This window comes from Bos indicus, chromosome X, assembly GCF_029378745.1.
Source record: "Bos indicus isolate NIAB-ARS_2022 breed Sahiwal x Tharparkar chromosome X, NIAB-ARS_B.indTharparkar_mat_pri_1.0, whole genome shotgun sequence".
NCBI classification, from domain to species: domain Eukaryota; kingdom Metazoa; phylum Chordata; class Mammalia; order Artiodactyla; family Bovidae; genus Bos; species Bos indicus.
Genome location: NC_091789.1, coordinates 76,457,567 through 76,601,745, shown reverse-complemented (window position 1 = coordinate 76,601,745; position 144,179 = coordinate 76,457,567).

The window sequence follows — 144,179 nt, the reverse complement described above, 5'->3', positions numbered from 1 at the left end:
AAAACAGCTCTATTATATTTTTAGTAATTCCTTATTTCATGTCATATTCAGACATCTTTTACCTATCATGACCCTGTAATCAGTGATTTCTCCAAAGAGCTTCTGGTTCGTTTTAGAGGAGAATGATATGAGAGACCAGTATCTGGCTACAAGGTGTGCTCACCGCTACTGGGATGTCTTTATCTCTTGACTCATTTAGTGATATTCTTTTCAGTCATTCTTCTTTATCACTGTAATATGTGATGTTTTTGATCACTCTTCCCTTGAAATATATTTTCATTTTGATTTCTATGACATGCTGTTTTCAATGCACTTTTTCTCTTTGTACATGTTCTTAGTTTTATTTTGAACTCCCTTTTTTTTTTTTTCATTACTAAAGGGAAATCGCTCAGTCGTGTCCAACTCTTTGCGACCCTATGGACTGTAGCCTACCAGGCTCCTCGGTCCATGGGATTTTCCAGGCAAGAATACTGGAGTGGGTTGCCATTTCCTTCTCCAGGTGATCTTCCCGACCCAGGGATCAAACCCAGGTCTCCCACACTGTAGGCAGACACTTTACTGTCTAGTGTATCCCAAGTCTCCACTCTTTTTTTATTTTCTCACTATATTGACTGATCTCAGTAATATGCATGCCTTGAAATTTCACTTATGTATCCATAAGCATGGAAGAGTTTATCATAATCTAATAGCTCTTTCTGGAGCAATAGAGTCATAATTACCATTCAGCAAACTGAGAACCTCTAATTCAGTGTCCTGCAGGTATCCCAAATTCATCATATTATAAAATACCTCATTATTTGTCAATCTCCACTGCCCTTCTCACTAAAGAAAAAAGCCTCAAATCCTTCTTCTCCTGCTGCTGCTGCTGCTGAGTCACTTCAGTCGTGTCCGACTCTGTGCGACTCCATAGACGGCAGCCCACCAGGATGCCCTGTCCCTGGGATTCTCCAGGCAAGAACACTGGAATGGGTTGCCATTTCCTTCTCCAATGCATGAAAGTGAAAAGTGAAAGTGAAGTCACTCAGTCATGTCCGACCCTCAGCGACCCCATGGACTGCAGCCTTCCAGGATCCTCCATCCATGGGATTTTCCAGGCAAGAGTACTGGAGTGGGGTGCCATTGCCTTCTCCGCCTTGTTTTCCTGTACTGCTTATATTTTACCATCCTCTCAATCTATCCAATAAGAAACCTGAGAGTAATCTTTGACATTTCTCTTCCTTTTTATCACCAATCATTTGGTTATTTTTGGAAACTAGTCCGTCTTTTCCCTCTTTAATGCAAATTGTCTTTCAATATTTTTAATGAAATATTATAATAGTCTCCTAATTCGTCATTTTGTTTTATTTCCCTCTCATTCTGTGCATTGCAGCAAGAGTAATTTTCTAAAACATAAATCTGACAAAGATAGTTTTTAAATAAAAATTTCTATTAATATCTACTTCATTAGGGATAGTATAATATTCTTAGTCTCACCTTTTGTCGTTTTCTCCCATATTTCCTGTGTTCCACCTCAGAAGACCTTAAAAAAAATAAAGAAAGAAATATAGACATATTTTTCCGTATCTTGGCTATTGTGAATAATGCTACAAAGGACATGGAAGAGTAGATATTTAAGATATTAACTTTATTCCCTTTAGATATATACTCAGGAGTAAGATTATTGAATAATATAGCAGTTAAAATTTTATTTTTGTAGACCTTTTATATTATTTTCCATAATGACTGTACCAATTTACATCCATACCAATAATGCACTAGGATTTTTTTTTCCTATACATCCTCTCCAATATTTTTTGTCTGTCTTTTTGATAATAGCCATTCTAACAGATGTGAGGTAATATAACTGTGGGTTTGATTTACATATACCTGAAAATTGGTGATTTTGAGCACATTTTCATGTATGTTCTCTTTGGAAAAATGTCTATTCAGATTCTTTGCTCACTTTTAATTTTTGTAGACAACTGAGTTTATGAGTTGCTTATGTACTTATAATTTGGAAATATTTTCTCATTCCCTAAGTTGACTTTTTATTTTACCAATTATTTTATTTGTTGTACAGAAGTTTGTTTGTTTGTTTGTTTGTTTGTTTAATTTTGTGTAGCTCCAATTGTTTAATTTAGCTTTTGTTGCCTATGCTCTTGGTGTCATATCCAACATAACTATTGACAAGATTAGCATCAAGGAGCGTTTTTCCTATTTTCTTCTAGGAAGTGACATCACCAAGATGGTGACATTGATCAGTCCCAACTTCTGTCTACCTCACAAGAAGGGGAACTTGCAACTATCTATAGACAAAAGACCATTGTGAAAATCCCAGGATTCAAGATGTAGATAGAAGTGCAACCCTGAGCCGCAGAGACCAAGAAGGACAGGATTGGAAGAATAAGTGTTGGCTATACTCTGACTGTATCACTCCTTCTCCAGGCTAGTGCCACACCAAGAGGGACCCCTGGTCCTAAAGTTTATCCAGTTAGAAAAAGAGAACCTAAGGTGGGCATCCAGCTCTTCTAGTGTTGCTGGATGCTTCCCAGGAAGCCCACTAGTTAAGCACATCATAATGATCATTGAGAGAATCTGTGGGACTCGAATACTGAGGGTAAGATAGAAACAGAGAAGAGGGGAAGGACTTTCAGCAATCAGTGCTCATATCTTCATGAGCTACACTCCTGCTTGCAGTGGCAGAAGAGCAGAGATCCCAGCCAGTGATTCTGTTCATCTCCAAAGCTATATCAGTTGGCCCCATCCAGCTAAGAAGCTTGACTAGCAGTTATGACTGATCTTCTTCCCAAGCCAATGAGTTGTACAAGCCTTGGTGTCCATTCTATGACCTCTCCTGGAAAGAGATCCAAATATCAGCTCTGCCCAAATATTGAATGTATCTCATCCTGTCCAACAAGGAAAACTGGCCAGAGAACCCAGGCAGCTGTGGAGCCCTTCCTATATCCCTATTTCTGTAAGGAGCCAAGTCAGCAGCCCACCCACAAAGTTAAGTATAACTTCTGGTCCAGCATAACAAAAAGTCTGAGCAGTGACACTGGATCCCAGTCTAATATACTGCCTAGAATATAGCCCCACTCCACAGCAGAGCCCAGTTGAAAGTTTTGCTCTTTTGCCAAACACAGTCTGTGACTACCCAGGCAGGAAGCCCAACCACTGACTCTGATTAACTGTGGAGTATAGCCTGTGGCTCTACCTGATGAAGGAACCTGGACATTAACCCTGCAAAACTGCAGAGCACAAAACATAGCCCCACTCAAATACAGAATACAGCAGGAGATGTCTCTTCATCAATAAGTCCAGCCAGTGGTGTTGCCTAACAGCAGAGCACAGCCTGTGACCCTATCCAACTCGTGGAGGTAGCTTTGGCCCTGAATAATAGGGCATAGCTTGAGACTCCAACCAACCAGCAATGGAACCAAGCCTATAAACTTGCCCAATCATGGAGTCCAACCAGTGGCGAAGCCCTGTCAGTGAATATAGCCTGTGAACTCGCCTAAGCAAAAGTGATTTCAGAGCCCAGCTAGTTGCCCCACCTCACCATAAGGAACATCCATTATTCCCATTCAATGAAGAAGTATACTCAGTGGTCCTACATGAACACAGAGCCCAGCCAGTAGACCCAGCCAACTATGGAGTATAGACATAAGCATTCTACTGAATTCAGGGCATGGAGAGTGGCCTTGCCTGAATAAAATCCCTGTAACAAGACCAACCTGCCCATGAAAGCTACCAACTGACCAAACCAGAATCCCAAACTGAGCTTACAGGTTAAGGGATTTACTTGCTAAAGCGAAGCTTTGACTCTGGAAGAACAGACTACTCAAATACACGGATTCCACTACAAAGACTCAAGGATGTTGAAGAATCAAGCAAGCATGATACCACTAATGGAAACGAGTAAAACTCTAATAACTGACCATAAATAAATGGAAAACTAAAGCTGACCAGGATCATGGAAAAAGCAAGACAGTTCCAGAAAAACATCTATTTCTGCTTTACTGACTATGCCAAAGCCTTTGACTGTGTGGATCACAATAAACTGTAGAAAATTCTGAAAGAGATAGGAATACCAGACCAACTGATCTGCCTCTTGAGAAATCTGTATGCAGGTCAGGAAGCAACAGTTAGAACTGGACATGGAACAACAGACCGGTTCCAAATAGGAAAAGAAGTACCTCAAGGCTGTATACTGTCACCCTGCTTATTTAACTTATATGCAGAGTACATCATGAGAAACGCTGGACTGGAAGAAACACAAGCTGGAATCAAGATTGCTGGGAGAAATATCAATAACCTCAGATATGCAGATGACACCACCCTTATGGCAGAAAGTGAAGAGGAACTCAAAAGCCTCTTGATGAAGGTGAAAGTGGAGAGTGAAAAAGTTGGCTTAAAGCTCAACATTCAGAAAACGAAGATCATGGCATCCAGCCCCATCACTTCATGGGAAATAGATGGGGAAACAGTGGAAACAGTGTCAGACTTTAATTTTCTGGGCTCCAAAATCACTACAGATGGTGACTGCAGCCATGCAATTAAAAGACACTTATTCCTTGGAAGGAAAGTTATGACCAACCTAGATAGCATATTCAGAAGCAGAGACATTACTTTGCCAACAAAGTTTCATCTAGTCAAGGCTATGTTTTTTCCTGTCGTCATGTATGGATGTGAGAGTTGGACTGTGAAGAAAGCAGAGTGCCGAAGAATTGATGCTTTTGAGCTGTGGTGTTGGGGAAGACTCTTGAGAGTCCCTTGGACTTCAAGGAGATCCAACCTGTCCATTCTGAAGGAGATCAGCCCTGGAATTTCTTTGGAAGGTATGATGCTAAAGCTGAAACTCCAGTACTTTGGCCACCTCATGCGAAGAGTTGACTCATTGGAAAAGACTCTGATGCTGGGAGGGATTGGGGGCAGGAGGAGAAGGGGACGACAGAGGAAGAGATGGCTGGATGGCATCACTGACTCAATGGACATGAGTCTGGGTGAGCTTTGGGAGTTGGTGATGGACAGGGAGGCTTGGCGTGCTGCGGTTCATGGGGTCGCAAAGAGTCAGACACAACTGAGCGACTGATCTGATCTGATCTGATCTGAAAGCTCACCAAAATTCAGAATAATTTATTTAAAGTAGTTCAGTGAACTTCAAGAACACCCAGATAAATAACTAAATGAAGTCAGAAAAACAATGCATGGATAAAATGACTAGATCAACAAAGAAATATATACCTGTGGCAGATTCATGTGGATGTATGGCAAAACCAATACAATATTGTAAGGTAATTAGCCTCCAATTAAAATAAATAAATTTAAATTAAAAAGAAAATATAAATATTGAAAAATATATATCCTAGAGTTGAATAATATAATTAATGAACTGAAGAATTCAATAAAGAACTTCAATATCAATCTCAAACAAGCAGAAGACATAAGAAGTAAGCTGAAATATAAACCATTAGAAATTATCCAATCAAAGCAACAACAACAACAGAAAATGGAATCAAAGCATACCACACAAAAAAGTAATCAAATCACAGAGAAACACACCAAGAGAGGAAGAAAGGAAGAAATAAATGATCTACAAAAGAAACAAAAAATGAAAAAAAATTGTAAAGCAAATCCTTCTATATGAACAACTTTGTTGCTCAGTCACTAAGTAGTGTCTGACTCTTTGTGACCCCATGAACTACAGCATGTCAGGCTTCCCTGTCCTTCACTATCTCCTGGAGTTTGTTCAAACTCATGTCCATTAAGTTGAAGATGGCATCCAACCATCTCATCCTCTGTGGTCACTTTTTCCTCCTGCCCTTAATCTTTCCCAACATCAAGGTCTTTCTCCAATCAAAAGACATAGAGTGGCTAAGTAGTAAAATGCAACATATGCCCCTAATTGTTTTTGTACCCCTACTACTCTACCCCCTATTGGTCCTTCCTTCCTCCACTGGTAACCACTAGTTTGTTCTCTATATATATGAGTCTTTTTTTTTTTTTTTTTCTGCTACTTTCATTAGCTTATTGTATTTTTCAGATTCTATATATAGGTGATATCATAGAGTATTTCTCTTTCTCTTCCTGACTTATTTCAATTAGCATAATGCTGTCCAAGTGTGTGTGAATATATATATATATATATATGCACACAGACAGACAGACACACAACAGAACACTACTCAGCTATAAAAAGAACAAAAATTTGAAATTTGTGTATATATACACACACACACCCTCATACATTCTCACACAATAGAATGCTGCTGCTGCTGCTGCTGCTGCTGCTGCTAAGTCGCTTCAGTCATGTCCGACTGTGTGCAACCAATAGATGGCAGCCCACCAGGCTCCTCTGTCCCTGGGATTCTCCAGGCAAGAACACTGGAGTGGGTTGCCATTTCCTTCTCCAACGCATGAAAGTGAAAAGTGAAAGTGAAGTCACTTAGTCGTGTCCGACTGTTTGTGACCCCATGGACTGCAGCCTACCAGGCTCCTCCATCCATGGGATTTTCCAGGCAAGGGTACTGGAGTGCAGTGCCATTGCCTTCTCCACAATAGAATGCTATTCAGTCATAAAAAAGAACAAAAATTTGAAATTTGCAGCCACATATATAGACTTTGAGGATTTGATGTATATATTCTTTGTCCAGTCATCTGTTGACAAACACCAGGCACTTTAGGTTGTTTCCATTTCTTTGCAATTATAAATATGAAAACTGGGTGCATGTATCTCTTTCAGTTAGTGTTTTTTTTAAGATATATGCAAAGTCATGGAATTTTGGGGTCATATGGTGCCGGGGACCAGCCCCGGCTGAACCAGGGTATTCGAAGGAGAGACGGCGTAGGCGAAGATCAGGAAACAATTGCTTAATTAAACGTTAATTAAGGATATAAAGAGTAATAGAATGAGGATAGCTCAGTAGGAAAATTCAGTGAAGAAAAGAGGCTGAAATAAGGATAGCTCAGTGAGGAAATTCAGTGGAGAAAAGAGGCTGAATAATTCAGCCAGAAGGTAAGAGAAAGAACGACATGGTGAGACCAAGTTTCAGTGAACAAGGCCCGCACTTTATTTTTCAAAGTAGTTTTTATACCTTAAGTTATGCACAGAGGATAATGGGGGAAGGGGTAGAGTCTTGCAGCAAACCAGGCTTTCTTCCTGCAAACTTATCATATGCAAAAGCTTAGGTGATTTGCATCATCTTCTGGCCCAGAGGCCTGTTAACATTTTAAGACCTTTTCTTCAGAAAACTTATTTTTCTCTAAAGGTGATTGGTCAGGAGCCACCCTCCAGAAGCATTAGATAAAGTTGCATTCCTACAGAGCAAAGGTGTGGTGGGCTACAACAAGAAAAAGAATTAACTCAAGGGTCCCAGGTTACAAACATTAAAGCTACTACTTACACCAATTATATTAATCAATACACTGCCAGGGACACAGCAGGTAAGGGATATGGAAACTTAGCAGCAAACATTGGCCCAACAAGTGAAAATCCCTTCACCAATACAATTTCTAATCAATCTTTTAACTATTCAAAAGAATCTGTGTTTACACAGTTTAGAACATCTCCTGCCTCTCACAGTTTGGAGGCTCTGAGCAATCACATGTGGCCGGAAAAACCTATTCAGGCAGGCTAGAGGATTTCCAAGGGAGTTTGTAGGTTAAACACTGTCACACCCAGGAATTATTAACTGGAGCTGTAAGCTAACTTTTTTCAGAGAGGTAGTGGGGGACAGCCCCCCGTAAAGTCAGAGGTGTAGGTGAAAGCACAAAGCAGAAAGTAGGCAGACTCTGGTTTTGGGGGTAGATTGCTCGAGAATTTCCAGGGAGACTCCTGAGGCTTGATCCCGCCTTTGCGTATGTCAAGCCTCCTTCCTCATGACCTTTGCCAGAGGCGGAGTTCCTCACGCTGGCTACCGGCAGTGATAGAATTCCAGTTGAGCTATTCCAGATCCTGAAAAGTGCTGCACTCAATATGCAATATGCACTCAATATGCAATATGCCGGCTCCCGGCAATATGGTAGTTCTATTTTTAGTTTTGTGAGGAAACTCCATGCTGTTTTCTACAATGGCAGCACCAATTTATATTCCTATCAACAGTGTACAAGAGTTCTCTTTTCTTCTCATTTTTACCAACATTTGTTATATATGTTATTTATGATGATAGGCATTCAGACAGGTATGAAGTGATACCTCACTATGATTTTGACTTCCATTGGTCTGATGATCAGTGATGTTGAAAATCTTTCACTTGCCTTTTGGCTATCTACATTTTTTTTTAGGAAAAAAGTCTATTCAGTTCTGCCCACTTTTTAATTGTGTTGTTTGTTTATTCTTTTAACTTAGTTTATTTATTTTAGTTGGAGGATAATTACTTTACAATATTATGATGATTTTTGCCATACATCAACATGAATTGACCACAGGTACACATTTGTCCCTCCCATCCTGAACCACCCTCCTTCCCCAACTTATCCCTTTGGGTCATCCCAGAGCACCCATTTAGGGTGCCCTGCTTCATGCATTCAACCTTGCACTGGGTAATCTATTATACATATGCTTATGTACATGCTTCAATGTTGTTCTCTCAAATCATTCCACCCTCGCCTTCTCCCACTGAGTCCAGAAGTATGTTCTTTATATCTGTTTCCTTTGCTGCCCTGCATGTAGGATCATCACTACCATCTTTCTAAATTCCATATATATGCTTTAATACAAAGAATCTGTCTTTCTCTTTCTGACTTGCTTCATTCTGTATAATGGGCTCCAGGTCCATCCACCTCATTAGAACTGACTCAAATGTGTTGCTTTTTATAGTTGAGTAATATTTCACTGTGTACATGTGCCACAACTTTGTCATCCATTTGTAAGCCGATGGTCATTTAGGTTGCTTCCATGTCCTAGTTATTATACACAGTGCTGCAATGAACATTGGGATACATACATCTCTTTCAGTTCTGGTTTCCTTGGGGTGTATGCCCAGCAGGGTGATTGGTGGGTGATATAGCAATTATTTGACCAGGTTTTTAAGGAATCTCCACATTGTTCTCCATAGTTGCTGTAACAGTTTGCATTGCCAACAATGTAAGAGGGTTCCTTTTTCTTGACACCCTCTCCAGCGTTTATTATTTGTAGAATTTTCAATGTTGGCCATTCTGATTGGTGATACCTCATTTTGATTTTGATTTACATTTCTTTAATAATGAGCAAAGTTGAGCTTCTTTTCATGTGTTTGTCAGCCATCTGTATGTCTTCTTTGGAGAAATGTGTGCTTAAGTCTTTTGCCTACTTTTTATTGGGTTGTTCATTTTTTTTTGGTATTGACCTGCATGTGCTGCTTGTATATTTTGGATAGTAACTCTTTGTCAGTTGTTTCATTTGATATTATTTTCACCCATTCTGAAGGCTGTATTTTCACCTTGCTTATAGTTTCCTTCCTTGTGCAAAAGTTGTTAAGTTTAATTAAGTCCCATTTATTTATTTCTGTTCTTATTTAGAATATTCTAGAAGGTGGGTCACAGGGGATCTTGTGATTTATGTCAGAGAGTGTTCTAAGTTTACCTCTAAGAGTTTTATGGTTTCCAGTCTTACATTTAGGTCTTTAATCCATTTTATTTTCGTGTATGGTGTTAGGAAGTGTTCTAGTTTCTTTCTTTTTTTACTATAAATTTATTAATTTTAATTGGAGGCTAATTACTTTACAATATTGTATTGATTTTGCCAGACCTCAACATGAATCTGCCATGAGTTTCTTTTGCACATAGCTGACCAGTTTTCCCATGTGTGCCTGCTAAGTTACTTCAATAGTGTCTTATTCTGTGTGACCCCAAGAACTGTAACCCACTGGGATCCTCTGTCCATGTCATGCTTTAGGCAAGAATACTGGAGTGGTTTGCCAAGCCCTTCTTCAGGGGATCTTTACTACCCAAAGATCGAAATTGCAACTCTTATAAGTCTCCTGCATTGGCAGAAAAGTTATTTAACACTAGTGCCACCTTGGAAGCCCCACTTATTGAAGAGACTGTCTTTTCTCCATTGTATATTTCTGCTTCCTTTATCAAAGATAAGGTGTCCACAGGTACATGGATTAATCTATGGACTTTCTTGTTTGTTCCATTGATCTATATTTCTGTCTTTGTGCCAGTACCATACTGTCTTGATGACTGTAGCTTTGTAGTAAAGTCTGAAGGCAGGAAGGATGATTCCTACAATTCCATTCTTGTTTCTCAAGATTACTTTGGCTACTCCAGATCTTTTGTGTTTCCATACAAACTGTGAAATTATTTGTTCTAGTTCTATGAAAAAATACCATTGGTAGTTTACTAGAGATTGCATTGCATTTATAGATTTCTTTGGATAGTATACTCATTTTCACTATATTGACTTTCTTTCAGTCCAAGAACATGGCATATTTCTCCATCTATTTGTGTCATCTTTGATGTCTTTCATCAGTGTTTTATAGTTTTCTGTATAGAAGTCTTTTGTTTCTTTAGGCAAATTTATTCCTGAATATTTTATTTTTTTCATTGCAATGGTTATTGGGATTGTTTCCTTAATTTCTTTTTTTCTGGTTTTTCAGGTTAGTGTATAGGAATGCAAGGGATTTCTGTGTATTAATTTTAAATCCTGAAACTTTACTAAATTCATTGACTAGCTCTGGTAGTTTTCTGGTGGAATCTTTCCACTTTTCTATGTAGAGGATCATGTCATCTGTAAAGAGTGAGAGTTTTACTCATTCTTTTCCAATCTGAATTTTTTAAATTTATTTTTCCTCTTTGATTGCTGTGGGTAGGACTTCTAAAACTATGCTGAATAAGAATGGTGAGAGTGGGCACCCTTGTTTGCTGGCATATTGAGTGCAGAATTTTGACAGCATCATCTTTTAGGATTTGAAATATCTCAGTAGAAATTCCATCACCTCCACTAGCTTTTTTCATAGTGATGCTTCCTAAGCCCCACTTGCCTTTGCAGTCCAAGATGTCTGGCTCTAGCTGAGTGATCACAGCATTGTTATTATCTGGGTCATGAAGATCTTTTTTGTATAGTTCTTTTGTGTATTCTTGCCACCTCTTCTTAATATTTTCTGCTTTTTTTAGGTCCATGCCATTTCTGCCTTTTTTTTTTTTTTTTTGCACCCATCTTTACATTAAATATTCCCTAGTATCTGTAATTTTGTTGAAGAGATCTTTAGTATTTCCCATTCTATTGTTTTCATCTATATCTTGCATTATTCACTTAGGAAAGCATTCTTATCTCTCCTTGCTATTCTTTGTAACTCTGCATTCAGATGGGTGTACCTTTCCTTTTCTCCTTTGCATTTTGCTTCTCTTCTTTACTCAGCTATTTATAAGGCCTCCTCAGCCATTTTGCTTGTTTCATTTCCTTTTCTTGGGGATGGTTTTTATTACCACCTCCTATACAATGTCATGAACCTTCGTCCATAGTTATTCAGGTACTCTGTCTATCAGATCTGATACCTTCAATCTATTTGTCCCTCCCACTGTATATTCACAAGGGGTTTGATTTAGGTAATGTCTGAATGGCCTAGTGGTTTTCCCTACTTTTTTCAATTTAATTCTGAATTTTGCAATAAGGAGTTCATGATCTGAGCCACAGTCAGCTCCTGGTCTTGTTTTTACTGTTTAGAGCTTCTCTTTATTTGCCTGCAAAGAATATAATCAATTTTATTTTGGTGTCAACCATCTGGTAATGTGTTCTGTAAAGTCTTCTCTTGTATTGTTTGAAGAGTATGTTTTCTATGACCAGTGTTTCTCTTGGCAAAACTCTGTCAGTATTTGCCCTGCTTCATTTAGTGCTCCAAAGCCAAACTTGCCTGTTACTCCAGATACCTCTTGACCTCCTACTTTTGCATTCGAGTCCCCTATGATTTAAAGGATAACTTTTATTGGTATGCTTTTCTAAGCTCTTCACTAAATTTTTGGTAGAATTCAATTGTGAAACCATCTGGTCCTGGGCTTTTGTTTGTTGGAAGATTTTTTTAATATAGTTTCAATTTCTGTCCTAGTGACTGGTCTGTTCATATTTTCTATTTCTTCCTGGTAAGTATTGGAAGGTTATAATTTTCTAAGAATTTCTCCATTTCTTCCAAGTTTTCCATTTTGGGGGCATGTTGTTGACCTTTGTAGTCTCTTAAGATCGTTTGTATTTCTGTGTTGTCTATTATAATTTCTCCATTTTCATTTCCATTTTTATTGATTTGAGTCTTCCTTCTTTTTTCTTGAGTCTTGCTAACTGCCTGTCTATTTTATCTTCTCAAAGAACCAACTTTGAGTTTTTAGGATCTTTGCTGTAGTCTTCTTTCATTTTTATTTATTTCTGTTGTGACTTTTATGATTTATTTCCTTCTCCTAACTTTTGGATTTTTGTTGTTGTTGTTGTTGTTTGTTTCTGTTCCTTTCCTGGTTTATTTAGATGCAAGTTTATGTTGTTTATTTGATGTTTCTCTTTTTTCTTGTGGCAGTCTTGTATTGCTGTGAACTACACTTTAGCTCTCTTTTTACTGAATCCCATAGATTTTGGGCTTTCATGTTTGCATTATGAGTAGTTTCTAAGCATATTTTGATTTCCTTTTTGATATCTTCAGTGATCTTCTGGTTATTCAGAAGCATGTTGTTTAACTTCATATATTTGTGTTTTTTATAGTTTTTTTTTTTTCCTACAGTTGATATCTAATCTTACAGCATTGTGATCAGAAATGATGCTTGAAATGATTTCAGTTTTTTTTTTTTTTTTTAATTTACCAAGGTTAGTTTTGTGGCCCAGAATGTGATATTTCCTGGAGACCATTCCATGTGCACTTCAGAAAAAGATAAAATCCATTGTTTTGGGATAAAATGCCCTGTGGATATCAATTATGTCTAACATATCTTTTAAAGCTTGAGTTACTTTCTTAATTTTCTGACTGGGAGACATATTTATTGGTGTAAGTGGGATATTAAAGTCCCCCATAATTATTGTATTACTCTCAATTTCCCCTTTAGTAGTTACTAGCATTTTCCTAATGTATTGAAACGGAGAAGGTGATGGCACCCCACTCCAGTACTCTTGCCTGGAAAATCCCATGGGTGGAGGAGCCTGGTGGGCTGCAGTCCATGGGGTTCCTAAGAGTCAGACACGACTGAGCAACTTCACTTTCACTTTTCACTTTCCTACACTGGAGAAGGAAATGGCAACTCACTCCAGTGTTCTTGCCTGGAGAATCCCAAGGATGGGGAGCCTGGTAGGCTGCCGTCTATGAGGTCACACAGAGTTGGACATGACTGAAGCGACTTAGCAGCAGCAGCAACAACAATGTATTGAAATGCTCTTATGTTGGATTCATATACATTTATAACTCTTATATCTTCTTCTTGGATTAATCCCTTGATCATTATGTAGTGTCCTTCTTTGTCTCTTAAAATGGTCCTCAAAGTCTATTTTATCTGATATGAAGCTTGCTACTCCCACTTTCTTTTTGTCTCCATTTGCACAAAATATATTTTTTCCATGCCCTCACTTTCAATCTCTATGTGTCTCTAGGTTTGAAGTGGGTGGATTGTTGGTAGCATTTATAAGTGTTTTATTTATGTATCCATTAGGACAGTCTTTGTATTTTGGTTGTAGCATTTAACTCATTTATGTTTAAGGTAATTATTGATGAGTATGATCTCATTACCATTTACTTTATTGCTTTGGTTCATTTTTATAAACCCTTTTTTGGTGCTTCCTATCTAAAGAAGATCCTTTAGCAATTTTTTAGAGAGCTGGTTTCCTGGTGCTGAATTCTCTCCACTTTTGCTTGTATGTAAAGCTTTTGATTACTCCTTTGAATCTGAATGAAATATTTGCTGGGTAATCTTGGTTGTAGGTTTTTTTCTTTCATAACTTTAAGGATATCTTGTCTTTCCCTTCTGGCCCACAGAATTTCTGTTCTAAGATGAACTGTTATCCTTATGGGGATCCCCTTGTATGTTATTTGTTGCTTTTCCTTTGCTGTTTTTCACATTTTTTCTTTGTGCTTAATGTTTGTTAGCTTGATTAATATGTATCTTGGTGTGCTTTACCTTGGGTTTATCCTGTATGGGACAATCTTTGCTTCTTGCACTTGGGTGGTTACTTCCTTCTCCATTTTAAGAAAGTTTTTGACTATTATATCCTCAAATATTTTCTCATGCCATTTCCCTTTGTCTTCTTCTGGGACATCTATGATTTGAATGTTGGAGAGTTTAACATTGTCCCAGATGTCTCTGAGTCTGTTCACATTTCCTTTTATTCTTTTTTTTTTTCTTCTTTTTTTCCCACTCTGCTTCATTTATTTCCACCATTCCATCTTATATCTCAATTATACATTCTTCTGCCTCATTTGTACTGTTTGAATCTCAATGAAATCTTTGCTGGGTAAAGCATTCTTGTTGCAGATGTTGTTCTGTAACATCTGTAATATTGGTTCCCTCCAGAGAGTTTTAATCTCAGTTATCACATTGTTCATTATTGACTGTCTCTCATTTATTAATGTTCCCTGAGGTCAGGAGGTCTATTATGGTCAAAAATTCTGGAGTCGAGCCTCCTGCCTCTGGATTTCAGTTCCCCTCTTACAGTAGCATCAAGACTTCTCCATCCAATCAATACAGAGGACGACCCCTAGAGGTTAATAGGGAAACAACTCTCCATAGCCAGGAACACCCAAAGAGATTCATAGAGTTATATACAGAAGAGAAGTGGAAGGAGGGAGATAGAGATAATCAGGAGGAAAATAGAGAGAGTCAAAAGGGAAGAGGGCAACCAAGCCAGTAATCATATTCCTAAGTGAAAATGGGTACTAAAAATACAAAATTATTAACATATCAAAAAGCAAAAATTAAAAATGTAGAATAATGATTGGGCTTCCCTGGTGGGTTACGTGGTAAAGAATCCATCTGAAATGCGAGAGGCCTGGGTTTGATCCCTGGGTTGGGAAGATCCCCTGGGGGAGGATATGGCAACCCACTCCAGTATTGCCTGGAGAATCACCATGAACAGAGGAGCCTGGTGGGAGTCCATCGGGTCACAAAGAGTTGGACACCACTGAGCAACTAAGTACAGCACAGCACAGAATAGAGATTAGACTCTCAAAAGTACAATATAAAAAATACATTTATAAAAAATGAAATAAATTTTAAAATTATATTTTTAAGAAAGGTAATAGTAGGCTATAAAAATAAAAATTAAAAGAGTAATAAGGAACCATATGAGAGAAAAAATAAGATAATAGGGAAGAAAGGAAAAAAATAGAAAAATTAATAATAAAAAGTTAAAGGTTAAAAATAATAAAATTTATAAAAATTAGAAAATAATAATAATAAAGATAAATCTAGGAATTTCTCTGGAGCTGCTGTGGGCAGTGTGAGTCATTTCAGTATCAGATAATCCCTTGTTCCAAGTTGAACTTATTCTCATGTCTACAGTTGCCCCTCAAATGCACAGTCTCAGCTTAACTGCAGGATTTTTCATCTTTTGCACCTGCCACTTCTGGGGCAGTTCCCCCTTCTTTTTTTTGCTTAAGTCAGCCTCTTCTGCTTGCAAGTATCTTCATTGTGTAATCTCTGACCTGGCACAAGGGGGCAAAAGTTGCCACTTATTCAGGCTCATTGGGTCAGTTGTGTTGTGGAGAGGGAGTGACTCTGAAAACAAACATCACTGGCATAAGTGGTGAGCACTCCTGCTGGATAGACAACACTGGGGTTGCCACAGCCCAAGACAGCATGCACTTCCCAGGTCCAAGCCTCTCACGATCTCAGGTGTGAAGGGATCATAAGTCCCAGGTAGCCCATGTGTCTCTTCAGTGGAGCTGGCCTCAGTCTGAGATTCCTGGCTGATATGAACTATCCAGAATTCCGGGAAGATGTGGTTAGCAACTGGCAGCCTGCTCACAGCTTGGCAGGAGTTGCAGTCATGGGAACCAAGATGCAGAGGCCCCTTGCCTTCCACCTCTGGCTGTCATGCACCTGCCTCTCTGCTTCCAAGGAGGGCCATAAATGGCAGCTGGCTTGCTCTCCTTTGTTGTTCACTCAGTCATGAGCCTTGTTCTGTGAGCCCACCAGTGGTCACAGTGCACGTTAGGGGCTTCCTGCAAGAAAGGTCTTTGTTTTTCTTTGTCTCTCTGGAGTTCCTACAGTTTGAGTTATTATGTCACACTGGCCCCTCAGAGAGTCCTCAGCATTCAACCCCCGTCCTTACTAAGGACCTTTAAGATGCAGCCTGCACCTCCACACTCAGCTCCCACTCACTGTGGTTGAACATGAGTGTGTGAGCCACTTTTCTTCTGTTAATTGCCATTTGGCAGAATTCTGTGATTTTTTGTTTGTTTGTTTGTTTCTCATTATGCTGCCCTCTGAGCTTCCAAAGATCCCCAGACCCTAACCGTGAGAGGGTTTACTATTCTGTGGAAACTTCTTCATGACTCCCTCCTTGGGATGGTTATCTTTCCCAGATCCTTTGCCTCTTTTTTCATCATTATCTTTTGTCCTACTTCATTTCAAAGAGATTGGCTTGTCTTTCTGGGTATCTGGGGTCCTCTGCCAGCATTCAAAAGTTTTTTTTGTGGAAGTTGCTTCACATGAAGATGATCTTTTAACATATTTGTGAGGGAGAAAGTGATCTCCCGATCCCATTCCTCTGCCATCTTTGGACCGCCCCTTGTTTGTGTTTTTGATATTAAGTTATATGAGAAGTTTATATATGTTGGATATTAATCCCTTATCACTCATATTATTTGAAATTATTTACTCCCATTCAGTAAACTGTCTTCATTTTGTCAATGGTTTCCTTTACTGTGTAAAAGGTTTTAAGTTTAATTAGGTCCTCTTTGTTGATGTTTGTTTTTGTTTTCTTAACTTTAGGAGATGTATCCAAAACAGTATTGCTCTCATTTATGTCAAAGAATGAACCTTTGTATTTCTGTGGTATCTCTGAAGATGTATGCTATGGCATTTATTATTTGATTTATTTGGATCTTCTCTATTTAGTCTTCTAATTATAGTCTTCTAATAGTCTTCTGAACAAATCTTCTTATTTTCTTGATTAGTCTAGCTAACATTTTACCAATTTATTTCTTTAAAAACACATAATTTTGCTCATCTTTTCTGTTATTTCCCTAGTCTATATTTCACTTATTTTTGCTGCAATGTTTATTATTAATACTTTGTTCTACTCACTTGGGGTATTATTATTATTATTATTTTTAATTCTTGAAGGTGTAAGTTTAGGCTGTTATCTGCTTTCTCTTTCTTTTTTAAAATGTTTATTATTTCCTCTTCAAACTGATTTAGCCTCATTATATTATTTGGAATATTGTGTTCCATTTTTTTTCTTAAAGTAATTTTAAAAATTTTCTTTTGATTTCTTTTTTGGTCCACTGTTTTTTCAAATATTTGCTTAATTTTCATATACTTAGATATAGATTGCATTCAATTTGCAGAACTCATGGTTAGTTTGCAAATATTAATTTTTCAAATCCAAGGAACACAGTATATGTACTTTTTTCAAAAGAAAAATTTAAAACTTGTATTAAGACAAAAATGGAACACAACATTCCAAGTAATATAATGAGGCTAAATTAGTGTAAAGAGGAAAGAATAAACATTTTAAAAAAGAAAAAGAAAGCACATAACAGCCTAAATTTACACCTTCAAGAATTAAAAAAAAAATAGTGATAAACAATACCCCAAGAGAGTAGAACGAAGGGTTAATAACAAACATTATAGCAAAAATAAATGAAGACTAGATTAGTGAAGCAACAGAAAAGATGAGCAAAATTATGTGTTTTTATTATGTGTTTTTAAAGAAATAAATTGGTAAAATATTAGCTAGACTAATCAAGAAAATAAAGAAGATCCAAACAAATAAATTCATAAATACCATAGCATACATCTTGAGAGATGCCACAGAAATAAAAAGAATCATAAGAGACTACCAAGAACAACTATATCCCAACAAATTGGAAAAATTTAAATAAATGGATAAATTATTAAAATCATAAAACCTATAAATATTAAATCATAAAGAGATAGAAATCTGAAGAGGCCAATAGTAAGCTTCCAATAATGAAAAACTCCTTACCCCATATTAACATAAGAATAAAAAATATATGACCTCTGTGTAGATACAGAAAAATTATTTGACAAAACTCAACAACCATTTGGTATAGAAACTCTCAAGAGAAAGTGGGTATTGAGAGACTGTAACTCAATTTAATAAAGGCTATATGACAGTCCAAAAGCTAATATCATATTTAGTGGTGCAAAGCGGAAAGCTTTTTCTTTAAGATTAGAAACAAAACAAAGATTTCTACTCTTCCCACTTTCATCCAACATAGTACTAGAAGTTCTAGCCAAGACATTTAGACAAGGAAAAGAAGCAAACGGCATCCAGTTCAGAAAGGAAGAAGAAAAACTGTTACTATTTGCAGATGGATGGATATTATTTATAGAAAACACTAAATACTCCATTAAAACAAGTGTTAAAATTAGTGACTGAGTTCAGTAAAGTTGAAGGATACAAAATCAACACGCATAAACTTGTTGCATTTCCGTATAGTAATAATAAACTATCAGAAAGAGAAATTAGTAAAATAATTGCATTTACAATTGTATCAAAAACAAATAAACAAACAAACATATATGGCACTAAATTCAATCATGTAGGTACATTTTCTGTGCACTAAAGGCATAAACATTAATAAAAAATTAAAGAAGATACAAATAAATGGAAATATATTCTGTCTTTTTGGACTAGAATTAATAATGTTAAAATATCCATAACATCCAAGGCAATGCACACATTTAATGTAATCCCTATAAAAATTCAAATGACATTTTCTACAGAAATAGATAATCTTAACAAAGTAACTTATTTACAAAACAGAAATAAACTCACAAACTTAAAGAAAAAACTTATGGTTACTAGGTTGGAAGGATAGGGGGGTAGATGTGGAATTTTGGATTGACATGTACACACTGCTATATTTAAAACAAAGTAATTTTTCTATGAGAAAAGAAACAGACAATCTTAAAATTTGTTTGGAACCCCAAAAGATCCCAAATAGCCAAAGCAATCTTGATAAAGAAAAGCAAAGCTGAAGGCAATACATTTCCTGATATCAAACAATATTACAAGGCTACAGTAATTATGACTGCATGGTAGTGACCAAAAAAAAAAAAAAAAAGACACATAAATCAAAGGAACAAAATGGAGGGCCGAGAAATAAATTCAAGAATTTATGGTCAATTAACATATGACAAAGGAGCCAAGAATATACAATTTGGAAAGGACAATATCCTCAATAAATGATATTGCTAAAATTTGACAGCCACACATAAAAGAATAAAACAGGGCCACTATCTTACTTATCAAGACACTCTTGAGTGTAAGACACATTTGGTGTAAGACACACCAAAATAACACAAAATGATTTAAAGACTTGAATATAAGACCAGACACCATAAAACTCCTAGAAGAATACAAAGTTGTAAGCTTCTTAACGTGGGTCTTGGAGATAATTTCTGAATCTGACACCAAGCTAAAGTGACAAAATCAAACAACAACAAAAACAAGTGGGATTATATAAAACTAAAAAAAGAAAAAAAAATCCACACACTAAAGGAAACAATAGACAAAATTAAAGGACGATGCTAACTGTATATCTTATTAGGCATTAACATCCAAAATGTGTAAAGAATTTGAACATCCAATATAAAAATTCAATTAAAATACAGTCAGAATATCTAAATAGACATTTTCCAAAGAAGACATACAGACACATGATGTACAACATCATTAATCATTAAGTAAATGTAAATTGATATCACAATGAGATATCACCTCACACTTGTCAGAATGGTTATCAAAAAGGCAAAAAATAACAAATATTGGTGAGGATGTGGAAAGAGAAGAACATTTGCCCACTGTTGGTAGGATCCAAATGTGTACATCCATTATGGAAAGCAACTTACTCAAAAGATTAAAAATAGAACAAGATGGCAGAGGAGTAGGTGGACATAGAGTACATTTCTCTCCATGGATACATCAAGAATACACCTTCAGACACAGAGTTCCATGCAGAACACCAGCTGAGAGCTGATAGGAGTACCTGACCTGTGGAAAAGGATATTTGGAACCACACAAAACTCAGTAGGATGAAGGGACTAGGGTGAAAAACAGGAGTGTTAGTAGGACTGGACCCGCCATTGGCAGATGGGGTAACTGAAGCAGGGGTCCTATCCCCACATTGGGGCAATTGTCTGAGTCAGAGGAGAAACATTTAAGGCTGAGAGTGAAAGAGTTGGTCTGTGGCAGCCTAAATGGAATGAGAATCAGACAGTCCTTGCTGCAACTATATACACCCAGGACAGGGACGCAGGTCCCTTGGAAGGCACAGCAGATGGGAGTTGGAATTTAGGGATTGTGGAACAATCCCATGGTGAGGGCTGCTGTTGACTGCAGAGAGACAGATTGAGGGGATGTGAGGGAGGAGCTTGTGGTGGGAAGTAACTGTAAAGGAAAGCCAAGCAGCCGTGGAAGCAAGGTGATACAGCTGAGTCACGTGTAGGGGTTGGAGCTGTCAATGTAGCCTCTCTCTTTCCATGAGCCAGCATTGGCAGCTGAAGAATAGAGGGACTGACCCATTGAACGACTGACACACTGAACTACAGAGTAGGACCTCAACTAGGGTGCTCCTTTATGTGCCTGATGCACCAATCTACAGACTAGGACCCCAGCCAGGGAGGTCCCTCTATGTGCCCAATGCACCGAACAACAGAGAAGGATCCCAGGCAAGGGAGCCCTCTAAGTGACTGAATGGATGGAGCTACGGAGAAAGACTGGCTAAGAGGCCTTCTGATTGCCAACTACAAGAGGCTCAAAAAAAAAAAAAAAAAAAAAAACCTGTTAGGGCCATAACTCCTGCAGTGGAGATAGTCTGTGTCCCTGTACACTTGGTGCTGCCAGGTTCCCCACTACCCAAGCAGCTGCACCACCTTCATGATCAACTCTCACTGGGGTAGAGCTGCCACAGGCAAAAAAAAAAAAAAAAAGTCTTGCATCTATGCATGTAGGGTCACTTTGGTCGTGTCTGACTCTGTGACCCTGTAGACTGTGGCCTGCCAACCTTCTCTGTCAGGGAGGGGGATTCTCCAGTCAATAATACTGGAGCATATTGGTCAATACTGGTTGCCATACCCTTCTAGAGCACAATTTTTCCTTCTGCCCTAGCTGCCAACCCCCCTGAGTACCTGGTGCAGCCAGAACCCCTGCGACCTAAACAGCTGCACTACTTCTACACCTGGCCCTCAGAGGGGAAACCCAAGTCCACAAGGGCAGCCTCACGAACAAGCCCCAGTGGATAACCCACATGCAGAGGTAGAAACGAAACCACAACTGAAACCCAGGGGCAGTGTGGCTAAGGAAGAAGATCCAAAACCTTCCCACCAGCTGTACAAGTTGCAGATGAAATCTGCACAATCAACTAGGCAAACTGTGTCTAAGGAATATATATAAGGTCATTGAGAACTCCCACAAAAGAAAAAAAAAAAACTCAATAGTTCTGATAGCTGTGGACATTGGAGGCAAGAACACACAGGAGTAGGACCAGCTTAGAATGTAAGCTACCCCCATAGCAGGTCCAGAGATGAGCATCGGGCATCCTAAGGAGGTAAGGTGGACTGTGACTCCCAGTGAGGGAAGGAACTCTGAGAGCTGTGACTCAAGAAACATATTTATTATTCTTACGTTTGAACTTGTTCTGTAGATTATTTTGGATATTTTTTTCTCTTTCCCTCCTGCCCCCTCTCTTGTAGTTGTTGATTTTATTGGCACTATGAAATCTAATTAAGCTTTTGAGCTTTATTTTTTCCTCAGTCACATGTTTTATTTTCATAAACCTCTGCCTCTATGTTGGGCTTTTGCAGTTCTGTGGAATTGTTTTTCTCTTTTTTTTTTTAATTTTAATTTTTTAAACCTATTATTATTTTTTCTACATTGATTCATTTGTTTGATTTTCCTAGTGTTCTTTCCCCTTGGAGTTAATCTTTAACATATAAAAATCTTCTTTATCTACTTCTGTTTAACTTTGCATATCTATTCATTCTTTCATTTATTTCTCTCCTTTCCTCTCAAAATAGTTATTGGTTTTATTTTCATTGCTTTATTCCCCAGTTTGAACCTTGGTCTAGCTTTGTTTTCCAGTTTGTTCTTTACTTAGTTTCGTTCTTAATGGGTAAATATAATTTTTTATTTCCTTTGTTCCCCAGGTCAATCTACCATACTTTATTTTTGTTGGACTGTTTTGACTTTGTTCATAGGTGCATATGTTTATGTTTATATTCCATTATTTTAATTATTATTAGCCTGATTTTTTACCTACTACTTGTCTGGGATACACCTTTGGTTTCTCATTTTTTTTGGATATTTGTTTTAATCTCACCTAATGCCATAACAAACCACTTGTAGAATCTTTGTTCCTGAACAGAAATCAAGCCATGAGCCTTTGGAGTGGGAGCACTGACTCCAAGACCCTAGACTATCAGAGAACTAACCTTAGAGAGTATTAAATAGTGAGAACTCACACAAGTGAAACCACTCGAATAAAAGACCCAGCATCACCCAACCACCAGTAGCATACTGTACAGGACTCCTCATTTAAACAAAAAACAAAACAAAAATACAAACCCAATCATTAGCAGAGAGGATTACCACCTCACTCAGCCTTGCCCATCAGAGGAAAAAACAAACAAAACAACAAACAAAAGTTCAGCACAAATCACACCCTACACAAAGCTTATACAAACAACTGGACCAATCTTAGGATGGCAGAAACCAAAAGAAAGAAGGAATTCAACCTTCTTCAATGAAAAAAAATTCAACTTTTCTAGAAGCCTTGAAAAAGGAGAACTCAAGCAAAGTAAGTAAAAAATAATAATCAACCAAGCCAGGGAAATACTACACAATTGAAGGAACAACCTAGATACACAGAAGTGCAAGTAAATGAAGAGAAAATAGGCAAACTACCTGAAAAGGAATTCAGAGTAAAGAAAGTAAAGATATCAAAAATCTTGAAAACAAAATGGAGAAAATTCAAGTATTAATTAACAAAGACCTAGAAGATTTAAGGAATAAACATACAGAGACAAACAACATAATTCCAGAAATTAATAATACTCTAGAAGGAATCAATAGTAGAATATCTGAAGCAGAAAAATGAATCAAAGAGCTGGAAGATAAAATGGTGGAAATAACTTTTGTAGAGCAGAATAAAGCAAAAAAGAATGAAAATAACTGAGTACAGTCCCAGAGACTTCTGGGGCAATATCAAATGCAACAACATTTTAATTACTGGGGTTCCAGAAGAGGAAGAGAAAAAGAAAACATATGAGAAAAGTTTTGAAGATATTACAGTTGAAAATTTCCCCAACATGGAAAAGGAAATAATCGAATCCAAGTGGCACAAAGAATCCCATACAGGAAAAAAAAAAAAAAAAAAACAAGGAGAAACACACCAAGACACATAGTAATCAATATAACAAAGACTAAACACAAAGAAAGAATATTAAAGGCAGCAAGGGTAAAGCAACAAGTAATATACAAGGAAAACTCTATACACTTAACAGCTGATCTCTCAGCATAAAATCTGCAAGACAGAAGGAAATGGCAGGATATATTTAACTTTATGAAAGGGAAAAATCTACAACAAGATTACTGTATGCTGCAAGAATCTCATTCAAAATTGATGGAGAAATAAAAAGCTTTTCAGACAAGGAAAAGCTAACAGAATACAGTACCACCAAACGAGCTTTACAAAAAATGTTAAAGGGACTTTTATAGTCAAGAAATACAAGAGAAGAAAAAGGATCTACATAATCATCCCAAAACAATTAAGAAAATGGCAATAGGAACATATATATCAATGATTACTTTAAATGTGAATGGATTAAATGTTCCAACCAAAAGACACAGGCTGGCTGAATGAATAAAAGAAGACCCATATATATGCTGTCTACAAGAAACTAGCTTCAGACTTAAAGACACATATAGGCTGAAAGTGAGAAGATGGAAAAATATATTCCATGCAAATTGGAAGCACACACACACACAAAAAAGTTGGAGCAGCAATCCTCATATCAGAAAAACAATTGACCTTAAAGTAAGGAAGATTACAAGAGATAAGGAAGGACACTACCTTATGATCAAGGGATCAATCCAAGAGGAAGACATAACAACTGTAAATATCTGTGCACCCAACATAGGAACACCTCTATACATAAGAGAAATAGTATCAGACATAAAAGGAGAAATTGAAAGTAACACAATAATAGTAGGAGACTTTAACACCCCACTCACACCAATAGACAGATCATCAAAACAGAAAATTCATAAGGAAACACAAGTCTTAAATGATAATTTAGATGAGATGGAGCTCATTGATAACTTCATGACATTCCATGAAAATGCAGAAGGATACACCTTCTCAAGTGCACATGGAACATTCTCTAGGATAGAGCACATCTTGGGTAACAAATCAAACCTCAGTAAATTTAAGAAAACTGAAATTGTATCAAGCATCTTCTCTGACCACAATGCTATGAGTATAGATATCAATCACATGAAAAAAAAAAAAAAAAACTAAGAAACACAAACACATGGAAATTAAATAATACATTTCTAAATAGCCAACAGGTTACTGAAGAAATAAAAAGGTAAATAAAAAATATTATTTTAAAAAAGACAATGAAAACACAACAAGCCCAAAACTATGAGATGCAGTAAAAGCAGTCCTTAGATGGAAGTTTATAGCAATACAATCATACATTAAGAAACAAGAAAAACATTGGATAGACAACCTAACTTTACACCTAAAACAACTGGAAAAAGAAGAACAAAAATAATATTAGTAGAAGGAAAGAAATCATAAAGATCTGAGCAGAAATAAAGGAAACAGGAATGAAAGAAACAATAGTAAAGATTAATAAAACAGAAAGCTGGTTCTGTGAGAAGATAAACAAAACTGACAAACCTTTAGCCAGATACATCAAGAAAAAAAAAGAGAGAGAGAGAGAGAAAAGAGTCAAATCAACAAAATTAGAAATGAAAAAGGAAACGTTACAACAGAAATGCAGAAATACAAAGGATTATAAGAGACTATTATAAACAAGTATATGACAATAAAATGGATAACCTGGAAGAAAGGACAGCCTCTTACAAAAGTTTAATCTACCAAGACTGAACCAGGAAGAAATATAAATTATGAACAACAGGAATACAAGCATATCCCCAAAAACAAAAGCCCAGGACAAGATGGCTTCACAGGAGAATTCTACCAAACATTTAGAGAAGAGTTAATGCCTATCCTTCTAAAAGTCTTTCAAAAAATTGCAGAGGAAGGAGCACTTCCAAACTCATTCTACAAGGCCACCATCACCCTGATACCAAAACCAGACAAAGATAACACACACACACACACACACACACACACGTAAAGGCCAATATCATGGATGAACATAGATGCAAAAGTCCTCAACAAAATTTTAGCAAACAGAGTTCAGCAACACAACAAGCTCATACAACATTATCAAGTTGGGTTTATTCCAGGGATGCAAGGATTCTTTAATACACACAAATTAATCAATGTGATACACCGTATTAACAAACTGAAAGATAAAAACAATATGATAATCTCAATAGATGCAGAAAAATCCTTTGACAAAATTCAACACCCATTTATGATTAAAACTCTTCAGAAAATAGGCATAGAAGGAACCTATCTCAATGTAGTAAAGGACATGTAGTAAAGCCCACAGCAAACATTATTATCAATGTGAAAAACTGAAAGCACTCTCCCTAAATAAGGAAAAAGACAAGGGTATCCGCATTCACCGCTATTATTCAATATAGTTCAGAAAGTCCTAGCTAAAACAATCAGAGAAGAAAAAGAAATAAAAGGAATCCAGATCAGAAAATAATAAATAAAGCTCTCACTGTTTGCAGATGACATGATACTGTACATAGAAAACCCTAAAAATAGTATCAGAAAATTACTAGAGCAAATCAGTGAATTTAACAAAGTTTCAGGATACAAAAGCAGTATACAAAAATCACTTGAATTTCTATATACTAACAATGATAAAACAGACAGAAAAATTAAGGAACCAATCCCATTCACCATTACAACAAAAAGAATAAAATATCTAGGGATAAACTTAAGGAGACAAAATGTGCACAAAAAATTATAAGACACTAATGAAAGAAACCAAAGACAACATAAACAGATGGAGAGATATTCTGTTCCCGGGTAGGAAGAATCAATATTGTGAAAATGAGTATACTACCGAATGCAATCTACACATTCAATGTAATTCCAATCAGATTACCAATGATATTTTTCACAGAACTAGGACAAAAAATTCACAATTCATATGGAAATAAAAAAGACCTCCAATAGCCAAAGCAGTCTTGAGAAAGAAGAATGGAGTTGGAGGAATCAACCTTCCTGACTTCAGATTATACTACAAATTCATCAAGATAGTAAAGTACTGGCACAAAAACAGAAATATAGACCAACATAACAAGATAGAAAGCCCAGAAATAAACCTATGCACCTATGAGTAACATATTTTTGACAAAGGAGGCAAGAATATACAATGGGGCAAATATATCCTCTTCAATAAATGGTGCTGGGAAAATTGGACAGCTACATGTAAAAGAATGAAGTTAGAACACTTCCTAACACCATACATACAATTTTGTAAAGTTAAAAAATAAAATAAAAAAAAGAAGTACTTCCAAAAAAAAAAATGGATTGAAGACCTAAATGTAATACCAGAAACTATAAAACTCTTAGAGGAATACATAAGCAGAATACTCGATGACATAAACCAAACAAGATCCTCTATGACCCACCTCCTAGGGTAACAGAAATAAAAACCAAAGTAAACAAGGGGGGCCTGATTAAAATTAAAAGCTTTTGCACAGCAAATGAAACTATAAGCAAAATGAAAAGACAACCCTCGGAATAGGAGAAAATAATAGCAACTGAAACAACTGACAAAAGATTAATTTCCAAAATATACAAGCAACTCATGCAACTCAATACCAGAAAAATAAACAACCCAATAAAAAAGTTGGAAAAAGACCTAAACAGACATTTCTCCAAAGAATACGTACAGATGGCTAACAAACACATGATAAGATGCTCAACATCACTCATTATTAGAGAAATGCAAATCAAAACCACAATGAGACATCACCTCACACTGGTCAAAATGGCCCTCATCAAAAAGTGTACAAACAGTAAATGTTGTAGAGGATGTGGAAGAAAGGGAATAGTCTTGCACTCTTGGTGGGAATATAAATTGAAACAGCCACTATGGAAGGTGGTATGGAGATTCCTTAAAATACTAGGAATAAAAACACCATATAACTCAGCAATCCCACTCTTAGGCATAAACCCTGAGGAAACCAAAACTGAAAGAGACATATGTATCCCATTGTTCTTTGCAGCACTATTTACAATAGCTAGAACATGGAAGCAATCTTGATGTCCATCAAGAGATGAATGGATAAAAAAATAGTTGTATATATACACAATGGAATGTTACTCAGCCATAAAAAGAACACATTTGAGTCAGTTCTAATGAGGTGGATGAACCTAGAACCTATTATACAGAGTGAAGTCAGTCAGAAAGAGAAGGATAAATATCGTATTCTAATGCATATATATGGAATCTAAAAAAATGGTACTGAATAATTTATTTAGAGCAGCAATGGAGAAAGAGTCATACAGAATAGACATATGGACATGGGGAGAAAGGAGGAGAGAGTGAGATGTATGGAAAGAGTACCATGAAAACTTATGTTACCATATGTAATATAGATAGCCAATGCAAATTTGCTGTATGGCTCAGGAAACTCAAACAGGGGCTCTGTATCAAACTAGAGGGGTGGCATGGGGAGGGAGATGGGAGGGAGGTTCAAAAGGGAGGCAATATATATATATATATATATATATATATATATATATGGTTGATTCATGTTGAGGTTTGACAGAAAACAAAAAAAATCTGTAAAACAATTATCTTTCAAAAAAAATTACTTAAAAAATAAAAATACAGTTACTACATACTCAAACAATTTCACTTCTGGGTAATTATCTGAAGAAAACAAAGCAGTAGCTCAAAAAGATATATGAATCCCTATGTTTATTGCAGCATTATTTACAATAGCCAATATTTTTTTTAACATTTTTAACTTTTATTTTATATTGTAGTATAGTTGTTTTACAATGTTGTGTTAGTTTCAGGGGTACAGCAAACTGATTCAGTTGCACATATACATATATAGTTTTATACTTTTTTTCAAAATAGGTTTTTATAGACTATTGTGTAGAGTTCCATGTGCAATACAGTAGGTCCATACTGATTATTTTGTATATAGTAGTGTGTTAATCCAAAACTCCTAATTTATCCTTCCCCCTTCAACCCTTCCCCTTTAGTAACCTTAAGTTGTTTGGTTTTCAGTCTTTTTTTTATTTTGCAATTTATTTATTATTATTATTATTATTATTTTAATGTACAATATTGTATTGGTTTTTCCATACATCAACATGCATCAGACACGGGTGTACATGTGTTCCTTATCCTGAACCCCCTTGCCACCTCCCTGCCCAAACCATCCCTCTGGGTCATCCCAGTGCACCAGCCCCAAGCTTCCTGTATCCTGCATCGAACCTGGACTCGCGATATGTTTCTTATATGATCTTATACATGTTTTAAAGCCATTCTCCCAAATCATTCCCCCCTCCCTCTCCCACAGAGTCCAAAAGACTGTTCTATACATCTGTGTCTCTTTTGCTGTCTCACATACAGTGTTGTTGTTATCATCTTTCTAAATTCAAACAGCCTATGAGTTCATCAACAGATGAATGGATAAATAAAATGTGTTTTCTATGTAAAATGGAAAGTTATGCAATAAAAATGAATAAAATATTACCATTTGCAACAACTTGAATGTACCCCAAGCTATTCTGTTAAGTAAAATAAGCCAGAGAGAGAGAAACAAGCACCATATATCCTTGCTTATCTGTGGAATCAAAAATAAACAGACAAAATAAAACAAACAAACAAAAAAGATAATAGATTCAGAGAATAGTTCAGTGGTTGTTAGAGGTGGCATACGGGGGAGTGACAGAAATGTATGAAGTGAACAAAAATTACATACTTCTAGCTATAAAATAAAGTAATGGTGATATAATGTGCAGCAGGGTGACAGTAGTTAATAATAGTGTATTCTACATTTGAAAGCTGCTATGAGAATAAGATCTTAAAAGTTCTGATCAGAAGAAAAATAGTTTTTCTATCTACATAAGGTGATGAATGTTGACAGACTTATAATTGTGATCATTTTGTACTGTATAAAAGTACTGAATCATTATGTTGTACATGTGAAACTAATATAGCATTAAATGTCAATTATACACTGTTATTTTTTAGTAATAATTAAAAGGAAAAAATAAAACCTCCTAAAAATGAACAGACCAGTGTCACACAACTTCAACAATTAATTTTACTAAGGAATTTAAGAATTATCAATATCTTTAAATTCTTCTGAAAAACTGAACAGGAGGGAATAAAGTTCATTTTACAAACCCATCATTATTCTGATACAAAATATAGCCGCAAACCCAAGAAGAAATAGACCTATAGAACAGTATTCCTGATGAAAATAGACATAACATTTCTCAATTAAAATTATAGCTAATAAAATTCAACTGTATATAAAATGGTTATATACTATAATCAAGTGAAACTTTCCTAGAAATGAGTGTATGACTCAAAATATATCAATTAATAAACATGATACATCACTTTAAGAGAATGAAATTTAAAATTTATTTAATTTCCATAGATGCAGGGAAGCATTTGACAAAAGCAATATTCTTTCTGAATGATAACTCTAAGCTGACATTTTGTTGGAAAAACTTAAATGAACATAACAAATGTCATATATAATAAGCCCTCAGCTAACACCATAGTCACTAATGAAAATTTGAAATCTGTTTCTCTAATATGAGGAATGAGAGTGACTTCTCTCAATACTCTTATTTATAAAATATTAGAAATACTTGACAGAGTTTTTTGGGATTAAAAGTAATAAAAGATATCCCCAAATCAGTGATTTGAGTTAAAATGGTATGTTTCTGAATGATATGATCTCACATGTAGAAAATCCTTAAGACACCACCAACAAGCCCATTGGAACTAGGTGACAGATTAGTAAGGCTGGAAGAGACAAAATTAGTATGCAAAAATTAACAGTTTTTCTATACACAACAAAAATTTATCTAAAATAGTAAACAACTCCATTTATAATAGCATCAAAACAATAAAATACTTAGGAATAAATGTAACCAAGTAGATTAAAAAAAGCTGTGCAAGAAGTATAAGACAATGATGGAAGTCATTGTAGCAGACACAAATAATGTGAAAGCTATCCCACACTCATGGATTGAAAGATTAATATTAATACATTCTCCATGTTAATTAAGGCCAGAAAAAGCAGGCTTAAAACTCAATATTGAAAAAGGTAAGATCATGGCATCTCAGTCCAATCACTTCATGGCAAATAAATGGGGAAACAGTGGAAACAGTGACAGACTTTTGTTGGGGTCCTTCAGTGGATTAGGAGGCAACGATAAGAAAAGTGAAAGAGAGAAAGAGACTGATACTCCCTGGTTTATGCAGAGAACCAATAAAGTCCTTGATATAGGACTTGCATCTCTCAAGTGCCCTCATCGTGTGTCCTCTCGAGGGGGTGAAGGCACAGGGTACTTTCTCGAGAGAGTCTTAGAAGCCCAGGCAGAAGAGTGAGCAAGACAGGTCTCTGCGCTCCAGAGAATCAGCTGAGGAGAGAGAGAAAGAAAGAAAGACATGGAGACCCAAGCTCTGATGGAGCAAAGGTGCTTTATTAGCAGAAATGCAGGCTTATATATATTTAGTAAGATAATTACTCAGCCATTACACAGGATGAAATTTTATCAATACCCACAATATATATAGTCTAATACATACAAGGTCACTGATGCTGAAAAGAGTCACTGCATGTCTCATCCATGACCTCAGTCCTGAGAACTGCATGCAGCTTTACTCATTCTTGGAATAGGAACTGATAAGGAACAGAGAATCTTGGAGAAATAGAAAAGAGCATGCAGGAATCCTCCTGTTAAATGTTCCCTGACAGATTTATTTTCTAGATCTCCAAAATCACTGCTAAAAATATATGACAAACCAAGACAACATAGCAAAAAGCAGAGACATTACTTTGCTGACAAAGATCCATCTAGTCAAAGCTATAATTTTTCCAGTAGTCAAGTATGGATGTGAGAGCTGGACAGTTAAAAAAAAAAAAAAAAAAAAAAACCCTCTAAGAGCTAAAGAATTGGTGCTTTTACACTGTGGTATTGGAGAAAACTCTTCAGAGTCTCTTGGACTGCAAGGAGATCAAACTAGTCAATCCTAAAGGAAATCAACCCTAAACGTTCGTTGTAAAGACTGATGATAAAGCTTAAACTCCAAAACTGATGGCCAACTGATGGAACTTATGACTCATTAGAAAAGACCCTGATGCTGGGAAATATTGAAGACTGGAGGAAGAAGAGGACGGCGAAGGGTGAGATGGTTAGATGGCATCCATTAGAAAAGACCCTGATGCTGGGAAAGACTGAAGTCTGGAAGAAGACAAGGATGGCGAAGGGTGAGATGGTTAGATGGCATCCATTAGAAAACACCCTGATGCTGAGAAAGATTGAAGGCTGAAGGAAGAAGAGGACGGTGAAGGGTGAGATGGTTAGATGGCATCTCTGATGCGATGGACATGAGTTTCAGCAAATCCAGGAGTTTGTGATGGACAGGGAGGCCTGGCATGCTACAGTCCATGGGGTCGAAAAAAGTCAGACATGACTGAGCGATTGAACTGGACTGAACTCATAAATATAAAGTGATTCTAAATAATATTCAACTGCTTTTTTTCTATATAAATAAAAAGAAAAAGATTCTAAATATTTACGAAATCACAATGGATTTTGTAAATTCAAATGAATCCTTAGAAATGAGAACAAATTGGTGGGCACCATTCTTCCATGATTTAAAACTGTGTTACAAATATATAGTAATCAATGGAATATGGAACTGGAATAAAAGCAGATAATGTAACAGAATTGAAATACCAGAAATAAACCCATGCATATACTTGACAAGGTACCAAAATATTTAAAGGGGGGGGGGGTGAAATAGTGTTTTAAATGGTCATGATGGAGAGTTCTGACAAAATGTGGTCCACTGGAGAAGGGACTGGCAAACCACTTCAGTATTCTTGCCTTGAGAACCCTATTAACAACATGAAAAGACAAAAAGATAGGACACTGAAAGATGAACTCCCCAGGTCAGTAGGTGACCGATATGCTACTGGAGATCAGTGGAGAAATAACTCCAGAAAGAATGAAGAGACAGAGCCAAGACAAAACAACACTCACTTGTGGATGTGACTGGTGATAGAAGCAAAGTCCTATGCTATAAAGAACAATATTGCATAGGAACCTGTACTGTTAGGTCCGTAAATCAAGGCAAATTGGAAGTGGTCAAACAGGAGATGGTGAGAATGAACATAGACATTTTAGGAATCAGTGAACCAAAATGGGCTGCAATGCGTGAATTTAACTCAGATGACCATTATATCTATTACTGTGGGCGAGAATCCCTTAGAAGAAATGGTGTAGCCATCATAGTCAACAAGAGAGTCTGAAATGCAGTACTTGGATGCAATCTCAAAAATGACAGAAAGATTTCTGTTTGTTTACAAGGCAAACCATTCAATATCACAGTAATCCAAGTCTATGCCCCAACCAGTAATGCTGAAGAAGCTGAAGTTGAATGTTTCTATGAAGACCTACAAGACCTTCAGGAACTAACACCCCCAAAAGATATCCTTTTCATTATAGGGGACTGGAATGCAAAAGTAGGAAGTCAAGAAACACTTGGAGTAACAGGTAAACTTGGCCTTGAAGTACAGAATGAAACAGGTAAAAGGCTAGTAGAGTTTTGCCAATAGAATGCACACTGGTCATAGAATCCACCCTCTTCCAACAACACAAGAGAAGACTCTACACATGGACATCACCAGATGGTCAATGCTGAAATCAGATTGATTATATTCTTTGAATCCAAAGAAGAAGAAGCTCTATACAGTCAGCAAAGGCAAGACCAGGAGGTGACTGTGGCACAGATCATGAACTCCTTATTGCCAATTTCAGACTTAAACTGAAGAAAGTAGGGAAAACCACTAGACCATTCAGGTGTGAACTAAATAAAATCCCTTACGATTATACAGTAGAAGTTAGAAATAGATTCAGGGGATTAGCTCTGATAGACAGAGTGCCTAAAGAACTATGACTGAAGTTCACAACATTGTACGAGAGGCAGGGATCAAGACCATCCCCAAGAAAAAGAAATGCAAAAAGCCAAAATGGTTGTCTGAAGAGGCCTTACAAATAGCTGTGAAAGAAGGGAAGCAAAAAGCAAAGGAGAAAAAGGAAAGATACATACATTTGAATGCAGAGTTCCAAAGAATAGCAAGGAGTGATAAGAACGCCTTCCTCAGCTATCACTGCAGAGGAAAACAACGGAATGGGAAAGACTAGCGATCTCTTCAAGAAAATTAGAGATACTAAGGGAACACTTCATGCAAAGATGGGCTCAATAAAGGACAGAAATGGTAGGGACCTAACAGAAGCAGAAGATAAATGGTAGGGACCTAAAAGAAGCAGAAGATATTAAGAAGAGGAGGCAAGAATACACAGAAGAACTGTACAAAAAATATCTTCAAGACCAAAATAATCACGATGGTGTGATCACTCACCCAGAGCCAGACATCCTGGAATGTGAAGTCATGTGGGCCTTAGGGAGCATCACTAGGAACAAAGCTAGTGGAGGTGATGGAATTCCAGTTGAGAAATTTCAAATCCTGAAGGATGATGCTGTGAGAGTGCTGCACTCAATATGCCATCAAATTTGGAAAACTCAGCAGTGGCCACAGGACTGGAAAAGGCCAGTTTTCATTCCAATCCCAAAGAAAGGCAATGCCAAAGAATGCTCAAACTATTGCACAATTACATTCATCTCACATGCTAGTAAAGTGATGCTTAAAATTCTTCAAGCCAGACTTCAGCAGTACATGAGCCATGAACTTCGAGATGTTCAAGCTGGTTTTAGAAAAGGCAGAGGAACCAGAGATCAAATTGCCAACATCCGTTGTATCATTGAAAAAGCAAGAGAGTTCCAGAAAAACATCTATCTCTGCTTTATTGACTATTCCAAGGCCTTTAACTGTGTGGATCACCACAAACAGTGGAAAATTCTTAAAGAAGTGAGAATACCAGAAGACCTGATCTGCCTCTTGAGAAATCTGTATACAAGTCAGTAAGCAACAGTTAGAACTGGACATGGAACAATATACTGTTTCCAAATCGGGAAAGGGTATGTAGAAGTTGCATATTGTCAACTTGCTTATTTAACTTATATGCAGTGTACATCTCCCAAAATCCCAGGCTGGATGAAGCACAGCTGGAATCAAGATTGCTGAGAGAAATATCAATAACCTCAGATATGCAGATGACACCACCCTTATGGCAGAAAGTGAAGAAGAACTGAAGACCCTTTTGAAGAAAGTGAAAGAAGAGAGTGAAAAAGTTGGCTTAAAGCTCAACATTCAGAAAACTAAGATCATGGCACCCATCACTTCATGGCAAATAAATGGGGAAACAGTGGAAACAGTAGTTGTCTTTATTTTTCTGGACTCCAAAATCACTGCAGATGATGGTTGTAGCCAGGAAATTAAATGACGTTTACTTCTTGGAAGGAAAGTTATTACCAACCTAGATAGCATATTAAAAAGCACAGACATTATGTTACCAAGAAAGATCCGTTTAGTCAAGGCTATGGTTTTTCCAGTGGTCATGTATGGATGTGAGAGTTGGACTATAAAGAAAGGTGAGTGCCAAACAATTGATGCTTTTGAGGTATGGTGTTGGAGAAGACTCTTGAGAGTCCCTTGGACTGCAAGGAGATCCGACCAGTCCATCCTAAAGGAGATCAATCCTGGGTATTCTTTGGAAGAACTGATGTTGAAGCTGAAACTCCAACACTTTGGACACCGGATGTGAAGAGCTGACTCATTGGAAAAGACCCTGATGCTGGGAAAGATTGAGGGCATGAGGAGAAGGGGACAACAGAGGATGAGATGGCTGGATGGCATCACCGACTCCATGGACATGGGTTTCTTTAGACTCCGGGAGTTGATGGAAAGGGAGGCCTAGCGTGCTGAGATTCATGGGATCGCAAAGAGTTAAACACTACTGAACGACTGAACTGAACTATATATACAAAATTTAACCATAAAATTATATAACCATAAAATATAAAGAATCCCCACCATTTGGGATTGTATGGACAAACCCTTAGAGTATTACAGCATGTGAAATAAGTCAGATTGAGAAAGACAAATACTTGTAATCTTACTTATAAATGGAATCTAGAAAACAAAACAAAATAGATAATCTGAACTCAGGTAAAGGAAACACACTATTGGTTGCCAGGTGTGCAGTTTTGCTGGTGGAAATGGATGCTGGTGGACAACAGATACAAAATTCTAGTTCTTAAATGAAGAAGTATTTATGATATAACGTATGGCAGAGGAATTATAGTTAACAATACAATATTATGTATTTGAAAGTTACTAAGAGTGTAAATCTTAAAAATTCTCAATGTAACAAAATTAATCATACCTTTGTGAGTTTATGGATGCAACTAATCTTACTATGCTAATAATTTTGCAATATAAACACATATCAAATTATTACTTTGTATGCTTTAAGTTTATACATCAATTATATTTAAATAAAGCTGAATAATTGTGAAAGTGATAAAAAAAAAATGTCAAGGATAAAAATTGCTGGGACTTGTCAAGGATATTTTCCCCTATGTTTCCTTTTACTATTTTATGGTTCATGTCTTACCTTTAAGACTTTGATCTTTTTTGAGTAAAATTTTGTGAGTTGGGTAAGGTACAAACCTAATTTATTACTTAATATGTAGGTATACACTTTTCCCAACACTATTGAGGAGACTATCCTTTCCACATTTGTAGTTGTTGGTGAATTTGTCAAACACTAGTTGAATATATAGGCATAAGTTTATTTGGGGGCTATATTAGAATAAGTATAGAATATATTCTTTTCATTCATTTATATATCTATTTTTATGTCAATGTCATACTGTTTTGACCACTATAGTTTTGTGATGTAGTTTGAAATCAGGAAGTGTGATGCTTTCTTTCTTTCTTAATTTTTTCTTTCTTAAGATTTTTTTGCCTACAGTATGGTACTGGCACAAAGACAGAAATATAGATCAATGGAACAAAATAGAAAGCCCAGAGATAAATCCACTGACCTATAGATACCTTACCTTTTACAAAGGAGACAAGAATATACAATGGAGAAAAGACAATCTCTTTAACACGTAGTGCTGGGAAAAATTATCAACAACTTTGAAAGAATGAAACTAGAGCACTTTATAACACCATACACAAAAATAAACTCAAAATGGATTAAAGATCTAAATGTAAGACAAGAAATCATAAAACTCCAAGAGGAAAACATAGGCAAAACACTCTCTGACATAAATCATAGCAGGATCCTTTATGATCCACCTCCCAGAGTAATGGAAATAAAAACAAAATTAAACAAATGGGACCGAATTAAACTTAAAAGCTTTTGCATAATGAAGGAAACTATAAGCAATGTGAAAAGTCAGCCATCAAAATGGGCAAAAATCATAGCAATTGAAGCAACTGACAAACAATTAATCTTAAAAATATGCAAGCAACTACTGCAGTTAAATTCCAGGGGCGGGGGGGCGGGGAAATGACCCAATCAAAAAAATGGGCCAAAGAACTAAACAGACATTTCTCCAAAGAAGACATACAGATGTCTAACAAACACATGAAAAGATGCTCAACATCACTTAACTATCAGAGAAATGGAAATCAAAACCACAATGAGGTACCATGACACATCAGTCAGAATGGCTGCTATCAAAAGTCTACAAACAATAAATGCTGGAGAGGGTGCAGAGAAAAAGCAACCCTCCTACACAGTTGGTGGGAATGCACACTAGCACAGTCACTATGGAGAACAGTGTGGAGATTTCTTACAAAACTGGAAATAGAAATGCCATATGACTCAGCAATCCCACTGCTGGGCATACACACCGAGGAAACTAGAATTGAAAGAGATATGGGTACCCCAATGTTCATCGCAGCACTGTTTACAATAGCCAGGACATGGAAGCAACCTAGATGTCCATTTGCAGACGAATAGATAAGAAAGTAGTGGTACATATACACAATGGAATATTACTCAGCTATTAAAAATAATGCATTTGAATCAATTCTAATGAGGTGGATGAAACTGGAGCCTATTATACAGAGTCAAGTAAGTCAGAAAGAAAAACACCAATACCGTATATTAAGGCATATATATGGAATTTAGGGAGAGGGCAATGACACCCCACTCTGGTACTCTTGCCTGGAGGGTCCCATGGGCAGAGGAGCCTGGTAGGCTGCAGTCCATGGAGTTGCGGAGAGTCAGACATGACTAACTACTTCACTTTCACTTTTCACTTTCATGCATTGGAGAAGGAAATGGCAACCCACTCCAGTGTTCTTGCCTGGAGAACCCCAGGGACGGGGAGCCTGGTTGGCTGCCATGTATGGGGTTGCACAGAGTTGGACATGACTGAAGTGACTTAGCAGCAGCAGCAGGATGGAATTTAGAAAGATGGTAACAATGACCCTATATGCAAGACAGCAAAAGAGACACAGATGTAAAAAACAGACTTTTGAACTATGTGGGAGAAGACGAGGGTGAGATGATTTGAGAGAATAGCATTGAAACATGTATATTTTCATGTGTGAAATAGATCACCAGTCCCGATTTGATGCATGATACAGGATGCCCAGGGCTGGTGCACTGGGATGACCCTGAGGGATTGGGTGGGGAGGGAGGTGAGAGGGGGGTTCAGGATGGGGAACACATGTACACCCATGGCTGATTCATGTGAATGTATGGCAAAAACCACTACAATATTTTAAAGTAATTATCCTCCAATTAAAATAAATTAAAAAATGAAAATAAAAAAAGTTTAAAAAAGGGGAAAAAAGATTGTTTTGACTATTAGAATTTATGGTTCTCTATGTTTTATAGTCTTTGTTCTATGATTTTTTTTATGATTTTGTTCTTTTACTGGGAAAAATGCCCTTGAAATTTTGTTAGCAATTACATTTAATCTGTAGATTATTTCAGTTCAGTTCAGTTGCTCAGTCATGTCCAACTCTTTGAGACCCCATGAACTGCAGCACACCAGGCCTCCCTGTCCATCACCAAGTCCTGGAGTCCACACAAACCCGTATCCATTGAGTCCGTGAAGCCATCCAACCATCTCATCCTCTGTCGTCCCCTTCTCCTCCTACCCGCAGTGTTTCCCAGCATCAGGGTCTTTTTCAATGAGTCAGCTCTTCGCATCAGGTGGCCAAAGTATTGGAGTTTCAGCTTCAAAATCAGGCCTACCAATGAACACCTAAGAATAATCTCCTTTAGGATGAACTGGTTGGATCTCCTTGCAGTACAAGGGACTCTCAAGAGTCTTCTCCAACACCATAGTTCAAAAGCATCAATTCTTCGGTGGTTCCCAGGCAAGAATACTAGAATGGGTAGCCATTCCCTTTTCCAGGGGATCTTCCAGGCCCAAGAATTGAACCAGAGTCTCCTGCATTGCAGGTGGATTATTTACCAACTGAGCTACCAGAGAAAGCCCCATGACAAACCTAGTTCAGTTCAGTCAGTCAGTCATGTCTGACTCTTTTCGACCCCATGAATTGCAGCACGCCAGGCCTCCCTGTCCATCACCAACTCCCGGAATTCACTCAGACTCACATCCATCGAGTCGGTGATGCTACCCAGCCATCTCATCCTCTGTCAATCCCTTCTCCCCTGCCCCCAATCCCTCCCAGCATCAGGGACTTTTCCAATGAGTTAACTCTTTGCATGAGGTGGCCAAAGTATTGGAGTTTCAGCTTCAACATCAGCCCTTCCAATGAACACCCAGGACTGATCTCCTTTAGGATAGACTGGCTGGATCTTCTTGCAGTCCAAGAGACTCTCAAGAGTCTTCTCCAACATCACATTTCAAAAGCATCAATTCTTTGACAAACCTAGACAGTATATTAAAAAGTGTAGGCATCATTTTTGACAACAAAGTTCCATATAGTCAAAGCTGTTTTTTTTTTTCAGTAGTCATGTACAGATGTGAGATTTGGACCATAAAGAAAGCTGAGCACCAAAGAATTGATGCTTTTTAACTGTGGTGCTGGAGAAGACTCTTGAGAATCCCTTGGACAGCTGGGAGATCAAACCAGTCAACCCTAAAGAAATCAACAATGCATATTCATTGGAAGGACTGTTGCTGAAGCTGAAGCTTCAATACCTTGGCCACCTGATGCAAAGAGCAGACTCATTGGAAAATACTCTGATGCTGGGAAAGATTGAGCACAGGAGGAGAAGGGGATGACAGAGATGAGATGATTGGGTGGCATCACCAATTCAATGCACATGAGCTTGAGCAAACTCTTGGAGATAGTGAAGGACAGGGAAGCCTGTCATGCTGTAGTCCATGAAGTCACAAAGAGGAGGACATTACTGAGAAACTGACAACAACTGTGTCAGTGCTAAGTCACTTCAGTCGTGTCCGTCTCTTAGCAAACCTATGGTCTGCAGCACATCAAGCTCCTCTGTTCATGGAATTCTCCAGACAAGAATACTGGAGTGGATTGCCATGTTTTCCTTAAAGGGATTTTCCTAATCCAGGAATTGAACCCATGTCTTTTATGTCTCCTGAATTGGCAGGCAGGTTCTTTACCACTGAGTTACTTGGAAAGCCAAATGCATTATGTTGAGGTACATATATTCTATTGGAACTTTAGAGAATATTTTTTAAATCATGAAACGATATTGAATTTTGTCAAGTGCTTTATCTACATCTCTTGAGATAATCATAAAATTTTTGTCCATTATACTGTCATATTGGTGTATTTCATTTATTTATTTGCTTATATTGAACCATACTTACACCTCAGGAATAAATCCCACTTGATTATGATGTGTGATCTTTATATTCTTTGTTCACTTAGGTTTCCTGGTATTCTGTTTAGGATTTTTCCATCTCTGTTTATGAGGTCTGTTGAACAATAATTTTCTTTTCTTGCATTTTTTTTTTTTTTGTCTGATTTAAGTATCAGGTTGAAAGCAGCTTTGAAAAATGAGTTTGTAAGTGTGCCTTCCTCTTTGATATTTTTAATTTATTTTGAGACGATTGATATTAATTTTTTTATTTACATGACTGGTAGATTTTACTAGCAAAGCAATATGGTGTTAGACTATGTTATTGGTGGAATTTGATTACTGATTCATTCTCATTGCTTATTATTGGTCTGTTTAAATTTTCTATTTTTTTCATGATTCAGTCTCTACAAATTGTATTTTTCTAGGAAAGTATCCATCAACTTTAGATTATCCAGTTAATTGGAGTATAATTGTTTATAGTAATCTATTATTTTTGTGGTATCATTTGTGATGTCTACTCTTTCATTTATTGTTTTATTTGCGAATTCTCACTGGTTTTCTTACGTGTTATTTGCTCAGTTGTGTCTGACTCTTGTCATTTCCTAAGACTATAGCCCAACAGATGTCCCTATGTCTATGGAGTTCTCCAGGCAAGAATACAGGAGTGGGTTGCCATTTCATTCTCCAGGGGAACTTCGCAACCCAGGAACTGAACCAAGGTCTCCTGTACTATAAGCAGATTCTTTACCCTCTAAGCCACTTGGGAAGCCCATTTTATTTATTTAATTCAGCGAAGTTTTTTTTTTTTTTTTTCAATTTTGTATGTTTTTCCAAAAAAGAAACTTCTAGTTCCTAATATATTCTATTGCTGTTCTGACCTCTCATTTATCCTCTAATAATTTTTCCCATCCTTCTGCTTACTTTTGACTTTGTTCATATGTTTCTAGTTCCTTGAGGTATAAAGTTAGATTTCTTAGGTAAGCATTTTATTAATTTGGTAAATATTAATACCTGTACACTGTACTTACTTTTTTATTGAAGTATAGTTTATTTATAATATTAAATTAGTTTCTGGGTTACAGCAAAGTGATTCAGTTACATTTTATATATATATATATATATGTATGTATAAACACAGTACCTACTTTATATGTAGTAGTTTGTATCTGCTAATCCCAAACTCATAATATATCTCTCTTTCACTCCTTTCCCCCTTTGGTAACCATCAGTTTGTTTTCTATGTCTGTGGGTCTGTTTCTGTTTTGTAAGTAAGTTCATTTGTGTCATAGTTTAGATTCTACATATAAGTGATTATCATATGGTATTTGTATTTCCCTTTTTGACTTAGTTCACTTAGTATGATAATCTCTAGGTCCATTCATTTTGATGCAAATGACATAATTTCATTCTTTTTTATGACCGAGTAGTACTCCATTATGTGTGTATATATTTTATAATTCATATACAAACATGTGGTGGAGACAATTTTAAATTGTCTTTCAGAATTCCTTATCCATCTTTATCCATTCATCTTCAGATGGACTTTTAAGTCGATTCCATGTCCTGGATATTGCAAATAATACTGCTATGAAGATTGGGGTGCATGTATCTTTTTGAATTATAGTTTTCTCCAAATATATGCCCAAAATTGAGACTAGGAACTTTTGATCATATCTATTGACTCTTTGCAACCCCATGGACTGCAGCATGCCAGGCTTCCCCATCCATCATCAACTCCCGGTGCTTTCTCAAACACAGGTCCATCAAGTTGGTGATGCCATCCAACAATCTTGTCCTCTGTCATCCCTTCTCCTTCTGCTGTCAATCTTTCCCAGTATCAGTGTCTTCCAGTGAGTCAGTTCTTCACATCATGTGGCCAAAGTATTGGAGCTACAGCTTCACCATAAGTCCTTCCAATGAATATTCAGGACTGATTTCCTTTAGGATGAACTGGTTGGATGTCAAACTGGTTGGAGTCCTTGTAGCCCAAGGGACTCTAAAGAGGATTCTCCAATGCCATGTTTCAAAAGCATCAATTCCTTAGCAGTCAGTCTTCTTTATGGTCCAACTCTCACATCCATATGTGACTATTGGCAAAACCATAGCTTTGACTAGACAGACCTTTGTCAGCAAAGTAATGTCTCTGCCTTTTAATATGTTGTCTAGGTTGGTCATAGCTTTTCTTCCAAGGAGCAAGCATCTTTTAATTTCATGACTGCAGTCACCATCTGCAGTGATTCGGGAGCCTCCCCAAATAAAGTCTGTCACTGTTTCCATTGTTTCCCCATCTATTTGCCATGAAGTGATGGGGCCGGATGCTATGATCTTAGTTTTCTGAAGGTTGAGTTTTTATTTTATTTTATTTTATTTTTAAACTCCACAATATTGTACTAGCTTTGCCAAACATCGAGATGAATCCACCACAGCCACACCTGCGCTCCCCATCCTGAACCCCCCTCCCTCCCCCCTCCCCATACCCTCCCTCTGGGTCGTCCCAGTGCACCAGCCCCAAGCATCCAGTATCGTGCATCAAACCTGGACTGGCGACTCGTTTCATACATGATATTATACCTGTTTCACTGCTATTCTCCCAAATCTCCCCACCCTCTCCCTCTCCCACAGAGTCCATAAGACTGATGTATACATCAGTGTCTCTTTTGCTGTCTCGAAGGTTGAGTTTTAACCCAGCTTTTTCACTCTCCTCTTTCACTTTCATCAAGAGGTTTTTTTTAGTTCCTCTTTGCTTTCTTTTTTTTAATATAAATTTATTTAATTGGAGGTTAATTACTTTACAATATTGTATTGGTTAGGTAAGCATTTTTTAATACCGATAATTACACTACAAATTTCCTTCTTATAACTGTCTTTCTAATCTGATAAATTTTGTATGTTGTGCTTCCATTTTGTTTGTCTCAACATGTTTTTACTCTTTTAATTTATTTTTTTTACCCATTGAGTCAGGAATGTACTGCTTAATTTCCATATATCCGTGGATTTTCCAGCTTTCCTCCTCTTATTGTTCTAGTTTCATACAACTGTGGTCAAAATAATTTCAGTTATCTGAGATTTGTCAAGACTTACTATTTTATCTAATATATAGTCTATTGGAGATTATTCCATGTGTGCTTGAGAAGAATGTGTATTTTGTTGCTGTCAGGTTGAATGTTTGGTACACATCTCTTAGATCTATTTAGTGTATAGTGTTACCTTATTAAATTTTGTCTGAATGACACATTGTTGAAATGGGATGTTGAAGTTCCCTACTTTTATCATGTGCTCTCTATTTCTTCATTCAGATCTGTTAGTAATTGCTTACTCCATTTAGGTGATCTTATGTTTTATGCATATATATTTATAATTATTATATTCTCATTATAATTGGCCCTTTATTATTATTTAATGACTTTCATTCTTTTGTTACTGTTTTTAACTTAAAGTTTATTTTGTCTGATGTAAGTCTAGCTATTTAGACACTTTTGTTTTCCATTTTATTGAAATATCTTTTTCTGACTCTTTTTTTTTTTTTTTTTTCCGTCCATGTGTGTTTTTAAAGCTTAAATGAGAATCTGATAAGCAGTGTAGGGTAGATTTTTGTTTTTTATCCATTTAACCCCTCTATATGTTTTACTTGAGTATCTAATCCATTTGCTTTAAGGTAATTATTGATAGGCAAGGGATCAAATAGAATAAAGCTTTAAGCATAAGGCCTGAAACTGTAAGAAGAAAACAGGGGGAATATTCCTCCCTATTGACTTTGACCAATATCTCTTGATATAATACCAGAAACAAAGTATAAAACTAAAAATAGACAACTAGGACTTTTAAATTGACATTCTTCTGCAAAAGAAAAAAAAAGGGAAAATAAGCAAGAAAATAAAAAGGCAATTAACAGATTGGGAGAAAATTTTTGCAAAATATGTATCTGATGTGTTAATATCCAAAATTTATAATAAACACATTTAAGTAGAAATAAAACAAAAATAGAAATTTTAATCAAAATGTGGATAAATAACTAGTCATTTATCCAAAAGTGAAAGAAAAATGGTCAGTAATTATGTAAAGAGGTGCTCAGTGTTACTAATCTTCAGGAAAATGCAAATCAAAAACACAATGAGGTATCACCTAATATCTATTATAATGGCTAATATCAAATAGGCAAAATATAATAAATATTGGTGAGAGTGTGAGAGAAGGGACTTTTTGTGCACTTTGGTTGGGAACATAAATTGTCTCAGCAATTATGGAAAGCTGTGATAGGTGGGGCCATGCTCAGTAAATCTGTAATCCAATTTTCTATTGATGGGTGGAGCTGTTTCCTTCATATAGTTTGGCCTGAGACCAACTATTGTAGAGTAAGTGGCTGTTGGTGACCTTCAAAAGAACTTATGACAGGACTGTTGTATTCAATGCCCCTGATGCCACTGGAGGCCACTGTCAACCCATGCCTCAGTTGGAGACTCGTGGACACTCACAAGAAAGTCTAGCTCAGGCTCTTGTGGAGGCACAATAAAATACAGAAAAGTTATGGATCTAACAGAAACAGAAGATATTCAGAGGAGGTGGCAAGAATACATAGACAACCTAGACAAAAAAAGCTCTTAATGATCCAGATAACCACGACCAGTGCTCACTAATCTAGAGCCAGACATCCTGAAGTGTGAAGTCAAGTGGGCCTTAGGAAGCATCACTATGAACAAAACTAGCGGGAGTTATGGAATTTCAGCTGAGTTATTTCAAATCCTAAAAGATGATGCTCTTAAAGTGTTGCATTCAATGTGCTAGCAAGTTTGGAAAACTCAGCAGTGGTCAAAAGACTTCAAAAGATCAGTTTTCATTCCAGTCCCAAATAAAAGCAATTCCAAAGAATACTCAAATTATTGAACAATTGCATTCAACTCACACACTAGCAAAGTAATGCTCAAAATTCTACAAGGGAGATGTCAACAGTGTGTGAACTTAGAAGTGCCAGATGTTTAAGCTGGATTCAGAAAAAGCAGAGGAACCAGAAATCAAATTGCCAGCATTGGTTGGATCATAGAAAATGCAAGAGAATTAAAAAAAAAAAAATGATCTGCTGCTTCATTGACTATGCTAAAGTCTTTGACTGTGTGGATCACAACAGACTGCAGAAAATTCTTAAATAGGTGGGAATACCAGACCATCTTACTTGCCTCCTGAGAAATCCGTATGCAGATCAAGAATAAACAGTTAGAACTGGATATGGAACAATGGACTGTTTCAAAATTGGGAAAGGAGTACATCAAGGCTGTACACTGTCACCTTGCTTATTTAACTTATATGCAGAGTACACATCTGAATTCCCAGGGTGGATGAAGCACAAGATGGAAACAAGATTGCCAGAAGAAATATTAGTAACATCACATATGTAGATGACAACCCTCTTATGGCAGAAAGTGAAGAGGAGCTAAAGAACCTCTTGACGAAAGTGAAAGAAAAGAGTGAAAAAGATGGCTTAAATTTAACATTCAAAAAGCTAAGAAAATGGAATCTGGTCCCATCACTTCACAGCAAATAGATGGGGAAACAATGGAAACAGTGACAGACTTTATCTTCTTGGGCTCCAAAATCACTGCAGATTGTGACTGCAGCCATGAAATTAAAAGACAATTGCTCCTTGGAAGAAAAGCTATGACCAACTTAGACAGCATATTAAAAAGCAGAGACATTACTTTGCCAACAAATGTTCATCTAGTCAAAGCTATGGTTTGTCAAGTAGTCTTGTATAGATGTGAGAATTGGACTGTAAAGAAAGCTGAGTGCCAACGAATTGATGCTTTTGAACTGTCGTGTTGGAGAAGACTCTTGAGAATCCCTTGGACTACAAGGAGATCCAACCAGTCCATCCTAAAGGAGATCGCTCTTGGGTGTTCATTGGAGGGAATGATGTTGAAGCTGAAACCCCAATACTTTGGCCACTTGATGTGAAAAAGTGAGTCATTTGAAAAGATCCTGATACTGGTGAAGATTGAAGGTGGGAGGAGAAGGGGACAACAGAGGAAGAGATGGTTGGATGGCATCACCGACTCAATGGACATGAGTTTGAGCAAGTTCCGGTAGTGGTGATGAACAAGGAAGCACGGTGTGCTGCAACCCACACAGTCACAATTATTCGGAGATGTCTGAGTGCCTGAGCCGAACTGAACTGAACTGATGATGGAAATCAGCATGCTGATGCTGCTGCTGTTGCTAAGTCACTTAAGTTGTGTCCAACTCTGTGCGACCCCATAGACGGCAGCCCACCAGGCTCCCCCCCACCCCGCTGGGATTCTCCAGGCAAGAACACTGGAGTGGGTTGCCATTTCCTTCTCCAGTGCATGAAAGTGAAAAGTGAAAGTGAAGTCGCTCAGTCATGTCCGACTCTTAGCGACCCCATGGACTGCAGCCTACCAGGCTCCTCCGTCCATGGGATTTTCCAGGCAAGAGTACTGGAGTGGGGTGCCTTTGCCTTCTCTGGAAACCAGCATAGTATGTCCCTAAACATTTATAAGTAAAATGCCATATAATGCAGTAATCTCACATGATATATATTTGAGTAATCATTCCTTTTTCCATGGGATTTTCCAGATCCAGGGATTGAAACTGTGTCTCCTACATTGCAGGTATATTCTTTACTGTCTGAGCCACTTGGTGGCCACCAGTAGATAATGATAAAAAAAGTAAAATCATTATCTTGAAGAGATATTTACACTCACATGTTCACTGCAATATTGTTCACCAAACCTAAGATATGGAATCAAGATAAATGTTCACTGACATTTGGATGGATAAAAAGTTTGATGCATACATAAAATGAAACATTTTCTATCTTTCAAAAAAAGAAAAAGAGGAGTCAAGATGTTGGAGGCATAGGAGGAAGTAGAATTTATCTCATCCCATAAATGCATCAAGAATACCTCTGCAAATGGAAGAATTCTCATAGGGCGCTGGTGGATCACTAGCAGAGGACCTTGCACACCTAAACAGAGAAGAAAAATCCCTTCATAATTGGGTAGGAGGAAAGAAAGAAGAGAAAAGGAAGAGGAGAGGAAGCACAACAGGACCTGTGCTCCTGGTGGGGAAACTGAAGGTCCCCACAACTAGGAAGACCTCTCACTGGAACAGAGATCAGTAGGGGCAGAAGGGGAACTTTGAGGGTTATTGGAGGAGAGCACAATAACCTATTTGTGGAAAGTAAAACAAACCAGTCTTGTGAGTCCTACACAGATGGTCCATTCCACAACTCTGCATGCCCCAGCCTGAGATGTGTGTCTTCCAGTGATGACAGGGGCTGATTGCTTAAACATGGGGTTTGGATAGAAAACCTGGGGAGAGGACTGCCATCGACTGTGAAGAGACAGTCTCAGGGTATGAGCATGAGGAAACCTGCAACCAGGAATGCTCATGGATGAAACCCATACTACTATAGAAGTGAAGCACCATTGTTGAGTGATGTGCAATGGGTGGCGCCACCGTTGCAGCTTCTCCCCGCCATGCTCCAGCCCCTGCCTCCATGGGCACTAGGAAGCACCTGGGTTTTTGCCTGGGCTCACTCACTTGTGCCTATGGCCACTGACATACAACATGACCCAACCCACTGGGAATCCCATCACCCTGTTGACCACTGCCTCCTCCTCTGTGTCAATTCTTCACTACAGAAGGAATTCTCATAGTCCCAGTCCCCAGTTGCTTTTCACCTCTTCGTCAACAGGATGGACTCATGTTATTCAGGAGAGTCACCCAGTGGGTGGCTTGCATAAAGAAGTGAGGCAAAATCTACAGCTGTGCCTCAGGGGCCACACAAATAAGAAAGAAAAGCTGAAACTTCTCCTTGAAGCTACAAAAACTATGACTTGACACTCCTGTGACCAGCTTTGTAAACTCAGCTCAAACAGAACCTCTGAATGGACAATGAGTATTCCTGCAACCAAGCTGTCTCTAGTTTTAGCAACTGTAGACTTTGTGGGCACATACACATGGGGGTTGGGCCAGGCCAGAGTCAGAGCTGAGCCCATAGTGCCCACAATGGTTCCAAATCCCTGATTACTGAAATCTTGAAATTTTAATTCAGTGGAGCTATGCTGGTGGCCTGTTGAAAACATCTGAGAAATTCCAGGGCCAAATGCTCTCATACCAATGGTTAAGGTAGGACCAAGAGCAGTGCCCAAAACAGTGTAGTCTAAGAGCTCACACACCAGGTAAAATGTGACATAACAGAGCAAACCCATGGGTGAACAGCTCCAGAGGAGGAAGACTCAGCAGCCTCCCTCTCAGTGTGAGTTCTCCAATCCCACCTACCTCACACTGAAGATCAGGAGCATAGATAAGAAACTGATCTTGGTGTTTCCACTCCACGATCTTGGAAGCAGACTTTACCACTAACAAGGCAATGACAACCACAGAGCAAGGGGAAGGCCCTATTCAGTATTTGGTTCAAGCTCTGGTCACCACAGCATCAGTCACATCTCCTATCAAGGGGATAACAATCTGTATACATCAAGGAAAGTGGTGGCATATATCCAAGCTAGAAACAGTTTTGTACCAAAATATATTAAACCCACACAGTCGACACAAGGATGTTCTCACATGAAAATAGCCCTTCAAGTAGTCTGAGAGTCTGGCATCAAGAGGAAGAACCTCAAGAGCATTTAGCATTGAAGTTTGGTGAGGATTGACTGCAGGAGCTCCATAGGGCTGGAGAAAACAGAGACTCCACTCTTAGAGGGTGCATAAAATTCTCAGGTGCTTTTAACACAGCACGAAGCAATATCTCCATAGTAACATGGATTTCCTTTACCTAGCTGTCTTGAAGGGCTTCCTGGGGAGGCAAAGGTCAATTAAACTCACTGTGGGTGCAAGGACACTGATCGTGGAAACTCCAGGGAATATTGATCAGAGTGACCTCTCTCAGAGTCTACCTTTTGGCACCAAGGTTTGGGTTTGAGATCAAACCCAAAAATATGCAAAGTCCAGTGCTACAAACTTCAATCCAAACAACCCTACCCATCACAGCCATCTCAAAACACACTCCTTGACATGGCCCTACCCATCAGAGGAGAAGACCCAGCTCCACCCACCAGAGGGTAGGCACCATTCCCTCCCACCAAGAAAGTTGCACAAGGCCCTGATCAAACTAAGTATCATGGGGTGTACCTCAGGAGCAAAAACAACTACAATCCTGTAGACTGTTGAAAGAAGACAACAAACACAGAAATTATTAAAAATGAGATGACAGAGAAATATGTTGCAAACAAAGAAACAAGATAAAACCCCACAAGAACAGCCAAATGAAAAGGAGATAGGGAATCTACTTGAAAAAGAATTCAGAGTTATGGTGGTAAAAATGATTCAAAATCTTGGTGGAAAATAGAAGTACAGATCAAGAAGATTTCAGAAATATTTCACAAGGGGCTAGAAGATTTAAAGAAGACATAGAAGTGAACAATGCAACAACTCATGAAAAATACACCAGAAGAAATCAATAACACAATAACTGAAGCAAAAGAACAAATAAGTGTGCAGGAAGACAGAGTGGTGTAAAACATTGCCACAGAACAGAAAAATAAAAAAAAAAAAATAAATAAAAAGAAAGAAAGGGAATGAAGACAGTCTCAGAGATCTCTGGGACAACACTAAATGCACCAACATTCAAATTATAGAGGTCTAAGAAGGAGAACAAAAGAGAAATAACCTAGAAAAAATATGAATATATTATAGGTCAAAACTTCCCTAACATGATAGAGGAAATACACACTCAAGTACAGTAAATGCAAAGAGTGCCATAAAGGGTGAGCCCAAGGATGAACACTTCAACACATACTAATCAAATTTTTTTAAAAAAAGATAAAATATTAAAAATGACAAGAGAAAAGAAACAAATGACACCAAGGAATTCCCATAAGATTATCAGCTGAATTTTCAGTGGAAACTCTACAGGACACAATGGAGTGGCATGATATATTTCAAGTTATGAATGGAAGAAACCTACCACCAAGAATATTTAACCCAGCAGAGCTTTCATTCAGATTTGATGGAGAGATCAAAAGCTTTACAAACAAGCAAAAAACTAAGAGAATTCAGCACCATCAAAAGAATTGTAGAGCAAATGCTAAAGGGCACTCTTTACGTGGGGAACAAACCAGCAACTTAAAACCAGCTTGTACATAAAGGAACTGTTATATCAAAATTTCATGGTATGAACAAACCCAGAAACTCCAATAGTTACACACAAAAATAAGAAAAAGAAACTCAAATACAACACTAGTGATGACCGTCAAACCATAAGAGAACAAAAGAGGAAGAGAAGGAAAAGACCTACAAAAAGATCCTAAACAATTAATAAAATGACAATAAATAAATATATATATCAATAATTATCACAAATATAAATGGATTAAATGCTCCAACCAAAAGACATAGACTGGCTGAATGTACTTAAAAATAAGACCCACATATATGCTGTCTCAAGAAACCCATTTAAGATCTAGGGAAACATATAAACTGAAAGTGATGGTATGAATAACGTTATTCCATGCAAATGACAATAAAAAGAAACCTGGAGTAACAATACTGATACAGACAAAATAAACTTTAAAATAAAGAATGTTACAAAAGACAAGGGCAGACACTGATTAATGTTCAAGAAATTAACCTGAGAAAATGTACATCAACTGGAAGCATATATACACCTGACATAGGAGCACCTCAATATGTATGCTAATGCTAAGTCACTTCAGTCGTGTCCGACTGTGTGTGACCCCCATGGACAGCAGCCCACCAGGCTCCTCTGTCCACAGGATTCTCCAGCCAAGAATACTGGAGTGGGTTGCCATTTCCTTCTCAATATATAAGGCAAATGCTAATAGCCATAAAAGGGGAAACTGACAGTACTACAATAAAAGCAGGGGAACTTAACATTCCACTTACACCTATCAACAGATCATCCAGACATAAAAGTAATAAGGAAACATAGGCCTTAAATGACACATTAGATTGGATAGACTTAATTGATATTTATACAAGATTTTATCTACAAGTAGCAGAACACACTTTCTTCTCAAGTGCACATGTAACATTCTCCAAGATAGATCACACTGGGCCAGAAGTCAAGTCTTGGTAAATTTAAGAAAATTGAAAGCATATAAGGCATCTTTTCCAACCACCATTTTATGAGATTAGAAATTAATTACAGATAAAACTGTAAAAATCACAAACTTATGGAGGTTAATTTATGCATTACTAAACAACAATGAAGCACTGAAGAAATCACAGAGAAAATTAAAATAAAAAACACCTAGAGACAAATGATAATGAGAATGCCATCATTCAACATCCATGGGATGCAGCAACAGCACTTCCAAGAGGAAGGTTTATAGCAATATAATCTTACCACAGGAAATTAAAAAAAAAAAAAAAAAAACTCAAATAAACAACCTAACCTTAAACCAGTCCACCCTGAAGGAGATCAGCCCTGGGATTTCTTTGGAAGGAATGATGCTAAAGCTGAAACTCCAGTACTTTGGCCACCTCATGCAAAGAGTTGACTCATTGGGAAAGACTCTGATGCTGGGAGGGATTGGGGGCAGGAGGACAAGGGGACAACAGAGAATGAGATGGCTGGATAGCATCACTGACTCAATGGACGTGAGTCTGAGTGAACTCCGGGAGTTGGTGATGGACAGGGAGGCCTGGCGTGCTACGATTCATGGGGTCACAAAGAGTTGGACACTACTGAGTGACTGAACTGAACTGAAACCTAAAGCCACTAGAGAAAGAAGAAAAGCAAAACCTAAAGTTAGTAGAAGGAAATAAATCATAAAAGTCACAGCAGAAATAAATTCAGTTCAGTTCAGTTCAGTCGCTCAGTCGTGTGTGACTCTTTGCGACCCCATGAATCGCAGCACACCAGGCCTCCCTGTCCATCACCAACTCCCGGAGTTCACTAAAACTCACGTCCACTGAGTCAGTGATGCCATCCAGCCATCTCATCCTCTGTCATCCCCTTCTCCTCTTGCCCCCAATCCCTCCCAGCATCAGGGTCTTTTCCAATGAGTCAACTCTTCGCATGAGGTGACCAAAGTAATGGATTTCAGCTTTAGCATCATTCCTTCCAAAGAAATCCCAAGGCTGATCTTCAGAATGGACTGGTTGGATTTGCTTGCAGTCCAAGGGACTCTCAAGAGTCTTCTCCAACACCACAGTTCAAAAGCATCAGTTGGAAATGAACAAAACAATAAGAAAGATCAATGAAACTAAAAGCTAGTTCTTTGAGAACATGTTTCAATTAGTAAGTCTTTAGCCAACTTATAAATAAGAAAAAGGAGAGGACTCAAATCAATGGAGTTAGAAAGAAAAATGGAGAAGTTACAAGGCACACTACAACAATGCAAATAATCAAAACAGACTAGTATATACAACTATATGGCAACAAAACGGACAATATAGAAGAAATGGAAAATCCATTAAAAGGTGCAGCCTTTCATCACTGATCCAGGAAGAACTAGTAAACATGAACTGACTAATCAGAAGTACGGAAAATAAAACTATGATTTTAAAATTTAAACAAACAAAAATCCAGCAAGAGATGGCATCACAGACTTATTCTTTCATACATTTAGATAAAAGCTAACACCTATTCTTCTGAAACTATTCCAAAAAAATTGTGGAGGAAGGAATACTTCCAAGTTCATTCTATGAGGCCAACATCATGCTGATATGAAAACCGGACAACAGTATCACAACAAAAGAAAAGGCAGGCCAATATCATTGATAAGCAAAGATGCAAACATCCTCAACAAAGCCAGCAAACTGAATCCAACAGTACATTAAAAAAAAAAAAAATCATACAGCATGCTCAAGTGATACTTATTCCAGGGATTCAAAACTCAGCAGTGGCCACAGGGCTGGACAAGGTCAGTTTTCATTCCAATCCCAAAGAAAGGCAATGCCAAAGAATGCTTAAACTACCACAAAATTGCACTCATCTCACATGCTAGTAAGGTAATGCTCAAAATTCTCCAAGCCAGGCTTCACCAGTACTTGAACCATGAATTTCCAGATGTTCAAGCTGATTTTAGAAAAGGCAGAGGAACCAGGGATCAAATTGCCAACATCTGCTGGATCATAGAAAAAGCAAGAGAGTTCCAGAAAAACATCTATTTCTGTTTTATTGACTATGCCAAAGCCTTTGACTGTGTGGATCACAACAAACTGGAAAATTCTTGAAGAAATGGGAATACCAGACCACCTGACCTGCCTCATGAGAAATTTGTATGCAGGTCAAAAAGCAACAGTTAGAATTAGACATGGATAAACAGACTTGTTCCAAATTGGGAAAGGAGCACAACAAGACTGTATATTGTCACTCTGCTTATTTAACTTATTTGCATAGTACATCATGAGAAATGCTGGGCTGGATGAAGCACAAGCTAGAATCGTGATTGCTGGGAGAAATATCAGTAACCTCAGATATGCAGATGAAACCACCCTTGTGGCAGAAAGCGAAGAAGAACTAAAGAACCTCTAGATGAAAGTGAAAGAGGGGAGTGCAAATGTTGGCTTAAAACAGCATTAGGAAGATTAAGATCATGGCAACCAGTTCCATCACTTCACGGAAATAGATGGGAAAACCATGAAAGTTTATTTTTGGGGGCTCCAAAATTACTACAGATGGTGACTGAAGCCATGAAAATAAAAGATGCTTCCTCCTTGGAAGAAAAGTTATGACCAACCTAGACAGCTTATTAAAAAGCAGAGACATTACATTGACAACGAAGATCAGTCTAGTCAAAGCTATTGTTATTCCAGTAGTCATGTATGGATGTGAGAGTTGGAATATAAAGAAGACTGACTGCTAAAGAATTGATGCTTTTGAAGTATAGTGTTGGAGAAGACTCTTGATAGTCCCTTGAACTGCAAGGAGCTCCAACCAGTCAATCCTAAAGGAAGTAAGTCCTGAATAATCATTGGAAGGACTGATGCTAAAGCTGAAACTCCAATAATTTGGCCACCTGATGCGAACAACTGACTTATTTGAAAAGACCTTGATGCTGGGAAAGATTGAAGGTGGGAGTCAAGGGGATGACAGAGGATAAGATGGTTGGATGGCATGTCTGATTCAATGGACATGAGTGTGAGTAAACTCTGGGATTTGGTGATGGACGGGGAGGCCTAACGTGCTGCAGTCCATGTGGTTACAACCGAACTACGTGGAGAAAGAGAGAGAGAGAGAGAGAAAGAGAGAGAGAGAGAGAGAGAGGAGTTTCTACTTAGTTGTTGATTCTATTAGAGCATTCTTCTTATTATTCACTAAAATTCTGATTGTGTTTCCACTTTAGAACATTTTTCTCTCCAAGTACTGACAACACATAGGTCTTGAGTATAAAATATAGACATTGCATGGAAATTGGTAATAGGAAACATGATTCAAAGAAAGATAGTGTAGTAGAGCTACATTTAACATAAAGTGTCATTAATTATTTGTTTCTTTCAGGAATATATACACCCTATTTGAAAAAGGGGGAACGTGAACCCCTGAGCTAGTCTACTTTATCATCCCTGTCTTATATTTCATCTCTTTTTTTCTAGTAATTCTAAAGAATATTATTGCTTTGTACATAAAGAGAGAGTCAGGAAAAGTATATAACAATTTCAGAATAATAGTGAAAAAAAAAGAAAATAAGAAATATTTACCAACTAAACTCTTACCCATTTATAAATATTTCAAATTCCGTGCCCCATAGGCCTTCTGAGAAGCTTTTACTATTAAAAGTAAAATTACTATTTTCATTTCCCCTAGGGATCATAGAACATTATCTGTCCCTCTGTTCTATCACTTACTATGATTCATTTTACCTAATTTTTTTTAGATATGTTTTTATCATTCTCAGTAAGTTATGAACTCCTTGAAGCCTTAAATAGCTCTCATGTTGTTCATTGTAACTACTACAATGCATTGTATATATGCTTGGCCCTTGAATAAGATGGGAGTTAGGGGCCCTAACCCTCTGGCTAGTCCAAAACTCATGTGTAACTTCACAGTAAGTCTTTCATATCCACAGTTTTTCATCAGTGAGATCAACCAAACACAGACTGTATAGTACTGTAGTATGTATTTAGTGAAAAAAAATAATTCCACCAAAGTGTGAAGTTGCACAGTTCAAACTTATGTTGTTCAAAGGTCAATTGTAGTTCAGTACAGTTCAGTTGCTCAGTCGTGTTCGACTCTTTGCAATCCCATGGACTGCAGCATGCCAGGCTTCCCTGTCGATCATCAACTCCGTAGTTTGCTCAAAATCATGTCCATTAAGTCGGTGATGTCATCCAACCATGTCATCCTCTGCCGTCCCCTTCTCCTCCTGCCTTCAATCTTACCCAGCATTCTTTTATTCTTTAGAAACTCCAAAGTACAATACTTGTCTTTCTTGGCTCAGACTGGTATCAGATCAGATCAGTCGCTCAGTCATGTCTGACTCTTTGTGACCCCATGAATCACAGCACGCCACACCTCCCTGTCCATCACCAACTCTCGGAGTTCACTCAGACTCACGTCCATCGAGTCAGTGATGCCATCCAGCCATCTCATCCTCTGTCGTCCCCTTCTCCTCCTGCCCCCAATCCCTCCCAGCATCAGAGTCTTTTCCAATAAGTCAACTCTTCGCATGAGGTGGCCAAAGTACTGGAGTTTCAGCTTTAACATCATTCCTTCCAAAGAAATCCCAGGGCTGATCTCCTTCAGAATGGACTGGTTGGATCTCCTTGCAGACTGGTACAACAAAATACTATAGGGTGGGTAGCTTTAACAACATATCATTTTTCATAGTTATGAGGGCTGGGAAGTCCAAGATCTAAATACCAGCTAAATTGGTGAGATATTTCTTCCTGGTTACTGGTAGACAACTTCCTTCTTACTGTGTCTTCACATGGAATAGAGAGATAAAATGGTGATCTCTGTTCCTTGTCTTATAAAGATACTAATTCCATCAAAGGGACTGCATCCCCATGCCCTCATTTAAATTTAATTACCTCCCAAAGGCTGTCTTCCAAATACCATCACACTGAGAATTAGGGATTCAACATATGTATTTTTTGTTTGTTTTTAAAAAGTTAAATTTGATTCTTATAGGTTTTGTACCACTATTTCTAATTATTATTATTATTATTATTATTACTATTGTTTTGCCCTTTAGCATTCCTTTATACAAGTCTGGAACTAAATGAGAAAAGACCTAAACTTAGTAATTTTCTGGACCATTGGACCAAACTTCATTGTGCATATTAATCACTGAGATCTTGCTAAAAATTTGCATTCTGATTTAGTTAAGCTTAAATTTTCTTTCTTTTTTTTTTCATAAAAAAGAGAAAGATATATAATTTTCCTCAGCAAGTATTTACTTGACATGGCCTCTAAAACTTTTCTACTCAACATTCAACTTTTCAAAGGTAACAAACATTCAATCCATAACCATGCTCAATCAATGTCTTTAATGTTCACATCCATTTTGCTGTGGTCAAGGTGTATATTAGATTGGTGCAAAGGTAATTTTGGCTTTGCATTGTTGAATTTTGCCATCTGATATTGGAATACTTTCTTAAATAAATGTGGTTATGTTATGTATCATTTTAGTGCACATTTTTGCTTTGTTTATTGCTAATGAATTATTTCTTGTTGTTTATTTTATATGCATTTTAGACTATGGAAATGATGCTAGATACAAAGCAAATTCAAGTGATTTTTTATTTGAGTTCAAAATGGATCATAAAGCAGCAGAGACAACCTGTAACATCCACAATATATGTGGTCCAGGAACTGCTAGTGAATGTACAGTGTGGTGGTGGTTTGCAAAGGAGAATAGAGCCTTGAAGATGAGGAGCACAGTGACTGATCATCAGAAGCTGATAATGATGAACTGAAAGGATCATTGAAGTTGATCTTCTTACAACTGCATAAGAAGTTGCCCAGGAGCTCAATATTGACCATTCTACAGCCATTTAGCATTTAAAGCAAGTTGGAAAGGTGAAGAAGGTAGACAAGTGGTTACCTCATTAGCTGAGGATTAAAAAAAAATCATCATTTAGATATGTCATCTTTTCACAACAATGGACCATTGCTCAATTGGACTGTGATGTACGATTAAAAGTAGATTTCATAGGACAACCAACAAAGATCAGCTCAATGGTTGGACCAAGAAGAAGCTCCAAGTTAAGTTCAGCTCAGTTCAGTCACTCAGTCGGGTCTGACTCTTTGCCACCCCATGAATCACAGCACACCAGACCTCCCTGTCCATCTCCAACTCTCGGAGTCCACTCAAACTCATGTACATTTAGTCGGTGATGCCATCCAGCCATCTCATCATCTGTCGTCCCCTTCTCCTGCCTCCAATCCTTCCCAGCATCAGAGTCTTTTCCAATGAGTCAACTCTTTGCATGAGGTGGCCAAAGTATTGGAGTTTCAGCTTTAGCATCAGTCCTTCCAAAGAACATCCAAGACTGATACCTTTAGATTGGACTTGTTGGATCTCCTCACAGTCCAAGGGACTCTCAAGAGTCTTCTCTAACACCACAGTTCAAAAGCATCAATTCTTCGGCATTCAGCTTTCTTCACAGTCCAACCCTCACATCCATACATGACCATTGGAAAAACCATAGCCTTGACTAGATGGACCTTTGTTGGCAAAGCAATGTCTTTGCTTTTTAATATGCTATCTAAGTTAGTCACAACTTTCCTTACAAGGAGTAAGCACCTTTTAATTTCATGGCTGAAATCACCATCTGCAGTGATTTTGGAGCACCTCAAAAATAAAGTCTGACACTATTTCCACTATTCCTCCATCTATTTCCCATGAAGTGATGGGATCCGATGCCATGATCTTAGTTTTCTGAATGTTGAGCATTAAGCCAACTTGCTCACTCTCTTCTTTCACTTTCATCAAGAGGCTTTTTAGTTCCTCTTCACTTTCTGCCATACGGGTGGTGTCATCTGCATACCTGAGGTTACTGATATTTCTCTCAGCAATCTTGATACAAGCTTGTGCTTCTTCCAGCCCAGCGCTTCTCATGATGTACTCTGCATATAAGTTAATAAGCAGGGTAATAATATACAGCCTTGACATACTCCTTTTCCTATTTGGAACCAGTCTGTTGTTCCATGTCCAGTTCTAACTGTTGCTTCCACACCTGCATATAGGTTTCTCATGAGGCAGGTCAGGTGGTCTGATATTCCCATCTCTTGAAGAACTTTCCACAGTTTGTTGTGATTCACACAAAGGCTTTGGCATAGTCAATAAAGCAGAAATATATATATATTTTCTGGAACTCTCTTGCATTTTTGATGATCCAGCAGGTGTTGGCAAATTGATCTTTGGTTCCTCTACCTTTTCTAAAACCAGCTTGAACATCTCGAAGTTGATGGTTCACATACTGCTGAAGCCTGGCTTGGAGAATTTTGAGCATTCCTTTACTAGCATGGAACATGAGTGAAATTGTGCAGTAGTTTGAGCATTCCTTGGCATTGCATTTCTTTGGGATTGGAATGAAAACTGACCTTTTCCAGTCCACTGGACACTGCTGAGTTTTCCAAATTTGATGGCATATTGAGTGCAGCACTTTCACAGCATTATCCTTCAGGATTTGAAATAGCTCAACTGGAATTTCATCAAGCCCACTAGCTTTGTTCGTAGTGATGCTTTCTAAGGCCCACTTGACTTGACATTCCAGGATGTCTGCCTCTAGGTCAGTGATCACACCATCGTGATTATCTGGGTCCTGAAGATCTTTTTTGTACAGTTCTTCTGTGTATTCTTGACACCTCTTCTTAATATATTCTGCTTCTGTTAGGTCCATACCATTTTTGTCCTTTATCAAGCCCATATTTGCATGAAATGTTCCCTTGGTATCTCTAATTTTCTTGAAGAGGTCTCTAGTATTTCCCATTCTGTTGTTTTCCTCTATTTCTTTGCATTGATAGCTGAGGAAGGCTTTCTTATCTCTTCTTGCTCTTCTTTGGAACTCTGCATTCAGATGCTTATATCTTTCTTTTTCTCCTTTGCCTTTCACTTCTCTTCTTTTCACAGCTATTTGTAAGGCCTGCCCAAACAGCCATTTTGCTTTTTTGCATTTCTTTTCTATGGGGATGGTCTTGATCCCTGTCTCCTCTACAATGTCACAAACCTTCGTCCATAATTCCCCAGGCACTCTGTCGATCAGATCTAGTCCCTTAAAATTGTATCTCACTTCCACTGTATAATCATAAGGGATTTGATTTAGGCCATATCTGAATGGTCTAGTGGTTTTCCCTACTTTCTTCAATGTAAGTCTGAATTTGGCAATAAGGAGTTCATGATCTGAGCCACAGTCAGCTCCTCATCTTGTTTTTGCTGACTGTATATAACTTCTCCATCTTTGGCTGCAAAGAATATAATCAATCTGATTTTGGTGTTGACCATCTGGTGATGTCCATGTGTAGTGTCTTCTCTTGTGTTGTTGGAAGTGGGTGTTTACTATGACCAGTTTGTTCTCTTGGCAAAACTCTATTAGCCTTTGCCCTGCTTCATTCCATATTCCAAGGCCAAATTTGCCTGTTACTCCAGGTGTTTCTTGACTTCCTACTTTTGCATTCCAGTCCCCTGTAGTGAAAAAGACATCTCTTTTGTGTGTTAGTTCTAAAAGGTCTTGTAGGTCTTCATGGAACTGTTCAACTTCAGCTTCTTCAGCGTTACTGGTTGGGGCATAGGCTTGGATTACTGTGATATTGAATGATTTGCCTTGGAGATGAACAGAGATCATTCTGTCGTTTTTGAGATTGCATCCAAGTACTGCATTTCGGACTCTTTTGTTGACCATGATGGCTACTCCATTTCTTCTAAGGGATTCCTGCCCACAGTAGTAGATATAATGGTCATCTGAGTTAAATTCTCCCATTTCAGCCCATTTTAGTTTGCTGATTCCTAGAATGTCAACATTCACTCTTGCTATCTCCTGTTTGCTGCTGATGCTGCTTCTAAGTTGCTTCAGTCGTGTCTGACTCTGTGTGACCCCATAGACGGCAACCCACCAGGCTCCCCCGTCCCTGGGATTCTCCAGGCAAGAACATTGGAGTGGGTTGCCATTTCCTTCTCCAATGCATGAAAGTGGAAAGTGAAAGTGAAGTCGCTCAGTCGTGTCTGACTCTTAGCGACCCTAATGGACTTCAGCCCACCAGGCTCCTCCATCCATGGGATTTTCCAGGCGAGAGTACTGGAGTGGGGTGCCATTGCCTTCTCCCCATCTCCTGTTTAACCACTTCCAATTTTCATTGATTCATGGACCTGACATTGCAGGTTCCTGTGCAATATTGCTCTTTACAGCATCGGACCTTGCTTATATCACCAGTCACATCTGCAACTGTGTGTTGTTTTTGCTTTGGCTCCATCCCTTCATTCTTTCTGGAGTTATTTTTCCACTGGTCTCCAGTAGCATATTGGGCACCTACCGGCCTGCGGAGTTCCTCTTTCCGTATCCTATCATTTTGCCTTTTCATACTGTTCATGGGATTCTCAAGGCAAGAATACTTAAGTGGTTTGCCATTCCCTTCTCCAGTGGACCACATTCTGTCAGACCTCTCCACCATGACCCATCCGTCTTGGGTGGCCCCACACAGCATGGCTTAGTTTCATTGATTTAGGCAAAGGTGTGGTTCCTTTGATCAGATTGGCTAGTTTTCTTTGATTATGATTTCAGTGTGTCTGCCCTCTGATGCCCTCTCATAACACCTGCCGTCTTACTTGAGTTTCTCTTACCTTGGAACTGGGGTATCTCTTCACAGCTGTTCCAGCAAAGCACAGCCACTGCTCCTTACCTTGGACAAGGGCTATCTCCTCAGGGCTGCCCCTCCTGACCTTGAACATGGAGTAGCTCCTTTTGGCCCTCCTGCACCCGCACAGCTGCCACTACTTGGACGTCGGACTGTAGGATGCTTCAAATGCAAGTTACTCACTGAACTTAAAAAAGTATATAAGAGATTGTAAGGCATATATATATATATATATATATATATATATATATATATATATAAAGTATCTTATATATATATATGTCTCATCTTTGCATATGTATCATGTACATATATATCAATGTTTCTTTTTTTCTCAAGTGAAAAAGAGGTAAATACAGGCTATTAAATATAATGGAAAAGATAAGGCAATGAGATTCAAACTTATGCCAGTAATGATTTTTAAATATGCAATGATTATGACTATATTTTGTTGCACTTTTTCTGTTAAGGATAAATTTTCTGATTATAAAATATGAGTTGTGGAGACTGAAATTACTTTTTTAAAAGTGCTACAAATTTTGTTGCTCTTCAATAATTAGGTTTTTACATTTCCCTCCTTCTACTTTGTAAATTTGTTTTCTGTTTTTCCAAAAGTGTTCAGAGACCCCCTCAAAGCACATCTGCTTACCAGACTGGCTCACTTTTGAACTGGGTTGCCAGATGGACAAATAAGAATAAAAATGTCTACCAAGATGTTTTAGAATCCATCATTTCATCTTGCCCTTGATTATCCATCTGGAAAGATATACTTTATACAGGTTTGGTTTGAGTTATTTAGTGTGAAGCTACCACAAAATCAGTGAGAATTTTGATCTAAGGATTACAGAGCTATGCACTATTTTCAGTGAAAAGCAGTAGGTTTAGCAAATATCTTTAGACACTGGAGTACACCAAAAGGGTACAAGGTATCCTTCTGCTGTATGTTACTCAGTGTCACTAGGCAGTGTAGATCAGTTTTGACCTAGAAAGAAACTGTTTATATTTCTATAATATTAACTATATACTTCATTATGTTTGTTATTCAGAAAATCAAGTTGATGAAGTGAGGCAGTGCATGATTTTTCAGGGAAGTGAGAATCAAGGAACATTTTCAAAAGCCAGGCAAGAGAGTTTGCATGCACTCAGTACATTCTGTTGAAGAGATGTGGCATACTATAAACTGCTGACTTTTTTAGGAAGATTTTTCTGAGGACAGCCATGAGTTTGCTGTAAATGAGGACATTATTCCTTGAGACATCAATTTCTAATTCTGAGATTCACCCACAAATTGACTGCTAAAGCTGACTAGGAGTTTAAGAAAAAAAGAAAAAAAAAAAAACACCCAAAGATGAAGAAGGGTGGGAGAAGAGGAATAATCATTTCACTCACTTCGCAGAATCTGCCACCCCCTTCTTCCAGTCCAATTTATGAAAAGGGAATTACCCCTTACAAAGATATTCTAGCATATCTACAAGTCAACAGTATTATAAAATGTTAAAGAAATAAGAGGATTTTTAGTCACAGGTTTAATTCCACTCAAAATAAAAGTTAGGAGTGGAAGCTGTACTACTCAGATGACCCTTATATCTATGACTGTGGGCAAGAATCCCTTAGAAGAAATGGAGTAACCATCATAGTCAATAAGAGAGTCTGAAATGCAGTACTTGGAGGCAATCTCTAAAACAACAGAAAGATCTCTATTCATGTCCAAGACAAAGCATACAATATCACAGCAATCCAAGTCTATGTCCTTAACAATAATGCTGAAGAAGCTGAAGTTAAATGATCCTATCAAGACCTACAAGACCTTCTAGAAGTAATATCCAAATAATATGTTCTTTTCATTATAGGGGACTGGAATGCAAAAGTAGGAAGTCAAGAAATGCATTGAGTAACAGGAAAATTTGGCTTTGGAGTACAGAATGAAGTCTGGTAAAAGCTAATAGAGTTTTCCCAAGAGAATTCACAGGTCATAGCAAATGCCGTCTTCCAACAACGCAAGAGAAGACTCTATACATGGACATCACCAGATGGTCAACACTGAAACAAGATTGACTATATTATTTGCACTCAAAGATAGAGAAGCTGTATACAGTCAGCAAAAACAAGACTTGGAGATGACTGTGGCTCAAATCATGAACTCCTTATGCCAAATTCAGACTTAAATAAGACAAAGTAGGGAAAAGCACTAGACCATTCAGGTATGACCTAAATCAAATCCCTTATGATTATACAGTGGATGTTAGAAATAGATTCAAGGGATTAGATCTGACACAGTGCCTAAAGATCTATGGATGGAGGTTCGTGACACTGTACAGGGGACAGGGATCAAGACCATCCCCCAAAAAAAGAAAGGAAAAAAAGCAAAATGGTTGTCTGAAGAGGCCTTATAAATAGCTGTGAAAAGAAGAGAAGTGAAAGGCAAAGGAGAAAAGGAAAGATATACCCATTTGAATGCAGAATTCTAAAGAATAACAAGGAGAGATAACAAAGCCTTCTTCAGTGATAAGTGTAAAGAAATAAAGGAAAACAATAGAATGGGAAAGACTAAAGATCTCTGCAAGAAAATTAGAGATTCCAAGGGAATATTTCATGCAAATATGGGCACAATAAAGGACAGAAATGGTATGGACCTAAAAAAAGTATACAATATTGAGAAGAGGTGGCAAGAATACACAGAAGAACTGTACAAAAAAGATATTCACGACCCATATAATCACAATGGTGTGATCACTCACCTAGAGCCAGGCATCCTGTATTGTGTAGCCCAGTGGACCTTAGGAAGCATTACTACAAACAAAGCTAGTGGAGGTGATGGAATGCCAGTTGAGTTACTTCGAATCCTAAAAGATGATGCTGTGAAAGTGCTGCATTCAATATGCCTGCAAATTTGGAAAACTCAGCAGTGGCCACAGAACTGGAAAAGGTCATTTTTCATTCCTATCCCAAAGAAAGGCAATTCCAGAGAAGATTCAAGCTACTGCACAATTGCACTCACCTCACACGCTAGCAAAGTAATGCTCAAAATTCTGCAACTCAGGCTTCAAGAGTGCATGAACTGAGAATTTCCAGATGTCCAAGATGAACTGAGAAAAGGCAGAGTAAACAGAGATAAAACTTCCAACATATGTTGGATCATCAAAAAAGCAAGAGAATTCCAGAAAAACATCTACTTCTGTTTTATTGACTATACCAAGCCTTTGGCTGTGTGGATCACAACAAACTGTGGAAAATTCTTCAAGAGATATGAACACCAGACCCCCTGGTATTCCCAGGTGGTATACCAGAAAAATCTGTATGCAGGCCAAGAAGCAACAGTTAGAACTGGACATGGAACAACAGACAGGTTCCCAGTTAGGAAAGCAGTACGTCAAGGCTGTATATTGTCACCCTGCTTATTGAACTTATATGCAGAGTACATCATGAGAAACTCTTGGCTGGAAGAAGCACATGCTGGAATCAAGATTGGCAGGAGAAATATCAATAACTTCAGACATGCAGATGACACCACCTTTATGGCAGAAAGCAAAGAAGAACTAAAAAGCCTCTTGATGTAAGTGAAAGAGGAGAGTGAAAAAGTTGGCTTAAAACTCAATATTCAGGAAACCACGATCATGGGCTCTGGTCCCATCACTTTACAGCAAATAGATGGGGAAACAATAGAAACATTGACAGACTTTATTTTGGGGGGTCTCCAAAACCACAGCAGATGGTGACCCCAGCCATGAAATTAAAAGATGCTTGCTACTTGGAAGAAAAGTTATGACCAACCTAGACAGCATATTAAAAAGCAGAGACATAACTTTGCCAACAGATGTCCATATAGTTAAAGCTATGGTTTTTCCAGTAGTCATGTATGCATGTGAGAGCTGGAGTATAAAGAAACCTGAGCACCAAATAATTGATACTTTTGAGCTGTGGTGTTGGAGAAGACTCTTGAGAGTCCCTTGGTTTGCAAGGAGTTTCAACCAGTCAGCCCTAAAGGAAATCAGTCCTCAGTATTCATTGGATGGACTAACATTGAAGCTGAAAGTCCAATACTTTGGCCACCTGATGAGAAGAACTGACTCACTTGAAACTACATGTATACCCATGGCTGATTCATGTCAATGTATGACAAAAACCAGTAAAATATTTTAAAGTAATTAGCCTCCAATTAAAATAAATACATTAATAATAATAATAATAAAAGACCCTGATGCTGGGAAAGTTTGAAGGTGGGAGGAGAAGGGGACGACAGAGTATGAAATGTTTGAATGGAATCACCAACTCAATTGCCATAAGTTTAAGTAAACTCTGGTAGTTGGTGATGGCTAGGGATGCCTGGCATTCTCCAGTCCACAAGGTCTCAAAGAGTCAGACAACAGCGACTGAACTGAACTGATAATAGAAGCCTCTCTTTTTCATTACCAGCCCAAACTTCATATACCCAGAAACATGACAACTAGTAATTTATTTTTATTAAGTTAATATTCAAAGTTAATAATTTGGTTAGACACCATACAATGCCAAAAGTCTGTAGTTCAAGGTGTTTTCTAACCTCTGCTCTTAAAGTTGTACTTGTAATTTGTTGTCTGTTAATAATGAGCTTCACCTTTTGCATACTTTACCCTGGCTCCTTGAACCCACTGAGCATTTTCACATGCTTCACAAAAAGTTTCCTTGACAATAAAAGGTGAATAAGAGTTGCTTAACAATTGAGAATACATTGAACTAATACCTATTATTATGTAAAATCATAAGGATAATAGTATTGTAATGACTTCAATGGATGAAATAGTCATAAATTTGTAAGTCAATCACTGAATCCAGATTTCTGAATTTAAGCACTTTGGATTATTATGCTCTTTTACAGATAATCCTAGTGTGTTTGCATGCTAGTGTGTTTGTATTTAAAAAAATAGAAAAGAAAAACAAAACACTTAACACAAACACATTGTGCTCTATCTACTTCAACTTTACCTTGGACAAGTAAACTGATTTCTTGTGAAATTACTGTCTTTGTCCCTGATATTTAGGAAGATATACCAAGAACTATCTTTTTATTAGAATCACTTAGTAACTTTGCCAGAATTTATCCCCTCTTAAATCAATATTGCTGGGAGAAATATCAACAACCTCAGATATGCAGAACATACCATTCTAAGAGCAAAAAGTGAAGAGGAACTAAAAAGCCTCTTAATCAGGGTGAAACAGGAGAGTGAAAAAGCTGGCTTAAAATTCATTATTTAAAAAAAAAAAAAAACAAACTAAGATCATGGCATCTGGTCCCATTACTTCATGGCAAATACATGGGAAAAAATGAAGCAATGATTTTGTTTTGGGAGGCTCCAAAGTCACTGTGGACAATGATTGCAGCCATAGAATTAAAAGATGCTTGCTCTTTGGAAGAAAAGTTATGGCGAACCTAGTTAGCAGAGTATGAAAAGGCAAAATGACAGGATATGAAAGAGGAACTCCCCAGGTCAGTAGGTGCCCAATATGCTACTGGAGATCAGTGGAGAAATAACTCCAGAAATAATGAAGGGATGGAGCCAAAGCAAAAACAATACCCAGCTGCGGATGTGACTGGTGATAGAAGCAAGATCCAATGCTGTAAAGAGCAATATTGCATAGGAACCTGGAATGTCAGGTCCATGAATCAAGACAAATTTGAAGTGGTCAAACAAGGGATGGCAAGAGTGAATGTCAACATTCGAGGAATCAGCGAACTAAAATGGACTGGAAAGGGGGAATTTAATTCAGATGACCATTATATCTACTACTGCTGGCAGGAATCCCTCAGAAGAAATGCAGTAGCCATCATGGTCAACAAAAGAGTCTGAAATGCAGTACTTGGATGCAATCTCAAAAACGACAGGATGACCTCTGTTCGTTTCCAAGGCAAATCATTCAATATCACAGTAATCCAAGTCTATGCCCCAACCAGTAACGCTGAAGAAGCTGAAGTTGAACGGTTCTATGAAGACCTACAAGACCTTTTAGAAGTAACACCCCAAAAAATGTCATTTTCATTATAGGGGACTGTAATGCAAAAGTAGGAAGTCAAGAAACACCTGGAGTAACAGGCAAATTTGGCCTTGGAATATGGAATGAAGCAGGGCAAAAACTAATAGAGTTTTGCCAAGAAAATGCTCTGGTCATTGGAAACACCCTCTTCCAACAACACAAGAGAAGACTCTACACATGGACATCACCAGAGGGTCAACACCGAAATCAGATAGATGATATTCTTGGCAACAAAGATGGAGAAGCTCTATACATTCTACAAAAACAAGACCAGGAGCTGACTGTGGCTCAGATCATGAACTCCCTAATACTAAATTCAGACTTAAATTGAAGAAAGTAGGGGAAACCACTAGACCATTCAGGTATGATCTAAATCAAATCCCTTATGATTATAGATTGGAAGTGAGAAATAGATTTAAGGGCTTAGATCTGAGAGATAGAGTGGCTGATGAACTATGGAATGAGGTTTGTGGCATTGTACAGGAGACAGGGATCAAGACCATTCCCATAGAAAAGTAATGCAAAAAAGCAAAATGGCTGTTTGGGCAGGCCTTACAAATAGCTGTGAAAAGAAGAGAAGCGAAAAGCAAAGGAGAAAAAGAAAGATATAAGCATCTGAATGCAGAGTTCCAAAGAATAGCAAGGAGAGATAAGAAAGCCTTCCTCAGCTATCAATGCAAAGAAATAGAGGAAAACAACAGAATGGGAAAGACTAGAGATCTCTTCAAGAAAATTAGAGATACCAAGGGAACATTTCATGCAAATATGGGCTTGATAAAGGACAAAAATGGTATGGACCTAACAGAAGCAGAATATATTAAGAAGAGGTGTCAAGAATACACAGAAGAACTGTACAAAAAAGATCTTCATGACCCAAATAATCACGATGGTGTGATCACTCACCTAGAGCCAGACATCCTGGAAAGTGAAGTCAAGTGGGCCTTTGAAGGCATCACTATGAACAAAGCAAGTAGAGGTGAAGGAATTCCAGTTGAGCTATTTCAAATCCTGAAAGATGATGCTGTGAAAGTGCTGCACTCAATATGCCAGCAAATTTGGAAAACTCAGCAGTGGCCACAGGACTGGAAAAAGTCAGTTTTCATTCCAATCCCAAAGAGAGGCAATGCCAAAGAATGCTTAAACTACGGCACAATTGCACTCATCTCACATGCTAGTAAAGTAATGCTCAAGATTCTCCAAGCCAGGCTTCAGCAATATGTGAACCGTGAACTTCCTGATGTTCAAGCTGGTTTTAGAAAAGATAGAGGAACCAGAGATCAAATTGCCAACATCCGCTGGATCATCGAAAAAGCAAGAGAGTTCCAGAAAAACATCTGTTTCTGCCTTATTGACTATGCCAAAACCTTTGACTTTGTGGATCACAATAAACTGTGGAAAATTATGACAGAGATGGAAATACCAGACCACCTGACCTGCCTCTTGAGAAATCTTTATGCAGGTCAGGAAGCAACAGTTAGAACTGGACATGGAACAACAAACAGGTTCCAAATAGGAAAAGGAGTATGTCAAGGCTGTATATTATCACCCTGCTTATTTAACTTATATGCAGAGTACATCATGAGAAACGCTGGGCTGGAAGAAGCACGAGCTGGAATGAAGATTGCTGGGAGAAATATCCATAACCTCAGATATGCAGATGACACCACCCTTATGGCAGAAAGTGAAGAGGAACTAAAAAACCTCTTGATGAAAGTGAAAGTGGAGAGTGAAAAAGTTGGCTTAAAGCTTAACATTCAGAAAATGAAGATCATGGCATCCGGTCCCATCACTTCCTGGGAAATAGGTGGGGAAACTGTGGAAACAGTGTCAGACTTTATTTTTCTGGGCTCCCAAATCACTGCAAATGGTGACTGCAGTCATGAAATTAAAAGACGCTTATTCCTTGGAAGGAAAGTTATGACCAACCTAGATAGCATTTTCAAAAGCAGAGGCATTACTTTGCCAACAAAGGTCCATCTAGTCCAGGCTATGGTTTTTCCTGTGGTCATGTATGGATGTGAGAGTTGGACTGTGAAGAAGGCTGAGTGCTGAAGAATTGATGCTTTTGAACTGTGGTGTTGGAGAAGACTCTTGAGAGTCCTTTGGACTGCAAGGAGATCCAACCAGTCCATTCTGAAGGAGATCAGCCCTGGGATTTCTTTGGAAGGAATGATGCTAAAGCTGAAACTCCAGTACTTTGGCCACCTCATGTGAAGAGTTGACTCATTGGAGAAGACTCTGATGCTGGGAGGGATTGGGGGCAAGAGCAGAAGGGGACGACAGATGATGAGATGGCTGGGTGGCATCACTGACTCGATGGACTTGAGTCTGAGTGAACTCTGGGAGTTGGTGATGGCCAGGGAGGCCTGGCATGCTGCGATTCATGGGGTGGCAAAGAGTCGGACATGACTGAGCGACTCTACTGAACTGAACTGATTTAGCAGAGACATCGCTTTGGCAACAATGGTCTCTATATCCCAAGCTACGGTTTTGCCAGTAGTTAACGTATGAATGTGAGAATTGGACGATAGAGAAGGCTGAGTGGTGGAAGAAGTGATGCTTTCAAGCTGTGGTGTTGGAAAAGACTGTCGAGAATCCCTTGGACAGTAAGGAGATTAAACCAGTTAATCCTAAAGGAGATCAACCCTGAATATTCATTGGAAGGACTGATGTTGAAGCTGAAGGGCCAGTACTTTGGCTACCTGATGTGAAGATCTGACTCATTTAAAAGACCCTCATTCTGGGAAAGACTGAGGGCAGAAGGTGGAAGGGATGACAGAGGATGAGAGGGTTAGAGAGCATCACCAAACCAATGGACATGAGCTTGAGCAAACTCCAGAAGATAGTTAAGGACAGGGAAACCTGGCACGCTGCAGCTTATAGAGTTGCAAAGAGTTGGGCGTGGCTTAGCGACTGAAAAGCAATCCAGGCTTTATCTGTTAAATTATGTTATACAACTTTCTATTTAAAATTTTCATATTATCTTGATATAGTATATATAGACAGATGGATGAGGCTTCCAGATGGTGCTAGTGACCCACCTACCAGTGCAGGAGATGCAAGAGAGGTGGGTTGATCCTTGAGTTGGGAAGATCCCCTGCATGGCCACCCACTCCAGTATTCTTGTCTGTAGAAGCACATGGACAGAGGAGAATGGTGGGCTGAAGTTCATAGTTTTGCAGAGAGTCAGACACAACTGAAGTGGCTTAGCACAGCAGAGTACTGATGGAATGACAGATAGATCTAAATACCATAATGTTTAAATAATATTAATAATAGAAAATATTATGGCAATAAAAAAGTGAGAAGTAACTTTAGTAAATGAAATTAGAATGTAATATAAATTTTCAAGCACTGTTCATCTGAGACATTTAAATACATCATAATATTTTATAGACAACATAAGGTTCATTTCTACAGGAATCATTAATAGCAGCAGAACAAGGTTTTAAGGATAGATATTAAACCTCCAGTTCATGAGATTAATCATGTTTGGAGTACAAAATAAAATCTGCCTGAAAATAAGCTTGTCATTAAAATTCAACATGTACTGACTTGTTCTAGTTTCAAAAGCATTCTGTAAAATAAGCTACTATCTGATCAAAGTGTTTGATAAGATAAGATACTGAATCAATTGACAGATGAAAATCTATTTTTTTTTTAAATTTTTTTGTTCCCCTTGAAGTATAATTGATGTACAATGTTGTGTTAGTTTCAGGAATACAACACATTGATGCAGTTATACGCACACATATGTATCTATTGTTTCTCAGATTCTTTTCCATTATAGATTACTACAAGACATTGAATATAGTTTCCTGTACTATACAGTAGGTTCTTGTTATCTATTTTATTTATGGTAGGGTGTATACGTGAATTCCAAACTTCTAAATTATCCCTCCTACCCTTTTTCCCTTTGGTTAAGCATAGGCTTGTTTTCTACATCTATGAATCTATTTCTGCTTTATAAATAAGTTCACCTGTATATTTTTTTTTTAGATTTCACATATAAATAATATCATATGATACTTGTTTTTCTCAGAAAGCTTTAGAACAATAAAATAAACAATAAACAAAGTGAAAAAATATGGAAAAAACATTCCATTTACTATGGAATGTGAAAAAAAATTGCAAATTATATGATCAACAAGGAATTAATTTCTAAAATATATAAAGAGCTCACATAGATTCATATTATAAACAATAAACCACCCAATCAAAAAATGTTCAGTAAGTTCAGTTCAGTTCAGTCACTCAGTGGTGTCTGACTCTTTATGACCCCATGGAATACATCATGCCAGGCTTCCCTGTCCATCACCTGCTTCCGGAGCTTACCCATACTCATGTCCATTGAGTAGGTGATGCCATCCAACCATCCCATCCTCTGCTTTCTGCTTCTCCTCCTGCCTTCAATCTTTCCCAGCATCAGAGTGTGTTCAAATGAGCCAGTTCTTTGCATCAGGAGGCCAAAGTATTGGATTTTCAACTTCAGCATCAGTCCTTCCAATGAATATTGAGGACAATCCTTTAGGATAAACTGGCTTCATTTCCTTGCAGTTCAAGGGATTCTCAAGAGTCTTCTCCAACACCACAGTTCAAAATCATCACTTCTTCATTGCTCAGCTTTCTTTATAGCCCAACATTCACATCCATACAAGACTATTGGAAAAACCATAGCTTTGACTAGATGGATCTTTGTTGGCAAAGTAAAGGCTCTGCTTTTTAATATGCTGTCTAAGTTGGTCATAACCTTTCTTCCAAGGAACAAGCGTCTTTTAATTTCATGGCTGCAATCACCACGTGCAGTGATTTTGGAGCCCAGGAAAACGAAGTCTCTCATTGTTTCTACTGTTTCCCAATTTATTTGCCATGAAGTGATGGGACCAGATGTCATGATCTTAGTCTTCTGAATGTTAAGTTTTAAGCCAATTTTTCCACTCTCCACTTTTACTTTCATCAAAAGTCTCTTTAGTTCTTTGCTTTCTGCCATAAGGGATTTTCCATCTGCATATCTGAGGTTATTGATATTTCTCCAGTAATCCTGATTCCATCCTGTGCTTCATCCAGCCCAACATTTTGCATGATGTTCTCCGCATATAAGTTAAATAAGCAGGGTAACAATATAAAGCCTTGTCATGCTCCTTTCCTGATTTGGAACAAGTCTGTTGTCCATGTCCAGTTCTAACGGCTACTTCTTTACCTGCATGCAGATTTCTCAGGAGGCAGGTCAAGTGGTCTGGTATTCTCATCTCTTGAAGAATTTTCCACAGCTTGTTGTAATCTACACAGTCAGAGGCTTTGGTGTAGTAAATAAAGCAGAATTAGATGTATTTCTGGAACTCTCATTCTTTTTCAGTGATCCAACAGATGTTGGCAGTTTGATCTCTGGTTCCTTTGCCTTTTATCAATCCAGCTTGGACATCTGGAAGTTCTCAGTTCATGTACTGTTGAAGTCTGTCTTGAAGAATTTTGAGCATTACTTTGCTAGTGTATGAGATGAGTGCAATTGTACAGTAGTTTGAACATTCTTTGGCATTGCCTTTTTTAGGGATTGGAATGAAAACTGACCTTTGCCCGTCCTATAGCCACTGCTGAATTTTCCAAATATTCTGGCATACTGAATGCAGCACTTTCACAGCATCATCTTTTAGAATTTGAAGTAGCTCAACTGGAATATCCACTTGTGGGGCAACTAAGCTCCAACTACTGAAGCCTGTGCACCTTGAACCTGTGTTCTGTGATAAGAGAAGCCACTGAAATGAGAAGCTTGTTTCCACAACTAGAAAAAGCCCACATGCAGCAGTGAAGCCCCAGGACCGCCATAAATAGATAGGCAGTGGTGAACTTTTTTTTTTTTTAATTTAATTTTTATTTTTAAACTTTACAAATTGTATTAGTTTTGCCAAATATCAAAATGAATCCGCCACAGGTATACATGTGTTCCGCATCCTGAACCCTCCTCCATCCTCCCTCCCCATACCATCCCTCTGGGTCATCCCAGTGCACTAGCCCCAAGCATCCAGTATCGTGCATCAAACCTGGACTGGCAACTCGTTTCATACATGATATTACACATGTTTCAATGCCATTCTCCCAAATCTTCTCACCCTCCCCCTCTGAAACAGAGTCCATAAGACTTTTCTATACATCAGTGTCTCTTTTGCTGTCTCGTACACAGGGTTATTGTTACCATCTTTCTAAATTCCATATATATGCGTTAGTATACTGTATTGGTGTTTTCCTTTCTGGCTTACTTCACTCTGTATAATAGGCTCCAGTTTGATCCACCTCATTAGAACTGATTCAAATGTATTTCTTTTTAATGGCTGAGTAATACTCCATTGTGTATACATCCCATAGGTTCTTACACATTCATCTGCTGATGGACATCTAGGTTGCTTCCATGTCCTAGCTATTATAAACAGTGCTGCAATGAACATTGGGGTACACGTATCTCTTTCCCTTCTGGATTCCTCAGTGTGTATGCCCAGCAGTGGGATTGTTGGATCATAAGGCAGTTCTATTTCCAGTTTTTTAAGGAATCTCCACACTGTTCTCCATAGTGGCTGTACTAGTTTGCATTCCCACCAACAGTATAAGAGAGTTCCCTTTTCTCCACACCCTCTCCAGCATTTATTGCTTGTAGACTTTTGGATCACAGCCATTCTGACTGGTGTGAAATGGTACCTCATAGTGGTTTTGATTTGCATTTCTCTGATAATGAGTGATGTTGAGCATCTTTTCATGTGTTTGTTAGCCATTTGTATGTCTTCTTTGGAGAAATGTCTATTTAATTCTTTGGCCCATTTTTGATTGGGTCATTTATTTTTCTGGAGTTGAGCTGTAGGAGTTGCTTGTATATTTTTGAGATTAGTTGTTTGTCAGTTGCTTCATTTGCTATTATTTTCTCCCATTCTGAAGGCTGCCTTTTCACCTTGCTAATAGTTTCCTTTGATGTGCAGAAGCTTTTAAGTTTAATTAGGTCTCATTTGTTTATTTTTGCTTTTTTTCTAATATTCTGGGAGGTGGGTCACAGAGGATCCTTCTGTGATGTATGTCAGAGAGTGTTTTGCCTATGTTCTCCTCTAGGAGTTTTAAAGTTTCTGGTCTTATGTTTAGATCTCTAATCCATTTTGAGTTTATTTTTGTGTATGGTGTTAGAAAGTGTTCTAGTTTCATTCTTTTACAAGTGGTTGACCAGATTTCCCAGCACCACTTGTTAAAGTGATTGTCTTTAATCCACTGTATATTCTTGCCTCCTTTGTCAAAGATAAGGTGTCCATATGTGTGTGTATTTATCTCTGGGCTTTCTATTTTGTTCCATTGATCTATATTTCTGTCTTTGTGCCAGTACCATACTGTCTTGATGACTGTGGCTTTGTAGTAGAGCCTGAAGTCAGGCAGGTTGATTCCTCCAGTTCCATTCTTCTTTCTCAAGATCGCTTTGGCTATTCGAGGTTTTTTGTATTTCCATATAAACTGTGCAATTATTTGTTCTAGCTCTGTGAAGAATACCATTGGTAGCTTGATAGGGATTGCATTGAATCTATAAATTGCTTTGTGTAATATACTCATTGTCACTATATTGATTCTTCCAATCCATGAACATGGTATATTTCTCCATCTATTAGTGTCCTCTTTGATTTCTTTCACCAGTGTTTTATAGTTTTCTATGTATAGGTCTTTAGTTTCTCTAGGTAGATATATTCCTAAGTATTTTATTCTTTCCGTTGCAATGGTGAATTGAATTGTTTCCTTAATTTCTCTTTCTGTTTTCTCATTATTAGTGTATAGGAATGCAAGGGATTTCTGTGTGTTGATTTTATATCCTGCAACTTTCCTATAATCATTGATTAGTTCTAGTAATTTTCTGGTGGAATCTTTAGGGTTTTCTATGTAGAGGATCATGTCATCTGCAAATAGTGAGAGTTTTACTTCCTCTTTTCCAATTTGGATTCCTTTTATTTCTTTTTCTGCTCTGATTGCTGTGGCCAAAACTATGTTGAATAGTAATGATGAAAGTGGGCACCCTTGTCTTGTTCCTGACTTTAGAGGAAATGCTTTCAATTTTTCACCATTGAGGATAATGTTTGCTGTGGGTTTGTCACATATAGCTTTTATTATGTTGAGGTATGTTCTTTCTATTCCTGCTTTCTGGAGAGTTTTTATCATAAATGGATGTTGAATTTTCTCAAAGGCTTTCTCTGCATCTACTGAGATAATCATATGGTTTTTATTTTTCAATTTGTTAATGTGGTGTATTACACTGATTGATTTGCGGATATTGAAGAATCCTTGCATCCCTGGGATAAAGCACACTTGGTCATCGTGTATGATCTTTCTAATGTGTTGTTGGATTCTCATTGCTAGAATTTTGTTAAGGATTTTTGCATCTATGTTCATCAGTGATATTGGCCTGTAGTTTTCTTTTTTTGTGGGATCTTTGTCAGGTTTTGGTATTAGGATGATGGTGGCCTCATAGAATGAGTTTGGAAGTTTACCTTCCTCTGCAATTTTCTGGAAGAGTTTGAGTAGGACAGGTGTTAGCTCTTCTCTAAATTTTTGGTAGAATTAAGCTGTGAAGCTGTCTGGACCTGAGCTTTTGTTTGCTGGAAGATTTTTGATTACAGTTTCAATTTCCGTGCTTGTGATGAGTCTGTTAAGATTTTCTATTTCTTCCTGGTCGAGTTTTGGAAAGTTGTACTTTTCTAAGAATTTTTCCATTTCTTCCATGTTGTCCATTTTATTGGCATATAATTGCTGATAGTAGTCTCTTATGATCCTTTGTATTTCTGTGTTGTCTGTTGTGATCTCTCCATTTTCATTTCTAATTTTATTGATTTGATTTTTCTCCCTTTGTTTCTTCATTAGTCTGGCTAATGGTTTGTCAATTTTATTTATCCTTTCAAAGAACCAGCTTTTGGCTTTGTTGATTTTTGCTACAGTCTCTTTTGTTTCTTTTGCATTTATTTCTGCCCTAATTTTTAAGATTTCTTTCCTTCTACTAACCCTGTGGTTCTTCATTTCTTCCTTTACTAGTTGCTTTAGGTGTAGAGTTAGGTTATTTACTTGACTTTTTTCTTGTTTCTTGAGGTATGCCTGTATTGCTATGAACTTTCCCCTTGGACTGCTTTTACAGTGTCCCACAGGTTTTGGGTTGATGTGTTTTGATTTTCATTCATTTCTATGCAAATTTTGATTTCTTTTTTGATTTCTTCTGTGATTTGTTGGTTATTCAGCAGCATGTTGTTCAGCCTCCATATGTTGGAATTTTTAATAGTTTTTCTCCTGTAATTGAGATCTAATCTTACTGCATCATGGTCAGAAAAGATGCTTGGAATGGTTTCTATTGTTTTGAATTTACTAAGGCCAGATTTATGGCCCAGGATGTGATCTATCTTGGAGAAGGTTCCATGTGCGCCTGAGAAAAAGGTGAAATTTATTGTTTTGGGATGAAATGTCCTATAGTTATCAATTAGGTCTATTGTATCATTCAAAGTTTGTGTTTCCTTGTTAATTTTCTGTTTCGTTGATCTATCCATAGGTATGAGTGGTGTATTAAAGTCTCCCACTATTATTGTGTTATTGTTAATTTCTCCTTTCATACTTGTTAGCATTTGTCTTACATACTGTGGTGCTCCCGTGTTAGGTGCATATATATTTATAATTGTTGTATCTTCTTCTTGGATTGATCCTTTGATCATTATGCAGTGACCATCTTTGTCTCTTTTCACAGCCTTTGTTTTAAAGTCTATTTTATCTGATATGAGTATTGCTACTCCTGCTTTCTTTTGGTCCCTATTTGCATGGAAAATCTTTTTCCAGCCCTTCACTTTCAGTCTGTATGTGTCCCCTGTTTTGAGGTGGGTCTCTTGTAGACAACATATGTAGGGGTCTTGTTATCGTGTCCATTCAGCCAGTCTTTGTCTTTTGGTTGGGGCATTCAACCCATTTACGTTTAAGGTAATTACTGATAAGTATGATCTCGTTGCCATTTACTTTATTGTTTTGGGCTCGAATTTATACACCTTTTTTGTGTTTCCTGTCTAGAGAATATCCTTTAGTATTTGTTGGACAGCTGGTTTGGTGGTGCAGAATTCTCTCAGCTTTTGCTTGTCTGAAAAGCTTTTGATTGTCTGAAAAGCTTTTGATTTCTCCTTCATACTTGAATGAGATCCTTGCTGGGTACAGTAATCTGGGCTGTAGGTTATTTTCTTTCATCATCTTAAGTGTGTCTTGCCATTCCCTCCTGGTTTGAAGAGTTTCTATTGAAAGATAAGCTGTTATCCTTATGGGAATTCCCTTGTGTGTTATTTGTTATTTTTCCTTTGCTGCTTTTAATATTTGTTCTTTGTGTTTGATCTTTGTTAATTTGATTAATATGTGTCTTGGGGTGTTTCGCCTTGTGTTTATCCTGTTTGGGACTCTCTGGGTTTCTTGGACTTGGGTGATTATTTCCTTCCCCATTTTAGGGAAGTTTTCAACTATTATCTCCTCAAGTATTTTCTCATGGTGGTTCTTTTTGTCTTCTTCTTCTGGGACCCCTATGATTCAAATGTTGTAGCATTTAATACTGTCCTGGAGGTCTGTGAGATTGTCCTCATTTCTTTTAATTAATTTTTCTTTTATCCTCTCTGCTTCATTTATTTATGCCATTCTATCTTCTAATTCACTAATCCTATCTTCTGCCTCTGTTATTCTACTATTTTTTGCCTCCAGAGTGTTTTTAATGTCATTTATTGCATTATTCATTTTATACTGACTCTTTTTTATTTCTTCTAGGTCCTCCTTAAACCTTTCTTGCATCTTCTCAATCCTTGTCTCCAGGCCATTTATCTGTGATTCCATTTTGATTTCAAGATTTTGGATCAATTTCACTATCATTATTCGGAATTCTTTATCAGGTAGATTCCCTATCTCTTCCTCTTTTGTTTGGTTTGGTGGGCATTTATCCTGTTCCTTTATCTTTTGGGTATTCCTCTGCCTCTTCATCTTGTTTAAATTGCTGATTTCGGGGTGTACTTTCTGTATTCTGGCAGTTTGTGGAGTTCTCTTTATTGTGGCGTTTCCTCACTGTGTGTGAGTTTGTACAGATGGCTTGTCAAGGTTTCCTGGTTAGGGAAGCTTGTGTTGGTGTTCTGGTGGGTGGAGCTGTATTTCTTCTCTCTGGAGTGCAATGAAGTGTCCAGTAATGAGTTATGAGATGTCTATGGTTTTGCGGTGACTTTGGGCAGCCTGTATCTTGAAGCTCAGGGCTGTGTTCTTTTGTTGCTGGAGAATTTGCTTGGTATGTCTTGCCCTGGAACTTGTTGGCCCTTGTGTGGTGCTTGGTTTCAGTGTTGGTATGGAGGCGTTTGATGAGCTCCTGTCAATTAATGTTCCTTGCAGTCAGGAGTTCCCTGGAGCCAGGGTTTGGATTTAAGCCTCCTGCTTCCAGTTATTGGTCTTATTTTTACAGTAGTTTCAAAACTTCTTCTATATAGCACCATTGATAAAACATCTATGTTAAAGATGAAAAGTTTCTCCACCATGAAGGTCACCCAGACAGGTTCACAGCATTACATGGAGAAGAGAAGTGGGAGGAGGGAGTTAGAAATGACCCGAATGAGATAACATGGAATCAATAGTGGAGAGAGTGGGCTAGCCAATAATCACTTCCTTAAGTGCACTCCACAACGGGATCGCTTAGAGATGTTCACGGAGTTATACAGAGAAGAGAAGATGGAGGAAGGAGACAGGTGGCCAGAAGGATAAAAGGGGGGAATGAAAAGGAGGGAGACAGATCCAGCCAGTAATCAGTTCCCTACGTGTTCTCCACCGTCTGGAACACACAGAAATTCACAGAGTTGGGTAGAGTAGAGAGGGGTTAGGGAGGAGACACAGGCGACCTGGTGGAGAAAAAGGAGAGTTCAAAGGGAGAGAGAGTAGTTAAGCCAGTAATCTCGTTCCCTAGTGAAAAATGGGTACTGAAGATTGGGTTCTTAAAGGTACAAAATTTGTAACAAATACATAAAAGCAAAAATTAAAAATCTAGAGTAGTTTGGAATTTTAAAAATATGATGTTAAAGAAAAGAAGGAAAAGAAAGAGAGAAAAAATGAACAAACAAAAACAAACAAGTTCGCGAAAATTATAAAGAAAATATAGGTACAAAATTGATAACTAATACCAAAAAGCAAAAGTTAAAAATCTAGAGTTTGGAGTTTCAAAAATGCAATGTTAAAGAAAAGAGGAAGAAAAAGAAAGAGAGAAGAAGAAGAAGAAAAAAAAAAAAACAAACAGAAACAAACAATGTCGCAAAAATTATAAAGAAAATACAGGTACAAAATTGATATCAAATACCAAAAGGCATAAATTAAAAATCTAGAGTAGAGTTTGGAATTTCAGATATACAATGTTATATAAAAGAAGAAGAGAAAGAAACAGAGGAAAAAAAGTCACAGAAATTATAGATACCAGTCCAGGTTCAATGCACGATGCTAGATGCTTGGGGCTGGTGCACTGGGACGACCCAGAGAGAAAATTATGTTCTAAATTTTAGAAATAAAATTAATTTTTTAAATAAAAAAAAAAACAAAAAAAAAACAAACAAACAAAAAAAAAGAAATTATAAAAAAATATAGGTACAAAATTGATAACAAATACCAAAAAGCTAAAATTAAAAATCTATAGTAGAGTTTGGAATTTCAAAAATACAGTGTTAAAGAAAAGAAGGAAAAAAAAAAAAAAAGGTCAAAAAATTATAAAAAATATATATGTGAAGTTTGCTGAAGAAAAAAAAAGGGTCTTTTTTTTGCTAAGTAATAGGTTATAAAAGTGAAAATTAAAGGAATAATAGAGGACTTAAATTTTTTTAAAAAATTTAAAAAAAAAGAAAGAAAGAAAGAATGATCGTAAAAATAGTAAAAATATATCGAGGACTTTCTCTGGTTTTGTTGTGAGTATTATGGGTTCAGCTCAGTTTTGGCTAGTTCCTTGGTCCGACTTTTATTTCTCAAGATCTATAGGCCCCTTCCTATGTAGTCGGTAGTAACCACAGGGTTTTAATCTATTGCCTGTAGCTTCCAAGGCGGTTCCCTCTGTTATAGCTTCTTCTGTTTGCTGGACTCTTCAGTGTCTGGTTTCCACCCTGACACAAAGGGGACGGTGGAGGACACTTTTTTTTTTTTTTTTTCTTTTTAGGCTCACTTGTTCAGTCGCGCTGTGAGGAGGGAGGGAGGGATGCTGCAAACAAGTAACACTGGCGTGTGCTCACAGTGCCTCAGCCACACTGGGTCTGCCCCCGCTCACGGCGCGTGTAGCCTCCCTGCCCACACTGCTCAGGCTCTAGGTTGCTCTGCCAGGAACCATCTGTAGCTGGCCCTGGGCTGCCTACACCTCCCGGGTCCAAGCTGCTCAGGTTCAGGCACTCGCATAGTCCTCGGAGGCACAGACTCGGTTGGGCCTGCATTTTGTGCCCTTCCCAGGTCCGAGCAGCTCAGGTGATGAGGTGTTTAGCGAGTGTGATTGCTGCGACTTATCGCCTCCCCGCCGCTCGGTTATCTAGGTGTACAACTGGCGCACCTTCTCAGGGAGATGTTGACCAGACCCCCAAGAAGTTTTAGTTAGCAAAGAAGTCTGCTTACAGTTTTATAGATAATGTCTATCTGGAGTTGCGATTGCCCCCTTCTGGCTCTGGCTTCCTGTCACCAGAGGGGGAAGGTCTGCAGCCGGCTGTCTCTGTTCAGTCCTTTGTTCCGTGCATGGGCCTGGTGGTGTCTTAGGTTAGGGCTGGCTTTTTGCGTGATAGATATCCCACAGTCCGGTTTGCTAGCCCAGATTATTTCGCTCACATAGCGCTCAGGGTATTCAGGCCAGGTCCTTACTCTAAGTAATGCAGCCCGCGCCGTGCCTCCCTGCCCAACCCCCATTTGCTAATGGCGTGTGCAGGCGTCTGTGCTGCTTCTCCGCTGGGGGAGTTACCGTAGGGCTCTCAATCTGCGAGTTTTAGTTGTTTATTTATTTTTTCTCCTGGTTATGTTGCCCTCTGTGCTTCCAAAGCTTGGCACAGATTCGGCAGTGAGAAGGTTTCCTGATGTTTGGAAACTTCTCTCTTTTTACGACTCCCTTCCCGGGACGGAACTCCATCCCTCCTTCTTTTGTCTCTATTTCTGTCTTTTATATTTTTTCCTACTTCCTTTCGAGGACTTGGGCTGCTTTTCTGGGTGCCTGATGTCCTCTGCCGGCATTCAGAAGTTGTTTTGTGGAATTTACTTGGCTTTTAAATGCTCTTTTGACGAATTTGTAGGGGAGAAAGTGTTCTCCCCGTCCTACTCCTCCGCCATCTTGGCTCCTCCCACCAGGCAGTGGTGAATTTGACAATATATTTTTAAAATCTGAACCTGAACTGAACTTTGTCTTATTGAGAAATATATATATATATATATATATATATATACACGTATATATATATGTGTGTATATATATATATATAGAGAGAGAGAGAGAGAGAGAGACTAGCAAATAAATTTAGTTTCAACCATCTACATAAGGGCTTCTACATAGCATGATATTAAGCAACATTTTCTAATGAACATAAATGAAACAAATTTCTTAATTGTGTTTTGTCTTAATGTTGAAAAGCTTTGCTTCAGAAATATCATATATATTATTCAAGAAAATATTGTTCTTGTCTTTTATTAAGCCAGACACACGTTTTAAATCACCCTAAGTTAACTTTAAATTTGAAATTCTCAAGATAAAGAGGGAGAAAAAGAATATTAAGTGATGAAATTCATTTTTGAAAATACAGAAGAAAAAGAAAATGGATACTAATTGTTCTTATAGTTTAATTACCCAGAAGTTTTGTAGCTCTTTTGGCAATGGAATAATGGTACAAAGTAACATGCATTTGAAAACTCAGATTTAACTTTTGGAAGGAAATCATGAGATAATATATATTAAAACACCTAGTTCAGTGTATGCACATAGTTGCTCAAATATTTCCATTTTTCATGTTTTTAAGACACTTGAAAGTGAAAGTGAAGTTGCTCAGTCATGTCTGACTCTTTGGCACCCTATGGACACCAGGCTCCTCCGTATGGGATTTTCTAGGCATGAGTACTGGAGTGGGTTGCCATTTCCTTCTCCAGGGATTCTTCCTGACCCAGGTGTCGAACCCAGGTGTCCCACATTGTAGACAGACGCTTTACCATATGAGCCACCTTAGTGTAGTATAAATGAAGCAAAATCAACTACAGATGTTTAAAATGTACAATAGATAAATGTGACACATATATACTCCTGGGAAACCATCAACACACTTAAGAAAGTGTATATAATCATCACTTCCTAAAGTTATTTTCTGCCCCTTTGTAATCCCTCCCTCATAACCCTATTCACATATCCACTCTTCACCTAGTCTTATCCTCAGTCAACCACTAATCTGTTCTTTGTTATGACAGATGACTTTTAATTTTGTGTAAATTTATCAATGTAATAATATATTAGGAACTTTTTTTTCCACTCAGCATAATTATTTTGAGGTTTATCCATATTGTTGCATATAGGTATAGTTTAATTATTTTCTATTTTAAGTCTATTCAGTATTTCACTTTATGAGAAGATCACAGTTTATTTACTCATTTACTCAGTCAATCTTTTAAATTTTATTTACTCTGATAGGCAATGTAGTGGTATCACAATGTAGACTTAGTCTGTATTTTTTTTAATGACTGCTACAGATGCTGCTAAGCCACTTCAGTCGTGTCCGACTCTGTGCGACCCCATAGACGGCAGCCCACCAGGCTCCCCCATCCCTGGGATTCTCCAGGCAAGAACACTGGAGTGGGTTGCCATTGCCTTCTCCAATACATGAAAGTGAAAAGTGAAAGTGAAGTCGCTCAGTTGCTACTGAGTCTGAATATATTTTCATGTTATCATTTAACATCAATATGTCTTATTTGATAAAGTATCCAAACAAATTTTTGACCATTTTGTAATTGGGTATTCTTATTGAGAGTTGAAAGACTTTTACATGAAGCATGAAATTCCTCTAAGATACATATGATTTGCAAATATTTTCTCCAATCTATGATTTTTCATTTATTTATTTTACAAGGAATGAAAATGCTGAAGACCAGAAGTTCTTAATTTTCTGAAGTCAAAAATAAATATTTAATGCATTTTTCTTTGTAGTGAAATTCATATAAATTAAAATTAACCATTTTCAAGTGAGCAATATAGTGGCAGTTAGTACATTCATGATGTTGTTCAGCCATTAACTCTCATCATGTTCCAAAGCATTTTAATCATCACCAAAAGATAATTTGGACACATTAATCATTATTTTTGCATTTCCACACTCCCTCCAGACCCTCAGTTCAGTTCACTCGCTCAGTCATGTCTGACTCTTTGCGACCCCATGAATCGCAGCACACCAGGCCTCCCTGTCCATCACCAACTCCCAGAGTTCACTCAGACTCACATCAATCGAGTCAGTGATGCCATCCAGCCATCCCATTCTCTGTCGTCCCCTTCTCCTCCTGCCCCCAATCCCTCCCAGCATCAGAGTCTTCTCCAGTGAGTCAACTCATTGCATGAGGTGGCCAAAGTACTGGAGTTTCAGCTTTAGCATCATTCCTTCCAAAGAAATCCCAGGGCTGATCTCCTTCAGAATGGACTGGTTGGATCTCCTTGCAGTCCAAGGGACTCTCAAGAGTCTTCTCCAACACCACAGTTCAAAAGCATCAATTCTTCAGTGCTCAGCCTTCTTCACAGTCCAACTCTCACATCCATACATGACCACAGGAAAAACCATACCCTTGACTAGACAAATCTTTCTTGGCAAAGTAATGTCTCTGCTTTTGAAAATGCTATCTAGGTTGGTCATAACTTTCCTTCCAAGGAGTAAGCATCTTTTAATTTCATGGCTGCAGTCATTTTGGAGCCCAGAAAAATAAAGTCTGACACTGTTTCCACTGTTTCCCCATCTATTTCCCATGAAGTGATGGGACTGGATGCCATGATTTTCGTTTTCTGAATGTTGAGCTTTAAGCCAACTTTTTCTCTCTCCACTTTCACTTTCATTAGGAGGCTTTTGAGTTCCTCTTCACTTTCTGCCATAAGGGTGGTGTCATCTGCATATCTGAGGTTATTGATATTTCTCCTGGCAATCTTGATTCCAGCTTGTGCTTCTTCCAGCCCAGCGTTTCTCATGATGTACTCTGCATATAAGTTAAATAAGCAGGGTGACAATATACAGCCTTGCCGTACTCCTTTTCCTATTTGGAACCAGTCTGTTGTTCCATGTCCAGTTCTAACTGTTGCTTCCTGACCTGCATACAGGTTTCTCAAGAGGCAGGTCAGGTGGTCTGGTATTTCCATCTCTTTCATAATTTTCCACAATTTATTGTGATCCACAAAGTCAAAGGCTTTGGCATAGTAAATAAAGCAGAAATAGATGTTTTTCTGGAACCACTAATTTGTTTTCTGTCTGATGCAGTTACTATCCTTTACATTTCATATAAATCGAAGGTGTATGATGCATGACGTTTTATGTAATGTTTCACTTAGCATATTATTTTGTGGTTCATGCCTGTTGTAGCATATGCTAGTATTTTATTTGTTTTTTAACTGAAATTACATTCCATTGTACAAATATTTTACTAATTCACTCTAAGAAGTTTTTAGGTTTTTTCCACCTTTTGGCAAGTTTGAATAACGCTACTATTAACATTCATGTACAAGTATTTGTTTAAGTATAAGTTTCAATTTAGGGGAGTTTATAATTAGGAATGGATTGTTAGATCATATCATATTTCTCTGTTCACTATTTTGAGCAACCAGCAAACTGTTTTCCACAGAACACATCATTTTGCATTTTTAAGAGCAACACAGTTTCTATTTTCTCCACCTGGTCACCAACATTTGCAATTTTCTATTTTTTTGGATAATATACATCCTAATTGGTATAAAGGAGTATCTCATTGTGGATTTAATTTGTGTTTTTCTAGTGAGCAATGTGGAGAAGGCAATGGCACCCCACTCCAGTACTTTTGCTTAGAAAATCCCAGGGACGGAGGAGCCTGGTAGGCTGCAGTCCATGGGGTCGCTAGAGTCGGACACGACTGACTGACTTCACTTTCACTTTTCACTTTCATGCATTGGAGAAGGAAATGGCAACCCACTCCAGTGTTCTTGCCTGGAGAATCCCAGGGAGGGGAAGCAATGATGATGATCCTTATTTCATGTGCTTGATGGCTATTACTGTATCTTCTTTGGAGAAATATCTATTTGTTTTTGTTTGTTTGTTTGCTGAAATTAAGTAGTTTATTTGTTGTTAAATTATGTGCTCTTCATATATTCTTATACCATAACTTTTACAGATGTATGATATGCCAACAATACATAATTTCTACTTTTTTTTTTTTCCACTTTCTTGTTAGTGTTCTTTGATACCCAAGCATCTTGAGGAAGGCCAATTTTTTCTCATTTTTCTTTTGTTGCTTGTTTTAGTTATTATGAACAAGAATCTATGGCTAAACTAAAGATCATCAGATTTTTCCTGTTTTCTTCTGAGTTTTACAGTTTTAGCTCCTGCATTTAGATCTTTGACCTTTTTAGTGTTAATTTTTCTATATGCTGTAAATTAGGAATCCAATTTTATTGTTTTACCTGTGAATATCCATTTGTCTAAGCACTGGTTATTAAGGAAAATGTGGTATTTTAAAAAATAATTGACAGTAGATGTATGGGTTTAAATTATATTCCAGGCACTAAATTATATTCCATTAGCCCATTTAACTATCTACAGGCTACAGCCACACTGTTTTTATTTTTTCCCCTACAGTTAAGCATTTAATGCTTTATTTCTGTCCAGTATAATAAAGATCCTCAAAATAATCTTTACAGAAATCATGGTCCCATATACAGAATGTGTTGTCTTTGAAAGAACCATACTGTTTTGATTATTATTGCCTTATATTAAGTTATATGAGGGATGTGTAAGTCTTCCAACTTTGTTCCTCTCTTTCAAGATTGTTAAGGCTATTTAGCCTACCTTGCATTCAATATAAAAATTGGCTTTTTCATTTCTGTAAAAATACTGTTGAAATTTTGATAAACATTACAATGTATCTGTAGATTACTTTGCATAGTATTGCTATTTTAATAATTTTGTTTTCCAATCAATGAACATTATATATTCATCCTCTTTAAGTGTTCTTTAACTAACTTATTTTCTCAATGTTTTATGGTTTTCAGTGCACACATCTTATATCTTCTTGGTTAAAGTTGTTTCCCACAACATTTATTATTTGATACTATTGCAAATGGATATGTTTACTTAAATTCAATGTTTGAATTGCTCATTGTGAATATATAAAAATGCAATTAATTTTAGTGTGTTGATATAGAATCTTGTATTTTTGCTGGATTTGTTTTTTAGTTTTAGTAATTTTTTTGTATTGATTCTTTGTATTTTCTATATAAGACTATTTCACACACCAATTGAGATAATTTTATATCTCCTTTCCAGTTTAAAAGCTTATTTATTTTTCTTGCTTAGAAAATTTAGTAAAAGGTTAAATAGAGGTGGACAGTGTGGGTAACTCTGCCATCTTCCTGATATTAGTGGAAAGTTTTCAGACTTTCTCCATTGTGAATGATGTTACTGTGGTTGTCCCATGAACTCCTTCATTTCCCTAGTCTGTTGAGTATTTTTATCATGAAAGTATTTTGGATTTTATCAAATTATTTCACTGCATGAATTTAAATGATACTATGCTCTTATTTTTCTTCATTCTGTGAAGAGGTGTATTACTTTGATTTTCACATGCTGCATCCTTGGGATAAATTTCTCTGTCACAGTATGTAATAATATAAATTTTCTATTGCATTTACTTTGCTAATATTTTGGAAGGAGATTTTACATTCAAATACATAGGAAATATTGGTCCATAATTTTCTTTTTTTGTGTGATGCCTTTGTATGGTTTTTATGTCAGGAAAATACTGAGATGATAAAATGAGTTAGGCAAAATTTCTTCCCTTCAATTTTTTTGGAAGAGTTTGAGAAGGACTGGTACTACTTTTTTAAAACAAATTCTTTGTAGTAGAAATTGTGGATCACAATTTATGCACATTTTAATTCTTGGTGTGCAATGTGATACTGGTATTGATAAATGTTTCATCAGTGTCCTCTTCCACATGCTAAATGATGGTATCTAATTAACTGCACTTATCAAATTGCATACTATAATTATGTACAAGTTAAACCTTTCTCCTTATGGGATGAAAAAAACATTTTTTTTTTTTTCTACTGGTAAAACAAGTTGAGTATAACTGGTTAACTATTTCAGGAAGAGTGTCTTTCTAATTATGGAATGAAACTATTTTTTCCCCTTACTGGTAAAATACTTGAAACATATCCTGCATGCATGTATGCTCAATCACTTCATTCATGTCTAGCTCTTTATGAACTTATGGACTGTAGCCTGCCAGGTTAATTTGTCCATAGGATTCTCCAGGCAAGACTACTGGAGTGTATCGCCATGTTCTCTCCCAGGGTGTTGTCCCAACCCAGGGATTGAACCTGGGGCTTACTGCATCTTCTGCATAAAAGGCAGATTCTTTACCTCTGAGCCACAGGGGAAGCCCTTAAATAAATATTTCAGGAAGACTGCCTTTAACATAGGCTTGGGAATTGAATGTATTTGGACTCAAGTCTTGAGTATTTCATTTGTTAATTATAATTTTGGGAAAGTTGAAGTAATTCTTCAATTTACAATGTTCTTATCCACAATGAGAGAGTTTCTAAACCATGTTTATAGGGTGTCAAGTGTACTAGGTCAGACAATGTTTGTAAAATTATTAGAGGTATATACTGCACATATTAAGCTTTCAGTGTATAGATATTGTTGATTCAGTCAGTATGGTAAAATCATATTAAAAACAGATATTCTAGTTTGCCTCTTCAAGAAACTGATATTGGTTCAGTGAATTACTCATGGTTAAGATCACAGCCATGGATTTAAAAGATGCTTGCTCCTTGGAAGAAAAGCCATGGCCAACCTAAGCAGCATATTAAAAAGCAGACACATTCTATGCCAACAAAGGTCCATCTCATCTAAGCTATGGTTTTTTTAGTAGTCATGTATTGATGTGAGAGTTGGGCCATAAAGAAAGCCGAGCGTCAAAGAATTGATGCTTTTGAACTCTGGTGTTGGAGAAAACTCTTGAGAGTTCTTTGGACTGCAAGGAGATACAACCAGTCCATCCTAAAGGATATCAGTCCTGAATATTCATTGGAAGGACTGATGCTGAAGCTGAAGCTCCAATATTTTGGCCACCTGATGAGAAGAACTGGCTCATTGGAAAAGACCCTGATTCATGGAAAGACTGAAGACAGGAAGTGAAGAGGATGACAGAAGATGAGATGATTGGATGACATCACTGACTTAATGGACATGACTTTGAGCAAGCTCCAGGAATTGGTAAAGGAGAGGGAAGCCTGGTGCTCTGCAGTCCATGGGGTCACAAATAGACAAGACTGAGCAACTGAACTGACTGAATATGTCCCGTTATATTTTATTGACAAAGGTGGATTCAATTATAGCATAAGGCTCCAATATTATTTAGAAAATTTTCTGTGATCTAGATAGATACACGTGCTTATCAACTGAATGGCTAATTGTTGGATTATTTGACACATGTGGAAAATCTCACAGAGATAGCTCTTTATATAGGAAATTTAGATCTTTGTAAATAGGTTAACATCTTCGCTTCAAATTCAGAATCTCCTTTCTTGGGTTTCATAACTTACTTTTAGTTCATAAAGATGAGATCAATACCTGTAATATTTTCAGCACAGAAATGAGTATATATGCAGCAAATATTTTCTTGTCTTAACAATGGCAATGTTGCTTTCAACAGAAAAATGTCAAGTAAATATGTTTACTTAAATATTTAAGTTAATGCTTTAATTTAGAACCATTTCTAAAACATTTATGAAGAGTAATTCTCTTCTAGTTTAATAGTAAATTTGTCCTGATAATGGGCTTCTCAGGTAATATTATAGCTGTAAAGAACCCACCTGCCAATTCAGGAGATGTAAGATACAAAGGTTCAGTCCCTGGGTTGGGGAGATCTCTTAGAGGAGTGCATAGAAACCTATTCCAGTATTCTTGCTTGGAGAATCCCATGGACAGAGAACCCTGGTGGGCTACAATCCATAGTTTCAGCAAAGAATTGGACAGGACTAAAGCGACTTAGCATGCACGAAGGTACCTCCTGATATTATCTACAAGTGATTTCTGGGCTATTTTTTCACCTTAAAAGGAACTAATTCATAATGTATTACTATAAAATAAGACAGCTTGTAATCTCAATGATGTAGTTAAAATGCTGTGAGCTTAAAAATAGATTGGATATTTATACCAAGTATACTTGTGGCATTGTTGATTTTATATTTTAGCACTAATTAAGAAAAACCTTATTTGAAGCTTTCTACATGCCCCAAAATATGCTAGGTGTTTAATGGGTGCAAGAATCATAAGCAGGTATTGTCCTTAAAACATTTACAGCTCACTTAAGGATATGATATATATAAATGGAACAATTAGAATAGTAAAGGTTAAATTACAATTACTTATTATGTGTTGTGGTAAGAAATCTATGTTAATAAGAGCTTATAAAAAGATATGCTGCTGCTGCTGCTAAGTCACTTCAGTTGTGTCCGACTCTGTGTGACACCATAGATGGCAGCCTACCAGGCTCCTCCATCCCTGGAATTCTCCAGGCAAGAACTTTGGAGTGGGTTGTCATTTCCTTCTCCAATGCATGAAAGTGAAAAGTGAAAGTGAAGTTGCTCCGTCGTGCCTGACTCTTCTAGACCCCATGGACTGCAGCCTACCAGGTTCCTCCATCCATGGGATTTTCCAGGCAACAGTACTGGAGTGGGTTGCCATTGCCTTTTCCAATAAAAATATATAAGTATAGTTTATACTAAAGTAAATTCGGTAATGATTTTGTAGAAAGAATGGAAATTCAGTTGGACCTTAAATTAATATATTTTAAACATTTGGGGTCGAATAAAGGTATTCAATTTGGGGCACAGGGTTTTAAATACATGGAAGTGGCAATTAGCATGACATACAGGAGCTGTGGCGGGAAAATAACTCCCTTAAACATTGTTGTAAACAGGAAGTCTGAACTCACTGAAACTCTATTATATGCATGAGCAGTTCTTAGAACAATAGAAAACTATGCAGGATTATTAGGCAAACACTGTTATATAAGGCGGATATTGGCCTTCTTACCACCCACTAGAAATTAAAAGTCAGTTTAGATGTTTATATAAAAATAATTTCTCGTGGAACTAGTTTGTGCAGTGGAAAAAAATTAATAAAGAAATAATCATGAAGCAGGTACTGCAGTACTTTGGTTACTGGTGTTTCGTGTGTGTGTGTTTTAAATGTGCCATATGAACTGAGTATGAAAAAAAAAATGGTTTCAATAGTACTAGGGGAACAATAAAGTAAGCTGTAGCTCCAGAGCTGTCTAAATGGGATAAAATAAATAAAATATTTGCCAAGGGAAATTATGCATTGTTAATATTGTCAGAACTACATTCTAGGGCAAAGATGTGAACAATGGCATGTAGTAGAAACTAAATTTTCTGATTTCTACCAAGTTTGCTCAGAATTCAGCTTATTTGCCTCTTTCTTTTCATTTCTAAATCACCAATAACAAATTTTGTCCCTGAAGACAAGAGGACTAAATCACAATCTGTGCCACTCTATGGTTGAGCTCTAAATGGCTTAGGTACAAGGCATGTGGCGTGGTGACAAGGACTCTCTCTTTTGAAAAACTGGAGACCACTCCATTACAGGAAAGTTTAATGCATTGTACATGGGAATAATTCAGGTCAGTTCAGTTCAGTCGCTCAGTCATGTCCAACTCTTTGAAACCCCATGGACTGCAGCATGCCAATCTTCCCTGTCCATCACCAGCTCGTGGAGGTTACTCAAACACCTGTCCATTGAGTCGGTGATGCCATCCAACCATCTCATCCTCCGTCATCCCCTTGACTCCTGTCTTCAATCGTTCCCAGCATAAGGGTCTTTTCAAATGAGTCAGTTCTTTGCATCCAGTGGTCTAAGTATTGGAGCTTCAGCTTCAACACCAGTCCTTCCAATGAATATTCAGGACTGATTTCCTTTAGGATGGACCGGTTGGATCTCCTTGCAGTCCAAGGGACTCATAAGAGTCTTCACCAATATCACAGTTCAAAACCATCAATTCTTCAGTGTTCAGCTTTTCTTATAACTTTCTCTAACTCTCACATCAGTACATGACTACTGGAAAAACCATAGCTTTGACTACATGGACCTTTGTTGGCAGAATAATGTATCTTCTTTTTAATATGCTGACTGTTGGGAGCCGCATTAGGCATTACTGACAAAATGGAGGCACGGCCCTACCCCCTCTCCTCATCTTGCAGGCACAGACCTGGGATGAAGGAGTTAGGCCTTGTGATTCTGATTTGTTCTTTCCTTTCTTTGGTTGAGTTGGCTGGAAAGAATGTTAAGGTGTTTGAGAGAGGCATGAGAAAGCACAAAGCCTTCTGCAGTTGTGCCCAGAAAATAATCTATAAAATAACCATTGACATTTGTTCAAGGATCTTTACAAAGAATGTCCCAGGATGAGCATGTAGGCCGCAGCTTGAGGCCATGGGAAGGATTGTTATCTAAGACCTCTTTGTGAGGGAAATGTTTATGGCAAAAGAAGTTTGCTGAGTTTAGGGTTTAGGAATAATTAAGAATAGCTAGAAGCCTTTTTAGGAGATAGTGATTTTAAGATGCTAGGGGCAAACAGGATTTAGAAAGATAAATAAACTGAGCAATGTAGCATGAGTTACAATGTAATCACAAGTTAAGTATAGGACACATAATAGAAAGTAGATAATAGATAGTAAAGCTGATTCTGAGAAAATTGCTGAAGTAGGAACTCTGTTTGAAGGACAACAATGATTTCTGGAGAAAATACATCTTGGTGGGGAAAACTAAAAATGTCAAACCTCTGACCTAATGCTTTTGTCAAAGTATAAAAGAAAACCTGAAGCTTGAAATAAACATGTAGCTCTGTACTGTAAGTCAGAGGCTACATCATCGTCTGCCAACACCGCTCACCCCTTCAGGCTGATTCCCTGGCTGCCGGAGCTGACTCTGGCAGCTGACTAAGTTGGTCACAGCTTTTCTTCCAAGGAGCAAGTGCCTTTTAACTTCATGTCTGAAGTCTCCATCTGCAGTGATTTTGGAGCCCAGAAAAATAGTCTGTCACTGTTTCCATTGTTTCTCCATCTATTTGCCATGAATTGATGGGTCCAGATGCCATGATCTTTGTTTTCTGAATATTGAGCTTTAAGCTAGCTTTTTCACTCTCCTCTTTCCCTTTCATCAAGTGGCTCTTCATCACACTTTCTGCCATAAGGGTGGTGTCATCTCCATATCTGAGGTTATTGATATTTCTCCTGGCAATCTTGATTCCAGCTTGTGCTTCTTCCAGCCCAGCATTTCTCATAATGTACTCTGAATAGAAGTTAAATAAGCAGGGTGACAATATACAGCCTTCATGTACTCTTTCCCAATTTTTAACCTATCCACTGTTCCATGTCCAGTTCTAACTGTTGCTTCTTGGCCTGCATACAGATTTCTCAGGAGGCAGGTCAGGTGGTCTGGTATTCCCGTCTCTTGAAGAATTTTCCACAATTTGTTGTGATTCACAGAGTCAAAGGCTTTGGCGTAATCAATAAAGTGAATAATTAGAGGCAGCCACAGTAGCCACTTAGCATCCAAAGTAGCCAAGAAGAATCAATGATGAGAATTAGGTCAAATTGGAAGCTTTGCAAAGATCTTGGTTTAAAAAATGGCACGGTTGGGATTTCCCTGGTTGCCTAGTGATTAAGAATCCACCTTCCAGTGCAAGGAATATGGGTTCAATTCCTGGTTGGGGCACTAAGATCCCACATGTCAAGGGGCAACTAAGACCTGATGCAAATAAATATTTTAATAATAAGAAGAAATTATTTTTTAAAAATAACGTTGTTGAAAATTCTTTCTCTAAAATAATAAACAGAGGGATGAGGAAATAGGTGGATGAACTCCAGGTTTGGTGCATAAAATCATGATGAACTACCTGGAAATAATTGCAAGTTCTTTTTTGTGCCAAAGAAGTAGACTGGGAAGATTGTTTCAGCCTCTTTTCACATTGTATTAAGTATCTAATAAACATATATCATTGCATATTCATAAGATGCAGAAACAATTAATTTATTGACTTGTTCAACATTTGTTTAGTATTTTGCATGTCATCAATGAACAAGTTAATAACAGCCTAGTCTGAATGCTGCACTGTGTCAGAGGATGACAGAGTTTCCAAGTGATGTTTGCTATTGTTTTTTAATTCAAGGATTGACAATACAATTAAAGACACAGGCAATATAGATTTGCATTAAAAGGCTGCATATATATTTTAAGTGCCAGAAAATAAATATAGGTAACAAATGCTCTAGAATTTCCAAATGGGAATACATGATCAGAGAGGCTTCAAAAGTTGATGAGATTGGAACAAAATCATAAATAACAGGTTAGTTATATATAAGAAGAAAGGCTAAGTCATATCAAGAACAATATGAAAAGGGACAGAGAAGGGAATTGAGTGTAGTGTTCAGAGCATAGAAAGGCAATAATTCATTATTTCAGCAAATATGGAGCTTTAAATTTTGGAAGTTAAACTGGGAGATATGGAAGATTTAACAGTTATGGGAATTAAATGTTACTATATAAAGCATATTATAGAAGATGAAATATAGCACAGAGAAGACTGGGGCAGCTGAAGACACTATATTGAGAATAGTATAGTGGTCTAAGTATGTGATAGCAGAGCATGACCTAGGCCAGTGACAGAGAAGAAGAGTTAGAAAACAGACAATTATGAGAGTTATTGTATAGAAAACCATCTTATTCTTGTCAAGACGCACTGAATTTGGAGTCATGAAACCTATAATCTTTATCTCACTGGAGCATTGTTTCCTCATCTTAAAAATTAAAGGTTTTAATCCAATGATCTCTAAAATATCCTCTTTGGATCTCTAAAATTCATAAATCTTGGAGGATGTGGGAGTAGGATTGAGGAAATCAAGGGGGGGGGAAATACACACACACACACACATATTGTAAAATAGTGAGGTTGATTAATTTAGAGACTGTATATACAATTAAGACACTAGGGAAGAGAGTCCCTTTGACTACAAGGAAATCAAAGCAGTCAGAGTTAAAGGAAATCAACTTAATATTCATTGGAAGGACTGATGTTGAAGCTGAAGCTCCAATACTTTCGCCACCTGATGTGAAGAACTGACTCATTGGAAAAGGCCCTGATATTGGGAAAGATTGATGGTGGGAGGAGAAGGGGATGATAGAGGGTGAGAAGTTTGGATAGCATCACTGACATGTTGGACACGAGTTTAAGCATACTGGGTGACAGTTGAAGGATAGGAATTCCTGGCATGCTGCAGTCCATGAGGTCACAAAGAGTCGGACACAACTTAGCAACTGAACAACTGGAACAATACCATTAAGCAAGATAGGTGTTCAGAGGTAGTAGTCAGTTTCAGAAGAACATGATGAATTAAACTTTAGAAAAGCCAAGCAAATTGCCATAGAGAGTGATAGAATGATTATATCCAGAACATGATAGGAAATAGAACTTTGGAGTTTGAAAGAGATGCCACGGATAAAATCCACAGAGACAGTCTTTGCTTTGTACAGTAACAATGGATCATAAAAATAATTCAAACTTAAAATTTTACTAATCAAAGGAGACAAGGCAGTTGTTATGTGACCCTTAAAGTTTTTACTAAAATGAAATAATATCTACAAGATGGTGGACTACAAATCTCCAGACCTTCATTCCTCCATGGAAACAGAAAATAAAACAAAAACAAAAAACTCTAACTAATTTTTTTTCTAGTTCTAGAAATCAATCATGGGTCTGGAGCAACAAAAACAACAAAATACTAAATCAGTAAAAATCTACAGTCAAAATACTAAAAAAAATCATAACATTTTTCTTCAATTTTGAGCCACCCTTTCCATGATGTGCAATTAGGAGGAAGCTTCCCAATTCCTGATTTCTCCTTCTGGATGGAAAAAGAGTGGAACATGTTTGCAGTATTTTAGGCTGTTTGAAAGCTCCCATGGGGACAAAATTCTGACTAAACTGACACAGAGTTCAGATGGGGATGGCTCTGCCTTGCTCAGATATAAGGTTTATAAAGCCCACAGAAAGCAGTACTGAGTGCTACAACATGTGAAAGCTTCAGGGAGAATACAGACAAGTAGAAGCTTGTTGGTAGAGCACTAAATGCTAAGAAATGGAGTAAAATACCTGACTTCAAAAAGAAGCAGAAAAGAGACACTTAGGGAAAGTAAGAAGTTTAAAAGTAATTGTATATATGAGGGGAGGGGATTGAGGGAAACACACACACAGGACCAGGAAAATGTTTTCCTAGATAATATCTGAGAAAATTTTCATGCCGGGCTGATTAATGAAGCAATTATCTTACAAAGACTAGGATAATTTGTTACAATTTTCAACAAATGATCCCAATAAAAACAGTAAAATGTGCATCATTCAAAGAAGTAAAATAAATATACAGAAACTTCCCCTAAAGAAGCACACTTTTTTGAGACACTAGACAAAGACTTTAAAACAATGGTTTAAAATATACCAATATAACTAAAACGCAGATAATTAAATTAAATTAGGAGAAAAAAAAAAAAAAGGAAAAAGGGGGGTTGTTCTAAGATGGCAGAGGAATAGGACAGGGAGACCACATTCTCCCCCATAAATTCATTTAAAGATAAATTGAATGTTGAGCAACTTCCACAAAACAACTTCTGAACACTGGTGGAAGACAAAAGGCACCCAGAAAGGCAGCCCAATATCTTCAAAAGGAGGTAGAACAAAATATAAATGATGAAAACAGAGACAAAAGATTTAGGGACAGAGACCCATACTCTGGAGGGAGTTATGAAGGAAGCGAATTTTTCACACAGTAGGAAATGCTCTCACAAGTGTGTCTATCGGGAGCTTTGGCATCTCAGAGAGAAACATAAGTAGGAAAACAAACAAACACAGAATATTGTAAGGCTGTTGCTGAGTTGTGAAAAACACCAGGATTCTTGGCCTCCAGAGGAGAGCAATTCAATCTGGGGCCAGTGACAAGGCTTGATCACTCAGAGCTTTTGTGTAATAAAGTTTTATTGAAGTATAAAAGAGATAGAGAAAGATTCTGACATAGACATCAGAAGGGGGCAGAAAGAGTGCCTCCCTGCTCGTCTTTAACAGGAAGTTCTACATCTATTAGTAGGGTGCTAATTACAGAAAGGAAAACTCTCAAAACTCAGAGTGGCACCAGGTCCCTCACCCACAACATGTATTTTGAGATAACATATAGTAAGGTGAGTTATCCCAGGCAATAAAATGATTGACATGAATCTCAAAGAAAGGGAGAGTTCCAAGCAAATACATTAGCATAGATTCAGTTCAATTCAGTTCCTCAGTTGTTTATGACTCTTTGCAACCCCATGAATTGCAGAACGCCAGGCCTCCCTGTCCATCACCAACTCCCGGACTTCACTCAAACTCATGTCCATTGAGTCAGTGATGCCATCCAGCCATCTCATCCTCTGTCGTCCCCTTCTCCTCCTGCCCCCAATCCCTCCCCGCATCAGAGTCTTTTCCAATGAGTCAATTCTTCACATGAGGTGGCCAAAGTACTGGAGTTTCAGGTTTAGCATCATTCCTTCCAAAGAACACCCAAGACTGATCTCCTATAGAATGGACTCGTTGGATCTCCTTGTAGTCCAAGGGACTCTCAAGAGTCTTCTCCAACACCACAGTTCAAAAGCATCATTCTTAAGTGCTCACCTTTCTTCACAGTCCAACTCTCACATCCATACACGACTACTGGAAAAACCATAGCCTTAACTAGATGAACCTTTGTTGGCAAAGTAATGTCTCTGCTTTTGAAAATACTATCTAGATTGGTCATAACTTTCCTTCCAAGGAGTAAGAGTCTTTTAATTTCATGGCTGCAGTCACCATCTGAAGTGATTTTGGAGCCCCCCAAAAAATAAAGTCTGACACTGCTTCCACTGTTTGCCCATCTATTTCCCATGAAGTAATCGGACCACATGCCATGATCTTCGTTTTCTGAATATTGAGCTTTAAGCCAACTTTTTCAGTCTCCTCTTTCACTTTCATCAGGAGGCTTTTTAGTTTCTCTTCACTTTCTGCCATAAGGGTGGTGTCATCTGCATATCTGAGGTTACTGATATTTCTCCCAGCAATCTTGATTCCAGCTTGTGCTTCTTCCAGCCCAGCATTTCTCATGATGTACTCTGCATATAAGTTAAATAAGCAGGGTGAAAATATACAGCCTTGCCGTACTCCTTTTCCTATTTGGAACCAGTCTGTTGTTCCATGTCCAGTTCTAACTGTTGCTTCCTGACCTGCATATAAGTTTCTTAAGAGGCCGGTCAGGTGATCTGGTATTCCCATTTGTTTCCGAATTTTCCACAGTTTATTGTATTGAGATTCACACAGTACCTGGGTTAAATCCCTGAGTTGAGAAGGTCCCCTGAAGGAGGGAAAGGCTACCTACTCCGGTGTTCCTGCCTGGATAATTCCACTGATTGTATAGTCCATTGGGTCACAGAGAGTTGGACACGACTGAGTGATTTTCACTCTCATTCAGAGTAAATACATAGTTGATTAACATAGCTTAAGAAAAACATTTTGATAAGAAAAATGCTTTGCTTAGCTCACGATGTGAGAAAAGTTAAGTTCAGGAAGAATCAAGTGTCACCATGACAACACAGAATTTTAAATGACACCTCCTTTTAATTTTGTATAGAGAAGGGAAAAAAAAAAAAAATGAGACTTGTAATTTGTTTCCTCATGCCACTTAAGAGAGAGATAAAACAACGTCTGACACTTGCAGCCTATTTCCTCTGTTTAGAGACCCGTAGCCTTCCTGCCTGTTACCCTCTCAATATGTGCCTAACCACAACAACCACTTGAGAATTTGCTCAGATGCTTGCATCTGGGGCTGGGCAAGGAGGTGTCAGCTGTATCATCAGGCCTTAGGGTTCCCATAAAAGACTCTAATGTCACATAGTGAACCCTGGCACACACACAGAACAAAGGTTTGTGCCCTAGCAAAAACCAAAGGAAAGCAAGCTGGTTGCCATTTTGAGCCCTCCCTCCCCAGAAAGAGAGAGTCAGGGGTGTGAGAGCCAGAGCCATAACACAAGAGGCTGCTGCAATCTGAGCCACAGAGACCACATCTTCCACCAAACTGTGAGCAGACTGCTAATTGCTAACTATGTATTCCTTGTATCCTGGATGGTTCACGTCTGCCAGGTGTGTCACAGCCTGAGATCAGCTCCCAAGAGGAGACACATGGTACACCTGCGACTGTTCCCTCATGGCACACCCAGAAAACCAAGCAGCCAGGGCCAGGGAGTTGCATAAGATGCATGGCCCACCTGGGACTGTGCAGTCTCCAAGCTCTTGGTCACCTGAGTGGTTTGGACCTGGGAAGGGAACAAAATGCACAGCCCATCTCGGTTCTGTGCCATTGTAGGGTACATGAGAACCTAAGTGGCTTAGACATCAAAAGTGCAAAATCACAGGGTGTACTTGGGAAAGTGTCCTTGCAGAGCACACTGGAGCCTGAGCAGTGTGGACCTGGGAAGTACATGCTGGCTTGGACTGTGACAAACTCAGTGTGGTCCATCCACTGTGAGCACTCCCCACACAGGCCAGTGGTATTTGTTTACAGTGTCCTTCCATCCCCACAGAACAACTGAACAAGTGAGCCTAAATACATGGCCACCTTCACCTCCTTGTGTCAGGTTGGATATTAGATACTGAATAGACTTTCAAACAGAGGAAGCCAAAATAAACAAAGAAGGGGAGACCACTCTGGGAGGGACATATGTGACAGAGGTAATGCTGAGACTATGCATGTGAGAGGCAACTATAGATCTTGAGAACAAATACAAGCCAGAACAAGGGACTATCTGACACTGAACTGACCACATGCTGCCCACACAACAGCTCCAGAAAAATTTCTAGATATTTTTTTACTATTATCACTTTAATTTTTTTTAAATTGTTATTACTCCTTTAACTTTCATTTTTATAGTCTACTATTATCTTTCAAAAGAGTTCCAGAAAAACACCTACTTCTGTTTTATTGACTATGACAAAGCCTTTGACTGTGGATCACAACAAACTGAAAAACAAAACTGAAAAATCAAACAAACTGAAAAAGTCTTAAAGAGATGGGAATACCAGATCACCTTAACTGACTCCTAAGAAATTCACATGCAGGTCGAGAAGCAACAGTTAGAAACAGAAATGGAACAACAAACTATTACCAAATTGGGAAAGGTGTAGTATATCAAGGCTGTATATTGTCACCCTGCTTATTTAACTTATGTACAGAGTACATCATGCAAAATGCCAAGCTGGATGAATCACAAGCTGGAATCAAGATTGCTGGGGGGAAATATCAATAACCTCAGATATGCAGATATCACCACCCTTAAGGCAGAAAGAAAGGAAGAACTAAAGAGCCTCTTGATGAAAGTGAAAGAGGAGAGTGAAAAAGTTCGCTTAAAACTCAACATTCCAAAAACTAAGGTCATGGCATCCATTCCCATCACTTCATGACAAATAGATGGTGAAACAATGGAAATACTGAGACTTTTTTCTTTTTTTTTTTGAGCTCCAAAATCACTGCAGATGGTGACTGCAGCCATGAAATTAAAAGACACTTGCTCCTTGGGAGAAAAGTTATGACCAAGCTAGACAGCATATTAAAAAAGTAAAGACGTTACTTTGCTGACAAATGTTCATCTAGACAAAGCTATGGTTTTTTTCCCAGTAGTCTTGTATGGATGTAAGAGTTGGAGTATAAAGAAAGCTAAGCACTGAAGAATTGATGCTTTTGAACTGTGTTGTTGTAGAAGGCTCTTGAGCGTCCCTTGGACTGCAAAGAGATCAAACCAGTCAATCCTAAAGGAAATCAGTCCTGAATATACACTGGGAAGACTGATGCTGAAGCTGAAGCTCCAATAATTTGGCCACATAATGCAAAGAGCTGATTCATTGGAAAAGACTCTGATGCTGTGAAAGATTGAAGACAGGAAGAGAAAGGCTAATCAGAGAATAAGATGTTTGGATGGCATCACCGACTTGATGGATATGGGTTTAAGCAAGTTCCAAGAGTTGGTGATGGATAGGGAAGCCTGGCATTCTGCAGTCCATGGGGTCACAAAGGGTTAGACATGACTGATCAACTGAACTGACTGATTAACTTAAAAAACAAAAACAAAAACTAGTTTTTAAAACAAATTCCATAAGTCGCTCAGGTTGTGTCCAACTCTGTGACCCCATGGACTGTAGCCTATCAGGCTTCTCCATCCATGGGATTTTCCAGGCAAGAGTACTGGAGTGGGTTGCCATTTCCTTCTCCAGGAGAGCTTCCCGACCCAGGGATTGAACCCGGGTCTCCCACGTTGTAGGCAGATGCTTTACCATCTGAGCCACCAGGGAAGCCATATATAAATATGTGGCTTTTTGTGATCAATGTTTTTTTTTTTTAATTATTATTTCTTATATTGTATTTTAGAGAGTCTAACCTCTAGCCTAGGTTTTCAATCTTTGCTTTTTGATATTTGTTATCAATTTTATAACTTTTACTCTTCAATATCCATTTCATTTAGGGATTTGATTACTGGCTTGATTGCTCTCTCCCTTTTTGATTCTCCCTTTTTGCCTTGTGATCACCATTGTCTCTCTCCTCTCTTCTTCTCTTTTATATATAACTGTGAATCTCTCTGGGTATTCCTGTCTGTGGAGAGTTGTTTCACCATTAACCTAGGGATTTTTTCTTCTGTGCTGTATGAGTGGAGAAGTCTTGATGCTACTGTAAGAGAAGGACCAAAACTCAGAGGAAGGGGGCTTAACTCCAGAACTTTGGAACAACACAGAACTCCTGACCCAGGGAACATTAACAGACAAGAGCTCATGGAAAATTCTCCACACTACACTGAAATTAAGGTCCACCCAAGAACTAACAAGTTCCAGTGCAAGACACATCACTCTAATTCTCCAGCAAAACAGGAACAGAAACACGAACATTAAAAGATGGGCCGCCCTAAGCCATGCAAACCCATAGACCCCAAAACTAACTACTGGACATTCCACTGCACTCCAGAAAGAAGAGATCCAACTCTACCCATAATATCACAGACACAAGTTCTCCCAACCAGGAAACCTTGAAAAGCCACTGGTCAAATCCCACTCACAGAAGCAGACTCCACAATTGAGAGGAACCACAAACTTCTAGCCTGCCAAAAGGTCACCCCAAGCACAAAAATCTAAACAAAATGAAAAGCCAGATGAATATTCATCAGGTGAAGGAATATGATAAAAACCGACCAAGCCAAATGAAAGAGGAAGAGATAGGGAGTATAATTATTATGTGTTTTGGAGTGTTTCCCCTTGGATTTATCCTGTTTGGGACTCTCTGGGGTTCTTGAACTTGACTTTTTGTGCTTGAGGAAATAATAGTCAAAAACTTTCCTAAATTATCTCAAGTATTTTCCCATTCCCTTTCTTTTGGTCTTCTTCTTCTGGGACACTTATAATTTGAATGTTGGAGCATTTAACATTGTCCCAGAAGTCTCTGAGGCTGTCCTCATTTCTTTAGTTCATTTTTTTTTCTTTTTTCCCCTCTGCTTCATTTATTCCTAAGATTCTATCTTCTACCTCACTTATCCGCTCTTATGCCCCAATTATTCTACTGTTGGTTCCTTCCAAAATGCTTTTCACGTCAATTATTGCATTGTTCATTATTGATTGACTTTTCTTTATTTTCTTTATCTCTTCTAGGTCCTTGTTAAACATTTCTTGCATCTTCTCAGTTCTTGTCTCTAGTCAATTTATCTGTAGCTTCATTTTGTTTTCGAGATTTTGGATCATCTTTGCTGTCAACATTCTGAATTCTTTTTCAGGTAGACTCCCTATATCCTCCTCAAAAGCATCAATTTTTCTACTCTCAGCTTTCCTTATAGTCCACTCTCACATCCATACACGACCACTGGAAAAACAATAGCCTTGACTAGATGGAACTTTGTTGACAAACTAATGTCTTTGCTTTTTAATATGGTGTCTAGGTTGGTCATAACTTTCCTTCCAAGGAGTAAGCATCTTTTAATTTCACGGCTACAATCACCATCTGCAGTAATTTTGGAGTCCCCCAAAAATAAAGTCAGCCACTGTTTCCACTGTTTCTCCATCTATTTTCTATCAAGTGTTGGGACCAGATGCCATCATCTTAATTTTCTGAATGTTGAGTTTTAAGCCAACTTTTTCACTCTCCTCTTTCACTTTCATCAAGAGGCTCTTTAGTTCTTCATTTTTTTTTCCATAAGGGTTGGTGTCATCTGCATATCTGAAGTTATTGACATTTCTCCCGGCAATTTTGATTCCAGCTTGTGTTTCATCCAGATAAGTGTTTGTCATGATGTACTCTGCATGTAAGTTAAATCAGTCAAATGGATTACACACCTTGAAAAAGTGGAGTTTTTACCTGAAATGGAAGTATATGCTTCAATATACCCAAATCAAAAGTGTGATATACCCTGTTAATGGAATGAAAGATAAAAATCATATGTTTTACTTTTTTTTTTAACTAAAACCCAATAAACTGAGTATTGAAAGAAGATACTTCAACATAACAAAAGCTATATACCATGAACCTACAGCTAACATTAAAATAAAATCAACACTGAAAAACTGAAAACTTTTATTTCTTAGGAATACATTTAATGAAGGAAATTAAAAACCTCTACAGTGGGCCCTTGAACTATATGGGTTTGAACTGCTTGGATCCACTTATACATATTTTTTTTTTCACTAAGTACATACTGCAGTACTACACATTGATGAGTTGGTTGGGTCCATGAATGTAGAACTGTGAATACTAAAGGCTAACTGTAAAGTTATACATGGGTTTTTAGTTGTGTGGAAGGTCAGGTCCCCTGCAGTCCAGTTCAGTTCAGTTCAGTTCAGTTCAGTCGCTCAGTCATGTGCGACTCTCTGCGACCCCATGAATTGCAGCACGCCAGGCATCCCTGTCCTTCACCAACTCTAGGAGTTCACTCAAATTCACGTCCATCAAGTCAGTGATGCCATCCAGCCATCTCATTCTCTGTCGTCCCCTTCTCCTCCTGCCCCGAATCCCTCCCAGCATCAGAGTCTTTTCCAATGAGTCAACTCTTCGCATGAGGTGGCCAAAGTACTGGAGTTTCAGCTTCAGCATCATTCCCTCCAAAGAAATCCCAGGGCTGATCTCCTTCAGAATGGACTGGTTGGGTCTCCTTGCAGTCCAAGAGACTCTCAAGAATCTTCTCCAACACTGCAGTTCAAAAGCATCAATTCTTTGGTGGTCAGCTTTCTTCACAGTTCAACTCTCATATCCATACATGACCACTGGAAAAACCATAGCCTTGACTAGAAGGACCTCCATTGGCAAAGTAATGTCTCTGCTTTTAAATATGTTATATAGGTTGGTCATAACTTTCCTTCCAAGGAGTAAGTGTCTTTTAATTTCATGGCTGCAGTCACCATCTGCAGACAAAGCAGACAAGGTTGTCTGGTGCTCCCATCTCTTTAAAAATTTCCCATAGTTTGTCATGATCCACATAGTCAAAAGCTTTAGTGTAGTCAATTAAGCAGCAGCAGATGTTGTCTTCTGAAATTTTCTTGTTTTTCCTATGAGCCAATGGGATGTTGGCAATTTTATCTCAGGTTCCTCTGCTCTTTATAATTTCAGCTTGTACATATGGAAGCTCTCAGTCCACATACTGTTGAAGCTCAGCTTGAAGGATTTTGAGTATTACCTTGCTAGCAAGTGAAGTGAGTGCAATTGTGTGGTATTTTGATCATTCTGTTGCATTGTCCTTTTTGGGGACTGTAACGAAAACACATTTTCCAGTAGTCATGGTTTTTCCAATAGTAATTTACAGATATGAGAGTTGGACAATAAAGAAGGATGAGCACTGAAAAACTGGTACTCTCACGCTGTAGTTCTGGAGAAGACTCTTGACAGTCCCTTGGACAGCAAGGAAATCAAACCAGTCAATTCTAAAGGAAATCAACCCTGAATATTCATTGGAAAGACTGATGCTGAAGCTGAAGCCCCAATACTTTGGCCACATGATGCTAAGTGTCAACATACTGGAACATACTCTGATGCTGGGAAAGATTGAGGGCACGAGGAGCAAAGGGCAACAGAGGATGAGATGGTTGGATGGCACCATTGACTCGATAAACATAAGTTTGAGCAAACTCCAGGGTAGAATGAAGGGCAAGGAAGCTTGGTATGCTGCAGTCCATGGAATCACAAAGAGTCGGACATGACTGAGTGACTGAACAACAACCACTCATCTCACTCAGCTTGCCGCATATTGGCCAATAAATCCAAGAGACTAGGGGTCACAACAAGGAAGGGACTTGATTTGGGGAGCTGGATGACTGAGAAGATGGCAGGCTAGTGCCTCAAAATAACCATCTTGCCGGGGTGTGGATGCCAGGTTCTTTTGTAAAGTACCAAGGAAATAAGCAATGAAGAACTAAAGTCAAAAGGCAGAATAGATTGGAAAGACTCAGTGGGGAACTAAAGTGAAAGGGTCTTCATTCTTGCAAAATGTCTCCATGGAATGACCAGCTTATGGAAGGAATGTGTTAATCAGTTCTATTCAGAGGTGGGCAAAGTCAGATTATCTTTCTATGATCTGAACAAAGGCACTTTAGTTTACAGTCAGGCAGAGGGGCAGGATCCTCTGAGGCAAGCTATTAAGTATTATTATAAACACAAAAGTAAGAAATAGCAAGTCAAAGTAAAAGTTTCCAACATGGAATCAAAATTGGTTTCCTCTCTGCAATAGGACCCTAGGAAGAGCCAAGCTATTTAAGTTCACAGAAAGGTGTGGATAGTAATACATGCCTGCACACAGCCTGGTGGTAGCTGCTACCTCTGGGGTTGTGACTGCATCAGTAGTGTTTTTTTTTATTTTTTTTTTTAATTTTTTCTGCTGTCTCAGGCACCTTCTACTTTGGCAATGTCAGTCATGTCTAATTCTGCAGCTGTGTCAAAGTAGCCCTTGCAGTGTTTCCTAACAGCTGCCAGTCCCTGACCTCTCCCTGGGATGCTGCCAGAGCCTCAGCATCCCACCCCACTCTCTGTTGCATGCCAAGACTTTTGTGCTCCTTCTATCAGCTCCTCACCTTAACACCCCACCCTACCTCATGCCAGCTGAGGCTTGTGTGTTGCTTATAGGCTGAGAAATGCTGTTTAGTAACAATTTCTGTGGTGAATTTTCTGTTTTGCCCTCTGAATCTGCTCTGTTGCATGACATTCTGAGGTTCTATAGTTCCCCCTAGCTCCACCAATGAAGGGGTTTCCTAGTGCATAGAATCATTTCTTCCCTCACTACTCTCACCTCTCCCTCTCACAAGCCCCAGTCCTGAAATCATTTGTCTCTTTTTATGTCTTTATCTTTTGTCCTACATTGTTCTAAAGAAATTGGCTTGCCTTTTTAGAAGTTTTGGATGTTCTGCTGTCATTCAGAAGTTATTCTGAAGGTGTTGTTCCATATTCTGATGAATCTCTGATTTGTGGGGAGGCAGGTGATCTCTCCATCTTACTCCTTCACCATCTTCTCCAACTATCTTATTTCAAGTTTTTGATAATCATCCATACTGGTTTCCATAGTGCTTGCATCAGTTTACATTGCAAGCACCAGTGTAAAAGTGTTTCCTGTTCTCCATATCCTCTCCAACATTTGTTATTTGTGGACTTTTTGTGATAGCAACATTGACAAGTGCCAGGGAATATTTCATTTTTATTTGCATTTCTCTAATAATTGGCAATGTTGAACATCTTTTCATTTCCCTGTTGGGTGTTTTGTCTTTTGGATATTGATATTGAGTTTTGTTAGCTGTTTATATATTTTGATTATTAACCCCTTGTTGCTCATATAGTTTGCAAATATTTTGTCGCATTTTGCAGATTGTCTTCTTGTTTTGTTTATAGCTTCCTTTGTTATGCAAAAGCTTTCAAGTTTAATTAGGTCCATTTGTTTATTTTTGTTATTTGTTTTGCTTTAGGAAACAGATTCCAAAAATATCACTACACATTAGGTCAAATAATCTTCTACCTAGTTCTCTTCTAGGAGTTTCCTGATTTTCAGGTATTTTATTTAAGTGTTTAATCTATTTTGAGTTTATTTTTATGTATGGTTTTATAAAATGTTCTAATTTCATTGTTTTACATGTCACTGTCCAGTTTTCCCAGTACCATTTATTGAAGAGAATGTTCTTTGTATATTTTGCCTCCTTTAAGTACATTAATTGACTATATGTGCATGGGTCTATTTATGAGCTCTCTATTCTGTTCCATTGATCTCTGTGTCTTATTTTGTGACAATAACATGCTGTTTTGATTACTGTAGCTTTGTAGTATAGCCTGAAGGCTGATAGTATGATAGCTCAATTTTCATTTTTTTTTTACATCGAAATTGCTTTCACAATTTAGATTCTTTTCAATTCTATACAAATTTATTATTATTTCTTCTAGTTCTATAAATAATGTCATGGGTATTTTTGATAGGGATTGCATTAAATTTGTAGCTTGTTTGGGATATTGTGGCCATTTTAACAATACTAGTTCTTCTGATCCACAAGTACAGAATATCTTTTCATTCTTCATATTTTGTTCAATTTCTTTCATCAATATTATATAGTTTTCACCTATAAGACTTTAACTTCCTTGGTTAAGATCCTTGCCATGTATTTTATTGTTTTATATAATTTTAAGAGGGATTTTTAAAAAATCCCTCTGTTATTTCCTTATTAATATATAGAAACCCAGGACTACCCTGTTGGCTCAGATGGTAAAGAATCTGTTTGCAGTGCAGGAGATCTGAATTTGATCTGTGGGTCCAGAAGATCTCCTGTAAAAAGAAATGGCTACCCACTTTAGTATTCATGCCTGGAGAATCCCATGGACAGATGAGCCTGCAGGCTACAAAAACACCCATGATTTATTAATATTTTTGAGTGCATTTATGATATCAAGACCTCTAAAATGAAGAGCCCTCTTTGTCCAGTAATTATGGTGGTAATGCAGATGTCAATTTAAGCCTTTAATATTTACCTTTACTTGAGAGGTTGAAGTGGTTGTATAAGAATGGTAAAAGTTAGATTAGTTAAGAATTGAGTGTAACATGAGGAAAATGAGACTACAAATACATATGTTTTTTTTTCCCAAAATTTGTGAAGGGACAATATCTGGATATGAATATGCTTATTGAGAAATATATAAGCATACACAGTCAAAATACAGAAAAATCCTATCACCATAAAGATTCATCCTGCCATCCTTTCATAACCTACATTCACCTCCATTATCCTCATGGGTTTTAATTTGTGTGTCCCTAGTTACTGATGTTTTTTAATATCTTATCATATGCTTACTTGCCATCTGTATATCCCTTCAATAAAATGGCTGTTCATATTTTTTTTGTATATTTTCCCAATTCAACTTTTTATTGTGAGTTACATTCAATTTCTTGTTGGACCTTCTGACACCAGAGATAGACGAAAAGTGAGGTGCTGACTAGCCCCAAATTAAACAATTTTATTCAGTCTTACTCATGTCCAGTGGAAGTGAAGAGTCAGGTCCCCAGGGTGATGGTGAGGCTTTATCTTTCATTTGTTTGCTTATTAAAAAAATAATGGAAGCATATGTAAATGTTTATGAGAAAGGTACAATCAAGAGAGAGAAGCTGAATGTACAAGATAAGAAGAGGAAAAAATTTTTATACATTTTAGCAGAGCATTTTTAAAGCCATTATACATTGTGAAGCCTAGAGAAAGGGTGGTTAAAGAATACAGGAGGGAAACATCTTTGGTATAATATTCCTGAGAATGTGGAAGAAATAGAATTTGTAACATAGAGGAATGGACCTGACAGAAGAGTTCTTAAACTCTCCTGTGTGTATAATGTAATACACATAAAAAAAAGGATGAATGCAGCTGCAAGAATGTTGAAATATTTGATAGCAGGATGTTAAAGAAAAGTTTATTTTATTTTATTTATTTTTTTTACTTTCTTAACACATGTTTAAGTGTACACTATTATTAATGTGTATTACTGTGCACTTTACTGTTAAATGTATGGAAGAAAAGTTTCTGTCTGAAGCCTTCAAATTACCTCTTTGAGGTAAAATTAAAGACTCGATGTACACAAATAGGAAATAATAAAGAGGAGCCAACAGTGGAAATAAGCAAGCAGAAGCCATAAGATGAAGTTGGTGCTTCTGAACAGTGCTAATTGAAGGAAAAGATAGTTTCCAGTAGAATGTGAACAATTATGCAACAGGGTTGCATATTTATATTTGTGGGAGATAATACTAAAAAGGCAAGACTAAAAATTGTTTCATATTTCAACTTATGCTCAATTTGATTTTCTCCACTAATTAAGGAGGGGCAATTAAATCTCTGAGCTGAAAATGATAGGATCAAGAGAGGACAGAATGGAGAAAAGCTAGTTGATAGCTTGTTATAGTGTTCTGGTTTCCCTGATAGCTCAAGTGGTAAAGAATCCACCTGCAATGCAGGAGACCCCAGTTTGATCCCTGGGTTAGGAAGATCCCTTGGAGAAGGGAAAAGCTACCCACTCCAGTATTCTGGCCTGGAGAATGCCATGGAATGTATAGTCCATGGGGTCTCAAAGAGTTGGGCACGACTGAGCAACTTTCACTTCCACTTTCACTATCGTGTTCTGAGTCAAAGTTGAAGAAGGCCTGAATTTCTATTTCTACTGCAGAAAAGAAAAAGACAGACACGGCAGAAGCTACCAAAGACACATCATGAGGACTTGGTGACAGATTGTCAACTTCCCAGAAATATATCTTTCCTCAGACCATAAAGGATAAAAGTTATATGGTTCAGTGGTTAAGAATCTACTTTCCAATGCAGGGATTGTGGGTTTGATTCTTTATCAGGGAACTAATATCACACATGCTGCAGGGCAACTAAGCCCAAATGCCATGACTAGAGAGACCACATGCTCTAGATCCTGTGCTCTGCAACAAGAGAAGTCATTGCTCCACAGTAAGAGAAGTCTTTGCTCCACAAGAGAAAATGTGTACAACAAAAAAAGAATAAGTACAGCCAAAAATATAAATAGTGATAACAATGGAGTATATCTCTGTGAGTCTCACCATTTCTGCTAGTACATAACCTCTAAAACTTTTTTTAACAGCTCTCTCCAGAACAAATAAGTACCCAGTATATACATGTCTGGAGGCCTTTGCTAATAACTAGATATTACACTGTTAAATTTACTCAAGGTGTCTTTCTCCTGCACATAGGTCCATGACAATGATGGCTCCTGCTGGACGTTATCTGGTTTAAATTACTTTTACTCCTAGAGCTGTAATTTTGGTGATGCAATTACACTTTCTATAATGCAGTTTTCTCTGGAGCTCTCAGTGCATTTAAGTAATACTTTGTTCTGTAGTGTTTTATGTCTGAATGTTTTAGACAGTTTGATATGGCAGCTCTTCTTTTAAAATTTAGTCTCCCATCCTAGGCCTGTAGACATGAGAACCAGTATGAGGGATACTTCATGTTGCATTATTGCTAAATCAACACAGGACTCTGCCAATCAGTTCAGTTCAGTTCAGTCACTCAGTTGTGTCCAACTCTTTGCAACCCGATGAATTGCAGGACGCCAGGCCTCCCTGTCCATCACCAACTCCCGGAGTTCACTCAGACTCACGTCCATCAAGTCAGTGATGCCATCCAGCCATCTCATTCTCTGTCGTCCCCTTCTCCTCCTGCCTTCAATATTTCCCAGCATCAGGGTCTTTTCCAATGAGTCAACTCTTCGCATGAGGTGGCCAAAGTACTGGAGTTTCAGCTCCAGCATCATTCCCTCCAAAGAAATCCCAGGGCTGATCTGCTATAGAATGGACTGGTTGGATCTCCTTGCAGTCCAATGGACTCTCAAGAGTCTTCTCTAACACCACAGCTCAAAAGCATCAATTCTTCAGCACTTAGCCTTTTTCACAGTCCAACTCTTACATCCATACATGACCACAGGAAAAACCATAGCCTTGACTAGATGGATCTTTGTTGGCAAAGTAATGTCTCTGCTTTTGAATATGCTATCTAGGTTGGACATAACTTTCCTTCCAAGGAGTAAGTGTCTTTTAATTGCATGGCTGCAGTCACCATCTGCAGTGATATTGGAGCCCAGAAAAATAAAGTCTGACACTGTTTCCACTGTTTCCCAACCTATTTCCCATGAAGTGATGGGACCGGATGCCATGATCTTTGTTTTCTGAATGTTGAGCTTTAAAGCCAACTTTTTCACTCTCCTCTTTCACCTTCATCAAGAGGCTTTTTACTTCCTTTTCACTTCCTGCCATAAGTGTGGTGTCATCTGCATATCTGAGGTTATTGATATTTCTCCTGGCAATCTTGATTCCAGCTTGTGTTTCTTCCAGTCCAGCGTTTCTCATGATGTACTCTGCATATAAGTTAAATAAGCAGGGTGACAATATACAGCCTTGACATACTCCTTTTCCTATTTGGAACCAGTCTGTTGTTCCATGTCCAGTTCTAGCTGCTGCTTCCTGACCTGCATACAGATTTCTCAAGAGGCAGGTCAGGTGGTCTGGTATTCCCATCTCTTTCAGAATTTTCCACAGTTTATTGTGATCCACACAGTCAACGGCTTTGGCATAGTCAATAAAGCAGAAATAGATGTTTTTCTGGAACTTTCTTGCTTTTTCCATGATCCAGTGGATGTTGGCAATTTGATCTCTGGTTCCTCTGCCTTTTCTAAACCAGCTTGAACATCAGGAAGTTCATGGTTCACATAGTGCTGAAGCCTGGCTTGGAGAATTTTGAGCATTACTTTACTAGCACGTGAGATGAGTGCAATTGTGCGGTAGTTTGAGCATTCTTTGGCTCTGCCAATAGTCGGTGCTTAATTAACAGATTTTTTTTTTTGCATAACAATAAATTTGGAATGACCACCACTTTGAGAGACAAGGGTGGTGCAGTTTGAATATACTTCCTCAAATAGTGGGATATGGGGAAATACTATATTAGGAAATTGTCTAGGACTCTTCTTGAATCCCTAAGCATTAGTTTAGTAAGTCTAAAGATATACACTTTCTTTTATTCATTTCCATTCCAATATTATCATATTTAGAATATATTCACAACTCTCAGACTGGTGATTATTGCTTCCTGCATCTATAGGAGCTTTTGGAATGTAAATTTTCTCAGCATATGGGAAATTCTAGGGTCAATATTGTCTTAAGAATACTATATAATTTTGTTCAGAGGTATTAATTGTTAATTTGAATAACTACCTCCTGAGACAGAAGCATTTCACTTATCTACTGGAAATTTATAAAAATTATTCTTTCTCTGCATGGTCTTTCTTTATAAATATTATCCTTCCATCCAGAACCCTTCTTCAGCTGTACAGGTTTGCATGTTTCCCTAGCTTTCCCCTAAGTGCTGACACTTTCATGCTCACATGTGGGGTACCAGAACTCATGAAGCATGAATTCTATTTCATTTTAATTTTTTAAATATTCTCCTCAGAACCAACTGAATATAAACCAGGCATGCAAGTGCTATGAAAATGGAAATAAGAATGTTTTATATAAATTCCCAGGAAAGCATGAAGCCCAGCTACTCTTGATATCATCCAAGGAATGGTATGATTTCAGGTAATACCATATGTTATATTTATGCTTTCTCTCCTGCTTCCCAGTCATAATTTATTGGTAAGGCTGAGAGGAGAAAAAAAATCAAATTTAGTGTTTCTTTCCTACCAACCTTTTATCTCACTTTTTCCTGTCTGTATGGAATTAAAATTATAGTAAATATGTCAAGGAATTTACAAAAATCAGACAAAAATCTAAAGAATTAGTTTAGGGGCTTCCCTGGTGGTCTGGCAGCTAAGGCCGGTACTCCCAATGCAGGACACCTGGGTTTGATCCCTGACCAGGCAACTAGATTTCACATGCTGCAACTAAGAGTCTGCATGCAGAAACTAAAGATCCTGTGTGCCACAACTAAGACTCAGTTCAGCCAAATAAATAAGTAAATAAATCTTAAAAAAAAAAAATCAATGGGTTAGAACTGTGTAATTGTGGGATTTATTCTTTTTGTATGTCAGTTTCTTCATCTACAGAGATAATTATGCCAACTCTGCATACTTTATAGAATCATGACTTTCAAGTGAAAGCAAAGATATGGAAGGGTTTATAAACTAAGTGCTATATAAATTTGAGGGATAAGTATTCTCATTGTTTTATAAAAAGGCAGACTCCTGATTTCACAAAAAGAACCATCAAGGTGATGAAGAAAACAAGGCTCAGATTTTGTGCCCTTCTACTTCCTATTTTTCTGTCTCTCTGTGCCTTTTTTCCTTCCTCCACCTCAAACACTATTACAAATTTATCTTATTTCTTTAGCACCATATTCATAGCTCTAGAAAGAAGATATTTGATTACCTTAGTCTAGTACAGTAATTAAAAGGTGAGGCTGGTGTGAGAGGCATTTTATATTTGAATATTTGCTCTGCCATTTACTAGCAATATAGTTTTAGACAAATTATTTAAACTTTCTGCAATCCTGTTTTTTCTTCTATAAAATGGTGATAATAATATTACCCAAAATAAGATTATTGGGAAAATTAATATATATAAAGCACTTTGAAGAGTCAGTTACATATAATAAAGAGTTCACTAGGTGTTCATTATTATCATTCCCTACTAGTTGATACAGATTATATATGTGTTTACACAGGTATCTATTTTAAAATGTATATTTTTACAGAAGTATGGTTAATTTACAATGCTCTAATTTCTGATACACAACACAGTGATATAAATGTATACACACACACACACACACACACACACATATATATATATATATATATATATATATATATATATATACATGTCCTCACAGAGGTATCTTTGCACTTTGATAGAGAACACTACAAGATTGTGGTTCAAGATGGTGGAGTAGAAGGACGTGTCCTTACCTCCTGCAAGATCACCAAAATCAAGACTAGCTGTTGAACAACCATCAGCAGAAGAATGCTGGAACCTACCAAAAAAAGTTACCCTGTGTCCAAAGAGAAAGAAGCCAGAGTGAGACAATAGGAAGGACATAATCATGGTAAAATAAAATCCCATATTCACTGGGTGGTGACTCACAAAATGGAGAAAAATAATACTAAAGAAGTTCTTCCACTGTTGTGAAGGTTCTGAACCCCACGTCAAGCTTCCCAGCCCTGGAACATGACAAAGGGACTGGGAAACCCCAGGGAATCTGACTTTGGAGCCCAGCGGGATTTGATTACAATTCTTCCACAGGACTTGGGGAAACAGGAGGCTCCAGCCTTGGAGGGCACAAACAAACCTTGTGTGTACCAAGACCCAGAAGAAAGGAGCAGTGATTCCACAGGAGACCTAACCAAAACTACCTGTAAGTGTTAGAGGGTGTCCAGTGGAGGTGTGGGTCAGCAGGAGCTCACCACAGGGACAGGGAGACTGGCAGCAGCAGTCTGGGAATGTCCCCTTTGGAGTAAACCCTCTTGGAGATCACCGTTAACCTAGCCATAGAACCTGTAGACCAGAGGGCTGGGTCACCACAGGCCAAAAAACTATCAGAACAACAAAACTAGCCCCATCTATCAGCAGATAATTGAATTAAATCTTTACTGAGCAAGGCCCTGATCATCAGAGAAAACCCAGTTTTTCCTACCACCAGTTCCTCCCACCAGGAAACTTACACAATCCTCTTAGCCTCCATCAAAGGGCAGATAGGAAAAACAAGAAGAACCACAATCCCACAGTGACTAAAACCAAAACCACATTACAGAAAGTTAATCAGCATGAAAAAGTAAAAAATTATGTCCCAGATGAAGGGACAAGATAAAATGCCAGGAAAAAAATTAAATGAAGTGGAGATAGGCAACCTTCCAGAGAATATCACAAGATTGTCTGAATTAAAACAATATCTAACACATAGTATGAACTTAATGAAAAAGTTGTTAAAGGAAATGAAAATCCTTTTAAATCTACCAGAATACATTTATAATGGCATATTTCTGGGCATTATGCCTATGTAGAAGAAACAATGTTTTTGATAGATTTGTATTCATGAGCCTCACATCTCACCATGTAGGCAGATTTCTAACTTCACTATCATATCAGTCTTAACCTCTCAATAATCATGGAAGAAATAGTAATCTTGAGAACTACCTATCTCTGTGCCCATGTACTAATCTGTCAGAAAATGTAGACATTTAGAAGACTCAGGAATGTTTGCTTTTCTTTTCAAGTGCCTTACGAATAAAATTATAAAAGGTCTGCGACACACAATAGTTAGAGTAGTATTTCTCAAAGAGTAATCAGAATTACCTTGGCTGCATCTTTAATAATCAGATTTGTGGGCCCACCCACAGAGATTTGACTTTTGGCCATATGCCACAACAATGGATAAACCTGGAGGATATTATGTTAGGTGAAATAAATCAAGCACAAAAAAGAGAAATATTGAAAGGTCTCATTTGTATGTGAAATCTAAAAGAGTCAGATTCCTAGAAGCAGAGATTAGAATGGTAGTTATCATGGGCTACAGTGCTGGGGGAAAAGGAGAGATGCTGACTGAAGAGTACAAAGTTACAGTTATGGAGGATGCATAAATCTAGAAACCTAATATTCATCATGATTACTATAGTTAATAATACTGTATAGAATACCAGAAATGTGATAATAGTGTATATTTCAGGTGCACACATCACAAAGAAAATATGACAAGAATATGAAGAGATGGTATGCGTTTTGCCGAAAGTTTTCACTTTTGTCTCAGGCTCAAAGGATCTGTATAAGGCTTATTTATACATAATAAATAAGCCACTCATTATACATAAATAAATAATACAAATATTAGAGAACTATCTAGCTTACTCTTAACATATATATATATATATTATATATAGTATATATATTATATATAAAGAAATAGAAAGATCAGAGGATACATCACGAAATTGGGTTTTGACCAACATCCAGACTTAAATAGCACTGGTAAGTCTCATTTCACAGCACATTCAGAGTCCCAATTGGGAAAAGGCCCCAGGCAGCATTTCTGCTCCATGAGTGAGGCATCAAAGATTGCAATTCGAGGTTCCCATTTATAATCCCAAAAAACAAGCTGATATCATCATCAATCTGTGAACAAAACTGTAGCTTGGTATTATGTTATTATTTTTTTTTACAATGTTGTTTGCTTTGTTTGGCAAATCTTGGAATATTGCTAAGCCTGGGGAGTGGTTGGCCAGACCTCCTCCAGTTGTTATTCAGTCACTCAGTCTTATATGTTTGTGACCCCATGTACTGCACAGAGCACTCCAGGTTTCCTGGTCCTTTACCATTTCCTAGAGTTTGCTCAAACTCATGTCCATTGAGTCCAAGATGCCATCTAACCATCTCGTCCTCTGTCATCCCCTTCTCCTCCTGCCTTCAGTTTTTCCCAGCATCAGGGTCTTTTCCAATGAGTTGGCTCTTCCAATTAGGTGGGCAAAGTATTGGGGCTTCAAATTCAGCATCAGTCCCTCCAATGAATATTCAGGGTTGTTTTCCTTTAGGATTGACTGGTTTGATCCCCTTGTTGTCCAAGGGGTTCTCAAGAGTCTTCTTCAATACCACAGTCCAAAAGCATCAATTCAGTTCAAAAGATCTCCTCCAAGGACTTAAATTCCAAGATCTGCTCCCTATCTATCTATCTATCATGTTTCTCTTCAGACACTCACATCAGATGTGGCTGGCACACACAACAGTAGTCAGGGCAGTGTCCAGGTAGATTAGAATCAAGGTCAAATGCCTGCTCTGGTTTGTCTCTGAAGCCTAAACAAGACGTTTATTTTACCTAACACTATGTGAACTGTTAACTACCTTGCCTATAATAATCATACATGTAAGATGTTGTACACATTAAATATATATCATTTTTATTAAATTTTGGTAAATTGGCTAGGTACTTTTAAAGATGGCTTAGTGGTAAAGAATTCCACCTGCAACACAGGAGACACAGGTTCAATTCTTGGGTCAGGAAAATCCCCTGGAGAAGCAAATGGTGAACCCACTCAAGTATTCTTGCTGGCAAATTCAGAAAGAAGACCATAGCAGGCTACATGCCATGGAGTCTCAAACTCAGTATATTAAAAAGCAGAGACATCACTTTGCCTGCAAAGGTCCGTATAGTAAAAACCGTGGTTTTTCCAATAGTTATGTGTGGATGTGAAAGTTGGACCATAAAGCAGGCTGAGCATTGAAAAACTGGTGCTTTCAAACAGTGGTCCTGGAGGAGACTCTTGAGAGTCTCTTGGACAGCAAGGATATCAAACAGGCCAATTTCAATGCTGAATATTCATTGGAAGCACTGATGCTGAAGCTGAAGCTCCAATACTTTGGCCACCTGATGTGAAGAGATGGCCCATCGGAAAAGACCCTGATGCTGGGAAAGACTGAAGGCAAGAGGAGAAGGGTGCAATGAAGGAGGATGGTTGGATGGCTTCCCTGACTCAATGGACATGAGTCTGAACAAACTCCAGGAGAGAATGAAGGACAGAGAAGCCTGGTGTACTGCAGTCCATGAGGGTGCAAACAGTTGGATACAACTGAGTGGCTGAACAAAAAAATTGGCTAGAATTTGGCCCAGGATTCTGCACATAAAAGTTAATTTTAGAGCTACTGAAAGAGAAAATAGCTTTTTCACTAAATAGGACTATCTGGGACTAATAAATATTTTCTCTTGATAATTTACATATTCAACTTAAGTACATTACTGTGTTGTTCCATTGCCTTTACACTTTGAAACTATTTGTTACACTTTGTAACTATTGAACAAAGCATAGGTCATATTTGATTTATACAGAGGATTCCTTTCAAATTACTTAATAAATTATACTTCCAGGTCACTCCAACTTAATTGCATTTGCAAATTTAAAACCAAAACTTGCATCATGTAACCTCCTATTTTTATGAAATACAATGGAAGATTTGATGCAGGTGACCAGCAACCACATCTTGAGGGGGAAAAAAAAAGACAAACCTGCACTGAAAGGTAGAATATGTTAACCTTCATTAGTTTTTATTTTCATATTTATTTTCCCAGATGGCAATGCAGGAAACACAATAAAACATTTTTAAATGCAGTCAGAGGTCTTCTAATTTCTATTATCATAATCTTATTCTGTATACACTGAGGCTTTCCATATAGAGAACTATACAGACCTCCATGACAATGGTATATCTGCTGAATTATCCAACATGCCCTTGTCTCCAATAATCTGAGTCTGAAAACCAGTGCTCAGGCTATGAAAGAATCTTTCCCTCTGATCTTTAGCACAATCAGCCCAGGTCAAAGGAATAGAAGAATCAAAATGATTTGAGCACATGATGATTTTAGGGGATGATTCATGCTTTTGTTATGTCACAACAATACAGTGAATGCTGTGCCCTATTGGGGGAAATTGAGGGAGCAGACAGGATTAAATAGGATTCACTTAAATACGGAATAATAAAATATTAGAAAAAAAGCCAACCCTTTAACTGAACAACGCATTTCCAAGAACCTCAAATTTATTTATTTTTTTCCTTTTGTTGATGTGCTTATATTTAGATAAATACTTGGATTTAGCTCACTGAGACTGTAAACAAGTAAGTAGATCAGATTTCAACCCCCTTCTAGAATTCATTCTTTTAAACATACACAAAAATACACCAGGGGACAATTTTGTTTCATGTTAGAAGATGAGAAATGTTCAATATTTGAGAATTGAATTTGAAAAGGATCTGTTTTTGTGCAATCTATTCCAAATATTCCTTCTAAGAGGTACAAACATAAATTGTTCTCATTGAGAATTTAAATTTTGAAAATATAACAGGTGCTACTGTTGCAAGTATAAGTCATTTGTCAAGAAATAATTTGTGCTATTCCAGCAGTGTTTGTCCAAACAGAGTATATGTCTTTAAAAAAGGTTTGAAGCAAATAGAAATACAATAAAAAGTGCAGAATATACTGAGACGTCCTTGATTCCCTGCCCCAATCTAAAGTCTCCACTGGTTAATTAGGACTTTTTCTTCAGTGGGCATAGCTACACAATGAGTTGTATACCACGTCATTAATACGTGTGATCATTTCTGAGGTTTGATGTATAGTTTTTATCTGCTTGCATATATTTTTACCCTGGGTAGTTTTGGCACTGTACTTTATATGAAAAGTAAAGTTAAAAATTTTAGCTGTCAGAACATAATTACTGATATCTACTAAAAATGCATACATAAAGTATGCAATCTCAGAGAACAGACCCAGATTTTCTAAGGGTAAAATCACAACATCTTATTATAACTGCAAAGTGATTTATAATTTGCAATTTAATATACACTATCTTTCTTGATTACTGCAATAATTGTAGACAGTGAAGATATTAGTATTCCATTTTATGGATTAAAATATCAAGTCTCCTCAGTTTTATGACATGCCTCAATTTATATAATGAATGATAATTACTGAAGCTATAACCAAAATTCATATTTTCTAGTGCCTACTTCGGGCTTCCCAGGTGCCTCAGTGACAAAAAAAAAAAAAAAAAAAAAAATCCACCTGTCAAGCAGGAGACATGGGTTTGATCCCTGGTTTGGGAAGAACCCCCAGAGAAGGAAATGGCAACCCACTCCAGTATTCTGCCTGGGAAATACCATGGACAGAGGAGCCTAGAGGGCTACTGTCCATGAGGTCATGAAGAGTTGGACACGACTGATTGACTAAACAACAACAAAAGTGTCTGCTTCACTGTTGATTCTATATCTATAATTCATATTATGCCAAATAAAAGTGAACAATTATTGTTCCCACTCTCATATGCAATTATGAGGGAGTTGGGGGAGGGACAGAGTGGGAAGTTGGAGTTAACAGATGTAAGCTTTTATATATAGAATGAATAAACAATAAGGTCCTACTCTCTAGTACAGAGAAGTATATTAAATATTTTATAATAAATCATAGAAGAAAAGAATATAAGAGTAAAGAATGTATATAAAGAAGAATGAAAAGAATAAATCACTTTGCTGCACAGTAGAAATTAATACAACCTTGTAAATCAGTAATATTTCAATAAAAATGTGGATTAAAATTTTGTCTGGGAGAATGACATTGAAACATGTATAATATCATATATGAAATGAATCACCAGTCCAGATTCGATGCAGGATACAGGATGCATGGGGCTGGTGCACTGGGATGACCCAGAGGGATGGTATGGGGAGGGAGGTGGGAGAGGGGTTCAGGATGGGGAACACATGTACACCCGTGGCAGATTCATGTTGATGTGTGGCAAAACAGTACAATATTGTAAAGTAATTAGCCTCCTATTAAATAAATAAATTAAAAAAAATTGTCTGGGAGAATGGAGCCTATTCTCAAAGCCAGGGAAGTTATTCTTATCCAGAACATTATTTTGTGTCCTGGACATTGAGATAGACAACCACGTGATCTCCCTTAAATAGATATCTACATTGATTGCATCTTACAATTTTGTAAGTTTTATATAAACCATAAGCAAATGTAAAACAAATTATAGTACAGGTCTTTAAAAATAATTTATTTATTTTAATTGGAAACTAAAAACTCAACATTCAGAAAATTAAGATCATGGCATCCGGTTCCATCACTTCATGGCAAATAGATGGGGAAACAGTGGAAATAGTGGCTGACTTTATTTTTCTTGGCTCCAAAATCACTGCAGATGGTGATTGCAGCCATGAAATTAAAAGACGCTTACTCCTTGGAAGAAAAGTTATGACTAACTTAGACAGCATATTGAAAAGCAGAGACATTAATTTGTCAACAAAGGTCCGTCTAGTCAAGGCCATGGTTTTTCCAGTGGTCATGTATGGATGTGAGAGTGAACTATAAAGAAAACTGAGCACCGAAGAATTGATGTTTTTGAACTGTGGTGTTGGAGAAGACTCTTCAGAGTCCCCTGGACTGCAAGGAGTTCCAACCAGCCCATCTTAAAGATCAGTCCTGGGAGTTCATTCGTGGGACTGATGTTGAACCTGAAACTCCAATACTTTGGCCACCTGATGCGAAGAGCTGACTCATTTGAAAAGACCCTGATGCTGGGAAAGATTGAGGGCAGGAGGAGAAGGGGACAAGAGGGGATGAAATGGCTGGATTGCATCACCAACTCAATGGACATGGGTTTGGGTAGACTCCGGGAGTTGGTGCTGGAGAGGGAGGCCTGGCGTGCTGCAGTTTATTGGGTCTCAAAGAGTCGGACACGACTGAGAGACTGAACTGAACTGAATTGCTTTACAATATTGTGGTGGTTTTTGCCATACATTGACATGAATCAGCCATGGGTGTACATGTGTCCGCCAGCCTGAGGTCCCCCTCCCACCTCCGTCCCTATCCCATCCCTCAGGGTTATCCCAGTGCACCAGCTTTGAGTGCCCTGTTTCAAACAGGTACTTTATAATTCAAATATTAGAAAGAATATAGTTCAATTCAACAAAATAAAAGTAAATATTTTTGTTAAAGTCCCTTAAATTTTATACTATTTCTTTGTTTCTTCTGTGAAAACTGAATTATATATTTAAATATTACTTTGAAGCAACCAAATTTCTTCAGAGGAAAACAAATCATTTACCTTGTTTTACTTTAACATGCTTTCAAGAAAATAGGCCATCTCACAGCTTGACCAGGTTTGATGTTCTTACTTATCAATGCTTTTAGAGAATACCCTTGAAAGGAGTCTATGCAATGTTGCTTCAAGACATTGTGGGAAGCATGGCCAAAAAATACTGGTAATAAAGATGACAACTGCAAAAGACTGAAATTGAAGGAAATGGCCATAATTTGACCTAATTGTGGATTAGCAAAATATTTTAAAAGTCTTAGATTTTGCCTTGCCTGTTTGGCTTAACTGCAATTTCTTTTATTTGAGGTAGAATGTACTTAAAACCTGGGCTTAAAAAGATGTGAAACAGGCAAAGAAGCATAACATTTGATCTCTATTCATTTAAAAAATATGTATCCCTATGTATGGAAAGCTTGGACAGTGTCAAATTAAACAAGCAATTAGTTTCTTTCTAATGATGAACAGTTCAAAATGTAACATCATGCTAGTCGTGATTAAGAATGATACAGCACATCATCATTGTCAACACTATTCAGCCAATGTAAACCTTAGAAATGTACTTGTCAGAGAAAAATGTGCCTTTGATTTCTATTACACTTTTGTGGTAATTGCTCTCATCAGTGGCAGGTTATTATTACAGTTGAATAGAGTTTCAGTAATTATTTCTGCACATATTCTAACACTTTTTAAATTGAAGTATATTCTGACAGTTTGAATGCTCTTGACAACAATTACCTTTTTTCCTGGTTAACACAGATTCAGGAAAATTAAAAAAAAATAAATCTATTCACTTATGTATGTCACTAGCAAGTAGGTTGATACAAAAAAAATGTGTGAATTGCAAAATGACTTAAAATGTTTTAAAATTATTTTTCTCTTATGTATTTTTTCAGGCCTTATGCTCGTACTTATCTCCATGGGATTATCTTCTCTTGAACAAAGAAAGATTTTTTTTTTTTAAAACAGCATTAAGGAAGACACAGACCATACTGATTAGATTAATAGTAAATGGTGTGGAATGATTAAAAGCAGTCCTCAATCTAGCTACTAACAGAAACATTTGTACTGGTATGATGAGAAAAATTTGTGCATAAGAAAAGCACGAACATGATTATTTGCATATACATGCCTGTAAAGTAATTGGTTGCCAAAATACATGCATATCCACTTCAGAGAGTAAAAATATGTTTCTAACAGAGTTTCATTCTATGACATTAAAACAGTATGCTAACACAAAGTTAAAATAATTGATGCAACTAATTAGAACATTTAGAACCAGAACACTTTGGCATGCGTTTTTGAAAACTCCAGATTATTGAGACCAGAGAATTTGGGATGGAAAGTATCCATATAATCACTTAACATTTCATCTATTTTGTGGAATACACTTAAAAATTGCTAAAGTTTAGACCCATATTTGATTTTTTTTTTAATTTTTACATAATAATAGTGCAATTAACCACCATTTGGATAAGTTATTTGTAAATGAAGCAAAAAACAAAATCTTAAACAGAATCTACACAAAAGTTTCTAATTAAATCTAATTTAAAATAATGGTTACACTAGGGAATAAATCTATTATATGACAGAGCAATCCCACTACTGGGCATATACCCTGAGAAAAATCACAATTCAAAAATACACATGTACCCCAATGTTCATTGTAACACTATTGCAATAGCCAGGACATAGACACAACGTAGATGTCTATCAATAGATGAATAGATAAAGAAGATATGGTACATATATACAACTGAATACTACTCAGCCATAAAAAGGAATGCATTTGAGTTAATTGTAGTGAGATAATTATCCTAGAGCCTGTTATACAGAGTGAAGTAAATCAGAAAGAGGAAAACAAATATCACATATTGTAGTCTAGAAAAATGGTACTGATGAAACTATTTGCAGTGAAGAAATGGAGACACAGAGGTAGAGAATGGCCTTGTGGGCTCAGCGGGAGAAGGAGAGGGTGGGGCAAACTGAAAAAGTAGCATTGATATTTATACACTATCATGTGTAAAATAGATAGGATTGGGAAGATGTTATAAAACATAGGGAGCCCAATTTTGCACTCTATGAAGACCTAGAAGGATGGGATGGAGAGAGGAGGGAGGCTTAGGAGGGATATATATATATATATGACTAATTTTCAATCTTGTTGAGTAGAAACCAACCAACACAACATTGTAAAGCAATTTTCCTCCAATTAAAAAATAAAAAAAAGCTTCAAAAACAGTAAAAATAAATAAATAAATAAATAAACAAATATTGGTTTCAGGTACCAGATTGCAGTATAACATACATTATAAAAAGTGTCAATAACTAAAATTATTTTTATTATTTATTTTTTTCTAAAATATATACCATAAATGTTCCCAAAGAATAAACTTCTGCTATACCAAAATATAAGGGAAAAAAGAGGGGTAAAAAAACAAATAGGAAAACAATTAGGTTATTGTTTATATTGTAAAAATATTTCAAATAGATTTTTGGAAAAATAAAAATTAAATCCCCTCTCAAATAATAGTATGGGAAAACCTAACATTAAATTTCATCAAATTCAATATGCTACAAAACTACATTTAACCCATTAAGGATAATATATATGGGATCATATTATGCTCCATGTGATACTGATTTAATTGAGTTTTATTATAAATAGAAGGAAGAAATTACTCAAACTATATTGAGAAATTCAACTGAAATTCTGTTGAGTATTATCTAAAATCATAAATAAAAATTTCAAATAGAATAGCCATGTCAACAAAACTTATCAGATCTAATTAAAGATGATAATCAACAAAGTTTTCTATTTATTACTAAAGTTTGAAACACTAATAGATTCTTCAAGGTTCTAAATATATTATATATACAAACTGTCTCTTTTCGATGACTCAATTCCTCATTATCATTTATAGAAATATATCTGCAAACATGTGCTAGCTAACCCTCATCACATTACTCTAGGAAAATTCATCTGGGAATGAAATTTATCAGTATGGTGGTATAAAATTCAAGCAAATTCACTCTGTTTAAGTGCTTTATGATTAATTATTTGATATTCTACATCAATGATTATGAGTGATGGGTAGTTTATCATAAACTAACTGATATGTATATCTGAGCTGATGGTTTTCCAAGGTCTGGAGGTAGGAAAACAGTCAATAGATAATTGATATCAGGCATGTGTTTGGTAAAATACAGTCTATTATAAAAACAAAGCAACTAAGTTTCTGGAAAAATTTCAGCCATCAGGTTTGGGATAAGGACAGGATACTGGGAGAAAAATGACCACTGATTAGATATATATACAAGTGCTATAAGCTTCAGGGAATAATAATGTAGACTAAAAGGGATTTTCCATGTTAAAGAGAAACTACTTAAAATTATAAAAGTGTTCAAACAAAGTATCCTGGGAAGAAACTGGCAGTTCCATGTAGTGAGATAAAACGGGATACAGTCCAAGAATGGGTGGCTGGACCAATTTTCTGGTTTTTCACGAAAACCTTTCTGGGCTAGCTGGATTGGGACTACATATTGAAATACATCAGGAAGCTTTCTGCTAAGTCAGAGACAAAGCAACAATAAATACTTTTGTGTTTTTTTTTTTTTTTTTCAGATGTCAACATAAATGTCTTCTATCCTTGCTGTATCTATAGACCATGAAAATACACGAATACCAGGAGAGATCTGAGGGCTGTGTAGAGCTGAATGCATTATTTCTAAGCCTTAAGAAAGTTTTTTTTTTTTTTTTTTTTCAGAATACGGAGTTCTTATCAACACTCCCAAATAATCTATTAACTAATTTCCTGTGATGTTAGGATAATTTTTCAAAATATTATCAGTGTTCAGTTCAGTTCAGTTGCTCAGTAATGTCCGACTCTTTGTGACCCCATGAATCGAAGCATGCCAGGCCTCCCTGTCCATCATCAACTCCCAGAGTTCACTCAGACTCACATCCATCGAGTCGGGGATGCCATCCAGCCATCTTATCCTCTGTCGTCCCCTTCTCCCTCTGCCCCCAATCCCTCCCAACATCAGAGTCTTTTCCAATGAGTCAACTCTTCGCATGAGGTGGCCAAAGTATTGGAGTTTCAGCTTCAGCATCATTCCTTCCAAAGAAATCCCAGGGCTGATCTTCTTTAGAATGGACTGGTTGGATCTCCTTGCAGTCCAAGGGACTCTCAAGAGTCTTCTCCAACACCACAGATCAAAAGAATCAATTTTTTGGTGCTCAGCTTTCTTCATAGTCCAACTCTCACATCCATACATGACTACTGGAAAAACCATAGCCTTGACTAGATGGACCTTTGTTGGCAAAGTAATATCTCTGCTTTTGAAAATGCTATCTAGGTTGGTCATAATTTTTCTTCCAAGGAGTAAGTGTCTTTTAATTTCATGGCTGCAGTCACCATCTGTAGTGATTTTGGAGCCCAGAAAAATAAAGTCTGACACTGTTTCCAATGTTTCCCCATCTATTTCCCAGGAAGTGATGGGACGAGATGCCTGGATCTTCGTTTTCAGAATGTTGAGCTTTAAGCCAACTTTTTCACTCTCCACTTTCACTTTCATCAAAAGGCTTTTTAGTTCTTCTTCACTTTCTGCCATAAGGGTGGTGTCATCTGCATATCTGAGGTTATTGATATTTCTCCCACCAATGTGTGGAATTTATTAATTTGGTACAGAATTTTGTTGCACCATATTCACAAAAGGTTAACACATGTACACCCATGGCTGAATCATGTTAATGTATGGCAAAAACCACTACAATATTGTAAAGTAATTAGCCTCCAATTAAAATAAATTACTTAATTTAAAAAATAAAAAAATAAATCATGCTATTTTTAAATTTAAGGTGTTGCATTATTTCATCAACTATTTGTTTATAAAAAAGAAAAACTAAAAAAAATAAATTTAAAATGAGAATTCGTCAGTTATTGAGAAGTGCTTGTATCATGTTATACAACTGAATTTTTTTTCTTTTGATTTTGAAAGAGGTGATATCAATTTGAAATGAAATAAGGTTATGTTATAGAAAATTATTTGAAGACTCTGAAACAGGGAGCTGAAACAATTCTCACAGCATTAGCGGTTGAGACATACCTCTAGGTATTTTGTTGCTGTTTTTCAATCACTAAGTTGTGTCTGACTTTTTGTTACATCATGGACTGTAACACGTCAACCTCCATTGTCCTCCACTATCTCAGGAAGTTTGCTCAAATAAATATACTATTTATTAAATTTATAAAGTTTTTAGCTTAATTATAAGTAAGTGGAGAAGGCAATGGCACTCCACTCCAGTACTCTTGCCTGGAAAATCCCATGGACGGAGGAACCTGGTAGGCTGCAGTCCATGGGGTCACTGAGAGTCGGACACGACTGAGCGACTTCACTTTCACTTTTCACTTTCATGCATTGGAGAAGGATATGGCAACCCACTCCAGTGTTCTTGCCTGGAGAATCCCAGGGACGGGGGAGCCTGGTGGGCTGCCGTCTATGGGGTCGCACAGAGTCGGACATGACTGAAGCGACTTAGCAGCAGCAGCAGCAGCAAATATTACACATGCTGGATACAGTGGAATATGCAGACATATAATATTGTATGCGTTTAAAGTGTACAGCATAATGACTTGACTTACACATATCATGACATAATTATCACAATAAGTTTAGTGAACATTTGTCATCTTATATAGCTACAAAATTAAAGAAATAGAAAAAAGTTTTATTATAATAATAACCTTTAAGATTTGTTCTCATAACAACTTTCATGTATAACATAGAGCAGTGTTAATTATATTTATCCTGTTGTATATTGCATCCGTTCAACTTAACTATATAATAGGTGGAAGTTTGTACAACTTGATTGCCTTCATCAAAAGAAAAGGGAACAAAAAGGAATAAAAACAGTTTAAGAGAGTTCTGGGACAATATAAAGCAGACTATCATTCACATAATAAAAGTCCCAGAGGAGAAGAAAGAAAGGGGTAGGAAGCATATTTGAACAGTCAATAGTTGAAAACTTTTCTAATCTGTGAAGGGAAAAAGACATCCAGGTCCAGGAAGCTCAGAGAGTCCCAAACAGGATCAATTCAAAGAGGACCACATCAAGACATATTATAATTAAAATAGGAAACATTAAGTATAAAGAGAGAACATGAAAAATTAGAAAGGGACAATCAAAATCATGTACATACTTTTGGACTATGTGAGAGAAGGCAAGGGTGCGATGATTTGAGAGAATAGCACTGAAACATGTGTATTACCACATGTAAATTAGACGACCAGTGCAAGTTCAAAGCATGAAGCAGCGCACTCAAAGCTGGTGCTCTGGGACAACCCAGAGGGATGGGGTGGGGAGGAGGTGGGAGGGGTGTTCAGGATGGGAGAACACATGTGCACCTGTGGCTGATTCATGTCAATGTATGGCAAAACCCACCACAGTATTTTAATGAAACTAGCCTTCAATTAAAATAAATAAAGTATTTTTTTTCAAGTTATGTACAAGGAAGCTTCCATGAGCTATTAGATGACTTTTCAGGAGAAACTCTACAGGCCAGATGGGAGAAGTTCAGAACACGTGTACACCCATGGTGGATGCATGTTGATGTATGGCAAAACCAATACAATATTGTAAAGTAAAATAATAATAATAATAAAAATTTTTAAAAAGTGATATAAAGGGAAAACCTATAAGAAAGAATATACTAACCAGCAAAGTTTTTATTCAGATTTGATGGAAATACCAAATGTTTTACAAACAAGCAAAAGCTAAAAGAGTTGAGCGCCACAAAGCCAACTTTACAAGAAATGTTAAAAAAACTTCTCTTAGCATGAAACTAAACTGAAGCATGAAAATTATGAAAGAAAAAAAAATCTCATCGGTAAAAGCAAATGTACAGTAAAGTTACTAAATCAACTACATTTGAAGCTAATGAAAGGTTAAAAGACAAAATAATTACATAATTTATATCCACAATACATAATTAAAGGATGCAAAAAATAAAAATATGCAAAATATGGTATCAAAAAAATAAATATGGATTAGCTCAAGATGGTGGAGTAGAAGCACATGTGATCATTTCCTCCCGTGAGTATCAAAATTACAATTAGCTGTTGAACAATCAGAGACAGGAGAACACTAGAACTCACCAGAAAAAGATACCCTGCATTCAAAGAAAAAGAAGCCACAACAAGATGTTATAAGGGACTCAATCAAGATAAAATCAAATCTTATATCTGGTGAGTGGGTGACCCATAAACTGGAGAATGATAATACCAAAGAAGTTCTCCAACTGCTGTGAAGGTTCTGAATCCCACATCAGGCTTCCCAGCCTAGGAATCGGGCAAAGGAACTGGAAATTCCAAAGGAATACGACCTTGAAGTCCGGTGGGATTTGATTACAGAACTTCTGCAGGACTGGGGGAAACAGAGACTCCACACTTGGAGGGCACAAATAAAATCTAGCACATACCAGAATCCAGGGGAAAGGAGCAGTGACCCCACAAGAGACTGAACAAGAGCAACCTGCTAGTGATTCACAGTCTCTTGAGGAGACATGGGTTAGATGTAGCTTGCCACATGGATGGGGGCAGTGGCAGCAGCAGTTCTGGAAAGTGCCCCTTGATATAAGCCCTCTCAGAAGTCACCATTAACCCTAAGAGAGAACCCATAGAACCCATGGCTGGGTCACCTCGGGTCAAACAGTAAACAAGGAGGGAGTGCAACACCACACATCAGCAGATAAAGTTTTCCTAAGTACAGCCCTGCCCACCAGAGCAAGACTCAGTTTATCACAATTAGGAAGCTTACACAAGCCTCTTAGACTCATTCACCAGAGGACAGACAGAAGAACCAAAAAGAACCACAGTCTTGCAGCAACTAAAATAAAACCGAATCACACAAAGTTAATGAAAAAGATAAGGATTATGTCTCAGATGAAGGGGCAAGGTAAAACTCTGGAAAAAAATAACTAAATGAAATGGAGATAGGCACCCACACAGAAAATAATTCAGAATAGTGATAGTGAATATGATCCAACATCTCAGAAAAGAATGGAGAAGATGCAAGTAATGTTTACCAAAAGCCTAAAGAATTAAAGAAGATGAACCAAGGGAGAACAATAGATAACTGCCCTGGAAGACAGAATGGTGGAAATCACTGCCACAGAACAGAATATAAGGGGGAAAAAATGAAAAAAAAAGAGAGAGAGAGAGAGAGAGAGAGAGAGAATAACTCATCCTAAAGGACCTCTAGGACAAGGTTAAATGCACCAACATTCTCATTATAAGGGTCACAGAAGGAGAAGAGAGAGAAAGGACCTGAGAAAATATTTGAAGAGATAATAGTGAAAGCTTCCATAATATGGGGAAAGAAGGTCAGTCCAGGAATCAGAGTCCCAGGCAGGATAAACCCAAGGAGGAAAACACTGAGAAACATAGTAATCAAGCTAAAATATTAAAGACAAAGATAAAATATTAAAAGCAAAAAGGGAAAAATGACAAATAACATACAAGGGAACTCCCATAATGTTATTAACAAAATCTCCACAAGCCAGAAGTGAATGACATGGTATATTTAAAGTGATGAAAGGGAAGAACCTACAACCAAGAATACTCTATCCAGAAAGACTTTCTTTCATATTTGACAGAGAAATCAAAAGCTTTCCAGACAAGCAAAATTAAGAGAACTCAGCACCACCATACCAGAAGTGCCTGGTAAAGTGCACTTCTGTAAGTGCAAGAAGTGCCAAAGAATTACAAGAAGTACCAAAGGAACTTTGCTAGAAGGAAACACAAGAGAAAGAAAAGACCTACGCAAAATAAACCCAAAACAGTTAAGAAAGTGGTAATAGGATCATGAAAAGTGACAGTGAAAGTCACTCAGTCGTGTTTGACTCTTTGCGACCCCCATGAATTATACACTCCATGGAATTCTCTAGGCCAGAATACTGGAGTGAGTAGCCTTTCCCTTCTCCAGGTGATCTTCCCAACCCAGGGATTGGATCCAGGTCTCCCACGATGTAGGCGGATTCTTTACCAGCTGACCCACAAGGGAAGCCCAAGAATACTGGAGTGGGTACCCTATCCCTTCTCCAGAGCATCTTCCAGATCCAGTAATCAAACTGGGGTCTTCTTAATGGCAGGCGGATTATTTACATATTGCTAATTACTTTTAAAGTACTGAATAAAAGACATTGACTGGGAGAATGAAAACATGTACCTGTATGCACTTCTACTTATCACATGAATATACTTAAGCCCCAAATTGTATGCAACTGTTTTATATTATTAGGTTAATTATGTTCCATTATGGCTTGCAATTGTAATTGTATATTTTTTAATTTAAATTTATTTATTTTAATAGAGGCTAATTACTATACAGTATTGTATTGGTTTTGCCATACATCAACATGAATCCGCCACTAGTGTACACGTGTTCCCAATCCTGAACCCCCTCCCACCTCCCTCCCCATACCATACCTCTGGGTCATCCCAGTTCACCAGCCCCAAGCTTCCTGTATCCTGCATTGAACCTGGACTGGAGATTCCTTTCTTATATGATATTATACATGTTGCAATGCCATTCTCCCAAATCATCCCCCCTCCCTCTCCCACAGAGTCCAAAAGACTGTTCTATACATCTATGTCTCTTTTGCTGTCTCACATACAGGGTTATCATTACCATCTTTCTAAATTCCACATATATGCATTAGTATACTGTATTGGTGTTTTTCTTTCTGGCTTACTTCACTCTGTATAATCGGCTTCAGTTTCATCCACTTCATTAGAACTGATTCAAATGTATTCTTTTTAATGGCTGAGTAATACTCCATTGTGTATATGTACCACAGCTTTCTTATCCATTCATCTGCTGATGGACATCTAGGTTGTTTCCATGTCCTGGCTCTTATAAACAGTGCTGAGATGAACATTAGGGTACACAGATGGCTGACAAACACATGAAAAGATGCTCAACATCACTCATTATCAGATAAGTGCAAATCAAAACCACAGTGAGGTACCATTTCACACCAGTCAGAATGGCTGCAATCCAAAAGTCTACAAGCAATAAATGCTGGAGAGGATGTGGAGAAAAGGGAACCCTCTTACACTGTTGGTGGGAATGCAAACTAGTATAGCCACTATGGAGAACAGTGTGGAGATTCCTTAAAAAACTGGAAATAAAACTGCCATATGACCCAACAATCCCACTGCTGGGCGTACACACCAAAGAAACCAGAATTGAAAGAGACACTTGTTTATTTGTTTTCTGGCTTTTGATTGTGAAAACTGATAAACATATTTTCCTATTGTGTTTATGTAACAATTATTCATTTAATACCTTTGTATTATGATTGGTCAACATAAATCAATAGAGTTTTATATCATTAAAACAGGTATTTAACAGAAAAACCTGTAATCACTTTTTAAAATCCATATGCATATCAGAGCTATCTTGGAATTTTTAGAAAAATACAAATTTATTTTGTATTTATTTATTGCTTTATTTTTCCCCAAAGCTCCAGTTGTGTTTCTAATGAGCATTCATGTTTAAAAGCAACTGGACTATGTGATCTTTTTTTTTGCTTTCATCTGGTTTGTTTCACCTTTTCTATTTCATATTCAGTGCTTCCATTTCATGTAGTTTATCTTTTCCAGTTTCTTTCTATCTCTCTTTTTTTCGTTCTCAAGTCTTTATCAATGTATTAGAAAAGTTATTATACACACACACACACACACATATAAATAATATGTATAATATTAGTGTTCCCCAGGTGGCTCTAGTAGTAAAGAACACATCTGCCAGTGAAGGAGACAACAGTTGTGGGTTCAGTCCCTGAATTGGAAAGATCCCCTAGAGGAGAGCATGGCAACCCACTCCAGTATTCTTGCCTGGAGAATCCCATGGACCAAGGAGTCTGGCAGGCTATAGTCTATTTGTCACAAAGGGTTGGACATGACTGAAGTGACTTAGCATACACATATGCATAATATAATATATACATATATATTTTAGAAAGCTTATGAATTTTTGCCTAGGCAAAAAACAAACAACAACAACAAAAAAAAAACCATGACTTTTTGATTCCACTTGTTTGACTTAGTATGAATATAATGCTTGATTTCTAACTTAAATTCACTCAAAACTTTGATATAGTTCCATGTATTTTTGGCATCTAATATTACTGCTTAAAAAATAGAAAATGTATTGTGTTAGTGACTTAAAAAAATTGAGGCTTGAAACTTATAATCCAATTCTGAGAATAAAAAGCAATACTATATTGTAAAAACAAACAAGCAAAGACAAAAAAAAATTAAAAAAAAAAAAAACAGGAGATTAACATGTGATTCAGCATTATTAACTGAAATACAGATATTTTTCAAATTTCACAAAATTTCATGGTAGTATCCATTATTTGTTTTCATACATTATTCAATATACAACATAGTATTTAGCTGCTTTGCGCAGCTTCAGCTGCATGCAACACATTCTGGTAAATTCTGTTTTCTTTTATTTTTTCTGTTATAATAATATTTCTTACTTTTCCTGTTTATGGGTTATTAGATACACCCATCATTTAAAAGTGGACATTTAATTTTCAAATACTTGGGGTTGTTGAAGTCCTTTGATAATAATTTCTCATTTTGATGCTAACTTCTCTTTTAAATGCTTCCTTATCTGCAATCACCTTCTGTGTTTTCTCAGTCTTCTAACTTTATGATTATTTCAATGGCTAAGTCAAAAAGCTCTTTTGGTAAGTGTCACATTGCACTTGAAAATATATGGGCTATTTTCAAATATATTCTGATACTGATTTATAACTTATTAATAATTCCACCATGGTAAGAGAACAGAATCTGTGTAGTTTCAATACCTGTAGACCATGAAATTTTTGCCCCTTGTTTTATGTCCCTGGATATGTTCCAATGTCTCCTAGTTTATTCTCTAATGCGAACTTGAATAGAATTTTCATCTTACTGTGGTGTGTAATTGTATAAATCTTAATCATGATGAATTGGCTCATAGTGCTCTTCAAATCTACTATATCAGTCTACTTTTCTATTTATTATATCAGATTTTGAGACTGATTTTGAGTCTGATATTGAAACTCCAACTAAAAATCTTAATTTATCTATTAAAAAAATAATTGTAATATGTGGTGGAACTATATGCAACTTTGTTCTGCATTTTCCAAGTTTCCTGTAAATGTATTATCATACTTCTATAATTTAAAAAGTAAAAAAAAAAAAAGACAGTGAAAAGAAAAGTGAAAAAAATTATAGCTAAGAAAATGTAATATGGCATGGGGATATTAAAAATACAGGGTTGTTAAAATGTGTTTGAATTTATGAGATTAGCTAGTTAAAATAATCACATGTATGTATAGATTACTATCTGTAAGACATACATGCAAAAAAAATAAGATAAAGGAATGCAAACATAACACTAAGGATAATCATCAAATAACAAAGGAAGACAAGAAGAGAGGAATGACAATAAACGAACTAAAAATAATAAGATAACATTTAACATGAAAGAAGTCAAGATGGTGGAATAGAAGGACCCAGGGTTCACCTCTTCATACAAGTATATCAAGAATACATCTACAAGTGGAAGAATTTACACAGAACACCCGCTGAACACTAGCATAGAACCTTAGACACCTAAAAGAACAACAACAGTCCCCTCATAAACATGCAAGATGAAAGAGAGAAAAGGAGAAAGAAAGATAAAATGGGCTGGGACTCACACCCCTGGGAGAAAATTGAAAGAGAGGAGAGGTTACTCCACCTGGGAAGGAAGCCATATATGTATTGGTATCAGTTGAAATAGAGGGGAGCTTCAAGGGATTTAAGAGGAAAGCACAGCAGCTTGTTTGTGGGAGGTAGGACAGACAAGACATGCACAAACAGTGTGCCACATCCTTGCAAGCTCCAGTCTGAGATGGGTTCCTGCCAATGCTGGCAGTAGCAGGATGATGAAGTGTGGGGTTTGGAGAGTGGACCTGGGGAGATTCCTGATGATGAAGTGTGGGGTTTGGAGAGTGGATCTGGGGAGACTCCTGATGCTGGCTTCTTGGAGATGGCCTAAAGGGATGGAAATAAGGAGCTCTGGTGCACAGAAACAGCCTGAGGGAAAGGGAATGAGGAACTCTTCAGCCAGGAATGTCCTGGAGGAAGTGAAGACTGGCATGAAAGCAAGACACCATTGTTCAGTGGCATACAAAGGGCTGAGCAGTCATTGTGTCCTCCCTTTCCACATGACAGACCCTGCCTTTGCAGGCATTTGGAGGGACTCCCACCAAAATGAGCAGGCACACCTTAATTGTTGCCTCCTTGTCTTCGTTACACATGAGTGAACCTGAATGCCTATGATGCTACCTCCTGTCATCCTCTGCCACTTGTGTGGCTGGCAAGTGGTCAAGCCTGAAACCCCATTGTGGGAGCACTAAATCCAGGTTGCTGGACCACCAGAGAATTACAAACCTTTGGGAATAATAATCAGTGTGAGATATTCCTAAAGTCCCCTTCACAGCACCAAGACCTGGCTCCAGCCAACTACCTGCAATATCCATTTCTGGAAAGCCTCAAGACAAACAACAAGTAAGACAGGAACAAAGACACATTCATCAGCAGACAGATGGCCTAAAGTTCACAGACACTCCCAAACTACACTTCTTGACATTTCCCTGACAACCGAGGGACAAGAGCAAGGTCCAGCCACTATAGTGCAGGCACCAGTCCCTCCCACCAGGGAGCCCTTGGATCAGCTTCACCTACCAAGTCCAGACACTAGAAGCAACAGGAACTATAATTTTGCAGTCTACAGCAAAGAGACCATAAGCACAGTAAGTTAGACAAAATAAGATGACAGAAAAATAATTTGGAGATGAAAAAGGAAAAAAAAAAAAAACAACTTCAAGACTAAATAAATGAAAAAGAAATAACCACTCTACCTGAAAAATAGTTCAGAGTAATTATAGTAAAAAGATTCAAGATCTCAGAAATAGAATGCCGACATGAATCAAGAAGATAAAAGAAAATTTTAACAAACAAATAGAAGAATTAAATAACAAACAGCGATGAACACTACAGTAAGTTAAATCAAAAAAATACTTTAGAAGAAATCAATAGCAGAATAACTGAGGCAGAAGAAGTGATAAGTGAGCTGGAAGATAGAATGGTTAGAATAACTATCACAGAGAAGAAAGAACGCAGAATACAAAGAAATGTGGACAGTCTCAGAGACTTCTGTAACAAGATTAAATATGACATTCTAATTATGAGGACCACAGAAAAAGAAGAGAAATAGGAAAGTCCTGAGAAAATATTTCAAGAGATTATAGTCAAAACCTCCCCTAGCATGGGAAAGGAAATAATCATCACAGTACAGGAACTACAGAGAGATCCATAGAGAATAAACCCAAGAAGAATCACATGAAAACACCTATAAATCAAGTTAAGAAATTGAATACAAAGAAAAATACCAATATTTTAAAAATCAAGGGAAAAGTAACAAAAAAACATACAAGAAAATACCCAAAGGGTTATCAGCTGATTTTTCAGCAAAAACATTGCAGGCCAGAAGGCTATACATAAGATAATGAAAGGGGAAAACCTACAAATAAGGACTAATCTACCCAGAAACACACTAATTGAGATTTGACAGAGAAATAAAAAGCTTTACAGAGAACAAAAGCTAAGAGAAATCAACAATATCAAAGAAGCCTTACAATAAAAGCTAAAGTAATTTTTCTATATGGGAAACACAAGAGAAGAAAAAGACCTACAGAAACAAACCCAAAACAGGAAACTGTTAACATACATATTGATAACTATTCTAAATATAAATCTATTAAATACTCCAATAAAAAGACATAGACTTGTATTATGGATGCAAAAGAAGACCCATATATATGTTGTTTTCAAGACACCTATTTTAGACCTAGGGACAAATAAAGAAACAATATTTCATGCAAATAGAAATCAAAATAAAGCTGCAATAGCAACACTCATTAAGGAGAAGGCAATGGCAACCCACTCTGATACTCTTGCCTGGAGAATGCCATGGCTGGAGGAGACTGGTAGACTGCAGTCCATTGGATTGCTAAGAGTTGGACACAACTGAGTGACTTCACTTTCACTTTTCACTTGCATGCATTGGAAAAGGAAATGGCAACCCACTCCAGTGTTTTTGCCTGGAGAATCACAGGGACAGGGGAGCCTGGTGGGCTGCTGTCTACAGGGTTGGACAAAGTTGGACAAAACTGAAGTGGCTTAGCAGCAGCAGCAACACTCATATTAGAAAAAAAAAAAAAAGAAAGACTTTAAAATAAAGAATGTTACAAGAGACAAGGAAGGACATTATATAATTATCAAGTGGTAAATCCAAGAAGAAGACATAACAGTTGTAAATATATAAGCACTTAACACAGTGGGATAAGGCAATGGCATCCTACTCCAGTGCTGTTGCCCAGAAAATCCCATGGATGGAGGAGCCTGGTAGGCTGCAGTCCATGGGGTCGCTAAGAGTCAGACACGACTGAGTGACTTCACTTTCACTTTCCACTTTAATGCATTGGAGAAGGAAATGGCAACCCACTCCAGTGTTCTTGCCTGGAGAATCCCAGGGACGGAGAAGCCTGGTAGGCTGCAGTCCATGGGGTCGCACAGAGTCGGTCAGGACTGAAGCGACATAGTAGCAACTTAACATAGTAGCATCTCCATATATAAGGCAAATGCTGCTGCTGCTACTGCTAAGTTGCTTCAGTCGTGTCTGATTCTGTGCGACCCCGTAGACGGCAGCCCACCAGGCTCCACCTTCCCTGGGATTCTCCAGGCAAGAACACTGGAGTGGGTTGCCATTTCATTCTCCAATGCATGAAAGTGAAAAGTGAAAGTGAAGTTGCTCAGTCGTGTCCGACTCTTAGCAACCACATGGACTGCAGCCTACCAGGCTCCTCTGCCCACAGGATTTTCCAGGCAGGAGTACTGGAGTAGGGTGCCATTGCCTTCTCCAAGGCAAATGCTACCAGTCTTAAAAGGAGAAACTGACCAATGTAGATGATCCAGAAAAAAAAAAAAATTAATAAGGAAACAGAAGCCTTAAATGATGTATTAGAACACATAGACTTTCCTCATATTGATAGAATATTCCATGTGAAAGCAGCAGAGTACATTTTTTTCTCAAGTGCACACAGAACATTCTCCAGAATAGATCACATCTTGGATTACAAATCAAGCCTTGATAAAATTAGGAAAATTGAAATCATATTAAGCATATTTTTCAAGGCTATGAGGTTAGAAATCAAATATAGCAAGAAAAAAAAAAAAGAACTTTGAAAACACAGACACATGGGAGCTAAACAATACATAGAGTACAGTTCAGTTGCTCAGTTGTGTCTGACTCTGTGCGACCCCATGAATTGCAGCACGGCAGGACTTCCTGTACAACATTAACTCCCGAAGTTTACCCAAATTGATGTCCATCGAGTTGGTGACGCATCCAGCCATCTCATGCTCTGTCATCCCCTTTTCCTCCTGCCCTCAATACCTCCCAGCATCAGGGTCTTTTCAAATGAGTTAACTCGTTGCATGAGGTGGCCAAAGTATTGGAGTTTCAGCTTCAGCATCAGTCCTTCCAGTGAACACCCAGGACTGATCTCCTTTAGGATGGACAGGTTGGATTTCCTTGCAGTCCAAGAGACTCTCAAGAGTCCTCTCCAACACCACAGTTCAAAAGCATCAAATCTTCGGCACTCAGCTTTCTTCACAGTTCAACTCTCACATCCACACATGACTACTGGAAAAACTATAGCCTTGACTAGACAGACCTTTGTTGGCAAAGTAATATCTCTGCTTTTGAATATGCTATCTAAGTGGGTCATAACTTTCCTCCTAAGGAGTAAGTGTCTTTTAATTGCATGGCTGCAATCACCGTCTGCAGTGATTTTGGAGCCCAAAAAAATAAAGTCTGACACTGTTTTCACTGTTTCCCCATCAATTTCCCATGAAGTGATAAGACCAGATTCCATGATCTTCGTTTTCAGAATGTTGAGCTTTAAGCCAACTTTTTCATTCTCCTCTTTCACTTTCATCAAGAGGCTTTTTAGTTCCTCTTCACTTTCTGCCATAAGGGTGGTGTCATCTGCATATCTGAGGTTATTGATATTTCTCCCAGCAATCTTGATTTCAGCTTGTGCTTATTCCAGCCCAGCATTTCTCATGATGTACTCTGCATATAAATTACATAAGCAGGGTGACAGTATATAGCCTTGAAATACTCCTTTTCCTATTTGGAACCAGTCTGTTGTTCCATGTCCAGTTCTAACTGTTGCTTCCTGCCCTGCATATAGGTTTCTCAAGAGGCAGGTCAGGTGGTCTGGTATTCCCATCTCTTTCACAAATTTCCACAGTTTATTGTGATCCACACAGTCAAAGGCTTTGGCATAGTCAATAAAACAGAAATAGATGTTTTTCTGGAACTCTCTTGCTTTTTCGAATATCCAGCAGATGTTGGCAATTTGATCTCTGGTTCCTCTGTCTTTTCTAAAACCAGCTTGAACATCTGGAAGTTCACGGTTCACATATTGCTGAAGCCTGGCTTGGAGAATTTTGAGCATTACTTTACTAGCATGTGAGATGAGTGCAATTGTGTGGTAGCTTGAGCATTCTTTGGCCTTGCCTTTCATTGGGATTGGAATGAAAAGTGACCTTTTCCAGTGCTGTGGCCACTGCTGAGTTTCCAAATTTGCTGGCATATTGAGTGCAGCACTTTCACAGCATCATCTTTCAGGATTTGAAATAGCTCAACTGGAATTCCATCACCTTCACTAGCTTTGTTCGTAGTGATGCTTTCTAAGGCCCACTTGACTTCATATTCCTGGATGTGTGGCTCTAGGTCAGTGATCCATCGTGATTATCTGGGTCATGAAGATCTTTTTTGTAGAGTTCTTCTGTGTATTCTTGCCACCTCCTCTTAATATCTTCTGACTCTGTTAGGTCCATACCATTTCTTTTCTTTATCAAGCCCATCGTTGCATGAAATGTTGCCTTGGTATCTTTAGTTTTCTTGAAGAGATCTCTAGTCTTTCGTATTTTGTTGTTTTCCTCTATTGCTTTGCATTGGTCACTGAGGAAGGCTTTCTTTTCTCTTCTTGCTATTCTTTGGAACTCTGCATTCAGATGCTTATATCTTTCCTTTTCTCCTTTGCTTTTCGCTTCTCTTCTTTTCACAGCTATTTGTAAGGCCTTCTCAGATAGCCATTTTGCTTTTTTTCATTTCTTTTCCATGGGGATGGTCTTTATCCCTGTCTCCTGTACAATGTCACAAACCTCATTCCATTGTTCATCAGGCACTCTATCTATCAGATCTAGGCCCTTAAATATATTTCTCACTTTCACTGTAAAATCATAAGGGATTTGATTTAGATCATACCTGAATGGTCTAGTGGTTTTCCCTACTTTCTTCAATTTAAGTCTGAATTTGGCAATAAGGGGTTTATTGTCTGAGCCACAGTGAGCTCCTGGTCTTGTTTTTGTTGACTGTATAGAGCTTCTACATCTTTGGTTGCAAATAATATAATCAATCTGATTTCGGTGTTGACCATCTGGTGATGTCCATGTATAGAGTCTTCTCTTGTGTTGTTGGAAGAGGGTGTTTGCTATGACCAGTGCATTTTCTTGGCAAAACTCTATTAGTCTTTGCCCCACTTCATTCCGTATTCCAAGGCCAAAATTTCCTGTTACTCCAGGTGTTTCTTGACTTCCTACTTTTGCATTCTAGTCCCCTATAATGAAAAATACATCTTTTTTTGGGTGTTAGTTCTAAAAGGTCTTGCAGGTCTTCATAGAACTGTTCAACTTCAGCTTCTTCAGCTTTACTGGTTGGGGAATAGACTTGGATTACTGTGATATTGAATGGTTTACCTTGGAAATGAACAGAGACCATTCTGCCATTTTTGAGATTGCATCGAGGTACTGCATTTCTAACTCTTTTGTTGACCATGATGGCTACTCCATTTCTTCTGAGGGATTCCTGCCCACAATAGTAGACATAATGGTCATCTGAGTTAAATTAACCCATTCCAGTCCATTTCAGTTCGCTGATTCCTAGAATGTCGACATTCACTCTTGCCATCTCTTGTTTGACCACTTCCAATTTGCCTTGATTCATGGACCTGACATTCCAGGTTCCTATGCAATATTGCTTTTTACAGCATCAGACCTTGTTTCTATCACCAGTCACATCCACAGCTGGGTATTCTTTTTGCTTTGGCTCCATCCCTTCATTCTTTCTGGAGTTATTTCTCCACTGATCTCCAATAGCATATTGGGCATCTAGTGACCTGGGGATTTCCTCTTTCAGTATCCTATCATTTTGCCTTTTCATACTGTTCATGGGGTTCTCAAGGCAAGAATACTGAAATGGTTTTCCATTCCGTTCTTCAGTGGACCACATTCTGTCAGACATCTCCACCATGCCCCGCCCATCTTCGATTGCCCCACAGGCATGGCTTAGTTTCATTGAATTAGACAAGGCTGTTGTCCTAGTGTGAATAGATTGACTAATTTTCTATGAGTATGGTTTCAGTGTGCCTGCCCTCTGATGCCCTCTTACAACACTTACAGTCTTACTTGGGTTTCTCTTACCTTGGACGTGGGGTATCTCTTCATGGCTGCTCCAGCAAAGTGCAGCTGTTGCTCCTTACATTGGAGGAGGGGTATCTCCTCACTACCGCCCTTCTGACCTTGAACATGGAATAGCTCCTTTAGGGCCTCCTGTGCCTGCACAGCCACCCCTCCTTGGAGGTGGGGTTGCTCCTCCCGGCCACTGCCCCTGACCTCGGATGTGGGGTGGCTCCTCTCGGCCGTTCCTGTGCCATCACATCATGGCACTCTCAGCCAATGCCCCTGACCTCTGACGTGGGGTAACTCCTCTTGGCCTTTTCCTCTCGGGCATGTGTTCCTCCCGGCTTCTGCCCCTGACCTCAGTCGTGGGGAAGCTCCTCTCAGCTGTGCTAAGTGCACCGGTAGCAGCTGCCCATGCTAAATGCACTAGTCGCAGCATTATCCTCAATTAAAAGTAAACAAATTAAAAAAAAATAACAAATTAAAATGAAGGACTATAGGTTAATTCTATCAAACATTTAGAGAAGAGTTAACACCTATCCTTCTCAAATTTGTTCAAAAATTACAAAGGAAGGAAAGCTTCTATACTCATTCTATGAGACCAGCATCATCCTGATAACAAAATCTGACAAAAATTTCACAGAAAAGAAAATTATAGGCCAATACTACTGATGACCATAAATTTAAAATCCGTCAACAATGTATTAGCAAACAAAACCAAGAAATACATTTAAAGAATTGTACTACATCATAAATAAGGGTTTGTCCCAGAGATACAAGCATTTTTCAGTATCTGGGAAACAATCATTGTGGTTACATCACATTAACAAATTGAAAAATAGAATCCATATGATCATATTAATAGATACAGAAAAAAAAAAAAAAAAAACTTTTGACAAAGCTCAGCATCCGTTTCTTATAAAAACTCTCCAGAACGTTGTTATAGAAAGAATGTACTTTAACAAAATTTAGGCCATATATGATAAACTAACAGCTAACGTCGTACTCGAGATTGAAAAGCTGAAAACATTTTCTCTACTATCACGGACAAGACAAGAATATTCATTCTTGCTACTTGTATTCAAAATAGTGCTGGAAGTCCTAGCTATAGCATTCAGAAAAGGAAAAGAAGAAAAAAAGATTCAAAAACAGAAAGGAAGTAGTCAAATTGTCACTGTTTGTAGATGATATAATACTTTACATAGAAATCATAAAGATGCCACCAAAAACACTTCTAGAGTTCCCTCATGAATCCAGTAAAGTTGCAGAACACAATATTAATATACAGAAATTTTCTGCATGTCTATGCACTAACAGTGAAGTGTCAGAAAGAAAGAAAGAAAAAAAAAAACAAAACTCAGAATTAACATACCTAATGAGGTAAATGGCCTGTACTCAGATAACTATAAGACACTAATAGAAGAAATTGACGATAGCATAAACACATGGAAAGATATACTGTGTTCATGAATTGTAGTTTTGATTTGCATTTACCTAATTATTAGTAATGGTGAGCATCATTGCATGTTAATATGACCATTACTACCTAAGGCTGTCTGTAAAGTACAGTACATTGGAGTCAATGTAATCCCTATTACATGCCAATAGCATTTTTCACAAAAGTAAGGCAAATCATTTTAAAATTTATATGGAAACACAATAGACCCTGAAAATCCAAAACATCTTGAAAAGAACAGATCTGAAAGTATCATGCTCTCTGACTTCAGACTATACCACAAAGTTATAGAAACCAAAATAGTATGGTACTGGCACCAAATAGACACACAGGTCAAGGGAACAGACTACAAAATAAGCCCTCACATATACATGGATCAATTAAGGTATGTCAAAAGAGGCAAGAATATACAATGGAGACAGTCTCTTCAGCAAGTGGTGCTTAGAAAATAAACCCTACATAGTGAAATGATGATATTTGAGCACTTTTCTAACAGCATATACAAAAACACACTCAAAATGTGTTAAAGATCTAAATGTAAGAACAGAAACCATAAAAATCATAGATGAAAAGATAGGCACAACATTCTTTGACACAAGTTGCAGCAATGATTTTTAGATTGTTCTCCTGTGGCAAAGGAATCAAAACAAACAAACAAAAAAACAATGGGACTTATTTAAAATCAAAAAACTTTGCACAGCAAAGGTAATCATACACAAAAAGAAAAAAACAACCTACTGAATGGGAAAAAAAAATATTTGCAAATGGCATGACTAGTAAGGAGTTAATATCTAAAATATATAAATAACTCATACAACTCAACATCAAGAAATTAATTAAAAATGGGCAGAAGGCCTGAATAGACTATTTTCCAAATAAGACATATAGATAACCAACAAGCACATGAAAAGATGCTCAAAATTGTTAATCATGAGAGAAATGTTAATCAAAACCACAATGAAATACCACTTCACACTTATTATAACCCCCATCATCAAAATGACAACAAATAATAAATAATGGCAAGGATGTGGATAAAAGGGAACACTCGTACTCTGTCAGTGAACATATAAATTGTGCAACCACTGTGGAAAACAGTATGGAGGATTCTCAAATAACTAAAAATAAAACTACCATATGATTAAACAGTTCCACTCCTGGGTATGTGTTTGAAGAAAATAGAATCATTACTTTGTAAAGATATATGCATCCCAGTGTTTATAGCAGCATTGTCTCCAGAAGATATGGAAATAAAAGCAAAAATAAACAAATGGGACCTAATTAAACTTAAAAGCTTTTGCACAACGAAGGAAACTATAAGCAAGGTGAAAAGACATCCTTCAGAATGGTAGAAAATAATAGCAAATGAAGCAACTGACAAAGAATTAATATAAAAAATATACAAGCAACTCCTGTAGCTCAAGAGTCAAATTTTTGCATCTATAGTCATCAGGCATATTCTTCTAAAGTTTTATTCTTCAAACTTGCTCTTTCTTCCTGATCCAGTCTTGGTAGATTTTATAATTCTAGAAATGATTCATTTCTTCTGAATTACCTATTATTGGCATATAATTATTCAAAGTAGTTTCTTATTATCCTATTTATTTTCATAGTTTTACTTTGTCATTTCTTCTGTTTTATTTCTTATTGAGTCTTGTCTCATTTTTTCTTACTTAATGTCACTAAATTTTTTTTTGTTTGTTTGTTTTTGTTTTATTTATCTTTTTACATGACACTGAAACATGTATAATATCATATGTGAAACGAATTGTCAGTCCAGGTTCGATGCCTGATACACGATGCTTGGGGCTGGTGCACTGGGATGACCCAGAGGGATGGCATAGAGAAAGGGGTGGGAGGGGGGGTTCAGGGTGGGGAACATGTGTATACCCGTGGCGGATTCATGTTGATGTATGGAAAAACCAATACAATATTGTAAAGTATTAGCATCCAATTAAAATAAATAAATTTATATTTAAAAAAATAAAAACACTAATCTTGGTTTTGCTGATCTCTTTTGTTGCTTTTCTGGTCTCTATTTCCTTTATTTCTGCTCTGATATGTCTTATTTCCTTCCTTTTCTACCTTGTACTTGCTCTTCTTTTTCTAGTTCCTCAAGGT